Raw genomic sequence first — 144,179 nt, forward strand, 5'->3', positions numbered from 1 at the left:
CTTCACTTAAATGTCTAAATTTTTAAAGTCTTTAAGATCCCAAGTGCTATTCTTTCGGATAGCCAGGCACCATCTAGTTTCCTGACCACACATTGTCATAGCACCCATGTTAACAGTGATCCATTTCATTTTTAACGACTCCTAATTTTCCTAGACTCATACTTGGTACATCCCAAGGTCCATTTATTAATTGATGTTTATAGTCGTTTCTTCTTTTTTGAATCACGCCCCTTCAGTAAATGAAGGTCCTGAAGGCTTTACTCCTGGCTTTACTCCATCCACGTCTTATGGTAGACTCTACTTTGAGAAGACAGCTCTTCTTCAGTCATATTTTGTGTGTCTTCTGAACTGAGTGGCTCATTTTGGGCACTCGCTCTTGCACGGTCCTGCTTCTATTCTCGGGGTTCTCAGTATCTGACAAAGTCCCAGTGTTGTCCACTGGGTCTCTAGCTGCTAACTGTTCTGACGTGGACAACCTACTCCTTCTTCATCGTCTGTTCTTAGCTGCAGGCTCTGCTGAAACATATTCAATTTGGGTGACCCTGCTGGTGTTGAAAATACCAGTGACGTAGCTTCCTGCATCACAGTAACGCACAAGCAACCATACTCTGACAACCTGAAAGACAAGTGATGGTGAGAAGAAACAGTTTGATATTAAATAGCCAAATTGAAGATGAAGGGTGTATTGCATCTTGTGTTAATGCAATCTTTGCATGTTATTGGCTATGGAATGCCATCCTGTTAGGAGGAAGTTTGAAAATGTGAGATAATATCTTACTTGGATATACTAGTGCTTATTTTTGTGCCTTGAACAAGTATTTAGTTTCTTTAAGTGCAAATTCTTCTGTGAAATATACCCAAACTAACAGCAACGTCGCTGCCATTGAGGCGAGGCCAACTCATAGCAAGCCCATAGGACTGGTAGAAGTGCCCTTGTCAGTTTCCAAGACGATGGCGTTAATGGGAGTAAGAAGCCCGGCTCTCTCCCATGGAGCGGCTGGTGGTTTCTAACTGCTGGCCTTGGGTCTCACAACCAAACATGTGATAATAATATCTTATTGACTTATTGTGTTGATAAAATGGTATAATAAAGATATAGCCTATTCCTATTCCCTCACTTAGCAAGTATTATAATATCATATTTAGATATCAATCCCACAACCCTAATATCGCCATCAATGTCCCTAATTAGATATAGATATAATTGTCATTTTAGTACATTAGATCATAAGTAGACCGAGTGGCAAAATAATAAACATAGGAATAAGACTATATATAAACATAACTACAAACATGTATGAATGTGAGTTCATGGTCACTGGACATGTTTAAATGGAGGCTAAATAGCCATTAGTCATAATCATGACAAAATGGAAGAGAAAATTCTGAGCTCCTGATTTTCTATTTACAAACTATTAACAGTATCAAGATGCACAGATATTGCTTGACCTTTCCAATCACGGTTATTACCAAGGCTGATTTGAGTATGTTGCCTCTTGTGGAGACAATCTACTACAGTGGGCGTTGAAATCAGGTTGGCATGAGTTTTAGCACTCGGCTCTGGATTTCACTCTTTGTTTGACAATAAGTCTATTGCTTCATCTCTCTCCATTTATTCAAAGGAACTCTTAGTCCTTGAAACAGTCGTATTAGAATGTACATATAAAACTACCTGGCAAACAATTTTAGCCCAATGCCACTGAGGGGATTCTGACTCGTGACATGCCATGTCTGATAGACTAAATCTGCTCGATAAGGTTTCCTTGGCTGTAATCCATAGGAAAGTGGGTCGCTAGGTCTTTCTTCTATGACACTGCTGGGTGGGCTCAAGTCACAAACCTTTAGGGTAGCAGACTGGTGCAAATGAATTGCCCCACCAAGTGACCCATCTGGTAGATAACAAGTGAAAAAAATACTTTCCTCCCAAACATTTCATTTTTATCATGAACACCCCATACACATATTATGTGTCACTCTAAAAGAAGTTCCCACTTTAAATTTATCTCTTGCTCTTCAAATTTTCTTTACCAAGAGAAAATTAAAGTTTCTATCAAGTGCTCACTGACATTACCCCTGACATGTGAACTATTCAATATGACATGCAAAAAAACCCCAAAAACAAACAAAAACCCCTTTCGTATGTAGGCATGCTAATCAGAAGAAAAATGTCAAATCTGCATATATTTCAAGTGACCCAACAATATTTACCTTAAAGCAAAGCCTCATATTTTTCGGACAATTGCCTCATTGAGGAAGTGACTCATTCTGGACACCACGCCTCATTCCATAAAAGAATTTAACTTCACATGACTTTGAAAGCCTGGAAAAGATGAATGTCGCTGCCTTGCAGTTAGTAACGAGCCTAATTTGATTTGACAAATGATGTTGATTTTGAAAGGGTCACTGACCATTAGAGCTGCTGAGGACAAAGAGTGCCTTGAAGCTGGATAAAAATGGAATATTTAAACAGTTTGTCATGCAAATTCACTTTTTACCTGTCTCACATGGGTAAAGTATAAGGTTAGCGAGCTGGTAGGATGGACAATCCCAGGATTGATGGGAAACTGGCACCATCCCTACTCATTGTGAGACTGATTTGCTGCTCTCCTGTTCCTGGGGAGTGTCTCAGGCATACAAGCAGGCTTCCATCAGGAAATCAGAGCCACTTGACTTTCCATCCCTCATAATCCCTTCTCGGTGGCATCAGTGGGAACTGGCTTCAAAAAAAGCTTGACCCAGAATGCCAACTTCAACATTAGCAAATGATTCCACAAGGTGCACTAAAGATGGGCGGACACTCTTGAAGGTGACTCTGACATTTGGAAGACGTTCAGCGTTCCAAAGCAGGGATTCTTCCTTCTAGTGTCTGGTAGCAGCAAGAAGCCTGTCTCTGTAATTGCTCACTGTTCATTTTAATTCGTGTTCTGTTCTGAATCAGTTTTTAATCTGAAGAAGCATTTAGGAAGCGTCTTTCCTCAGGTATGTTTCTACAAACTTCCCTGGGAAAGTTTTTATGCTTTTCACATCTCACTGGACCTCTGTTTTCTAGCCTGCTCTCTTTAAAAATGTGAAGGCAACATTTTGCTGGAATTTCCCCAACACTCCCCCTGTAGCTGAAATGCTTTGACCCTGTTTATTCTCTCTTGGCTATAGCATGAGCCAAGCATGAATTCACATGAATAAGTTTCCCCCATGGTGTCCAAATACAAAGACCATGAGATTCTGGTGCAACTTCACTGAGCATCCTGATATATCACATCACATGTGTCAATTCTCAACTATTGTATCTTCTGCACTCAATTTATGATTACTGAGTTGGTCCTGAAGGACTTTGAGCCATGATGGGAATGTGTGGCACTACCCTGGGTGAGCTGGGGAGGCATTGGAGAATTCTGAGCAATTTCTTATTTTACAATTTGTAGACAGGAATGTCTCCTGAGAGGGCCATTGAGAAATAATGTATGGAAAGCACATAGCACAAGACTTGTTACATAATTGGGACATAATAAATGCCAGCTCCTGCCTTTATGAACATTAAATAGATAGCCTCTTTAACTTGGCCTTTTCATGACGTTTTACTTTATTTCTCTTTCTGTTGGAGGAAGGGAGGGTACATAATAAATTGAAAAGATGTCCTTGCTCTTGTAAAACTGAGATATATTTCTGAAGAGTCTAACAAAAACCTAATCGCCCCAGACTCTATATGCTTTTAGCAACTGAACCAAAGCCAGAGTCCTTACATGAATATCTTCATGGCTGGAGTTAAAAAGAACAGCTCGACACAAAGAATGTTAATGAGGCTGGATATGCTTGGACTTATGCAATTAACTCAACATATATATTGAATGTCTTTACAAAGAACAGTGGTTTTCAACCCAAATTTCTGAACTCTGGTTCAAATTTCAGCTCAGCTCTTCATTTAATATGCGAGTTTGTCATTTGATTTCTCCATGTCCATATCTTCAAATAAGACATACTGGATACTTTTTTCTGTGGAGATTACAAAAAGATGAGGTGCACCCTGATGAAGAGATCAGTGAATATATACATGCTTACAGCAAAGAGGAGTGAAGAAACCATATAGTACCCAGATATCAGAATGAATAGCATCTGGGGCCTTACAGGCTTGTTTGCAAATAAGCAGAGGGATGGGAGCTCACGACACACAGAATCCAGGAACAGGGGTGGGAATAGTGATGCCAGAAGAGTAGGGGGAAGAGGGGAGAGGAAGAGAGAAAGGCGGAACCGATGGCAATGATTGACACATAACCATGCACCCCTCTCCAGGGGGAGGAACAACAGAAAACATGGGGAAGGGAGACAGCGGTCAGTGTGAGAGATGAAGATAATAACAATGTGCAATTTGTCAGGGGGTTACTGGGAGGGGAGAAGAGCTGATACCAAGAGCTCAATAGAAAGTGAATGTCTAGAAAAGAATGAGGGCAGCATATGTACAAACATGCCTGATGCAATTGATGTATGGATTGTGATAAGAGTTGTATGAGCCCCAACAAAATGATTAGACAACTCACACAAAAAAATAAGCAGATATCTAAGTGAGGAATCACTTCAGTCCACATGGAAGAAGCACATTAACCTGTATGATCCAAGAATAGTAAATAATAACATCCAAGTCCTATGGAGGGAAAGGTCTCACTGCCATTGAGTCAAGGCCAACTCACGGTGACTCTGGAAGACAGAGTACAACTGCCCCTGTGAGTTTGGGGGCTGTAACTCTTAGTTGGAGCAGAATATCCCATCTATTGCCTATGGAGAAACTGGTGGTTTCAAACTTCTGACCTTGCAGTTAGAAGCACAACACGTAACCAATAAACCAGGAGAGGGAACAATATCAGAGCTTAAATTCTGAACCCTTGGTTTGCAGAAAACTATGGATGACAATGGAAGCCGAAAACCCATTTTTAGGTCCCCACATGGATGAGGACTCTGGTGAACCCCCACTGACCACAGTCTAGGGCTTCGAATAGCCCTCCTTCCTGCTAGACAGAGAGCACTGTACAGTTGATCGTGGCCTACATCGTTAGGTAAAATGCAACACCTTATCATTTGATCTTTGTTTTGACCCTTTTTTGAGAGAGAGAAATACTCTTTTTTTTAAATTAATAAATCTTTTTTATTAGGGCTCATACAACTCTTATCACAATCCGTCCATATATCAATTGAGCAAAGCACCCTTATACATTCGTTGCCCTCGTCATTCTCAAAATTCACCTTCCACTTGGGTTCCTGGAATCAGCTCGGTTTCCCTTGATAGTTTATAAAAAATCATTATATCTTATCTTACACTCCCCGTCGTCTTCCCTCACCCACCTCCCCATTGTCCATCTCCCAGAGAGAAGGCTACACATAGATCTCCAAGACCGGTTCTCCCTTTCTACACCCCCTTCCATCCTGGTGTCACCACTCCTACCGCGGGTGTTGAGGGGTTCATTCGTCCTAGATTCCCTGTGCTTCCAGATCCCTACTGCACTGCTGTACATCCTCTGGTATAACCAGGTCCGCAAGATAGAATTGGGGTCATGATAATTGGGAGGGGAGGAAGCGTTCAGGAACTAGAGGAAGGTTTTGAGTTTCATTGTTGCTACACTGAACCCTGAGTGACTCATTTTTAAGTTGTTTTTCAGGTTTTACTATTTTCTGTTTTCTCTTTGATGTTTTTTTTGTTCTGTTTTTCATCATTGTTGGGTTTTCATTTGTATCTTGGTTTTGTTTTGTGTCATTTTCTGTATATGAAATGCTCCTGAGTTAAAATTATAGAGACAGTACTGGCTAAGCAATTCCCTAGGACAAGATAAGAGAGGTTGGGGGCAACGGGGTAGTTAATGACAATAAGTATGAGAAAATTGATTGGGATGATGATTGCACAATTCTTCTTAATATCACTGAGCTATTCAATTGCATGATGTGTGAATTTTATGCCAATAAAACTATTTTAAAAAAATGAAATAGAAGAATACAATGTCTATTTACCTGCGAGAGAAGTCATAGAAAAATGAATGAATGAATGTGTCCATGATGTGGACATCTGTATTCTTTCTAAATGAATTAACTACTAATTAGGTATGATTTCAATATTTACTACACTGGAAATTTTAATTTCAATAATTAATCATCTATTAGCAAAATGACTTTGATTATCCATGACAAAAATATAAACCTAAATCACATTTGACTAGGTTGGGACTATTGAGGACTTTACCTCGGTCCAGCAAAGCTTAGGGAAGCAAACAAAGGAGAAGGCCAGCTCATGATATAGGCATTTCAACCATCCTTTCCACAAGCACAGATCTTGTTTAGCTTCATCTGGTTAGACCTTCCAATATTCTTATAAGTAAATATTATCATCCCTATTATACAGATGAAAAAAATGGAGTCTCAGTCAGGCGAACGCACATGTCCAATGTTTTCCATTTGGTAACAGGACTAAATCCTCATTTTTAAAAATCAGTAAAAGTTGGTTTAAATCAACTCAGAATCAGATACTGCCTTAGACATCCCGCTATCAAGTCAATAGGGATGTTCTGGATCCTGGAATTGGGATCAGGTTTCTCTCCACAGATGGTGCCAAAGCAATGACGTAATGGACTTGGAAGGATGACGAAAGCTGGGGACTAGATCAGATCTGAGGTCAAATGTGGAAGCTCAGTGCTGGGAATAGAGCGGTGGACATAAAGTGCCTGACTTCTTGAAGTTTATGTTCAACATTTGAACTCAGATAAGACCGCCTCCAAAGCTTCAGCCATCGTTCCAATCGCACTGTTTCATTGCTTTGATGTCGTCTGAGGAGACAAGCGGGACTACAGCCCAGTGAGTTATGATGGCTCTGTCATTCTATTTCCATTCCTTTCGTGATTTAATTAGAACACTTGCTTAAATTAAAATATAGCTTAGTCATGCATATCATTTTCCCCCACCTTATTTTGCAAGGGGTTGTCAGCTTTGCAAATTGGTTTGACTTAGACAGATATTTTATCCAGAAATAAATTGAATTAACAATTTGAAATGCAGAACAGAAAAGGGCTGCCAGTGTGCTAATAGCTACATTTTCCTGATTAAGAGGGCTTTCTCCAAGATGGCATGGAGGACAAGGCCCTCTTTGTCTTAAAATGTATTTGGACAATGGCCTTGGGAGAGATAGATTCTGGAAAAACACCATCTTATCTTAAAAATAGATGTCCACCCAAGTACTACTTACTGTCAGATTGATCTTCAAGAGGATTAGCTTGCACATGTACTTAGTCATAATCCGCTGGGGTTTTTGTAGTAGAGAATAAAAACCTGAACCCCTAAAATTGTCATTCAAAGCTACTACTTTTCTCCACCTTCTGCAGTGGGCCACGTCTCAACCTGCTGAGTCAGTCAATTGGAGTTTGAGGACTTTCTCTGCTGTGTATGGCAGGTGCCATCTCAGTCAGTTACATCTGTTTACAATTTCTGCTGGAAGGTTGGAAGATTGAACTTGAGGTGCCTCAGAAGAAAGTCTTGGTGGTCTACACCATTGAGACCCATATGAAACGTAGTTCTACACACTGGACACACACTGGATCACCATGAGTTGGAATTGACTGGGCAGCAATTTATTGTTTTGCTTGCATTGTTACTGTTGTTATTGTTGGCATTGTTGTTGTATTTTTCCCTAGCCAAATCACTTCCCCTCTCCAAGACTTTGCTTTATTTCCTTCTCTCATAACTAAGGAAAAGCTCAAACCATTATATAAACTGTAAAGCTCAATAGATGAATTGCGTTGTGTTATGTCTGCTTCAGCCATAAAATCTGCTCTTTGCCCACACATAGTAATATCGAGGTTTCTGGTAAGCCATATCACCTTTTTGCCTACCCTCACGCTCCCTCCTTCTTAGTATCTGAATAAGAGTTCATCTTTCTTCAGGGCTCAGCTCAAGCCTGACCTCCTAGTCATTGCCAACTTAGTGCCGGTGTGGGATTACCATTCCAGGTGCTAGATGGGTTTTGCTGGCAACAAACCTGAAGAGGTGGGACTGCCAAGCCAAAAGGGCAGAAGAATGGGGTCAAGGGCACCAAAGATTGGCATACTAGTGGATCTGGATATGTAGTTGAAGCCTCTGACTGAGCGTTTGTCTCCTAGAACCCAGTAAAGGGAGCACAGGTATGTTTCCTAGAGGGCATCAGAAAACAGAAGATTATTGATCATTGTCCAGCCTTGAGAACTAAACGTAATGCTTCTGCTGGTTCTTTACTTGCTTCATGTCTGTTATCTCTTCTTTCACTCCACTCTCTCCCATTCGTAATCGACATGGCATGGTTGTACCCTCCTTCCAATTATACTTTTGAAACAGATAACTATTCTACATTTCACGAGTTCAAAGATAAAGAGGAAATTTGTCCCAGGGTGGGATATTTACGGTATATGATTCAGAAAAGATTTTGGACTTGGCATTGATTTAAGACTTTAGGAATGATGTATTGAGGGGAACTTGTGTTCGTATTGTCAAGGACATAAACAGGGGGGGTCACAAAAAGTAGATTGAATTATGTTCCCCCAAAGTAAGTGTTATAAACCCTAACTTTATTTGCCTTTGATTATAACTTTATTTGGGAATAGGTTGTCTGTTATGTTAATGATGCAGGATTAGTGTAGCATTTGTCTTGAGATCATATGTTTTGAGATATAAATAGAGAGTTTTACACGGAATCCAGGAGCAGGGGGAAGGTGGGGAGAGAAAGGGAGGAAGGGGGAATTGATCACAATGATCAGTGCATAACCACTCACAACCCCTCCAGGGGGATGAACAACAGAAACCATGGGGGAAGGGAGCCAGAGCTCAGTGAAAGATATGAAAATACTAATAGTTTATCAAGGGGTTCCTAGGGTGGGGGTTAGAAGGAGGGAAAAAGAGGAGCTGATACCAACGGTTCAATAGAAAGTAAGTGTTTAGAAAATAATGATGGCAACATATGCACAAATATGCTTGATACAATTGATGTATGGATTTCTATAAGAGTTGCAAGAGCCCCTAATAAAATGATATTTTAATACAAAACAAAAGAAATAAAAATAAGTAGAAACTTTTCAAGTGAACATCGAGAGGGAACTATGGGGTAAAACAGTTGCTGAGACACATGGATATCCCCAAGGTGCCAGCTGCAGAGACAAGGATCTTCCTCCAGAGTTCTCAGAGAACGACAAAGGTCTGCCCCTGAGCAACTGGCCTGAATTTGGACTTAGCCTTGCAACCTGTGAGAACATAACTGTCTGTTGGCTACCGCCATTAACAGCTGCACTGACTAAGGCAGCATATGCACTAAAGTTCAGATTCAACTGACACTTATTGAATAGTTGTTTGCCTGCTTCTTACCATGAACACGTCTAGGTATTTTCTCATTTTTTCCCAAAATAGATAGGACTACTACATTTTACTCATAAGGAAATGGAATTTTTAATGAGTTAGCTCTTCATTATTCAGTGTCTCACAGATAGTAGGTGCTGGAAAGGAAAACTGATTCCAGAAGAGATTTCAGACATTAGGTCCTTTCACCAGATTAGGCCATCTTCTTGACTATGTGCCTGTTTACGGCTGTCCTCATCGTGACAATGGCAGGTAACTGGGGCATCAAATGGGGTCTCTAGTTGCTCAGAGCACTAGCCATCTGGATCTGATTATAATTGAACCATGCGGAGATATGTCTGACTAGTCATTACATAAATATATTTTCTCTGATTCTCACTTTTTACATAGGCTGAGCACATAAAAATTATGGACCTAGTAATGAACAGACTTTATAATTCAAAATTCAAATGTCCTACTTTTTTTCAATATAGTTGTAGTAACTTTTACCCTCCTGAGACTGTTTTCTCATTTCAATAAATAAAATTTCATTACCAATGTTAACTGAAAATTACCTTATTGGTCTTTGGAATGATAGTTATAGAAATGTGCATGAATAAGGTCTAGTAATGCTAGTTAATTTTAATTTAATGTATATGTCAAAGCCAAATAAATATTCTCTATAAAACCCTTTTATTGAAAATATTATAGGTCATATGAAAAGGTGCAATGTAAAAGAAAAACTGTAAGTGATATTTGTTTCATCTTCTTCCGTAGAGTTTTAGTTAAAATCTGTTTGACTGGGGAAAAAAGTGCATTTTGGCTTAATCACTAAGATGTTGCTGAGGAAAGAGGCTTTTGTTGGGAAATGTCTTTAGGTAAACTAACCCACATCTGTGCATTTCCTTCAGTACACACACAGACACAGAGTCTGAGACAATACCCCCAAAATCCAGAAAGAAAATGACTAGTTAGTGAGGAATTTTCTTAGGGGAATGTTCAGTAACTTTGTGCTCATATAACCATGATGATATTCACTATAATAGTCAATTAGTCTCTATCTATATATAATAAAACCCAAGGATTCTTTTTCTCATATTTTAGTAAGATAATTTGTCATAGAAATAATAGTGAGGACATTCTAGGCAGAAATCTTATTTGAAAAAAAACAGGGAAGCTGAAATATACAGGATGTGGACAAGGAACAGGGATTCATTCTGAGAGAAAAAGATTTAGGAAGAAAGAAATGAAATTAGTGGGAAAAATGGGGAAAGATGAATGGAATTAGAACACCAGGGGTGTGTAAGGACAAGCAGTTTGGCTACCTTCTCTCTGCGCCAAATAACAATTGAAGATTTTAGAGAAGTGGACAAATCAGGATTTGTTTCATGAAAATTATCAAGCTGACCTTGCACAGTGTTTCTTAAAGAAGGGAGAATGTATGGGAAACCATTTGGGCACACCAACAGGACACATGCTAGGAGCGTCAAAGGAGAAAGAAAGAAGTAGCAAAGTGTCAGTATAACCTTGACATTTGTGAACGTGACATTAACATTTTCATGAACTCACAAGGGACATATAAAGGCCTCAGCATGAAGAAATGTCTCTCATACTGTGAACCTGAGTCACATTCTCTATAAGGTAATTAAGCCATGGATTGAATAAGTGAACCTGGTTGGAGCTCAGTAGATACATCTCAAAACAATCTTTGTCTTCTTCCTCACATCCCCATGGCGAAAGCCAGTTCATAGAGAAACTGTGACTGAGCAAGGCCAGTCTGTGACCCCTTTCAGCGAAGCTGGGGATGTTTAGGACTGATAATGGACAGAATGAATCCTCTCCCAGTCACAGACTCTCTCACACAAAGGCCAAAGCGCTTATTACCATCACTGAATGGTGTAAGAAAGTCTAACGTGCCCCACTCTCAAAATCTTGTGCTCTAAACACCTGCATGAGCTACAACAATAAACTCAAGTGACATCTCTTGTCAAAGTACAGGTTCCATCCCAAGAACAGAAGACTATTGGCCAGAATGCTATGGACCAAATCCTTTCCAGCGAGGCAGAGGAACTCAGGTCCAGGATTAAATGGGAAAGAGCCTAAGAAAGAAAGAGTGTAAGCAGCTGGTGCCCAGGGTAGCTTGGAGCAAACGAGTGAAGCAGAAGATCACAAACAATGCGACAGTGTTAGAAACCCTTTTGTCAAGCAGGTTGTGTTATCACTGGTCATCAGCTAGCTTTCGGCCTTTGATGTCCACATAGTTTAGATGTGGTACTTGCAAACGGCATGCATCTTCAGATGGTTTGTATGGTCATCCACACAATTTTGCCTTCATATGGAAAGTTCATATTATTTAATTTATAATAATAATAATTGTCTACTTAAATGTATTGCAACTTTATTTTTCTTTGCTTTCTCTTTGACCTGGATTTTAAGTGCTTCCTTGTGTTCTTTTCCTACTTGTAAATGGATCATTTTTCTCACCCCAAGGCCCTGGTGGCACAGTTGAGCTCATGACAGCTAATAGAAGGGAGGCACTTCAAACTGCCGGACCCACCAAGGATGCTCCCAAGATTGTATGTGACAATCGACTCTGAATGGTAAGGTTTAAAACCCTATGGAGTAAATCTAATGTGCAAATATGGGGCTGCCATACACCTACGTCAATGCCACAATGCATACATTAAAAAAATTTTTTTTCTCTACATGTCATTTATCTATCTCTTCAATCTTCATAGCATAAATTCAACATGAATACTTCATAGAGACATAATGATAGACTTGTATGTACCAATATTGAACCCACAAAGAATTGACCAACACTCAGCTATTTCAAGAGGCAGCATAAAAATCAAGAATTGATAGTATTAAAGGAAAACGTTCAAGCTGCATGGAATACATTAACAGGATGCCGGCTCCAGGAAGTGACAGGAAAGCAATTGAAATGTTTCAGTGAATAAATGCAGCTCTCGAGACGCTCACTTCTCTATGACAAGATCTTTTTGTGGTCAACCGAGTGGAATATAATCATATTTTCGCTTATGCTCCCCAGACAGTGAAGCAAAACAAACAAACCAAAAAACCCATGGAATTTGCCAAACAAGTTACTCACACACAAGTAAAATTTTGCTAAACATCATTTCTAAATGGTTGTAGCATTACATTGACAGGAAACTGACAGAAACTCTGATTTAAAGGGATGCATGGGACATGGATACCATTGCTGATCCCTGGCAGAGAGCAGAGAATAACAGCACAATGTTTAACTGTATTTCATTGACCATTCAAACCTTTGACTATGTGGATCATAACAAATTATGAATGACATTGTGAAGAATGGGAATTCCAAAATGCTTAACCTGTGCATAGATTAAAGCAGTTCTTCCAACAGGTCAAGTGCATATGACACGATATAAACTCCAAAATGATATGAGGCAAGATTATATCCCTTGCATCACACTTTCTCAAACTGTATGTCGAAGTTAGAATAGAGAGGGATGTGGTGTCAGTATTGGAAAGATTCATTAGTAGTGGGGATACGCAGATGACACAGATTTCCTTGCTTAAAGTTAAGGGCACTTGAAACATATTTATGAATATCAAAATACTACAGCCTTCAGCATGGATTACATCTCAACGTAAAGAAAATCTCATATAGCAACCGTTTATCAGATTAAAGCAGCAGGGTAAAGTTACTTATAAATCATAAACATTTTAGTGGCATTTGTCAATTTCACTATGGTAACTTTATAGCATGATTTATATGTATCGAATAATCAAATTAATGTCAAAAATGGGAGGAAAATGAAGGATGTAAGTTTGTTTTCTCTCCAGTTCTTATAAACATGCCTATCAGTACTTAACTGAGGAATAAAACCTTAGATTTGGAGAAACTTGACTTAAGTTATAAAGAAAATTAAAACAGAAAAGAAAGTAAAATCTATAATGTTTGAAAAACCTTTCACTGAAAATCTTTATTAACAATAATAAGAAAAGAAGCAAAACACGACTAGTATAGTGGTTTGATGGACAGAGTTGTTGAGTCCACTCTCACTGTATTTCATAAATGGATTTTCTGCATTTATGTTAAAATGGAGTATGATGGTAAACTCTAAAAGGGAGGGTATGATGCTTTCATTCGGTCCAAATAGTTAATATATATCCTACAAATGAAAATATTTTTATTTTTATAAGTCACTGAACATCTTGGAACTCCATGTAATAAGGCACAAAGTTTTTGCTGTACAATCATATGCATTAATATTCCATTGAATAATTCACTAAAATAATACATACCTACAAGATGGATTGATAAGATACCAATTGAAATGTTTCAACAAGATGATGAAGCACTGGAAACTCTCATTCAACTATGCCAGGCAAATTGGAAGACATCCACTTGGCCAGCTGACTGGAAAAGATCCATATTTGTACCCAATCCAAAGAAAAATGACTAACCAACTGCTCTAAGTATTGGACAACATCATTGATATCACATGGAAGTAAAATGCTGCTGAAGATCATTCAACAATGGTTGTAGCTGTATCTTGAAATAGAGCTTCCAGAGGTTCAGATCCGTAGAGGATATGGAACAAGGGGTATCAGATAGATCTTGGATGGATGTGGATCTTGCTGTCAAATGATCATAGCTGAATGCAGAAATTACCGGAAAGATGCTTACTTGTGTTTTATTTACTATGCCAAATCATTAGAGTGTGTGCATCATACAAAACAATTGGTAACCTTGAGAAAAATGGGCATTACGGACCATGTGACTGTACTCATGCAAAACTTGGACATAGATCAAGAGACAGTCGTGCGAACAGAACAAGGACATAGTGCGTGATTTAAAATCAGGAAAGTTGTATGTCGGGGTTGTAGCCTCTCGTGATACTTATTTAATCTCTACGTTGAGCAAATCATCAGATGAGCTGGATTCTATGAAGAAGAATGTGGCATCAGAATTGGAGGAAAGCTTTTTAGCAACCTGTGATATGCAGATGACGTAACTTTGCTTGCTGAAAGGGAAGAGGACTTGACGCATTTATTGATGAAGAACACGATTGCAACCTTCAGTACGGATTACAACTCAATGTAAACAAAACCAAAATCCTCACAACTTGACTAATAGGTAACATCATGACAAATGGAGGAAAGTTTGATGTTTTAAAGTCATCTTGTGTAGATTCACAATCAATGCTCATGGAAGCAGCAGTCAAGAGATCAAAAGACATGTTGCATTCTGTAAATCTGATACACAAAACCTCTTTAAATTCTTGGAAATCAAGGATTTTACTTTAAGACCAAAGGTTCCCCTTATCCAATCCATAGTATTTTCCATTGTCTTATATGTATGTGAAATTTGGACATTGAGAAAGGGGGAAGTGATCAAAATTATCTACATATAGCCCCCGCAATGGGGTATGGACAACAGAAAAATGGGTTAAGGGAGACATCGAACAGTGTAAGACATGGAAAAATAATAATACATAAATATCAAGGGTTTGTGAAGGAGGGAGTGTGAGAGAGGGGGAAGGGAACTGAGGAGCTGATACCAAGGGCTCAAGTGTAAAGCAAATGTTTTGAGAATGATGATCGCAACAAATGTACAAATGTGCCTGACACCACGGACAGATGCATGGCTTGTGATAAGAGTTGAACAAGCCCCCAATCAAATGATTTTTTAAAGCCCAAAGAAGAAGCAATACATTTGAATTGTGGTGCAGAAGAAAAATAGTGAAAGTGTTCCTTTCAGGCTAGGAGGGCAAGACTTCATTTTACATGCATTGCACCTGTTTTCAGGAGATACAGGTCCCAAGAGAAGGATAGTTTGCTAAAGATCATTTTTATGTTTGTTTGGCAAAGTAGAGGGACAGAAAAAGCGAAGACCCTCCAAAGACGGATTGACACAATTGCTACAAAAATGGGCTCAAGCACGGGAACAATTGAGAAGTTGGTGCAGGACTGGGCAGTGCCTCATTTTGTTGGGCATTTTGTTGCCATGGATCAGAAGAGTCTCGATGGTAACTAACAACCAGAACATCAGGAGAACTGGGGGACTAGGTCACTCACAGCAAGGGCTGCTAGCTCCATGGAAGAAAGATGAGACTGTAAGCTCCCACAAATAGTTACAGTCTCAGCAAAACCCACGCAGGATTGCTGTGGGCCATCACCAAACACATGGCCATGGGTTATATGATTAATACTACACTATGTACTATTTGAAGAGAAAGACGAGATTTTCTACTCCTCAAAATCACTGCAGTCTCAGAAATCGCCATGGGTATATCTACTCTGTCCTATAGGTGGTGATAAGTTAGAATTGACTCAGTGGCAGAGTTTATATAATATTTTACATTATATTGTTATAATAATTAACTTCTATATTATGCTTATTCTGTGCCAAATAATAATTTCTACTTTTTACAAAAGTCCAAGTACTCTCGCCTCTTTACACATTAAAAACTGAGGAAGTTCAAAGGATTTAAGTAACTTACCCAAAGTCATTTGATAGGTAATTAATAGATAAAGAATTTAATATAATCATTTTAACTTCACAGAACACGTATGCTCTTGTTCTGCATCTGCACTGAAATTATACTTTATTCTAAAATTTCCACAGGTTTAAGGAACCTAAAATATTAGCCAAAGTATTATATGATACTATGCAATTTATCTTCTAATGTAATTAATAGTTACCTTTTCATCTTGCTTTCAGTTCCATGAAGATAGAAGATTGTTGCTTCACCTGTGAGTTCATAGCACAAAACAAATTCTAATATAGATCAGATTCAAGTTGTACTTTGCATGCCTACTTGATGGTGGCTAAGCCATTTAAGGGACTTTGAAGTTTTTAAATCTTCAAAATGTATTTTAAAACCTTTAAGCATCAGGATGTTGTTGCTGTCTAGCATATAATTATATCATAGCCTTAAGCCCCTAAAACTCATATCTATTAAAATAATACACAATGCAATTTTGTATTTCTCTCTGACTTTGTTGAATTATTAATTTAAGCACTTACAGCATACAATCAATCACAGACAACTCTGAAAGTCATCCTATGGATTGTTTTCCTCCCTTCTGCTTCAGTTGTACCAAGTGCATTCTTCCATTACAGAAATGACTGCACTCTGTTTTATTAGTGTATTTGCACATCTATCTCTCAGACAATGATTTGCTGAGCTCAAGGGTTATATATTTTCATCTTTGCATCTCAGTATCCAGCATGGTGCCTGAGAGAAAGCAGATAGTTTGTTGAATGAACTAATAAATACACTATTGAATGACAATAACAAGTGAGTTTGCAGATCTTGAAAAAGATTAAATGAAGTTTACAGGAACTAATACCAGAACCAGCATTCAGTCCTAGATTTCTAATCAAAATCCACACTCTTGCTACTAAGCCACCCAATTCAGAAAAAAGACATTACTGTATACCTTTACATTTAGATCATGACTGATAATTATGTACTTTCTGTAACACTTGCAGGACAAAACTAAAAGTTTAACAGACTAGAATGAAAAAAACTAAACCTCACGAATTTATAAAACAATCTCTAAAAATAGTTTATTATACAAATATAGTAGCATATGTCATAGAACCAACAATCTCAGGCTTCTTCCATCCATTATTTTACTCCCCAAAATTGCAACCCTTTTCAACTCTCAATATAAGGAAGTGTTACTAAGATGCTGTTTGGGGGGGAGGGGATCAAATTTACACTGACATGATACACCAGGAAAATATAGAGATGCCAGAACACCAAAATTCATACTGACACAAAGTCAATAAAAGAAAATATGTTAAACCTTTATAATCACGTGCAAAGAGCCATGTGATCTCACTGAACTATCATAGGTCCACTAGGAATAAATCCTGCCAAACAATCAAGTATAATCCCATAGGTAGTATTTATCTAAAATGTGCCATGATTGCTGACACATAACAAAATGTCACACGTTTATCAGGCAACAAAATCTAATGCCACATAAAATGTCTTATAATGTCTTAATGGACAAAATGAGGCAGTTAAGCTTAGCTACTACATTTAACATTATCTTTTTAAATTTTTTATCTTTTTATTGGGGGCTCGTACAATTCTTATCACAATCCATACATACATCCATTGTGTCAAGAACATATGTACATTTGTTGCCATCATCATTCTCAAAACATGTGCCTTCTACTCGAGCCCTTAATATCTGCTGCTCATTTCCCCCCTCCCTCCCCACTCGCCCCTACCACATGAACCCTTCATCATTCGTATATTATTATTGTTTTGTTATTTATTACACTGTCCGAAGTCTCCCCCTACCTTCTTCTCTGCTGTCCCTCTCCCAGGGAGGAGGCTATATGTAGATTCTTGTAATCAGTTCCCCCTTTCTACCCTACATTCTCTCCACCCTCCAGGCATCACCACTCTCACTACTGGTCCTGAAGGAGTCATCTGTCCTGGATTCCCTGTGTTTCCAGTTGCTATATGTGTCTGTGTACATCCTCTGGTCTAGCCAGATTTGGAAGGTAGAATTGGGATCATGATAGTGGAGGGGGGGGGTAGTATTTAAGAACCAGAGAAAAGTTATGTGTTTCATCGTTGCTACCCTGCACCCTGCCTAGCTCATCTCCTCCCCACAACCCTTCAGTAAGGGGTGTCTGGCTGGCTACCATTGGGCTTTGAGTCTCCACTCTGCACTCACCCACATTTTCAATGAAGGAGTTTTTTGTTCCATGGTGCTTGATACCTGATCCCTTCAACAGCTTGTGGTCACACAGGCTGGTGTGTTTCTTCCATGTGGGCTTGTTGCTTCTGAGCTAGATGACCACTTGTTTATCTTTGAGCTTTATGACCCCAGACACTATATCTTTTGATAGTTGGGCACCATCAGGTTTCTTCACCATATTTGCTTATGCACACGTTTGTCTTCATTGATCGTATCATGGAGGTGGGCACCCATTGATATGATTTTTAGTTCCTTGATATCTGGTAACTGGTCCCTTCTGCACCTTGTGATCAGACAGGCTGGTGTGCTTCTTCCATGTGGGCTTTGATGCTTCTCAGATAGATGGTCACTTGTTTATCTTCAAAGCTTTAAGACTCCAGACGCTATATCTTTTGATAGCCGGGCACCATCAGCTTTCTTCACCACATTTGCTTTTGCACACATTTGTCTTCAGCAATTGTGTCGGGAAAGTGTGCATCCCAGAATGCCAATTTAACAGAACAAAGTGTTCTTGCCTTGAGTAAGTGCTTAAGTGGAGGTCCAATGTCCATCTGCTGCCTTAATAGTAAACCTATAAATATATGCACATAGATCTGTTTCAATACACTCATATAAATATATTTACATATGTACATTCCAATCTTTGGACCTCTATAAATACCCTTTGTCACCTAGATCTTTCCTCTATTTCCTTTTACTTTCTTCTGGACATTTAACATTATCTTATGAAATAATGGTAATTATTGGTATCAACTCTATATCACCATAATGCCATGGCCATTCATGAGAAGGAAGAGACCCCACGATGAGAGGTGTTACAGATTGAATCGTGTCCTTCAAAAAAAGATATGTAAAAGTGCTAATATCTGGTACCTGTGAATATGACCCTTCTTTGTAAATGGAATCTTTTCAGAGGTGGGGAAGTAGACCCTCATCACATCTGAGTGTTTTCTTTTAAAGGAAAATAGCAGGAACTGAAATAAAGCCAAAAAATACCCTGCCATCAGTCAATGCTCAATGATAGTGACCCTGTGTCTGTAATTTCCACTCTGTAACTCTTTATAGGAACAGATGTCTCTTCTTTCTCCTGAGCAGTGGCTTGGAGCATTGGACAGCCAACTTTTCAGTTAGCAAACCAATGCTTACCTGACATTGTCACCAGAATTACAATACAAGATATGAAAAGAATCTCCAGAAGTTATGAAAGAGCTACCTTTGGACTTTGAGCTTTAAGCCCTAGTGAGAGACAAACCAGAGTACTGCTACCACAAGGTCATGGGTTTGGAGCTCACTAGACTTTGGTTCAAACGCAATGCTTTTGAGTTTTTCAATAGTAGGCAATTTAAAACTATTGTACATTTGCCACTTTCATATTTTCTTTTTTTTTCAGTTCTGCCATAGTGAATGCGTTTCACTGAATTTTGTGCCCTGGATATAACCCTCATTGTTTTCCTAGACAATAGTCTGTCTCCTAAGTTTTTAAATATATATGTGACTATCCCATGTATTTTAGTCTAAAAAGCTTCCTTTAACTCAATAGCATTTAAGACCTATACCATTTGCTAGTTTAGCAATACTTTTATTAAAATTACCAAAGACCCAATGGGGGTTAGTTATATTAATTCTCAAACATCTGATAATCCTGCCACTAAAGTGGAACAGGAATATATATGAATAGATGCCAAGCTTACATTTGACTGTAAGCCGAACCTAAAACCAATCTGTTCTTATGATATGGTCCTGCTCAATGCTTACCCTCTAGGGGATCAGTGAAGAAAGTGGATTAAAGAAGTATAGCATCTGGGGGCTTAAAACTTAAAACTTGTAGCCATCTAAGTAAAACTTCCGCAAAACCCATACAGAAAAAGCACACCAAGGTTCTAAGTAGTAAAATCCAAGATTAGAGGAAAAAATAGAATTAGAACTTAAATGTAAGCACCTGTCTTGCAGTGGCTATGGATGACAGTTAAAGCCCCAAATCCCTGTACAGAGTCCCCATATACATTAATCTCCCATTGAATTTCTTCAGACCTTGGGCCAGGGCTGTGAATCACCTTGCTATCAGGCAAAGTGCATCAGAAAATGAATTAATTCATATGTAGTTAGGTTATACTTTAATATATTATCATTTGTTTTCCTTTTTGACTCATTTTAACATGTCCCAGTTTTTATTATTTTCTACTTTCTTTTGGATAAAGGCTTTTTTGTGTGTTTTATTTTGTTATTGTCATTGGATTTGTGTGTGTGTGTGTGTTTGTTTGTCTTTTGAGGGTTTTTTTAATGATTTTTATATGAAGTCCAGGATAGGTAAGTGTACAGAGGAAATAACTATATTTATAGTTCCTTAGGTTGAGTGTTGGGGAGAAATGAGGAGTTAATAATGAGTAAAAAATGAATAAAATGTTATGAAATTGACTGCGGTAGTGATTGCACAACTTTTTTTAATATATTCAAACCATTGAATAGTGAATTTTATATCTAAAATTGTTTTCTTTTTAAAATATAATACAACCAATACACTAGAGAAGTAAAGATACACTACAGGTATAACAAAATTTTTTTTCAGGAAATATAACAAGAAGTATGTAATAGTTTCTCTCTCTCTTAGAAAGAATCCCCCTTAGAAGGAGTCTGTGTTAGTCTGGGTAGACAAGAGAAACAAATCCAGGGATACTCATATGTATAGGAAAGAACTATAGATAAAATAATAATTATATATTAGGAGAACATCCCGGCCAGCCCAGATCAAGTCCATAATTCGTTATTAGCCCATATGTCTGATACTAGTCTATAAATTTCTCTTCAGACTCAAACAGCACATGCAATGATGCTGAATGCAGGAAGATCACAGGTCAGTGGGTGGAAAGTCTTGGGGATCCAGTGGTGGTAGAAGCAACTCTAGGGCTCTGGCTGCCATCAGCATGGTTCCATATAGCTTGTCAATAGGAAGGTGAAGTAGAGAGTGTGTCCCCTGTCCAGGGAGGAAGAGAAGAAGTTCCAAATCCTCATGAGAAGACTATGCCCACAAGGAAGGATCCATCAGGTTTGACCTGATTGGCAGGGATGACTTCATCTCTTCATTCTTGTTTATCAAGTTGACATGAAATTGAGTAACTACCCAAGAAGCATCAGACTCAATACTCTGATTTGGGTTATGTGTTGAACTGGTAACTGCAAGGTCAGCCACTCTGTAGGAGAAAGACAAGGCTTCCTGCTCCCATGAAGATGTACAGCCTTAGGCATCCAAAGTTGGCAGTTCTCCTCTGTTCTACAGGGCCACTGTGAATCAGAAACAACGCGATGACAATGAGTCTGAGCGTCTGAAGAGCAGGCCTAATACTGCTCCCAGATGGTCTTATAGACAGAGAATTATATTCAAATTTTGGAATATAATGGAATTTACCCTAGTGCGTTATTAGGGTTTTTGTTCCTCCAATTTCTCCCTTTGGGAATTTGGAAGTTGATTGCTTGTATTCTAGGAGCCACAGGTCTATAAACAAGAGAAGCATTTTCACAGGATCATACCCAGAATTGCATTCCTGCCTAATTTAGATCATTTAAAAGATGACACTTTCTATTTACAGTTGTCGATTCTGGAAATGGGTTGGTTAATACTTGGGGAATGCCGGTGTAAAGTAAATTCTTTTTTCACATAGGAAAGGTGTGGCTGCTGAGAGCCCCGGTAGCGTAGCGGTTACACATTGAGCTGCTTAGCAACAGATCAGCCGTGCAAAACCACCAGGCTCTAAAATCAGTCTGAGGCTTTCTACTCCCAGAGTTAGACTTGGAAACACCCAGGAGCAGTTCTCCCTTGCCTTCAAGGGTCGCTGTGAGTTGGCAATGACCTGATGGCAGTGAGTTTGTCTTTTGGGTAAAGGCAAACTGTTACATATCGCTTCCCTGCAAAGATATATTTTAACCTCCTAAACGAGGATGACATTTTGAATACCGAGGTGTGCCTTACCCTAGCCATGACATTTTCAGTCATCTCATATGCATGTGAAAATTGGACAGTGAATAAGGAAGATGTAAGGAAAAACAATGCATCTAAATGTTGGTGTTGGTGAAGAATTTTGAAAGTCCCATGGACTACCAAAAGAACAAACAGATCTGCCTTGAAAGAAGTACAGCCAGAATGCTCCTTAGAGGCAATTTTGGCAAGACTTCTCACATACTTCGGCCCTGTTATCAGGAGAGACCAGTCCCTGAAAAAGATATTGTGTTTGTTAAATTGGAGGGACAGTGAAAAAGAAGAGGGCCATCAACAAGATGGGTTGACACAATGGCTACAACAGGGGACTCAGACATAAGAACAATTGTGAAGATGATGTAGGGCCAAGAAGTGTTTCCTTCTGTTAAGCATAAGGTCATTGTAGGCAGAACTGATTTGATGTCATTTAACATGAACAATTTCAGAAACTTGTCAACATGACTTTGTTTTGTCATATGACTGCTGGGATGGGGTAGAGTGGTTTCTATTCCTCTCTAAGTGGTATCTTATAAATTATAAAACACAAATATAAACAGAAAAACAATGATCGTGTGATGATGGAGGCAGATAAATGCAACTGTAAGCCATGGGATGCCACAGATTTCTTGGAGTCACTGTAGCTCAGAAGCAAACCAGGGAACTGATCCTTCCTCAGGAGCACAGAGCAAATCAACATGGCTGAGGTCCTGATTTGGACATTTACGTGCCACAACAATAATTGTTCTTATAAATCACCCAATTTGTGATATTTTATTATTCAGTCCTACAAAACTGAAGCAAGGTGAAGGTATTTTCAAGAAAACAGAAGAAATATAGAATGAAACTAGCTATATCAGGGACCACATTTAAGCAGACGCGTAGCAATCCATTTGAATTCTACACAATATGGCAAACGTCAGCGAAATTACCCGACACAACTGGGAAACACTGCACAGAGTAGAAAAGACGAAAGTGTCTGACATACATATGATTCCTTTGACGAAGCTTATCCCCAAACAAGGTTACACTCCATCCTCCGGGACAATGATGACAGTATTAAACCAAAAGAAAACACTGAGGATAAGGGCGCCACAGCGGTGTGGTGAAGAGAGCAGATGGTGTCCACAGGAAGAGTGACTGGGCTCTTAAAGCCTTGTCTTCAAACAAGCAGCCATCGAAGTGAGGCGTCAACTAAGTCCACACGGAACAAGCACACCAGCTTCTGTGATCCAAAGATGACAATTTAAAAAATTCTAAGATGGTGAAAAGTATCAGAGCTACAATTATGAATACCCAATTTGTAGAAGGCTATGGAGGACAGGGGGACCCCAAAACCTATCTGTAGAGAATCTAGTCAGACTGAGTGCCTGGCAGATCCCCTCTAGCCAAAGGCAAGATCCCCTCTAGCCAAACAGCCTTACTATCAGGCAGAGGCCATTGCAGCCTTGATTATGCTGAATAGAACATGATAATTGGCCGATTGATCTCCCTATAGACACGACCTGAAATTATTCTGGGTGCAAATATCTAGTTGTTCCATGACAGAAATTTCTTCCCTACTTTTTGAATGTTGATGGGTGTCTTCTCCTTCTTGTGTATTATTTCTATTTTTGTCTTTATACTAATATGATATTATCCTTACCACCTTAGTGTGATTTGTTTTTCATTGTTTTCTGTTGGGTTTCCCAGCTGTGAAGCACAGGAGTGTTATAAAAAATTCAGAATTTGCCTTCCACTTGGGTTCCTGGAATCAGCTCGGTTTCCTTTTTTCCCTCCCTCTCCCTCCTCGCTCCCCTCTTCCCCCTGGTCCCTTGTTAGTTTATAAATAATTATTATATCTTATCTTACACTCCCTGGCGTCTCCCCTCACCCACCTTCCCATCGCCCATCTCCCAGAGAGGAGGTTACACATAGATCTCCAAGATCGGTTCTCCCTTTCTACACCCTCTTCCCTCCTGGTGTCGCCACTCCCACCGCTGGTGTTGAGGGGTTCGTCTGTCCTAGATTCCCTGTGTTTCCAGATCCCTACTGCACTGCTGTACATCCTCTGGTATAACCAGGTTCGCAAGGTAGAATTGGGGTCATGATAATTGGGAGGGAAGGAAGCGTTCAGGAACTAGAGGTGGGTTTTGATTGATGAATGCAACGAATGTATAAGGGCACTTTGCTCAGCTGATGTATGTATGGATTGTGATAAGAGTTGTATGAGCCCCAATAAAAAGATTTAGTAATTTAAAAAAAGGGCTCAAGGAGAAGGCAAATATTTTGAGAATGTTGATGGCAACAAATGTACATATGTTCTTGACACAATGGATTTATGTATGGATTGTGATAAGAACTGTATGAACCACCAATAAAATGATTTTTAAAAAAAGAATTCAGAGATGGGGATGTTGATAGGGAGCGGAAGGAGATTTAAGGAGTGAAGAATGCAGGCAGGAGGTGGGAAGGAATACTGGAATTTATTGTGATTGCAAGATATGACTCATTTTTCCTTGGGCGGCAGGGAAGTGCTCTAAGATAGGTGTGCTGGTCATTTTACAATTCCCCTTGATATGATTGAACAATTGAACTACTCAATTGTATGGTATTTAAATTATGTGCCAATAAAAGTGTTCGTAAAGAAAACAACAAGAAATTGGTCCCAGTGATAAGAACAAAACTGTGCTTGTCAACCGTCCCTTGTTGCTAACGTTTTACTTTTCTGGATTCATCTTTTTTGGCCTGTCCGCAACACTCAGTATGGACTATCAGTGGTTGCTTGTCATCTAGGACAGTGATTTCTCTAGTCACTCTTTCAGCCTCCTTTCCTTTTTTCTCCTTCACCACTTCATACTGAAGTTACGTAGGACGCAAGACTTCGCGGTCTTTTCTTCCTTTTGAGCACTCACTACATTGGGGAGCAAAGCCGTCTCATGACTTTCTATGTCAATCAATATCGTGGTTTCCCCATCCCTTTGAGCCCACAGCTCTTTCTGGAACCCCAGACTTGCTATATTCCAATGTGTACTCAACATGTCCACTTAGCTACCCAACAGGTACCTCAAAATTAATATCTCCTAAACTTAGCTCTTTGTTTTCCTCTGAAAACTTGCCTTATCTATAGTCTCTCTTACTAGCAATGGAATCCCTCCAGTTGCTGAGAACAAAAAACATGTAAGTACTCTTGATCCCCCCTCTTCTTTTATGCAACACACAATCTGCTAGAAAACACTTTTGCATTTACTTTCTAAATGCATTTTGAATCTGGCCGATTCTCATTAGTGCTCCTACCTCAAGTTTAAGTTTAAAAAAAAATCTCTTCTTTCCGTTCTCAAAACTTCTCATAAGTTTTCTTGTACCTACTTCTGAGTGGTGGCAATGCTGCAGGACAGAGTAGAGCCGCCCCTGTGGGTTTTCTAGACAGAAACTAAAGCAGGAATAGAAAGCCGTTTCCCCCCTGCTGCAACAGGAACTAGTTACCTGAAATTCTGCCTGCAGTTTCATACAGTCCCAGCGGTATGAGAAAAGGAAATTGACAACCATGAAGGTATATTCTAATGATGTTTCCAGACTTCTTTCTTCGGCCAATGTATCCAACTTTTTCGCCAACAATATTAATAGTTACACAGAAGACACGCATGTCAATTTGCAGATGACAGTAGGAATAAATAGCTAATATTTTAGATGATAGACCCAAGATCACAAACTATCTCAAACAATTTAATGACTAGGCCAACATTAATAACATGGCAAATCATGGGGCTAATTAGGCACATAGTAGGCCCTTGATAACTGTGCATGTAATTCATGAATGAAAAGTATAATAAATACAGACTGAATGCTGCTTTCTAAAATTCAACTGCAGGACAAAAGGTTACAGAGAAAAAAAAACAGTTTGTGTGACAATAGGCGCAAATGTTATTTTCAGATCGTGTGTGATGGTCCATAGCTTGTGACGGAAGGCCCACAGCCACTGTGTTATTGATTGATGACTTCCATTTTTCAACTGATATTGACAAATTTAAGTGACACCTGAAAAGAGTGATTTTATGATTAAATCATTCATTAAGTATTCTTGGGTATCTAATTTGATAACAGAGCTGGACTAACCAGTAAGGATACAGGAAGTTCACACATGTAATGGCTAATTAAACCAAATATATATCTCAATAACTTGTTTTTTGTTTGTTTGGTTTTTGTCATTGGCTTTTTTGTTGTTGTTCTGTTTTCTTTTGTTGCTTGGTTTTGCTCTGTCTTGTTTTTGTGCATGTTATTATCTCCACAGGTCTGTCTAAATAAAATAGGCTGGATGAACAATCTGGAGGAGAAAACAACGGGATCAACAGTTCCAGGGGGACAAGGGAGAGGAGGAAAGTGGGAGGGGGGAAGGAAGTGGTGTTAACAAACCCAGGGACAAAGGAACAAGTGATCCAAATAGGTGGTGAGGAGGGTGTGCGAGGCCTGGTAATGTGTAATCAGTTAATGTAACCAAGAGGAATTACTGTAACCCAAATGAAGGCTGGGCATGACAGTGGGACAAGAGGAAAGTAAAAGGAAATGGAGGAAAGAACTAGGAGGCAAAGGGCATTTATAGAGATCTAAATAAAGGCATGTACATATGTAAATATATTTATATATGATGATGGGGAAATAGATCTATGTGCATATATTTATAGGTTTATTATTACGGTAGCAGATGCATATCAGGTCTCCACTCAAGTACTCCCTCAATGCAAGAACATTTTGTTCTATTATACTGGCATTCCATCAGGCCCACCTTCCTGAAACAATCACTAAAGACAAAGCAGGTGCTTTAGAAAATGTGGTGAAGAAAACTGATGGTGCCGGCTATCAAAAGATATAGCATCTAGGGTCTTAAAGGCTATAAAGTAAATAAGTGGCCATCTATCTCAGAAGCAACAAAGCCCACAGTAAGCACACCAGCCCATGTGACCACAAGGTGTTGAAGGGATCAGTTATCAGGCATCAAAGAACAAAAAAATTATATCATTGCAAATGAGGGGGAGTTCAGATTGCGGACCCAAAGCACATCTGTAGGCAATTGGACATCCCCTTACAGAAGGGTCATGGGGAGGAGACAAGTCCATCTGGGTGCAGTGTAGCAACTATAACACATACAACTTTCCTTTAGTCCTTAAATTCTTCCTCAACCCACCTCCAACCCTACCCTACTATCATGATCTCAATTCTACCTTACAAATCTGACTAGACCAGAGGATGTACACTGGTACAGATAGGAACTGGAAACACAAGTATTCCAGGACAGACGATTCCTTCAGCACCAGTGGTGAGAGTGGCAATCCAGGAGGGTGGAGCGAAGGTGGAGTAGAAAGGGGGAACTGATTACAAGGATCTACATATGACCTCCTCTCTGGGGGACAGACGACAGAAAAGTGGGTGAAGGGAGACCTCAGACAGTGTAAGACATGACAAATTAATAATAACTTATAAATGATCAAGGGTCCATGAAGGAAGGGTGTGGGGAGAAAGGGGAAAAATTGGGAGCTGAGATCAAGGGCTCAAGTAGAAAGCAAATGTTTTGAGAATGATGATGGCAACAAATGTACAAATGTGCTTGACACAATGAATGTATGTATAGATTATTGTAAGAGTTGTACAAGCCCCCAATAAAATAATTTTTAAAAAAGAAAATTCTAAGTGAGCATCAAACCAAATTTCACATAACTTTCAGACTTCTCTTTTGAAAACATACCTAAACCTATCACTTTTTATTTTCTAGGTTTTTAATGGCCAAAAGATAAGAGGGGACTACCAAAGCTCATGAGAAAAATTCATTTTTCCACAAATTTTTGAAGCCTTTAGGGGGATCCTGAACTTAGATATTACTCAACTATATTAAAGTTCATATTTAACTAGAAATCACAGATGGAGACAATTGGTCCTTTTGGTCTTTCATAAAGCCAAAAGGTACAATAAAATTACAATTGAATTTAACTTTCCCCAAACTGATTCTTTCCAGGTTATTTTTTATTGAATGTTTGGCATTGTCTATGAAAAATGCATATATAGTAGATGAATAGATGGAGCATCGAGCATTTGGGGGGCATTGAAAAAATTCTATATGCTATTAGAGTGGTGGACACAAGATGTTATGAAGTTTTCAAATTCTTAGAACTACATATACAACACAGAGTGCATCTCCAGGTAAACTATGGACTCCAGTTAAAGCTAATATCAGTTCTACCAAATGAACCACAGAAATGCAGGGTGACAATAATAAAAAGAAGCTGTCTGCACAGAGGAAAAGAGAGGCTGATTATGTGTGAACTCGATTTCAGCACAATTTTTTGAAAGCCTTAAGAGAAGTTTTGAGAGCAGTGCTAACTACCCTAAAAAATAAAATCTATTTAAAAATCCGAAAGAGAGAGAGAAAGAAAGGGAAATAATGGAGCCCGAGGTTCATATTTTCTGCTCCAGGGAAGAATTAGATTTGCCTAAATCAGTGTCTAGGGGCACTGGAAACAAATTTTACCTTAGGCCACTTATAGTTTCCCTAGAAAACCAGACTGTTCCAATTCACTGTCACTCCTTGAATGGGGCCCTTCAGGTTCCCCACTGACAGCATGGCTGAAGCCCTTATCCTCAGTGTCCCTAACATCTCGCATCCCAACCTCTTATCTGCCTCTGTTTGGGTGATATGCTGCTCTTCTTCAAGATTCAACCTTTTTTTTTCTCTCTCTCTCTCTCTCAAATCAGACCCTACATGCTTCATTACCTCAGGGGAATTCTTATTTCTTCAAGGAAATATTGTTGTTACATATTTTATCCAGTAGTCTTTGTTTGCCTCACTTATTTTTCCATTATTCAAGTCCATCACCTTAATTTTCTGAAGACTGAGATAAGGCAGATGTCTGCCTCTATCATTTACCAGATAGCTCATATTTGACAACTCTCTCACAGTACTGTGTTTTTTTAATAAAATGAAGATAATTTACATGAATTCCTTAAAATATTATAGATGACTACATAGTAAATTGTAAAGTGGTAATCAATATATAAGCCTGGTGGTACAGCAGTTAAAGTACTTGGCTGTTGAAAGTTCAGCAGTTCAAATCTACCATCCACTCTGAGGGAGTAAAGGCCAACAGATTGTTTCCATAAAGATTTATATTCTGGGAAACCCTGTCTGTCCGATAGTTCTCTATGAGTCAGACTTTATTGGAAAGCAAGAGGGGAGGGTTGTTTTTCATTATATGAAACCCTAAAAATTAACACATGAATGATGGTATGTATTTTTTTTCAACTGTTACCTTAGTGTCCAAAAAATAACTCACGGCTATCACGGCGATTCCAACTCATAGTTACCTAAGAATGGGAAATAGAAATTGGTTAAATGAACTATAAGTACACTGTGGGCTATGATAGGATTCTATCTGTCCTTCTCCAAGGAAATCCAATCAATAGAAGTATTATTAAAATTTATGTGCCAACCACCAGAACTAGTGATGAAAAACTTGAAGTATTTTAGTCTAAAGTATTCTTCATTCTAAAATTGATCAAGTATGCATTCAAGTTGCATTAGTAATTATTGGCCATTGAAATGCAACATTTGAAATAAAGAGAAAGAAATAGGAGTTGGAAAATATGGCTTTGGGTGTTAAAAGAAAACTGTAAATCACATAAAAGACTCTTGCCAGACCAAGAACTTGTTATAGCAATGCCTCTTTCTGACAACACAACAGAAACTATATACATGGACTTATAAAGAAGGAATGCACAGAAATAAATCCAATTGACTACATCTCTGGGAAGAGATGCGGGCGAAGCTCAATATTATTAGCTAAAATGAGGCCAACTGCTGACTGCAAAATAGACCACAAATTCCTCATATTAAGTTCAAGATTAAGTTGAAGAAAATTAAAACAAGTCCAGAAGACCAAAATTATGACCCGGAATATATACCACCTAAACTTTGAGAACATACCAAAAACAGATATTATGAATTGAACATTAATGACAGAAGACTCAATGAGCTATAGGAGGACATAAGAACATCATTCATGAAGAAAGAAGATGGTCGTTAGCAGCCATCTAACTCAGAAACAACAAAGCCCACATGGAAGAAGCACACCAGCCTGTGTGACCACGAACTGGCAAAGGGATCAGGCACCAAAGAACAAAAAATAGCATATCATTGTGTGCTCACCTGCATGATAAGATTGCTGAAGACAATCAGTGCATAAGCAAATGTGGTGAGGAAAGCTGATGGTGCCCAGCTATCAAAAGATATAGCATCTGCGGTCTTAAAGGCTTGAAGGTAAACAAGCAGCCATCTAGCTCAGAAGTAACAAAGCCCATATGGAAGAAGCACACCAACTCATGTGATCACTGGGTTTCGAAGGGATCAGGTATCAGGCATCATCAGAACAAAAAAAAATCTTACCAAAGCGAATGAGGGGTGGAGTGTGGAGTGGAGACACAAAGCCCATTTGCAGGCCACTGGAGATCCCCTATTGAGGGGTCTCAGGGAGGAGATGAGCAAGACAGGGTGCAATGTAGCAACAATGAAAAATACAACTTTCCTCTAGTTCCTAAATGATTCCTCTGCCCCCCCCCCCCCACCAACTATCATGATCCAAATTCTACCTTGCAAGTCTGGCTAGACCAGAGGGTGTACACTGGTTCAGTTAGGAACTGGAAACACAGGGAATTCAGGACAGATGATCCCTTCAGGACCAGTGGTGTGAGTGGAGACACTGGGAGCGTAGAGGGAGAGTGGGTTGGAAAGAGAGAACCGATTAATAGGATCTACATGTGACCTACTCCCTGGGGGATGGACAACAGAAAAGTGGGTGAAGGGAGATGTCAGACAGGGCAAGATATGACTAAATACTTTATAAATTATCAAGGGTTCATGAGGGAGGGGGGAGTGAGGAGGGAGGGGGAAAAAAGAGGACCTGATGCCAGGGGCTTAAGTGGAGAGCAAATATTTTGAGAATGATGAGGGCAATGAATGTACAAATGTGCTTTACACAATTGATGTATGTATGGACTGTGATAAGAGTTGTATGAGCCCCTAATAAGATAATTAAATATATATATATATGAAAGAAAGAAAAGATTTAAGTGGAACGTGGATGCCAGAGAGAGTCTGAAACTTGCTCTTAATCATAGAGTAGCTACGGAAAATAGAAGAAATGACAACATTAAAGAGTTGAATAGAATATTTCAAGGGTTTTTTGAGCAAACAAGAAAAATATTACAATGAAATATACAAAGACCTAGAATTAGACAGCCAAAAAGGAAAAACACACCTAGCATATCTTAAACTGAAAAAACTCAAGAAAATTATTCAAGCATCCAGTTTTATTGAAAGAGCCGCTGTACCAAAAAGACCTAGTTGATATTCCACCATTTCAGTAAGTAGTATTTGAATAATAACCAATGGTGGTGAAAGAAGAAGTTCAAGCTGCACTGAAAGCATTTAGTCAAAAACAAGGTTCTAGGAAATGATAGAATACCAAATGAAATGTTTCAAAAAGATGATGAAGCATTAGAAGCACTCATTTGTCTATGACAGGAAATTTAGAAGATCAAGTAACTGGAAAAGATCCATATCTGTATCCATTTCAAATAATGCTCAAATTATAGAACAGCATCACTAGTATCATCAGCAAAAATATTGAAAGTACTATGAACTGCCAAAAGAACTAATGCATATGACTTGAAATAAGTACAACCAGAATGCTCCTTAGAGGCATGTATGAAGAGATTTTGTTTTATGTAGTTTGGACATGTTTTCATAACAGGCCAATCCCAGAAGAAGAAGTCATGCTTGGTAAGATAGAAGGGCAGTGAAAAAGATGTTTGACACAGAGGCTGAAACAATGGGCTCAAACAAATTCATAGCCCCTCACATGCGTATAAGAAAGAGTTTTATATACAAAAGCAATTGACTATTAAGAAAACGTCTTAGCCCAGTCCAAACCAAGTACATCAGTCCAATATTAGCCCATAAAGTCCTCTTCAGACTCACAAAACACATGAAATGACACCAAATTCAGGAAGATCACAAACAAGTGGGTGGGAAGTCTTGCAATGGATGCAGTGGCATTGTAAGCATCTCAGCGCTAGCAGTGGTCTCCACGTGGCTCCTCTGGCTCAGGGCACTAGCATAGTTTCATTTGTCTTCTGAACATGGATGTCTCACAGGGAGTGAGGTTGTGTCCTGCCTCCAGCAAGCTATTTATCTCCTTAGCACCTCCGAATGAGGTCATCAAGCTGGGCCCTGATTGACAGCATAAACTCCATCCCTTCACTCTGAATCCTCAAATTGACACCAGATTATGTAACCACCACACCTTTCATTCTGGAAAACTATGTTCATGTACAGTCACCATCAGCCTCATGGAGGCTTGAGTTTCTGAAATGTTGAGTGAGTTTCAATGGAGGTTCCAAACTAAGATTAATTGGGAAGAAAATACTGTCAATCTACTTCCAAAAGTCAATGAATGAAAATCCTAGAGCTTACATTAGTTTGTTCCACAATGATTGTAGTGATAACACAGGACTAAGCAATATTTTCTTTCAACCCACAGGAAGTTCAGGAAGTCATCATGAGTTAGGTAAGGCCTGACTCCATGGTAGGCAGCAGGTTTCCTCTTACAATGTGTTTGCCTCTTTGCTGCTTTTGCATACCCCGACTATCAGCGTCTTCTAACACAGGCACAATAGCACTGATTGGAATCAAAATTGCTCGGGTTAATTCCATCTACTGAGCCAAACCTGCAAGGCAGGAATACAGCAGCAATGAAATATATTGATTGCAAATCTCTTGAAATTTGTCAAGGACATTCCAGGATCATCAGTGCAAAATGTGAACAAATATTGATTGTCATAGTTTTAAATGAGACCACAGGGGATAATTCACAGAAATGGTTGGAACATGTGAATAGCAATCAGATACTCCCTTCCTAGCTGAATCTCCCATAGAAGATCTCAGGAGAGAGTGGTGCATTTGCATATTCATCCAGTACATGTTTACTGAACATCTCCGGAGTACCAAAGCAATGCCTGATCTAGACTTTAGAGATATCAGGATACAGGGGTATCTGCTCAGGATTGCTCAGGAGGGATTCACAACCTAGTGGGAGACAATGGTCAATATCAGATATTAAAATTAGGAAAGATAAAATGCCATTTCAGAGCTAATGCTCACCCAGTTCAGGAAAGGTTTCTGGGAAAGAAATTTCAACATAGATATAAAAGATAAATTCAAATTAGCCTAGTCAGAGAGAATTGCACATGTATTAGTCACAATTTTTAGTTGTGAATAGAAAATGTGAAGCTAACAGATTAAGTTTGATGGGAATTTATTACTATTGCTATTAATAAGTAATATTTGTTGGAGACCTATTGTGTGGCAGGTATTTTACCATTCACAACATATATGTGTAATGCTTGCAACCACTCCTGTATGGAGGCACTCTTATTTTTCTTATTATATTTACTTAAAAACTGAGGTAAAGAAAAATTACATAGCTTATATAAAACGGTATAACCAGTAAATGGAGAAGGGAGGATTTGGACGTCAGCTCCCTAGCCTTGAAGCTCTGTCATTGCTGTCTTCTTCAGAAAATAAGAGCTAATGCCCTCCTCTTTTCTTGAATCACAAAGTCCTGTGCCACATTCTGATTGCTAAAGCCCATATCATATAACTGTTTTAGCTACAAGGAGGTTTGCAATTTAGTATGAGGGGCTTCAAAATGTTTATGGAAAAATGAATTAAAGTGTAATAGATATTTCCATGAAACTTTTTGAAATTCCCTAATGTTCATATGTCCACTCCCGAAACAAACAAATCCAAGCAAAGGGTGTTTTTGCTGGGAGCACGCAAGCCGCTGCAGAAACCAAGGACTATGGCGGCACTGCCAGGTAAGCGTTTTACTGCTGACACTAAGGTGGCTCAAGCCTACCAGCGCCTCCTTTGCAGAAAGATGAGGCTCTCTGATAGCTTCACGCTTTAAAGGCCAGGACACCCCCTAGAGATGAGCTGGAATCCACTCGACCACAGTGGGTTTGGAGTTTTTTGATGAAACCTAACAGGAGCCCTGGGGTGGGATAAATGGTAGAACACTTGACTACTAGCCAAAAGGTTGGTGACTTAAATGCATCAAATGATACCTCAGGAGACCAGTCTGGGGACTAGCCTTCAGATAGATGGTCAGGGCCTTAAAAACTAGTGCTTCAATTTAAAAATCACAGCCTTAAAAACTTTATGATACATATCAGAACTCTGTGGGTCAGAACCAACTAGAACGTAACCAGGAAACATGAAACAAAATGGTCTTTGGCCCACACCATGTCTGAAATTTGATCCCACACTAAAAATAGTGTCCAGATAATAAAAAGTCAGAAAGAATGACGAGACCTATCAGGGGCAGTGAAGAAGCATTTTCAAGATGTGGGAAGACCTTGGCAAAGGCAACAGAAATCACGGATGATTCAAGAAAGGGTCAACAGTAAGTGTGACTAGCTCTTAAAATAAAAGGCAGTGGCTAGTAAAAGATAAAGGCACACATAGAGCAAAATTCGATGATGGATTCTTATAGCTACACCATTTAAAAAACACTATATTTGATCTCTCAGGAAATAAGAATTTTTAAGGAAAAGAGAGATGGAATCAGATTTGTCATTGGAAAGATTCTGTTGGCTGCAGAAAATAAAATTAAAAGGTGAAGATGTTATATGTAACACAGGACCCAAAACTCTGTCATTGAGTCAATTCTGACTCATCGCAATCGCTCCCTAACGTTTCTGAAGATAGTCTCATCTTTATTGAGTCCAAACGCAGACCCATTTAAGAGTGAAAGGGACAACTTTAAATTACACTGGAAAATATATTGGGATCAAGCTTGTTGTTCAGAGACTCACAATTAGGCAAGCAAAGACCTCATATTCCAGTCCATTTATGTCAAATCCAGTAGCAATATCATATATACTTTTCCTCTTTTCCACCCCACCTGACTTCCCCAGCCCATCCCTAAAGAGGTGTTGTTCATCTGTTATGAATCAGCGTCATGCTTAGGAACTTGACTTTGGAGGCACACAAGTACAGGTTTGAAGACTGGCTGTGTGGTGCCAAGAGAACGGAAGCAATCCCATTAGCTTTCCATAGCTCGTTTTCTATAAACTGAATCATAACAGTTTCTATTTCAAGATTTATAGTGAGAATTAAATAAGACTTCACAGAGTATATTTTAAAATAAACTTTGTTCCGAAGTTAGACTCTGCCTGCTCTTCTATTGTCCTATATCCTACAGGCTCATATCCATTTGTTCATTCATCCTTTTGGAGAAACTGCTCTGGTCCAGAAAATGAATTGGAATTCTGGAAGATAAAAGGATATTCAGCCTGTCTTACTTTCATCACAGTAATAAAACATATCTAGAAATATGTGAACTTCCTTTATAAGGATCTACATATAACCTCCTCCCTGGAGGATGGACAACAAAAAAGTGGATGAAGGGAGATGTCGAACAGTGTAAGACATGACAAAATATAAGAATTTATAAATTATCAAGGGTTCATGAGGGAGGAGGGAGAGGGGGGAAATGAGGAGCTGACACCAAGGGCTTAAGTGGAGAGCAAATATTTTGAGAATGATGAGGGCAAAGAATGTACAAATGTGCTTGACACAATTGATGTAAGTATGAGCCGCCAATAAAATGATTTTTTTAAAAAGACACATGGAGATGTCTGAGGAAGAGAGAGACTTCCAGAGCAGGTGCTCTGAATTTGGGCCTCCTAAACTGTGAGAGAATAAATTTATATTTGTTAAATTAAAAAAAAGGTGCTAAATCACCTAAAAATGAAATAGGTGAATAGCAACAACACTTTGGAGGTAAAGGTCACCTAGAGAGAACCAACTAAGCCTTTTGGATGGCCTGGTCCTTGGTTTGTTGCTATTAGAGGTCATCAGGTTGGTTCCGGCCCATACTGACATGCACAGCAGAATGAAACCCTGCGGGCCCGGCCCTGTCCTCACCATTGTTTCTGTGCCTGAGGTTGTTGTTACACCACTGTGTCAATCATTGTCTTTGAGGGCCTTCCTCCTTTTGTTCCCGCACTCCTTTACCAAGTATAATGCCTTCTCTATGAACGAGTCTCTTCTGACAATAAGCCCAAAGCATATAAGACAAAATCTTGCCACCCTTGCCTCCAAAGACCACCGTGGCCGTACTTCTTCCAAAACATGTGTTTTGGCGTTTAGCAGTCCATGGTACATTGATTCTTCTTCATTCTTCCTTATTCAATATCCAACTGGAAGTGAACTTCAATGGATGAGTGAGACAAGACAGAGGACATATCATGATCAAAGACCTACAAAAAAGAAACCAGTAGTATGTGTGCAGAATAGTTGCCCATGAGATGGCTGCTCAAAAATGTTCAGCTGATGAATAAGTAAGTAAACTGTGAAGTATCATAAAAGGAAATATTACTCAACAAAAGAGTGAAATGAAATCCTCATATTAAAAAAAAAGAAATCCTCATATATGGCACAGCACAGATGAACTCTGAAAACATTATGCTGAATGAAATAGATCAGTCACAGAGGAACAGATCACACATATTTCCACCAAACTGATAGGCAAGTCCATAGAGAACCACCGAGGAGCAGTGGGAAGGAAAGGATAAAGGGAATTCACTGCTTGGGGACACTTAATATACTTTAATTTTACAAATGGATAATACTCATGGTTGAAGCATCTGAATTATAAATGTGAGAAGTGTTTAAATGGCAATTTGTTACTTATAAATATAAAGTTATTTACCACAATAAAAAAAAGCTTTAAAGATCTTGAGTTTTCAATAGTCAGCATGGTAGAAGCCACCAGCATGTCCTTGCACTTTGAGTTGACTGGCTTAGAGATCTGACAAAAAGTGACAAAAAGATCAGTGTTGTTTGGTGAGCCTTCCTTCTTTGTGAAGTCTAAAGAGACATGGAATACCACTAGCCCCGATCATTCAGAAGCCACACACCATCACCAGCTGCTTCCAGATATCAACATATTTCATATGCCACTTCCAGCTCATGTTCAGGGTGTAGGAAAACTGACATAACCCATCTAGCAAATGATCCATAGAGATTCATCATCTCCTTCCACCTGAGGGTTCCTATCAAAGGATTTTTCATCAAAACTCTCCAAATTCAGAAACTAGATATAGCAACAGTGCACCTTAGCTCATTCATTACAGTTTCCATGAACATTCAAATTCATTCTCTTCTGCTCAGAAATCCTACAGTGAGGAGGGCGGAGCCAAATCAAATCTGCTACCATTAAATGAATTCCAAGGGCAGACAGATTAAAACCACCTGAAGAGTTTGCAAGAATGTCATCTTCACAGAGTAGACTGATTTTTGTAGAAGTATATGGTCACACTTTTCTTCTCCAACATAGCTCGTTGATTCAAACTGCGGATCAGTTACTTAACAGCTGACCACGATCACCAGTGGGCCACTATCGGTCCTCAATGGAGTGTGACTTTCAATGTTCTGATCCCCGTTCCTGTACTACTTCCTGTCCTATGGACAAAATTTGTGAGAAACAGATAATCCTGAGGGTTTTTCACTATGATCTTTATCAATTGTTTACCACTTTAATGACACATCAAATAAGCATGTCTGGAGTTTATAAAATCATCATGAACCAGTGATTTCCAGAAATAGGGGTTTGGCAGGGAAGGTTCTTTATTTAATCAGTTGTTCCTTCTTAAATAAAGGTTCTTTATTTAATCAGTCGGTGACTTGGGCTCCGTTAGAGATTTTTTTAAAACAATTTATTAGGGCCTCATACAACTCTTATCACAGTCCATACATATACATACATAAATTGTATAAAGCACATCTGTACATTCTTTGCCCTAATCATTTTCTTTTTTTTCTCCTCTTTTCTTTTTTTACATTTTATTAGGGACTCATACAACTCTTACCACAACCCATACATATACATACATCAATTGTATACAGCACATCCATACATTCCCTGCCCCAATCATTCTCAAAGCATTTGCTCTCCACTTAAGCCCTTTGCACCTGGTCCTCTTTTTTTTTTTCCCTCCCTCCCCGCTCCCCCCTCCCTCATGTGACCTTGGTAATTTATACATCGTTATTTTGTCATATCTTGCCCTATCCGGAGTCTCCCTTCCCCCCCTTCTCTGCCGTCCCTCTCCCAGGGAGGAGGTCACATGTGGATCCTTGTAATAAGTTCCCCCTTTCCAACCCACTCACCCTCCACTCTCCCAGCATTGCCCCTCACACCCTTGGTCCTGAAGGTATCATCCACCCTGTATTCCCTGTACCTCCAGCTCCCATATGCACCAGTGTACAACCTCTGCCCTATCCAGCCCTGTAAGGTAGAATTCGGATCATGGTAGTTGGGGGGAGGAAGCATCCAGGATCAGGGGGAAAGCTGTGTTCTTCATCGGTACTACCTCGCACCCTAATTAACCCATCCGTTAGAGATCTTTACAACATTCAGACAGATACAACTTGATAGTCACACTATTTTAAAGGATGAAAATAGCACACAATACATTTTGTTTTGTTTCTAATACACCAGGAGGAGGAATTTTGAGTTTCTACAGATCCCACCCTCAGGGATGGTCCTGTGCCATCCACACGACTGGTTTTTAATCATAGGTCTCAGCAAGTCTCCACGTAGCCTGTGACCAGGAGACAAAGGCAGCAAGAGAGAACTTCCCAGAAACCTCCTGAGAAGGCCACGCCCACTGGGAGGCAACTTCAGGCTGGGTCATGATGGACAGGTGAGACTCCACCTATACTTATTTATCAAGTTGACATGAAATTATATAACTACTACATATGCTTCTTTAAAATGCTAAGTACACAGTTGATATTCAAGAAATGGTACTTTGTTTACATTTTATTAGGGGCTCATACAACTCTTATCACAATCCATACATATACATACATCAATTGTATAAAGCACATCCATACATTCTTTGCCCTAATCATTTTCAAAGCATTTGCTCTCCACTTAAGCCCTCTGCATCAGGTCCACTTTTTTTCCCTCCCTCCCCGCTTCACCCTCCCTCATGAGCCCATGATAATTTATAGATGTTATTTTGTCATATCTTGCCCTATCCGGAGTCTCCCTTCCCCCCCTTCTCTGCCGTCCCTCTCCCAGGGAGGAGGTCACATGTGGATCCTTGTAATCAGTTCCCCCTTTCCAACCCACTCACCCTCCACTCTCCCAGCATTGCCCCTCACACCCTTGGTCCTGAAGGTATCATCCACCCTGTATTCCCTGTACCTCCAGCTCCCATATGCACCAGTGTACAACCTCTGCCCTATCCAGTCCTGCAAGGTAGAATTTGGATCATGGTAGTTGAGGGGAGGAAGATGTCTGCTTCTACCACTGTTCTTCTTGTTAGTCTTAAAACTCAAGAATAGTGGAGAGGCCTCCTTGTTAACACTTTTGCATTAATAGCTGGTGAGCGCTTAATAGATAAGGATAAGAGCTCCTTTGTTATTTTAATTTATTTGTTTATGTAAAGAATTTATCATCATGGGTAATTTGTGAGGTGAGTTTTTGAGTGGATGTAAGTGTGAACACATTGGAGTTTCTGGAGTCCTTTAGGAACAATAAATAAAAATTAATGTGGAAAATGAATTTTTTAAAGTAGCTTTCACCCTTTCTTTAAAGACAAGTACTATCCTTTCTTTAAAGACAAGACCTATTATTTTCTTATTCTCAAAGTCATAGTCGCTCATGATGGTTATGTATTGAAAATAAGAAATGTGAAAAGTGTGCGAATGGAATTCTTTCAGGTTTCTCTCCCAAAACAAAATCACTGTCAACATTGTATTATTTTTATTACCATGTTTTAATTCTAAGTGTACCTTTCACTTATTTAAATATTCGCTAAGTGAATATACAATTCCTATGCCAATTATTTGCCTTTAAAATTAACTTATATCTCATATGCACATATATCCTCATATTTCATAGTCTTGGGTGTTTGTGTGGATATCTGGTTGCATAGTGGCTAAGCACTCAGCTGGTAACCAAAAGGTTGGAAGTTCAAATGCACCAGCAGCAGAGAAAGCTTTGGCAGTCTGAGTTCTAAGTGATATACATCCTCAGAAACTCTATGCAGCAGGGTGTTTCCCAGAGAGTTTCTGCACATCAGTGTTTACTGGACAACCGGGACTTTGGGTTTGATTTTTGATAATGTTTTGGCAATAATCCAATAAGTGGGTATTTCTAAATTTGTGCAAACTTCCTCTATAGCTATTGGGCAATTAGTTTCCTCACTCTCTTTGTTTTGTTTTGGTTAATGCCATAGTAGCTTATGTTGCATTTTAAAAATTATACTTTGCATCATCATCTTTTTCTCTGATTATCTCATAAGGTAGGATAGATAAAATAAACACATCTCCTTGGGGACTGACAGTGTGTACTCTACCTCGTTCTATCAGGATTATGCATTTTTACTCTATGTGTTTTCTGATTTCGTACTCATAGCTCAGTTCTGAGAGTCCCTGGGTGGAGCAAGCGACATGCTCAGTTATTTACTACAAGAATAAGATTAGAGTACTCTGGGGACACCTCTGGCAAACTGCTTCCCCCAAAATGCAACCATGGAAAAGCCTATGTAATACAGTTCTACTCTGACATGCTTAGGGTCATTGTGCAACATAACACACTATTGCTCAATCACAACTGTTGAGTTTGGTGATAGTGGTGGTGGTGTGTTTTGTATTTCATTGCAGCAATCCTGAGTTCTATGCAATTACAGTGAGTCCTCGTCAGCTTCACTGGAACTTCTACCCATTAGTCATTTTACTCAATGAACACACACACACACACACACAAATATTAACTTGCTGTGACTTGACAACCCACCAGAAATCTGAGGACAATTCTCAAATCTTCAAACTTATTTTTTTTGCAGTAAGAGGAAAAAATCTTAAACTGTGGCTATTTTTTCAAGAACAAACAGGTTTATAACAAATGATCCTGAACTTTGTGTATTGAAGTTTTAAGATTGAGCATTGGGATTCTAAGAAAAATAAATAAATATATATATATATATTATATCCAATATTTCTCACAGCTGAATATGTCATAGTTTCTCAATGGAAAAGACTACTTTATCCCTCAGTGGAAGGGAAAATTGAAAAAGGCACTGTAAGCAGCCAAAATAGTCACATTAAGATGAGAGTTGCTAATATTTGACTGTTTTCATCGTGTCAGGCATTATTCTCAGAGCTTTGCAGTTATTCCCTAAGCAATCCTCAAATAATTCTATGAAGTCTGACTGTAATCCGCATTTTATAGCAAGGAACTGCCAAAGAAGAATTCCAAAGCCCTACAGCTAATTAAGCTGTGCAGCCAGTTGGACTCCAAGGTCACATTTTTACATCCTGAATTGTACCTTAACATAGATATGACACGGATCTTAAACCACTTCCTTCAAAAACTAAGAATGGGGAAAATAAGAATAAAAATCATTCACGATGCCTTGAATTTTCCTCTAAGTATTAGCCTGCTCTTATTAGTTTGCTGCAACAAGATGCTACACACTGACTACTTGAAACAGCACAGATTGACTATCTTCAGGTTCTGTAATCAGATATCTAAAGACCGTATCATTCGAAGTGTTTGCATGACTCCATCTCATGCTGGAAATGTGGGGGAGAATCTGGTTCCTTATCTTTTCAGCATCTGTATTTACACGTAAAGAGGCTCCCTGTCACGGGATCCAAACTCAGAAACAGCAGGTCGGATGTCTCTGAATATTCCCTCTTCCATTGCTTGTTTGTTTTTAAATCATTTTATTGGGGGCTTGTACAACTCCTATCACAATCCATACATCCATCCATTGTGTCAAGCACATTGGTACATTTGTTGCCATCATCATTTTCAAAACATTTTCTTTCTACTTGAGCCCTTGATATCAGCTCCTCATTTTCCCCTCCATCCCCCACCTCCATCCCTCACAAATTCTTGACAACTTATAAATTATTATTTTTTCAATTCTTATATGTAGATCATTGTACTCGGTTCCTCTTTTCTCCCCCACCATTCCCTTACCCTCCTGATATCGATTCTCTCATTATTGGTCCTGAGGGGTTTTATCTGTCCTGGATTCCCTGTGTTTCCAATGTCTCTCTTTCTAACTGCAGGGGGGAAATCCACTTCTGCTACTGTGAAGTCATGGGATTAGATTAATCCTAACTGGATAACATAAAAGAACCTCCCAATTTTTATGTGTATACTGTTAATAACATCTACAAAATCTCTTTTGCCACATAAGGTAACATATTTACAGATTCCAGGAATTAACATGTGACTCTCTTTGGGGAGTGAATAGTCTACCTACAAAACTCTGAGTATGCTATTTCCTGTATTCTTCTTAGTTAACCCAAAAGGAAATACATTAGTTATCCCTTGCTCTGTAACCATTACACCAACATTTAATAGCTGTAAATAGGTGTTACCTTGTTGTTTCCTTACGACAAACAGAAAAAACTGAAGATGTCAAGGATTCCATTTTCTTGGACTCAACAACCAGCAGACATTGGGCCTGCAGTCAAGAAATCCAATGAGGTATTGCACTGGACAAATCTGCTGCAAAAGACCTCTGTACATGTGAAATAGAAAGGATGTCACTTTGAGGACTTATGTGTGTTTGGTCCAAGCCATAGCCATGGTATCTCCCATTGTCCTCTGTTGATGTAAAGTATGGACAACAAATAAGGAAAGGGGAAATAGCTGGTACATTTGAATTATGGTATTGTGTAGAATTATAAAAATATCCTGGACTTTCAGAAGAAAAATCAAATCTATAGTACAAGAAATAGAGCAAGGATTCTCCTCTGAAGCAAAATTGTCAAGGCTATGTCTTATGTGCTTTGGACATGTGATCAGGAGATACTGATCTCTGAAAAAGGACACCCTGCTTGGTGAAGTCCCAGGTTACTGCAAAAGGGGTTAGGGTGTGATATCATCTGAGTGCTCAACTGGGGGTGGATCCAATTTCCCCATGGTTATGGGCAGTAGTCTTCCACTGTTTAACTGAGAGTCCCTCCTAAATTGTTGAATTATGAGCCTCAGATGCCTTGAGGTCCTTGCAACCTGAAATCTCCATATGGCAACTTGCTTTTCAGAGTCAGCAAGCAGAGAGACTGGACACAAATGCAGGCGAACTGAAAGTTGTCTCTTATAACCTAAAATTAAATGTTATTGCACAAAAGCAAGTCACTAAGTTTAACCCACATCTAAGGCCAGAGGACTACATAAAGGAGTAAATATCATGAAGCAAGAATCAGTAGGAATCTTCTCAAAACAGCCTGCCATGATATCGATGTAAGTGAGGAATTTCTGCATTACAAGCCATACAAAAACCCAATGGCCTAAAATTACTGATTCTTGTCTGCCTATCCATGGACCAATTGAGGATTGGCTGAACATCTCTAACTCGGCCCCTGTTCTTGGCTCCCTTCTCTAGATTGGATACATTGAGAACCAGACTCCAGAAAATGTAAAATATCCAGGGAGGATCTGCTCATCTAAGATAGCAAATAGAATTAGAATAGATAGATGATGGTGATGATGATAGATAGATACATAGATAGATGATAGATAGGTAGATATAAATAGATAGATAGATAGACAAAGGACCATGTAAAGATAATAAGTGATCCTACCACCCTATCAATTCTCTTCAGAAGTGTACTACTCAATGTGCCAGGTAAGCAAAGACTTACTTATGCTTACTAATTAATCTGTAATGAACACTTTGATATGTAAAAAAATCAGTTTGTACTGAAGGATGAAGCAAAACAAAAATAGACTGGAAATTTTATAATTAGGAGGATTTTTCATGGTGAACAAAATGGGAAAATTATGGGCAGAATCCCTGGGATGGAAGACTCAGAGAGGTATAGGACATTTTTAATGGTCTGATCCTTTAGCTCTAAATTGACATTTTTCTTAGCTTACTATCTAAATCCATGGTGACTTCACATGTTACATAGGAGAACTACTCCATAGGATTTTCTGGACTGTAATTTTTACAAAACCTATTGGTAGGCTTTCTTCTGCAGAATCACTGAATGCAATGTGTTCAGCCTTTATCTATGAGCTGGATACCACCATCTCTGAATCCTGCTTGAATGTTTTGTAAATGTGCTCGCAGCTGGATGGAAAGAACTCCTAATCACAACAAAACCTTCATTACAGTCATCTTCTCTTGCTGCAACATGCAGCTTTCAAAATAAGTGAAAGGGCTTCCAGTCTTTTTCTTGCACTAAAATAGGGAAAAATAAGAACAATAGGCACATGTTTCAACTGACCTGCACATTTCTTAAAGACATAGTTAGATAAGAATGAACTTTGTAAGTCAGCGACTGCTGGTAAGCCCGTGCTTACTTGGCTTATTGGGTACTTCGTTTCTGTCAGGGACTGCAAAATTGAAACCTGGCTTTGATTCTGTAGGAAAGTGGTATAGAGTTGGAACCACATCCAAAGGAGAATATTTAATGCGGTGAAAACATATTAAATTGTTTACTATGAATTAGTAAATAAGTACAAGTAAGCCCGTGCTTCCCTCCCTATTGGGTCATCCAACACTACTTTTTCTATAATGCAGGGACCAACGCAAGTCACATGACGTTAAGTAAAGGCATATTATTTGCTACTACTGAGAGATGTTGTAAAGTCACGTAGCAAAGGCCAAGGACAAAGGAAGAAGTGTAGAATTATGGCCAGTAATTCAAACTTCCACAGTATAGCTACACATATTTTACAGGTAAAGGAAAAATAATGTTCAACAAAAACTGCATCCCCAATGTCACAGTCTGAGCTCAAACATAAAACTGTCTTCCTTCAAAATCACCCTCCCTTTTTCTAAACCAAGGCTCCTCAAAGTATATTCTTTCTGAATCATTTCCTTCAGAATAAGGAGTTCACAAATTGGCATCTGCTTTTTTTTTCCTTTTCTTTTTCTTTGCAAATAGTTGTCAGAAATTCCACTTTGCTCTTCTACCTCCTGTTAGACTTTATCAGCCTAAATTTGTAACATGGGCAAAAGCATGCGATGAAATTGGCTCTGAAAATGAGAAACTAGGTTTCCTTGCCATGCCTTTGCATTACAAATGGGCTCAGTCCACAGCAATCGTGCCCGCACCTGGAAGAGCGCACAGGACACATGAATAATCCATGTTCCTCGCACACGCTGCTCCCCGCTGTGCTGACTCAGCACCCGCTCTCCTTCCACTTTCCACGAAGCAGCAGCCGCACAGAGGTCAGGGGGAGTGTACGATGCTACAAAACTCTGGACGTTTGGTTGAATCCTGAGGGAAGACAAGGGACTTAGGAATATAATTAGAGTTTAAAACCAGACTACAGTTCTACCTTACTCAGAACCATCCATTGCCTTCAGGGTAAAATCTAGACTCTCTTACGTGGCACCTAGGAGCCTGCCTGAGAGGACCACTACCTGTGTTACCAGACTCTCGCTCTCTCATTTATAATTTTCTTTTTCTTTTCTGTTTTTTAGGGAGTGGGAAAATAAGTAACTGATAGCAAGGGCGCAAGTAGAAAGATGTTTTGAAAATGATGGAAATATATGGACAAATGTGCTTGACACAATGGATGTCTGTGTGGATTGGGATAAGAGACCCCAGTAAAATGATTTTTTCAAAAGGTATAGCATCAAAGAACAAAAAATCATATCACTGCGAATGAAGGGGAATGCAGAGTGGAGACCCAAAGCCCATCTGTAGACAAGTATAGACATCTCCTTACAGAAGGGTCGCCGGGAGGAGACGAGCCAGTCAGGGTGCAGTGTACCAACGATGAAACACACAACTTTCCTCTAGTTCCTAAATGCCTCCTGACCACCCACTATCATGATCCTACTTCTACCTTGCAAATCTGGCTGGACCAGAGGACGTACACTGGTACAGATAGGAACTGGAAACCTCATTTACAGCTTTTTAACTTGACCGCTTCCCACCATTTCCCTTGATCTCAACTCCAGCAATACCACTGTATATTTCTTCCAAAGTAATCCATTTTCATCCTTTGTGTTTGTTTTTCCCTCTTCCTAGGAAACTCTTCTGCCCTTCTCATACTTACCTAAATTGAATCACTTCTCTGAAACGTATTCAGGGATGAGGGAATAGTTTCCAAATGGCCTTTCTTAACCCGTCCCTCTCCCTGTATCTCAGTTCACTTAAGACTAGAAGCTGCTTGCTTAATGAAACATTTTATTCTTCCATCATAGCCTCATCAAGTTGAATGGTAATTACTTGTTTGTTTGTCAGTCTCAAATACATTAAACTTTTTAAATGGACTGATCCTTTTGCTTTAAACTGGTGTTTTTCTTAGCTTACTATCCAAAGCCATGGTGACTTCCTGTGTTCCATAGGAGAGCCACTCCATCAGATTTTCTGGACAGTGATTTTACAAAGCCTATTGCTAGGCTTGATTCTCCAGAATCACTGAATGCAAACTGCCAACCTTTAGATTAGTACATAGACAAAACCAAACCCACCGCCAATGTGTCTGTCTCATAGCAACTGCGTATGAAGTTTCTGAGACTGGGAAGCCTTAGGGGAGCAGAGAATCTCATCTCCTTTTCATGGAACAGCTGTTGAGTTTGAACCTCCAAACTTGCAGTGTTTGTGTGAACTTGGGACCTTTAACGTAGTGCCGGAAACTCATCGCCATGGAGTGAATTATAGTCATTAAACGGTGGACTATCTTGGGTTGGGAAAGGGATGCATGGGAAGTATAAGGAGCTGAAAAGCAGGTAATGAAGTGAGGGAGAGGAGCAAGCAGGGAGAGAAAGAGGAAAGTGGGGGAAAGAGGGTGGAAGGAAGGAGGGGCAGAGGACAAGAGAAAGTGAAGTTAAACAAGGGGGCTTTGTCGATTGCACACAGCCATATCACTCTGAGTTTCTTGGTGTCTTGGTTTCAATCTGGAACATTCTGATTGCAGAACTATGTGTTCACGGGACAAGGTTTTCTTTCCTTAAGTCCTTCCACTCCAGCTAATTCAGGCCAACTAGCATCCTTTATAAATTCAAGGAAGTAAACTTTTTTAACAGTCGTCACCTCTAGCCACTTTCTCAATGTGTTCCAGTAAGATCAATAACCAATCTAGATGACAAATGAATGTTAAATACAGCTTGAAGAATGGCAAGAAAAATGTAGTAGGAGAAAATTAGCAGAGACTTTTTCCAGAAATGTGGCCTCACGAAATGTTTCAGGAACCTGCTGTGATTCAGTGGATGAGAGACAGGAGGAATAAGAAGACAGAATGTGGATTGGTTACAAGATGCCCAGAAATCTGGCAGGGGGTGGGGGGAGCCCTCCAGAAATGCAGTTCTCGTTTCTGCTGTAAAAATTGGACCCTGGATCAACCTGAACAAGACTTCCCAGGCAACAGTTCCAAATGCCAATTGCTGCTATTTTCACTTCAACACCACAACTGAGTGTGATTGCTCGATAGTTTGGAAGCCGCCTTGACACTCTAATAATTGCACTTCCAGATTTGCACCTGAGGCATTTCCATACATGATGAGCCTCTTAATTGATGTTTAGTATAATTACTTGGAAGACACATGTTTGAAAAGAATAGCTTGGCTAGAAGATAGATAAAATATGTACTAGGATTAGTCTTTGCCTTTACCATCACTACAGTAACTGCTTCTTTCTTCCTTTCTCCTTCCCCAAAGAGTTGACAGCTTTAGAGCTTCCAAGGGTTCCTAAAGCTCCAGAGTCACTTTAAAAAAATTGTTTTTCTTTCTTGTGAAATCACCACACATATATAAGGACACTTTAAAAGTTCATGGAAAATGTAATTAAAATGTATTCAAATTTTTATCGTTCTGTGGATTCCTTGGAGGCCCCTAAGCTGGGAAGGGGCGAAGCAGCTCTCATTATTTGAGGTTGAAAGTCCCTACCCTTGGTTAATTTCTTTTTAAAGCACTTGGGTTTCAGTAAAAATGGGCTTGGGCTTGGGGTAAAGACATGATAATTCACACTAACAGAGTCAGCAGTTCAGAATCAGAGTGTGGCTCCTTGGGAGAACTAACCGGCTCTCTGTTCCCATCAAGAGTCACAGGCTCAGAAACTCACAGGGGGTACTTCTGTCCTGTCCAGTAGGGTTGACATGAGTCAGCACAGACTCGATGGCAGTGGATGAGAACTGAAATGTAATCTCAGGGGGTGAGGTGGTGTTGTTATTTATTTTCCCCAATTTCACTGGGCTCTCCTGAACTTTTTAAAATTAAAATATCATTTTATTGGAGGCTCTTACAGCTCTTATAACAATCCAGATATCAAATGTATGAAGCATATTTGTACATATGTTTCCATCATTATTTTCTAAAAATTGACTTTCTATTGAGCCATTGGTATCTGCTCTTTGTTCCCTCCCCACTCCTCGTGGCTCCTTGATTAAATTATAAATTATTATTATTTCCATATTTGCACCAATTGCTGTCTCCCTTCCCCCATTTCTGTTTGTACAAGCCCCTAGGTGGTTATGTGTTGATCATATTGATTGAATCCCTCTTCCTTCCCTCCTCTCCCTGCCTTCCTCCTACCCTCCTGGTATCGCTAATCACATTCCTGTTCCTGGATTCCATGTGTTGGGAGCTCTCCTCGCTTCTTATCTGTCCCTGTACACATGCTACAGTCTAGCCCGCAGTGAAAGGCATGATTGGGGTCATGATAGTGGGGGGTGAGGAAGCCTAGCATCCTGTTTGCACAATCTGCCCAATTCCTCTACAAAAGAGACCAGAAACATTGAGTGAAGCACATGCATAACCCTAGAACTCTGAGCATCAAGTGAAAGGACCAAGAGTTGGATTAGACACTGACTAGGAAGGGAGACAGAATGAAAACAATTACAGTGTAGGGAAAAGAAGGGAGCCCCATACATGTGGCCACTTGGAGCCACAAAGCCGACACACCTGGGCAAGAAGAATAAAATATTATGGAACACCTATTGGCATACAGAAACCATGCAGGTAGAGCCTGAGAGAAACAAGATTAGGATGTGACCTAGATATGAGAAAGAAAATGCAGTGACATCTGTGAGCTACTAGTGGCAAGAGTGAGCACAGAGTAAGGAGAGAGCTTAGGAAAGAGGGATTGTGGGGTGGCAGTTGGAGATGCTGACATTTTGATGCTCACACCCCCATTGAATCTAAACAGAAATTGAATGATTGGCAGTAAAGAGCTACAGACTCAAAACACTGCCCGCAAGGGGAAGTTTTGCCCTGTCCTACACAGTCACTATGAACTACAATTGACTTAATAGCAGTGAGTTTGGCTTTTGGTTTAGTAGAGAAATGAACCAGGCCTCCACCTGTGAACCTGACCAGAGCCGTGCTTACCCCTGCTTTCTCCATCATACCTTCCAAGTGACCAGGCATCCCTGCCTTTTCCAGCTCAGAGGCTAGGAATACAACTCAGTTGCTGAACTCCCAGGTGATCGTCTCACTGACACCAGGAGTCATTCACTCCAGCAGTTTTCAAGAAGACCAAGCCCAGCCTGCAGAAGTTATGTGATTACTAGTCATGTGTTCAGAAAGCAAAAACTCATCCCCATGGGCACCACTGTTAGAGGGGAACACATCTGTAAACCAGACACCAGGCTCCTACTCCACCCAAGGGCATACAATTCTATGGATATTGCAACAGGCAAATTTGCCATAAATATATTGTTGTTGGTATATATTTTGTCTCCATTTCCCTTTTCCCCTTTTCCTTCTTTCTTACTGTTTTCCCCTCTTTCATCTTCTTCCTTTGTATTTAAATGTATTTCTCACCCCCCAAGCCCCATTAAGCTCTTGGATTTTTCCCCATCCTTCTCTTATTTATGCTGCCCCATCTGACAAGAGGAGGGCGCTCTTCATCCACTTGTCATTGTTGTATATCAAAACTAGCACTTCTCTCCTTACCCAGTAGGTTAGTGCATCATTGCTGGAACAATGACAGAGAGTGGATAACACCTGGTCACCTCTCTTAAAGCTGCCCTCCAAGTCCAGTAAGCAGAGACCCAGAGCGCACCTAGAGATCCATAAGTTATTCCACCTATCTGGAAACAGGAAGGAAGGGGATCAGTGCTACAAAACCAGCAACCAAAGCAATATACAAGCCCTACCTACATTTGATATCTCAAAATAAAACCAAATCTTGTGCTGCATAAAACCAACACATAACATACAAATAAACAGAACAACACCAAAATATATTTTAAAATGACAAACAAAGAAGCAGGATAAGGTCATGCAAGAAGTGACCAAAATAAAGAACCAAGATATTTATCTTCTGGTGAAAGAGTAGACAATGAAACTATCTTATAAGGAATATATATATCTATAGGTATAGATATATAGATATATAAATAGTCTTCCAAGAGCTCAAGGATAACACATACAAGATTCAGAAAAACAGAATGTAATCTGGAAGAATTCGGGGGTGGGGGGAAATCCAAGAGAAAAAGAACAAAGTTAATAGACAATGAGGAAGTATAAAAAATAGCAATTAGAAATCCAGAAAATTGACAGTAAAATTTCAGAGGTAGATAACATATTCAAAGAAAAATTAGTAGACTCTAATCAACTACATTTCTAATTGGAAAATTAGAAGGCAAATCATTTACCAAGCATGAAGTCCTGTTCCAGGGAATAGTCTCTCCTCAATAACGTCCAAAATAAATGTGACGCCATCCTTGCTTTTAAGGAGCATTTATCCAAGACAGATTTGATTGTTCTTTGGGCAGTCCATGGTGCTTTCAATATTCTTCTCCACATCCATAATTCAAACGTATCTATTCTTCTCCCTTCATCCTTATTCAATGCCCAACTTTCACCTGCAGATGAGGCAATTAAAAGTACCATGGCTTGAATCAGGTGCACTTTAATCCTCAAAGTAGCATCCTCACTTTTCAACACTTGAAAGGAGTCTTGTGCAGCAGATTTAGCCATCGTAATATGTCATTTGAGCTCTTCAGGGCTGTCTTCAGGAGCGTTGATTGTGGATCAAAGCAAGATGGAATCCTTGAATACAATCTTTCCTCCGTTTATCATGATGCTACCTATCAGTCTAGCTGTGAGGATTTGGCTTCTCTTTATTGAGTTGCAAATCCATAATGACTGCTATAGCCCTTGATCTTCATCAGCATGTGCTTCAAGTCCTCCTCTCTTTTAGCAAACAAAGTTATGTCATTTGCATATCACAGCTTGTAATTGAGCCTTACCCCAATTCCAATGCCACATTCATCTTCATATCATCCAGCTTCTAAGTTTATTTTCTTAACATGCAGATTGAATAAGTATGCATAAAATTATGTAAGATTAAAAGGTGAGCAGATTTTCTTTCTAGATTTTGAAGCACACAGATTTCCTTGTTCTGTTCACACAACGGTCTCTTCATCCTTATACAGGTTCCAACTGAGCACAATGAAGTACTCTGAAAGTCCCATTCTTCTATAATTTGTTAGGGTTCGCATAGTTGAATGCCTCGACTTAGAAAATAAAACACAAGTATACATCTTTCTGGCATTCTCTGCATCCAGCCAAGATCCCTCTAACATAAGCAATGATATCCCTTGTTCCAAGTCCTCTTCTGAATCTGAATTTCTGGCAACTCCCTTTCAAGGTACTGCTGCAACCATTTTGAGGGATCTTCAGTAAAACTTCAATTGCATGTGATATCTATGATATTATTCAGTAGTTTGAGCATCCTGTTGGGCCATTTTTCTTTGGAATGGTTCCAAATTTGGATCTCTTCCACTCAATTGGTCAAGTGAGTGCTTCCATTGCTTCATCAGCTCATTGGAATACTTCTATTGTTATTCCACTAATTTCTGGAGCCTTGTTTTAGGCAGATGCCTTCAGTGCAGCTTGAACTTCTTCCTTCAGTATCTCAGGTTCTTGGCCATGTCACCACTTGAAATGGTTGGCTGTTTCCTAGTGCTTTTTGGTAGAGTGACTGTGTGTGCATTCTTTCCATTTTCTTTTGATGCTTTCTGAATAGTGCCGTCTTTGCCTATAGAATCTTTTACTTTTGCGACTCGAGGCTTGAGTTTTTATCTTTATTTCTTTCAGTTTAAAATATGCTGAGCTTGTTTTTTTTCCTTTCTGATTGATAAGGACTTAGTAGACACAAAATCAATAACAATGAAGAAAATTAAAAGAAAATCAGATAGATATCAAAATAAACTCAGGACAGGCTAATACATGAAACAAACAAATCAACATTTAAACAGTAAAAATAAAAGAATGGTAGCAAAATTCAAGTCTGTCATTAATTCTACAGACTCTAAACAGATTAGATGTTGTAGTCAAGAAAAAGTGACAAAACTGTTAATAACACAGAATTCATCAATGTTCTACCTGCAAAAGATTCCCTTAAAACAACTAAATATTAAATATTGGACAATTATTCCAAGCTAACAGTAACGAAATAAATAGCAGGAGTGGCATTATGCATTTCTGAAAATATGCATGCCAGGGAAAACATAAAGGACAGCATAAAGACCAGCCAACAGAAAGGACAAAGAAGCACATTATATATCTATTTTACAAGGTCAATTCAGCAAAAGCAAAACCCTAATCTGTAAATCCAATGGAAGAGTCTCAAAAAATATAATGCAAACAATAACAAAATTAAATAGAAAAATAGACAATTCCATAATAATAGTAAGATATTTTAGCAAGTAATTTCAATGAAGGACAAAAACAACTAGAGAGAAACTCAGCAAAGATACAGTCTCTACAACACAAACAAGCAACCTGATTTCATAGGCATTCAGAACTCTCTACCCAGCAAAAATTCAATATACATTCTTTGCCAGTACACATTGCCTATTCCACACAGTAGACCCTATGTTAAGCAACACATTTTAAAAGTTTTAAAATATTGAAATCCTAGAAAGCATCTTCTGGGATCACATTACTATAAAATTAGGTATCAGGAGAAAAACTTGAATACATGCAAAATGAATAATATCTTATTAAAAACTACTGGATAATAAAAGAAATAAAACATGTAATAAAAATTCCCAGATGTAAATGAGAATGGAACACAACATATCAATACCACAATAAAAATGAAGAAAATTTGAAAATACATACTTTAACCCCAAAAATGTTTAAAGAGCATAAGAAAAAGAAATAAAGACCAGCCTGTGTGACCATCAGGTGCCAAAGTCATCAGTTATGAGGAATCAAAGAACCAAAAATCAAATCACTGTGTGCTCACCTTCCCAGTATGATCACTGAAGACAAATGGGTGCATAAGCAACTATGGTGAAGAAAGCTGATGGTGCCTGGCTATCAAAAGATATAGAGTCTGGAGTCTTAAAGGCTTGAAGATAAACAAGCAGCCATCTAGTTGAGAATCAACAAGGCCCACATGGAAGAAGCACACCAGCCTGTGTGATCATGGGGTGTCAAAGGGGTTAGGTATCAGGCATCAAATTATTGTGAATGAAGGGAGTACAGATTGTGGACCTAAGGCCCATCTGTAGGCAACTGGACATCCCCTTACAGGGTCACTGGGAGGAGATGAGCCAGTCAAGGTGAAGTGCAGCAATAATGAAACACATAACTTTCCTCTAGTTCCTAAATGCTTCCTCCCCACTGACCCCTCTATCATGATCCCAATTCTACCTTACAAATATGGCTAGACCAGAGGATATACACTGGTTAAAGATAGGAACTGGAAACACAGGGAATCCAGGACAGATGATCCCTTCAGGACTAGTGGTGAGAGTGCTGATACCAGGAGGGTGGAGGGAGGGTGAGGTGGAAAGGGGGAACCGATTACAAAGGATCTACATATAACCTCCTCCCTGGGTTATATGTAACAGAAAGTGGGTGAAGGGAGATGTCAGACAGTGTAAGATATGACAAAATAATAATAATTTATTAATTATCAAGGGTTCATGAGGGAAGAAGGAGTGAAGAGGGAGGGGAAATGAGGAGCTGATACCAAGGGCTCAAGTAGAAAGCAAATATTTTGAGAATAATGATGGCAACAAATGTACAAATGTGCCTGACGTAATGGATGGATGGATGGATGGTGATAAGAGTTGTACGAGTCCCCAATAAAATGATTTTTTAAAAGAAATAAAAAAGTTACAGTCTCCAGAAAACAGGTATGTAAAAGATTAGAGCTGAAATAAACAAAACAGAAAATAAGAAAGTATCCAGTGTAGAGTTGGTTCTTCAAAAGTTGGCAAATTTAACAAATCAAGGGAAATTTTAACAAATGAAAAGAAAAAGAAGATGGATTTAACATTAATAGGAAATGAAATAGGAAGTCACAAACGAACCAACTGAAATTAAAGCAATAACAACACTATTAAGTGGAACTGTCCTTCAACAAATGTGAAAACCTCGGAGAAATGGAGTCTATAATCTACTTGAACTAGCATACCAAGGTAAAACATAGACGCAAGCGAATAATACATGAAGAAATTAAAGTAGCCATAGAAAAATTCAAAAAATAGAAAGTATACTTCTCAGTCGGCTCCTTTGGCAAATTCTATCAAACATTTACAGAAGAGCTGCCACCAATTTTACTCAAAACCCTTACCTAAAAATGAATGAATTATTCCCAAATTTAATCCATGACATGAGCCTAATCCTAACACCAACATCAGGCAAACACGCCATAAAATAGAAATTTACAAAACAATATTCCTGATGAGCACAGACACAAACATTCTCAAGAAAATCCAGTAGAATTCAACTTGATATCAAAAACTAACAAATTACATTCCAGTGAGATTCATACCAGATAGGAAAGGAGAATTCAACATTAAAAAGTAATCAGCACAACCCACTACATAATAAAACAGGAAAATATTCACAAGATCTTACCAATTGAGGTAGAAAAGACATTTGATAAAATCCAACATTCATTCCTGATTTTAAAAAAACTCTCAGCACAATAGGAAAAACTTAAATTTCTCGGCATACTTAAGAGCAGACATGCAAAACCAATAGTCAACATTATTCTTGATAAGAAGAGACTGAGGACATTTCTCTTGAACCTAAGGATCAGACAAGAATGCCCCCCCTATCACCCACCACCACGACCACTCTTCCCTCTCCCTTCCCCAACAGCCTTATTTTACTTGTTGTCCCTATAGGTTCATCAATCCTCAGGGTCATATACTGAAAAGCAGAAAAACATCTGACACAGCTTTAGGAGGGTGAGCCCCAATGACAACACATCTGAGATGAACCCTAATATGAACAAACAAAAAATACAGCAAATGTTGAAAACCAAATAAGGTCCAGTGTGCATCAGAGAGGGATCAACTGAGAAGGTTTTAGCTGTTCAAGTCACGTTCATCGCTTTCTGCTATAGTCATCTCTCCAACACACTCTGTTTTGTAACCACTTTCCTCCCATCCCTCAATTATGGAGAGAGAGGGGTCACCAGAGGCGGATTTCCTATGGAATTCCCACAAACGTATCTTGGGTTCCACTGTCATCACAGCCTTCTCCAAGCCAGATTCTCACAATTTAGGCTCTGACACGTAACTTCAGATTGTATGATTTACAATCTTTGGTGAGTGATAATAGGGTCCTTCTTCCATGTGGATTTAGTTGACATCTCACTTCAATGGCTACTTGTTTGAGACAAGGCTGTAAGATTCCAGACGCTCTTTTATCTGATAGTTGGGCACCTTCTAATTTCTTCACACATTTCTACAGCACCCATATCTTCTGTATTCCCTTCCTGAGGGCAAGTATCAAGCAGGGCCATTTTGTAAGAATTGATTGTTCTTAAATTGGAGCTAGGATTTTGTGTGAGACCAAAACCCATTCCTGAATCTATGTTTGTTTGTTTCTTTATTTATCTACCTTTGGTTCACTTTCAAATCCTCCTTGTTAATTTATGGTAGAGAGTCTTATCTATCATCCCCAGGGACATAACAATCTTGAATTAATATTGTCTTTACTTAGCCCCTTGGACAAAATTTTTGAAGCCCTATTGAGAGAGGGATATTGGGTCAATGTAAGCTAACTCCACATTGCAGTACCTGAATTATTCACTTGTACAAAATCAATCCTATCATGATTAGATGCTATTTACACAAACAATGGGAGTTAATTGTGAAGGGGAAATTCACAGTAATAATCTCTAAGAATCTCAGTCACAGGTTTGCCAGAATAATACTTATTATAATATTGCAAATAGGACGCTCATGTAGCAAGACCTTGTTTATCTGCCTACCAACAGTTCAACAATCTTGATACAGCTGTCTCCTGCTTCCTTAGACTCCATGTATTTTCTGAATGAAGACCTCAGGCTCTAATTGTGTCTGAGGTAGAGTCCAGTTCACCCACTGGATTTTCCACATAGGATCTCAGTGATGCAGCCTCTGGAGCATATCATGTTCCTTGGAGATCCAGAGTCAATGTTCCAGAATTCCAAGATACCCAGCCTGGGCCCCCAGAATGCACCCAGAAGCTTGGATCAATGTGGCCCATTCAGTTCATACTACCAGGTACATTCCCCCACTAGGGTTCCTAAAAGCATTTTCAGTCATTCTTTCCCCCAACTAGTGCTTGGTCCTCCTTTTCCGACCAACAGACATACATTTGAGTTCCACTAGACATGTTTGCTCCCCCTCCCCTCTCCTGTCTGTTTTTCCTATCAGTAGCCCTCATCCCTCTGATAGGGCTGTCGACCTGTCTGAGGGACCTCATCATGGATTTACATGGCAGCCACCAGTAGACAACATCCCCTTCCCCTCCCTTGGCAATTTGATCCCAACTGATGTAAGAGGCTTTCCCACAAAGTGACCTTGAGAGTACTCACCTAGAGCAGTTGGATGGTGTATGCCTCATTGGTGTCAATCAGGCTCTCTACCATGCTGTCTGGCCCTCTCTGAATCTGTGCCCATTCTGTTGCTTGTTCCTACAGTAGTGTCCTCATACAGTATGTGTCCTTTTGTAATTGACTAACTTCACTGGGCATAATGTCTTATAGAGCCCTCCAAATCTTGAGGTGTTTCATTGTTATTTTAGGGATGTGTAGCATCCTAGTATGTATATATACCAGAGTATTATTATCCAATCTTCTAAGGATGGGAATTTAGGCTGTTTCCAGTTTCTTGCTATTATGAACTGTGCCACAGTGAATATACTGGAGCATGTCTGTGATCTGCTTCTTATTTCTTTGTGTATATGCTCAGTAATTGTATTGTAATCATATCTTTCCCCGATCCGTGGGCTTTTAAAATCTTTTAATTTAGTCTTTCAATTTAGTCTTTTAATTTAGTCTTTCAGTGTTTTACTATTAATGGGCCACACACATCGAGTTTGTCTCCCACAGAATGTGCCTCCTGATAGCCCGTGTACTCCCTGTACTAGGGCACTTAGATGTGTCCCCATTTGCTCACTGATAATGCTGCTAACTTTGGCTTTTACAGTTAGGTCCTTGACACACCTTGACTTTGTTTTTGTGCTTGGCGTGAGATATGGATCTTGTTTCATTTTTCTGCAGGTGGATATCCAGTTTTCCCAGCACCGATTATTGAAGAGGGCATCTGCATCCTATTTAAAACGCATTGAGTCTTTCTTAAAAATAAATGGTCTGGATCTGAATCTTTTTTCTGGGGTTTCTGTCCTGATACATTGGTCTGTGTATCTCTCATTATATTAGTTCCAGGCTGTTTGACCACTGTGGCTCGATAGTAGGTATTGAGGTCAGATAGTGCAAGACCACCTACTTTGTTCTTTTTGAAGAATTTTTTGCCTATCCTGGGCTCCTTCCCTCTCCAGATGAAGTTCTCAGTTACTTTCCCCATTTCTCTAAAGAATAATTCTGTAATTTGGGTTGGGATTGCATTGAATGTGTAGATTGCTTTAGGTAGTATTGACATTTGCACAATAGTTAGTTTTCAATCCATGAACACAGGATATTCTTTCATTTGGATAGATCCATGTTGGTTTCCTGTAGTAATGTTCTGTAGTTCTCTTTGTACAGGTCTTCTGGGTTTTTTATGGTTAGGTTTATTCAGCTTGCATGTGGCTATTGTGAACGGAATTATTATTTTGATGTGTGTTTCAGTATTTTCATCACTAGTATATAAGAATCCAATTAATGCCTGCTTGCTAATCTTGTATCCTGCTACTCTATTAAACTCCTCCATCCACCCCCGCACCCAACAATTCTATTGTGAGCCCTTTAGGAGTCTCAATATGTAAAATCATATCGTCTTCAAATAGCAAAAGCTTCACTTCTTCTTTGCCCAATTATACTCACTTAATATTTTGCTCTTGTCTGATGGTGCTGGCTAGGACTTCCAACTCAATGTTGAATGAAAGTGGAAATAGGGTCATCCTCTTCAGGTTCCCTTACTCAGTATAAATGCTTTCAGCTTTTCTCCATTGGGTGTAATATTGGGTATTGGTTTCATATACAGCCTTTATTGTGTTGAGGATTTTCCCTTCTAATCCTATCTTCTTGATAGCTTTTATTAGGAATGCGTGTTGGATATTGTCAAGTGTTTTTTTCTGTATCAGTTGATATGATCATATAGTTCTTATCATTTTTCTTGTTAATGTGATGGATTACAATGTTTTTCAAATGTTGAACCATTCCTGCATCCCTGGTATCAATCCCATTTGATCATGATTGATCATATTTTTGAAATGTTGGATTCACTGGGTCAATATTTTGTTGAGGATAATTGCATCCATGTTCATGAAGAATATCAGCTATAGTCCTCTAACCTTGTAGGACTTTTGTCTGGTTTGGGGATGAGGGTTAGACTGACTTCAGAAAATTCATTTGGGAGTTTGGTGTCCCTTTCTATATCTGGAAAAGTTTGTGTAGGATTGGCGTCAGCTCTTCTCTGAATACTTGGTAGAAATCTCCTTTTGAAGCCATCTGGCCCTGGGCTTTTTTAGTTGGTAGGTTTTTTTTTTTAATGAGCTTCTGAATTTCTTCCTTTGTTATGGGTTTGTTCAAGTTCTGAATTTCCATATGTGTCCATTTGGGAAGAGAGTGTTCTAGGTATTTGTTCATGTCATTCAAATTATGCCACTCCTGCTTTTGTTAGATTGCCATTATCTGGGTAAATTTTTGCCTACCTTAGATTTTTATCTGAGTTTGAGATGTGTCTCTTGAAGGTAGCAGATTAATGGATCTTATTGTCTAATCCAGTCTGTGACTTCGTCTTTGGATTGGTGAGTTTAGTCCATTGACAATCAGTGTAACTAAATCTAAATATAGATTAAACACTGTCATCTCAATTTGTACTTGATATTCTCCTTTCTTTTCCTTGTATGGTGTGATGTGTGCATGTGAGATTAGTCATGTTTTCATTTCTCCACTAGATCTGTAATGTTTAAGTATTCTTTTCCATGTGTTGGTTTCTGTGATGTTCTCATGTTAGAGTGCTGTGGTTGTTAGTTTTCTGCCCATAAAAACTGGTTTGTTTTTCTTTAAGCTCATTTTCTTTTCATGAATTCTTTAAATAGTCACTTGTATGAGAATACTTTTATCTCTCCTTCAAATTTGATAGAAGGCTTTGCTTGAAAAATTATTTTTGGATTTCAATTGTTGTCTTTCATCTTTCAGATGTTTCTTCAGTATCCTTTTTCCCGTGTGTTCTGTGCAAGGAGGTCTTATCTGTTTACCTTTATATGTGACTGCTTATTTCTCTTTAGCTGCTTTTCCATGAAGTTGAATCATTTGACTGCTATATGTCTTCATGTGTTTTCTGGAGGGGTTAATCTATTTGGTGTTCTCTCTGCTTCCTGGATGGTTATCATCTCCTCCTTTTTTATACTGGAGAAATTTTCTTCCTAAATTTTCTTTGCTAGTTTAACTGTAGACTTCCTTGTTTCTTCCAGTTCAGGTACATGAGTAATTCTACTATTATTTTGCTTCATGACATCCCACATCATCCTCAGACTTTCTGCATACTCTTCCTTTTTTGTTTGCATATTTCACTCGTTTGCTGAAGCCCGCTTGGTTGTCTTTGACTTCACTGATTTGACTTTCCATTTATTACATTCTATTGGTCAGGTCTTGTACTTTGTTTTTTATTTCTGCTGTCATTCCTTAGTTCCTGAATTTCCTTTGGGTGTGAGGTTTTTATTACCTCCATTTTTCCAAGTGTTTTCAGGATTGATCCCCTAAGTTTTGTAGGACCCTAAGCATCATGTTCTTGTTTTCTCTGACAGTTCAATGGCTTCTTTTTCTGTGCAATCCATTGGGTCTGGGTCATATTTGGTTTTTTACACTTGTTTCTCTTGATTTTTTTGTGGTAGCTGCTGATAGCTTTTGCTTGCAGCGCATTGTGGTTGAGCTGTAGGTGATTCAGAGGCTTTCTGGTTGTATAGGTGGAGGGGGGTGGGCTTTTTAAATGAGAGGAGGATCAGACAGGAGATTGAAGTTCTGTTTTGTGCAGATGAGGAGGAAGTGCTAGTTGGGTGGGTAGGAGGAATTGGATATAGGTGCTCAGGAGTAGGTTTTAATCATAGAAAAGCTTCCTTTTAAGTATAGTACTTTTTTAGATGTGCTGTTACTGGTAGGCGATAAGAGAGTGTGTGTTACTGAGGTGGAGGAAGCTGAGTCTTGACATAATGGTGGTTTGGGCAAGTGAGGGGTATTTTAAGAAAGTCTACCAGAGTCAGTTATTGACCCCTGTATATTATATAGGGAAACTGAAGCCCTGCTCTTACTGTGTTTATGGCAAAAGGCCCTTTTATTGAGGGTTTCTACCCAACTCTGTACTAACTGCTTCTTGCGTGTGGTCCCATGGTGGAAATAAGCTATTGGAATTGTGATCTATCATAGGGGGAGTGGGGGGGGTGGTGCAGGTTTCCAATCAGGAAGCATTCCTTTTAAGGACAGAAATTCCTGGTGTCAGCCAGACACCTAGATAGGGAAAGAGGAGACCCTGAGAAACAAGGGAATGCTGGGTTCCAATTTCTTAGGTGGGAAAAAGACATTTTTTGTTGTTGTTTTCTTTATTAAAAGAAAATAGGAAAAAATTTAATATTCTCATTAAAGCCCCTAGGGGGTTCAAGTTGTGGTCCTGTCTCGCTGGGTCCAGATCCCTTTAGAGTTTGCTGGGTGTATTTATCTGGCCACCATTAGAGCTGTGCCCATGCAAAAAGGGGAGGGGAGAGGACTCAACAAGGGAGTGGAATTATGAAGGCTCTGTTCTGGGGGCCACCATGAGCTTCAGCATTCAGGGCTCCCAGTGGCCTGCAGGAGTGTGGGGTCATGGGCTCCACTTGGGAGACGGTATGGTTTGGGTTATTCTCCTGTTCTGGCAGGTCATAGAACTAGGTAGAAGGGAGGATGCTGGCACTTGCCACCCCCACTGACCCTACAATGTAGGGGAGAGGAGAAACCACAGCAAGTTCCGTGGTGTTCTTCATATGCAAAAATCAGAAAAGGAGAGCTAAAATGATCCTGGAGTGCTGAGAGCCTAGGTCCTGTGTCTAAATTCCCAGAATTGGCTTCCTAACCTGTCAATCACTGAGTAATGCATGGCAAGTTCTAGACAGTGGACTCTACCTGAGCACCATCTTCTCAGAACTCCAGTGCTGACATTTTGGAAGATCATGAATTATTTTTGTCTGAAACATCTCTAGTTGAACTCAAACTTACTTTTGGCTCACTGATAAATACATTAATTATCTACATAACCAAGGACACCTCTTCAGCCATATTGCTTCATAACTCATTCCACATACTGCATATTCCAGTTAATGTCTTCATAAATTCCAAATTTTTCTACACTGCTTCAGGTTTTTTGTCTTTGCACTGAAATGCTATTTTATCTCTCATTCCATTGGCTCATGTTTATCTTTATTTACAGATGGTAGTCAGAAGCTATAGAAGTATATGAAAAAAATTGTCACAGCAAAGAAGGACTTATCTTAAATACAATGGAGGACACCTATCCTGTGTGCTTCTACCTATTACATCTATCAATATTTGCCATTTTAGAAAATAAAAACATACCAACTTAAATATTTAATCAATTCATTTTTAAAAACCAAAATGCACTTATTTACTGAAACATATATCAAATATTTTAAAAGAAATAATTATTTGCTTCTTGTAAAATTAATGGGAAAAATGCCAGTGCTTACACTTTTTCAAATCCCTCTAATATAAATTTTAATTATTCTTCTTTCCTTTGTAAATGGAGACACCAATTGTTGCACTTTAGATGGCTAATCACTGGCTTTTAAGACCCCAGTCACTGCTCACCTGAGTAAGATGTACAACACTGGTTTTGTGAACTATGTTATCTTAATACATGTGAAAAAAAAATTATTCCAAGGGACCACACAAACACAAATCTCCACAACTTTGAAACCAGAATAACTAGATGGTGCCTGGCTATCACTACCAAACTGCTCTATAAAGGATCACATTCAAAAGTCCTGAATGTGCAGGTGAAATTTGTGTAAGAAAACTCAAAACCATAACCAAAAGCTGCCAGACTGGTCTGATTGATTGGAATAACCCCTAAGACTCTGGCCCTTTTTCACCCTTCAGGTCTGAAACTGAATGTGGCCAAGTGTTAGAACAGTCAACCATTTAGGATTGAAAGAGAAGCTTATACTTCAGGATAAAACTCTGCGGTTTAGTGAAGAACGAGCAATGGAAAGAGGAAACACAAGGAGGAAGTAGGATCACAATGGTACCTTCAGAGAATTTCAATGGATGTTTTGAAACAAAATGTGTATGAATTTTGTATGTAAAATTTACACACTTTAAAACTATATCTAGTTCATAATTTAAAGTTTTATTTAAAGTATCTCTCTTATTTATAGAACACAGAAGATTATCACCAGAAGACAATGGCCGCACTTACTTCTGTATTCAGTATATTTTGATATGTCATCTTAATTCACGATATGAAGAAAATCTTGAGGATTTTATTAATATTTTGCATTGAATCTACAAACAGCTCAGTGTAAATATTATAGCATACAAAAGAACCATTCATACTATGTTATGCTAACAGCCATTGATCAATCGTGAATGGATATTTTAATCCTGCATGCTTCGACTATACCATTAAAATATCATTTGAAAAAGTTGATGTATATCTGTAAGATGTTGACATAGACTATACAATCTGCTCAGACGTATGTGATCCAATCACTACAAATCTCACCAGAAAATAAAATTTAATTATTTAATATTTCTCAGGTTATAAGTTTTCCAAAATTCTTCTTTTTGAGGTTACAAATTGGGATATTAACTGAAAAAATTTTATTTTATTTGAAAGCTCATATTTCATCATTGTCAACAAATATTTTCAGTTGTTATCCTTGAAATGATAGGTTTGCCTTGTCGTTAACATGTTTGTCAGAATTTTTCTCTTATATTTTTCAAATGAAAATGAACTTATCTGAAAATGAAAAAAATCAGCTGGTAACTTTAACAATGGTTGAGTACTTTTCCTGAAGGTAGTCATTGTACTTCAGTATGCAGTTTTTATACATGGACATGTAAGTACTAAAACATGTGCCCAGGTGTCAATATTTAATAAAATGTAATTAATACTGAATACTCACAGACACTGTTATGTGGAGCAGGCACTCTTACATTGAGAGCACATGGTGATGAAGAATATCATGATGCGTGTACAGTTAGTACTACAGCTTTGCTTCATGCCAATGTGTCATGAGTTTTATCCAGCATTGCTTTCACAACACCAATGCAAATGTCAACAGAGTAAAACAAGAAATTAATGTTTTAGGATTATGATGAAAGTCATTTTTATCTCATAGACTCCTTAAAAAGAACTTGATAGATATATATATATACCATATCGAATGAAAGGGGAAGTGCAGAGTGGAGACCCTAGGCCCAAGTGTCGGCCAATGGAGAGGAGATGGGTCAATTAGGGTGCGAGGTAGTACCGATGGAGAACACAGCTTTCCCCCAGATCCTGGATGCTTCCTCCCCCCAACTACCATCATCCGAATTCTACGTTGCAGGGCTGGATAGGGCAGAGGTTGTACACTAGTGCATATGAGGGCTGGAGGCACAGGGAATCTAGGGTGGATAATACCTTCAGGACCAAGGGTGTGAGGGGCGATGCTGGGAGAGTGGAGGGCAAGTGGGTTGGAAAGGGGGAACTGATTACAAGGACCCACATGTGACCTCTTTCCTGGGAGAGGGACGGCAGGGAAGGGGGGGAAGGGAGACTCCGGATAGGGAAGATATGACAAAATAACGATGTATAAATTACCAAGGGCACATGAGGGAGGGGGGAGCGGGTAGGGAGGGGAAAAAAAGAAAAAAAAAAGAGGACCTGATGCAAAGGGCTTAAATGGAGAGCAAATGCTTTGAGAATGATTGGGGCAGGGAATGTATGGATGTGCTTTGTACAATTGATGTATATATATGTATGGATTGTGATAAGAGTTGTATGGGTCCCTAATAAAATGTAAAAAAAAGAACTTGAATCCCCAGGAAGGCACGGACCCTGCTTTGAGAAACATTTCTCTGTGGAATACTCTGATTCTGTTTCTCCTCTTGAAAGATCCCTTTCTTGCTAACTTCTTTACAACAGATAATATGGAAGTTACTGACCTAAGAAACAGTGCCTTGTTAGCGGCATCTGATTGGTCTAAGGATGAGTCAATGAATTTCTTCCCAGATATTTTGACCTTGACCTTTAAACTTGGAAAGTTCATGAAAGTTCTGTCTTTCAAGCTGTCTGATGTAAAGCTCTGGAGAGTCTATGATAATACTCCCTCCCAAAAGGACTCTGAGACGGAGGCAGCCAGACCGCTGTAAGAAAGAAGCAGAGGTGATAGAGAGCAATCATGTTCATGTTCAAATACCTGGGCCCAGTTTTTCCTGAACCCCACCATATTGCTAGTCTTGTGTTCTGGAACGCCCAGTCCTTCTGCAATAAAGCCCCTCAGGAAACAGTTTGCGTATGGCTTTGGTCTGGTTTTGCTTTATCACCTGGAAAAACAATCCTGGTCAAGATCCTTCTCAACCGTGAAGTCTCCCAATGCCCATCCTTTAAGTAAAATTGGTAAACCCACCTAGGCACTATCATTAGCGCTCACGTTGATCTCTAACATAGCATCTGTGTCACTGTATGCCAATCCTTTCCCACCAGGATTTCCCCCATAAGACATCACAAGCCTCCGAAAGTAGTAAAAGGACAGGGCATGTATCGTTGTTCTTTTTCAAGTTTTAGTCAATTGATTGGATGGTAAGTGGAAGGTGAAAGGAAAAGAGGAAAATGGGCAGAGACATACAATCTGTTCCAGTCCTTCCTAAGTCGTTTCATTTTTCTGAAACCCAATTATGCAACTCTATTCTAGGTGGTCCGGTGAGAAACAAGGGCCATATAACTATAAAAGTTATAAAAGTCCATTTTTTTTGTTAAAAGCATCTAGCTATCTCCCTCTACCCCCAATTAGCTATTTAATCTTTCGTGAAAATTGAAAACCAAGCATCCAAAACTATTAAGTAGAACTCATCCAAAAATAAATAGTCTACATCTTTGACAACTCTTTTCATCTCCGCTTCCTCATCTGTAAAAATATAATAAAATAACAGAAAAACAACATCCCATCTAGTTGTCATAAAGATTACATTAAATAATCTTGGTCAAGTACTGTACTCACAGTGTCAGACATTGGGTAAATTAAATTTAATAATTACGAGTGTTTCCTTCTCTCCCAGAAACATTATGGACTTCAAATTTCCTCTCAGGAAGCCCATATTGAACTAACATTTATAGGTGAGCTCACTCAGGCCGAGAGTGGTCAGGGGTTGGCCTGAATTCACACAGCTAGTAACTACTGTTGCCGGATGCTCCGCATGGGCTTCCTGACTCCAAGTCCCGCTCTTCCCATTACACCTGCTGCCTCACCATCCTGGGACTCAGAGCACTAAGCATCCAGCTAAAATTAAAGGGAAATCCTGAGGCCTGTATGCAATGCATTTCTTGTTAAGTTGAATAATACTTTTTTTAAGATAAGGGTTTGAAAACATTCGAATATAAATAAAATGATGACAACTAGCAGAGAAATAAGACGTCTTGAATTTCAGTCCCTGCCCTGACACTTTCTAGCATGGGGAGTTGGACAATTCAACTAGGCAGAATGCTGAGCGATTGCATCATGGCAAACTACAGGAATGTTTATTTCATGTTGCAGGGAAAGGGAAGGAACTTATTGGGAGAACCCACGCCCTGATACGTTACCTGCATATTATCTCACTTAACTCTTACAACATCCTTTTCATTTAGGCATAATTACTATTCTATCATTATTTCATTCACACTCAAGGGAAGCATTTTAGCACAGACAAGTTGATGAGAACCTCGGTGGAAGAAATGCATTTGCAGTATGGCTAAAAGCCCTGCTCAGTGTGTGTTATTATCTCTATTTTTTTTTCTGACAAGGAGCTTGGAATCTAATGAACTCATTTCTTTTTCCCAAGGTCACAGAATTAGCCACTCTGATTCTCACTTCCACAGAAAGTTCCATTGGCCTTAAAAGATAATTTTGAGGGAAAAAAAACAGAATCAAAGATAAGAATGAGCATATCAGAAGGTTCAATGTCTGGTAGCTTGCTGACAACAGTGCGGAAAGCCCTGAGTTTGTTCCAGTCGGGAAACCTGAGTCTTTACATTGCGCTTCACCACTGACTCTGAAATCTTGAAAGATTCACTTCTTTCCACAAACCTCAGTTTGTCTACCAGTAAAATGGGTCTCCTAAAATATCAGGCCAAGATATTTGCTTTACAGACCTGTTAGGAGGTACCCGCCATTGTGAAACCGCTTTGTGCTCAGTCAGGCCCTACACAAACAGACACTATTATTATTGCTTTACCATTATTATGACTCCATGTTCTTTGGGTAAGGCATTTATGTTAAACTGACACAGCACATAATTGGAGTGCTCAAGTTAAATAAATGAAGTCAGCTGTCTGACTCCTTTAAGATAAATGATGTTATTACTACATAATTGTATAACCCCATATAGCTTACAGCAGCAAAAAGATGTGTATTTCACATGGCCTCCTATAATTACATCCCCATTATAATTTTGCTGTTAGCTGCGATGAGCTCTGGTCATGAAAACATGCCAATTTTGTATGGGATTGAAGTCTGCCTAATTTTAGCAAATTGAGAGTCACACAAAAGAAAAGAGATAAATACTATGTTGTTATTTTTCATTAGAGAATTGCTATATTAAGAGGCTGTGATCCAGCTGTGTTTGTTTAAATAAAAGTGTGATTTGAAGACCTCCTACAGCTAATGTTCCTGCCAATGAATAAAAGATAAAAACGCGGCTCTTGTTGGATGGGAGTCTCCGCGTTCTAGCTGACTCGGAGATTTATTGTTCCGCATAAGGAAGTTGAAAGCGTGGAGGGCAGACCACACGCAGGGGCCTTTTGTGTATTGTTTCAAAAGCCATACCACTAATAGATTTCTTCCACCGAGGCTTCTACCAGCAATTCTGCTATGCTCAAATGCTCCACTTAACTGTGAAAAAAAATCATAATAAAATAGTAATTATGCCTAACTGGCAAATGCAGCCCAGCTCAGTGCCACAAGGAAGAAAGTAAACAGGAACAAATACCATTCAGAGAAGGAATTCTATATCTTTGTGTCCTGTGATAAGAAACGAAGCCTTCTTTATTTCCCCCAACGACCCCTCTTACCAACTACCCAGTGCCTCCCTCTCCTGGGTCTCCTCCTCAGAAATTGCAGTCGTCTCCTGAAGTTCCTTTCCCAAGAGTTGGCATGCGCAGAAGATGAAAGAGAGGGGCTAGCCAAGCTATAGCTACAAGCTAGCCCAAACCTAAACGCATCTCAAATGTCAATTTAAAAGCCTCATTTACTGTGATACTCACCCCTGGCTAAATCATAGCGAAGCCAGGCAACAGAGAGATGTTCCTTCAGGGTTCAGAGACTATCCGTCTTTAATGGGACAGCTTCAACTTGATCCCATGAATGCTTCGTGGTAACCTGTGGTAATCAGCCTAACATTTATCTGACCCCATCGTCTAGTTGGGCATTGGCCTTGAATTCACAAAGCTAGTGTTCCAAACCACAGCCTCCTTTTCCAATACCAACCCAAACCAAACTCATTGCCATCAAGTCTATGCCGACTCAGAGAAACCCCAGAGGGAAGGGTAGAACTGCCCCCTGGGAGAATCTGAGACTGTAAACCATTAAAGGAGTAGAAAGCCCTCTCTTTCTCCCTTGGAGAAGCTGGTAGTTTCGAAGTAATGGCCTTGCAGTTAGCAGCCCGATGGGAAAACACTATGCAGCTAGCTCTTCATTACCAGGACACCACATGATGAAAGCACCGGCCCTCAAGCAGATCCCTTTAGAAGTCTATGTCAAGTACTTGCTTTTCCATTTGCCCCATGACTACATGTGGTTTCCCTAAAGGAACAGCATCATGACCTGGATACTGCCTGCTCTTAAGCATTCAATTCTTGCCCCCTTCCCCTTTAATGCAACCCTAAAAATGGGTGTCTGCTGAGTCACCGCACATGGCATCTCCATGAGTGTCAGAGTAGAACTGTGTTCCATCGCGCTTTTTGAGAGTAGATGACTACATCTTCCCTCCGAGGAGCTTCTTATGGATCCAAATCTCCAAATTTTCAGTTAGCCACATACTACTAACCCTGCCATACCAGCCCTACCCACACCACCACCACCGTTGGTCTCTTACTGCAGGCATTTGCAAGGGCTCAGGCACAGATAGAAGTGTGCGGCTGGTGCAGGACCCAGCAGTGCTGCATTCTGGTGTGCATGGGGTCATTGTGGGTCGGGACTGACTGGAGGGCACTGACAGTAACAGCAGCCATCCTTCCTTTTCTTACTCATGTAGACACGTCCACTGACCTGTATAAGTCAATGCAAACATCGCATCTCAGGCCCTACCTCTTCCACTATCGCATACCTCAAGTGTGGGGCGGACTATCTCCTCTCTGCCAAAGCAAACTGCGTTAGCCAGTCACAGGATTCTCAATGAGAAGGATGTACTGAAAACAAAGTGCATCATGGACTCCCGTTTCCATTCTGGGGTGTGAGGAAACAGAATGGTTCACTGTATTTTCCCCTTCCCCCTTCCCACCATTCCTCACCTTCCATCAGTCACGGCCATAATTTGCAAACATTACTGACCAGAATGATTTCTTTCAGATGTATAAAGGTAGAATAAAGTTCAACAATGATAATTGCACTGAGATGTTTGGCTGCCTATCTGTCCCCACTATGATGTCTTAGAAGGCGGGAACTATGGCTTTTCGCCTCTGTATGATTAGGACCAGTAACAGTGGCTAGGACTCGACATAAGCACTAAGTGGTGCATGAATAGATGGTTGTTTTCTTGTTAGGCAACGTCAAATGGGTTCCAACTCATAGCAACTTCCTGCACAAGAGAACAAAGCATTTTCTGGTTCTGTGTCATCATCAGACTAGTAGGTGTGTGGAGTCATTGCGTCAGCCACTATGCCAATCCATCTTATTGAAAGTCTTCCACTTTTGGCCTCTCCTCCAAATGATTGCTATGAGGCCTTTTCCCCAGGAATTGTTACCTCCTGATTACATGTCCAAAGTGTATGACAGTCTCACTGTCTTTGCTTCTCATGAGCACTCTGGCTATCCTTCTTGTAAGACAGATGAAAAAGCTAAATAACAAATTAAGAGAGACGATGACTGATGGGCCACACACACAAAAATGAGAACAGAATGTAGTGAGAGCACGAATAAGAGAGGGTTTATTCATCACGAGAAAGTTCATTTAGCTGATAACTAAAATAACTTGTGATTAGAACCTGGGAGTTCCAGGCTGAGAGAAAATAAAAGTGGCTAATTAACACACACTTCAGAACCTACTTTCCTGGAATGTGGTAACTTACTACTGAAAGACTACACGCTTGTTCCAATAATAACCAATCTCTGAATGCTTCTGAAGCAGTCTCCAAGATTTAACTACATCAACACTGAAGAGAATCTTTCTCAAATGAATTCATCTCAGTGTTTTTAAACAACAGTATGGGTAACGCACCTTAGTGTCCTGCCTCAGTTTCTTCGTTTGCCTTCCGAGGATGAGTGGTTGATGGATTCAAACTGCTGACCTTGTGGTTCACAGCCCAACATATAACCCATTAAGACACTAGAACGCATTTAATTATTAGGTTAAACCATATAAAGTTACCATTTTTAAGTGAAAAGTTGGGAATCACATAATGTTCAGCCTCATAAAAGAGTGATTGTTGTTGTTGTTAGGTACCTTCATGGCAACCCTGTGCACAACAGAACAAAACACTGCACGGCCCTGCACCATGCTCACAGTTGTTCCTGTGCCTGAGCCATTGATGCAGCCACTGTATCAATCCATCTCACCCCGGACCTTCACCTTTTCAATGTCCCTCCACTTTACCAAACATGGTAGCCTTCTCCAGGGACAGTCTCTGACAAGTCCAAAGTCTGTAATGCGAAGTCTTGCCATCCTTGCCTCAAAGGAGCACACTGGCCTTACTTCTTCCAATTACAGATCAGTTTATAAAACAGTGACTACAATATAGGAAATGCCCTATTTATGTTGGGTATAAATATTTACTATATGTTCATAATAAATGCTAGATTAAATTTTAGCTATCTCCTTTCATAGTAGTCAATTAGCAAATTACTTATTGTTCTGACCATGTTTTCCTCATCTGCATAATGGGATTGATGATACTTGCCTTGCAGATATGTTATGATGATTAAGAAATTTATTAAAAGGATTGGTATAAAGATAGTATGTAACCAAAAAAAGGTTCAATTCAAAATTACCAGATTTTTTTTAAGGCTAAAATCATTCAGAAAAGAATAATAGAGCAAAAGTTTACTCAATAGTAGTTTCAGCCTTAGGTAGTGTGGCTTCCTATTAGAGTATTCTTTACAAAATTCCTATAACCATGCATATAACTCTGAAGAATGGATGTGTCTTAGTTAAGGCCAAGTGGAAGACTGAGTGGCTATTTTCCAGGAACTACTGACTCTTGATGGCTCTGGAATGTCAGAGAGTCTGTTTTGTAGAGTCCAAATCAGTTGAATAACTAGAATGCCAGATGTCGTAAGAAGAAAAAAACAAACATTACATAACCTTCATGATCAAATAAAAAGTAAATGTCTTGTTATAACTATATGGCATCAGGATAAAAATTTGATGTGTAATATACAGAGGTATCTGATTAACAATAGAAGTTCCTGACCCAGAAGAATATAATGAATGTGTTCCTTCCACATGTCAGAAATGATTATCATTATGATTGACAGTAGTAAATCAACTTATGACAACATGATAGGGTACTACACAGATATAGTTTTCAACAAGTTCATGTTAGTAATTCCATCCAATAAAATGCTTATTTTGATTAAGTTCTCAAATATCTGGAGAATTAGCATGCAGGGATTATAAAGAAGCACTTCAGGAATGTTCACAGGGTGTGCACAGGGGAATTCAATAATCTGTAGTGTACACTTGGATATCTCAATCTCGCACACAAAAGTTAGGGAGCATGTCATAATGAGCTTTTGAATGACTTTGATCCTGATTTTGAGATCAAACTTTGCTATATCTGTTTAATTACCTTACACAATAGTTCAACTTTTTTTTCTTTTTTTAATTTGAATGGATAAACCCAATGACACTTCCCTTCATCCCTGATCCACATTATTGTAGGGGAAGAAACCATTTCACATTGGATGACAATTTTTAGTAGCACATTATCTCTCAAAGAACAATGACTTTAAAGTTCTGTAAAATCTAATCTATTGTTTTCTTTTATTATTTCAACCTTCCTGAGACATAAGTAAGAAGTCCTTTCCTACCTAGGAGATGAAAATACTTTCTCCTACTTTTTTTTCTGGACATTTTAACATTTTGGCCTATCACATTTGAATCTATAATCAAATTTACATTCGCTTTTATTTTTGATTTGAGGTAACAGCAAAGTGAAATCGGTACATAATTTCAATATAGGTGCCTAATTTCAACAGCACCATTTACTAAAGCTAGTAATATTTCCCATTGAATATATTTGTAATTTTAGTTAAAAAAGAAATATTTAACATGTAAAGATGTATTTCTGGGCTATGTATTCTGTTTCATTGATGTATTTCCTCACTTTGTTCCTAAGCCATAATAGATATGCTTATTTCCAGTCTTGAAGTAGAAGGTATCAGTCCCCCAACTTATTTCTTCAAAATAATTTTGGTTATTAGAGGTGCCATTGAATTTTCATACAAATTGTATAATCTTATTGACAATTTCTATGCTATTTTAAATATTCTATTAGTATATTGATAAGTGTTGAATTTATAGATCATCTTGAGGAGACTTGAGTTTCTTCAGAGCCATTAAACATCTTCCAGTGTCTTCTTACTTACAGTATTTATGATGAGAAATCTACTGCAATGTCTGGTTCTTTGTACTCAAATTCATTGCTATTGCACCAACTTTAAATGATGGAAAACCTATAGAGCAGAATAGAACTCCCCCAGTGGGTTTCCAACATTCTTCCGGAGGAGCACCTGGTGAATTTGAATGCTGATCAAGAAGAATCGGAACATTTGAATTATATTATTATTTGAATTATAGCGTTGCCAAGGAGTACTAAACACACGACTACTCAAAGAGGAACTGTACCCATCTTGGAGAGGATACAGCCAAAATCCCCTAAGATGTGAGGACGATGAGACTTTGTCTTAGGTACTTTAGATATGATAACAGGAGAAATCAGTCCTGGAGAAAGACATCTTGTTTGGTAAAGTAAAAGGTCAGAGAAAAAGAAGAAGACTCTTAACAAGATGGATCGACACACTGGCTGAAGCAATGGACTCAGACGTAAGAAAAATGTGTGGATGGAGCAAGACCAGATAGTTGTATATACAGTCATGATGCATCAGAACCAATTGATGGTACCAACAACAACCACAAGGTCTTGTCTGTTGCTTCTGGTTTTATTTCTATTGATTAATCTTATTCCTAGAGGAAGATGATCTCAATTAGATGCTTCTTCACACGCCCCTACATCTTCTTTAAGGGAGGAAGACTGGGCCTTCTACTCCTGTAGACAGTTGTAGTCCCTGAAACCAACAGGGGGCTCACTATGCGTCAGCATTGACTCAATGGCAGTGAAATTTGAGAATAGTCACATGTCTACAATATCTTGTTGATTTCTCACTTACTGAATGTTTAGATTTTTCTCTTTTTGGACCACACAGTTGTACAAGCAGTTTTACAGATAATTTTGTGGTTTTAATAAATTTTTTATTTAATTTCTTTGGGTTAACAGTAACTTTATAGAAAATAATATTGATACTTTCAATTCTTCTTTTAAGATTTGCGCTGTGATGGGTTTTGTATCAATTTAGTTGGAGTAGGTTTTTCAATGGTCTGGCAGTTGGAACCTAGTAATCCCCCATAAAGTGACTTTATATATTATAATCAAGTCCATAATAGTACTTTCTGTGAGAAACCAAGCAGTTGTAAGAAGATTATGGTGCAATAAAACTCCCTTACACAGGCCACAGCCTGGTGCAATTAAAAGGAAGTTTCCTCAAGTGTGTGGAATATTCCCTGTATAAAGAGATGTTGTGGGAAAATGTGCTTGCCTATTTGCTAGGTCTGGGTTCTACAATGACTCATTCACGTCAAGTACTTTGGACTTGAACCAAGAGCCTTCCATTCTGCCTGCCTGCCCTGGGACTCTGCAATGATCTGCCATTTGATCTGTTGACCTTGGTTCCTTGGCCTCTACTATAACCAGTCTTTCACTTTTCTGCCAATTTTGAGTCCATCAGTCCCCAAAGCTACATGAGTTAAAAGTCTCCATGCTAACATCTGACCCACAGAAGATGGAAATTGCAGCCATCGTGGATTATAACTCAAGCTAACGAAAACAAAAGGCCTCCCAGTTGCGCCAATAAGTAATATTATAAGTGGAGAAAAGATTGAAGTTCTCAAGGATTTCATCTTGCTTGGCTCCACAATCATCGCTCATGAAAGCCATAATAAAGAGATCAAAGACATTTTGCATCAGATTAATCCACTGCACAGACCTCTTTCAAGTGTTGAAAAGCAAAGATGCTACTTTGAGGACTAAGGTAAACCTGACCCAAGCCATGGTATTTCCGGCCACCTCACATGCATGTGAAAGTTGGGAATGGAATAAGGAAGACCAAAGAAAAATTAACGCATTTGAATATTCGGAGCCGGCTAAGAATATTGAAAGTATCATAGACTGCCAAAAGAACAAACAAATCTATCTTAGAAGTAAATCAGATTAACCTTAGATGAAAAAAGGGAATGACAGAAAGATATTTCCTTGTGGTTTAGTGCAAAGTTCAGAGAACTGGGGAAGAAGAAGAAATGGAAATAGGAAATGCAAGGAGAAAGTGGGACAAGTGATGATAAACTGAGGGTATTTTAATGGATCAGTTAATCAGAATGTATATGAAATTTTTCATGCAAAACAGTAGTCTGCTCTATACACCTATAACACATTCACAATAAAAAGTTAAAAATAAGAAGAAAATAAGGTTCAAGAAAGCAAAGATAATGTTTTGAAGATGAGGGTTCACCTGAGCCAAGTCATAATATTTTCAATAGACCCATAAGCATATGAAATCTGGACTGTGAGTAAGAAGCGCAGAGAAGAACGGATGCCTTTGAAATATGACATTGATGGAGAATATTAAATATATCATGGCCTGCTAACAGAATGAACAAATCTGTCTTGGAAGGAAGACAGCAAAATGCATCTTATAAATAGGATGACAAGACCTTTTCTAGTGTACTTTCCTAGAGAAGGATATTGTGCTTGGTAAAATAGAGGAGGTTATCAAAATAAGAGAAGGTCTCTCAAGTAGAAAGATTGACATATTGGCTTCAACAATAGTTTGGAACACAAAAACAATTGTGAGAGTGGTGCAGGACTGGGAAGTGTAGCATTCTGTTGTGCATAGGGTCCCTATAAATCAGAACTGAGTCTATGACACCTAACACAACAACATAAACTAAGGTTAAAAATAGGAATGAAGAGATCCAATGAGTTTATTTGGCGTCCTAGTGTGGGGCATCAAAACCTAAAACCAGACACACTGGTCTTTCCTGAAAACCAGTGTTCATTCTTACCAATTAGAAAATGTTCGAACAGAATACTCAAGAAAGTCACTTCGGAGGTTGCCTAGTAGTTGTTCTTCTCCTCACTCTGCCAGGGTTTGGTCTTTACACTCTGCTGCAGCAAACTGGGTCGTAACTTCCTCTATTACCTCTGCAGATGCTGAATATTGCCTTCGCAGTTTAGCACAGTGGGGTGGGGGGGGCATTATAATGGAGGGCCCTATGCCTAAAGGACAACTCTATTCCAGGATCACATTTGCCAAGGAGACTCATCTGAGCCTCCGTGTTCTAGAGTTTTCATCAGCCACAGGATGGGTGGAGAGATGTGCAATCCATTTAGATAAAGGTCAACCCTGTGCTTGAGGGTAGGCATAACTGTGGTTGGATGGGGGGTGTCAGCCTGCCACCAGTAAAAATGGGTTCAGTAGGCACAATTGTACAGTTGATAGGTTTATAATAAAGTCATAGAGAGTATGAGAGATAAAAGAGAGATTGAAATAATGGAGTCAAACACATTTCGTAGTAGCATGCTCACCTCAGTCCCAATTGGTGGTACACGTGGAGACAGGGGGAAGGGAAGGAGGGCAAGAGGGAAAGGAGGAGATGGGGAGAGGTCAAGGAAGGAGCTGAGAGAGTGAGAGCCTATCTCTATAGCTAACCCAGGCCTATGTGCCTTTGGGGGCATGTAAGCCCACTAATTACAGGTAAAGACATATGTCACAGGAAGGGGTTGCACTATAGGTTATACAGCAATGAGAGGAGGTGGTCTAGGGACATAAATGCAATAGGAAGAGGAGGGATTAGGGGTATACATATGACAACATGGGTGGATCCTAGAGTCAGGTTGGCAGCTTAACTTTGGATGTCAGGAGGGGGGGGTTGATCTCCACAGGAACCATTATCTGTTGGGTGTGAACCCCACCCACAGGAACCAAGCTAATGGTCACAAACCTTAGCCCATTGTACCCAGCAGCAGGGAGCAGGGCCTACCCTAGTCTGGTGACTAATTGCCTTCAGGGAGAATGTCTGAAAGCATCTGACCTCCCCCCACACATAACCAAACCATGGATAGGCCATCTACAAGGTGGGACCTTCAGGTGAAATCCTAGTATGAGTCACAACCAATCTAGGTAAGTCAGGCTGGATGGGATATGTTAGGTAATCTAGTAAAGTCCGACTACCTGATAAGAACTTTAGCTTGTCCCAGAGAAGGTCCACCCAGTCAGGGCTGTGGGATGAGGACCAAGGTGCCAAATTGCTTGTTTTAAAAACAGTATGTAGTATCTCATAAGCATCAAATGCCCATGAGGTATAACAGAGTCAGATGGACCCTAAGGTAAAAGAGATCCAACATTATGGGTAAGGCACAGTTACAAGAATCTTCAGGTAGATTATTATTCTTGAAGCTAGAGTAAAAGCTTATCCAAAGTTCTAATTAAGAGATCGTTGCAAATAAAGCCCTGATTTTTCATTGTGTGTATTAAGGATATCATATAAACCTTGGTGGTGTGGTAGGTTATGGCTTGGGCTGCTAGCCACAAGGTTGCCAGTTCAAACTCTCCAGCTCCTCTGAAGGTGAGATATGAGCCTACCTGCTCTTGTAATGATTTACTCTCTCAGAAATAGAGGCAATTCTACGTAGTTCTATAAGGTCACCGGGAGCTGGAATGGAATGGACTTGATTACAGTAATTTTGTTGTTTTTTTTTAAAAACAGACCCAGTAAATAGGAGATTTATATATATATATATATATATATATATTTTTTTTTTTTCTCTCACTAACCAAGAGGAACCTTGGTGGCGTAGTGGATTAGGTGTTGAATTTCTGGCCACAACGTCTGCAATTTGAAACCACAGCCTCTCTGATGGAGAAAGATGAAGTTTTCTACTCCCATAAAGAGTTACAGTGTCAGAAACCCACAGAGACAGTTCTACCCTGTCCTATGGGGTCTCCATTTGTTGGAATGGACTCAATAGAAGTGAGTTTGGATTTTGGTTTGGTCCCTAGCCAAACAAGTTTAGATTCAAACTAAATTAGGATTAACAATGAAATTATTGCATAAAAAGAAATCCAATGCAAACACACACACACACACACACACACCCTACATGATCAAGCCATGTAGGTAAGTTATATGGGAAGCAGATCTCAAGAATGTATTACTGAAAGCAATAGTCAGTCATAGTATGTGAGGGGCTATAGGAGCCGAAGTACAAGGATATGAGGCTTGTATTGTGCTCAAAGAAAATGGGTGAGCAACTTCAGGGATTTGAGATGGGCAGGGCTGAGGAAAACCGAGAATGACTGACTGAAGCAGGGATAGAGAGAAAAGAAAGTGAGAAAGAAAGAGAGAAACAAAAGAAAGCACAGAGAGAAAATAACCGAAGGAGAACTTAGAGAAAAGATAGGAAATGGGAAGAACATAGTATGAAGGAGGAAGAAATGAAAAACCAAGGGAGGAAAAACTGACATGTTAACTAAATTATTGGGGAAGGGGAGACAAGAACAAATGTATCAAATGGATCTAAAATACAGCTCTATTATCCAAGAACAGCCATAACCCAGAGGGAGAAAATCACATCATGCTGTAACAGCCATAAGTACCAATAGTTAGGTTTGTTGCATTTATAAACAGCTATCTTTTGGCAAGAGAATCAAAAAGGCCTCCACGAGACAGGCAGTTCTGGGCTTCCATCCATTCACTCTGTGAATTAATTGACTTTACTTGAACTCTACTGTTTTCAGTTGGAAAATTCACTGTGAACATGTTGTACATATCTCAGATATCAAATAGCAAATGCGCTGCAGCCAAATTCTGAAATGCAGCCAGAAATTGTTTATTAATCAGATAGGAATTTCTCCATGATTAGGAAATACAACCAAGAGACAAAGAAGGAGATAAAGAAATAAAATAAACAGCTAACATTTTAAAAATGTTTTCCACATTTCTTCTTTTCCTCGTTGAACATTTAATGTGTTTTAAGGGACAGTTTATACAGCATATTAGCTTCCTATTCAATGTTTGGCACACAAAGTTCCACGACATTGGCTGCGACCGCAGTGATGTGTCAGCACTCGCTCCGTTTCCACGTCGACGTCCCCATTTTTATCCCTCATATGTCCCTGCCCTTTCTTACCTTCTCGTTTCTGCTTTGGGGCAAATGTTGTCCTATTGGTCTTGCATAGTTAATTGTTCTGTGGAGCACATTTCTCAAGGGTGCTGTTTATTTTATAAGCCAATCTATATTTTGACTGAAAGGTGACCTCCAGGAGCGGATTCAGTTTCAGGTGTAAGGGGTGACTTAGTGCAATAGTAGAAGAGGTTCCTCCAATCTCTGACAGTCGGGTAAGCCTGGTATATTTAAATTTAATTTTAGGATCGCTCCCCATTATTCTATTGTGTCCCTGGTAAAAGTCGGTCGTGGTAGCTGGGCACCATCTGGTCTCAAGCAAGTGGAGGCTTGTGAAGGTTTTACTTCTGGGGACTAATTGCTTCCTTGAGTCTTTGGTTTCCTTCACCTTCTTTTGTTACATGTGCGAAGAGCCAACAGTTATACATTAGATGGTTGGTCATAAGCTTCTAAGACCCAAGATTCTAACTCATCGCCATGAAGTCAATTCTAACTCAAAGCTACCCACTATGAGTTTCTGAGACTATAACGGTTTACTGGAGTAGAAAGCTCAGTCTTTCTCCTGAGGAGCTGCTGGTGTTTTTGAACTGCCGACCATGAGGATCACAACCTAACCCATAACCACTACACCACTACTCAACAAAGTAGCATGTAGAAAACCTTTGCAACACACACTATGTTACGTCAACTTTCCTAGTGTCCCCCTGAGACTATAGTTCTTAGCGATCAAGCCCAACTCAGTCTCGTGAGTTGTTTGGATATGTCTGTGAAATCTCTGTAACTCTGTCCCCTATATGTGAGTGTGTGTATCACATAAATACATGTATATACAAATGCTTACGTCTATACTCCTATATGCTCACCTGTACTCTAATATGTTCTCCCACACATCTATAACACACACACATCGACCTATGTAACTATACACACATTTTTGAATGTTACCACTACTACTGCAGAATTACTTTTGCAATAATATTTACTGTCCAAAACTCCACTTCCATGGAGTTGATTCTGACTTATAGTGACACTAAATAGGGTTTTTAAGGCTATAAATCCGTATTGAAGCTGACATCCTCATCTTTATCCGTCAGAGTAGTTGAAACACGGGTTTGAAACATGGACTTTTCCGTGGAGTGTCTGAAACTTACTCAATTGGAGATGTCTTTTATCCTCACGTACCTCTCAGTGCCTTGCTTTACTTGATTCCATTTTGCTTATTTCCCTCATATTATGTCTTGACTTTTTCCTCAGCAGAATTAATGTAAGTCTACTATCTCATCACCCACCTACTGCTATTGAGTCAATTCCAACTCATAGCAACCTTATATAAGACTTCCAAGAGTGTCCATATTTATAGAAGCAAAACAGCTGCATCTCTTTCCTGTGGAGCCACTAGAGAAAATAATACACTGAATCACTGTACCAAAACACACTAGTCAATACGCCACCATTTCCGGAAGCAGTATGTGAGCAAGGCTTCAGGAATTGATAGAACAGTAATTGAAATGTTTCAACAAGCTGATGAAGCACTGGAAGAACTCACTCATTTACATCAGGAAATTTGGAAGACAACTACATGGTCCATATTGGTATCCATTCCAAAAAAGCTGACTCAAAAGGATGATCAATCTATAGAACATTATCAATGATGCCACATAAAAATAAATTTTGCTAAAGATCACTCAATAGTGATTGCAGCAGTACAATGACAGTGAGCTGCCAAAGAGTCAAGCTATATTCAGAATAAGACATGGAAGATGTGTCTCGACAGAAAGCAGAGAATATTAGAAAGGTGTTTATTTAATTTTATTAACTCTGCCAATGCATTCAACTGTGTGGGTCATAACAAACTATTGTTAGCCTTGAGAAAAATGGGAATTCCAGAACCTATTAATGTCCTCACGCAGATGGATCAAGAGACATTTGTGAGAACAGAACAAGGGAATACTGCATGGTTTAAAATCAGGAAAGATGTGTGTCATGGTTGCATCTTCTCGTCAAACTTGTTCAATCTATGCTGAACAAATAATAAAAGACGCTGGATTGTATTAAGAATATGGCATCAGGATTGGAGAAAAGGTTATTAACAACCTAAGATATGTAGGTGATACAACCTTGCTTGCTGAGGAGAAATTGAAGCACTTGATGTTGAAGACCAAGGACTGAAAACCTCAACATGGATTGCAACTCAAATAAGAGCAAAATCCTCACATTTGGATCAATATTTAATATCATGATACATGGAGGAAAGACTGAAGTGTTCGTGGAATTTATCCTGCTTCAACCCACAATCAATGTCCATAAAAGCAGCAGCCAGAAGATCAAAGGACATGTTGATGGGTAAGTCTGCTACATGAGTCTCCTTTAATCATTGATGTGCCTTTTAAGCAAGGCTGTAACCCTGAGGACTACAATGCACCTGACCCAAACCATAATATTTTCAATCGTCCATGTGTATATGAAAGTTGGGCATTGAAGAAGGAAGATCAAAGAAGAATTGATGTGTTTTAATTATGTTGCTGGAGAAGTATATTGAAAGTACCATGCACTGGCAAAATTAAAAACAAAATCTGTCTTGGGAGAAGTACAGCCAGAATACTCCTTAGAAGGAAGGAAAGTGAAACTTTGTCTCATGTACGTAGGACATGTTGTCCGGAGAGACGTGTCCTTTCAGAAGGACATCATGCTTGGCACAGTAGAGGGGCAGCAAAAGTGAGGGAGGCTTTAACTAGATGGATTTACATAGTGGCTGCAAAAAGTGCCAACACATAAGATCAATTGTGAAGATGACACAGGACCATTTGGTTGTTCATAGGCTCTCACTGAGTCAACAACAGTAGGACAGCTTTGTACTTAGGTCATCTTCCATGAACTGTAGTTTTGGTGGAACATAGCTGTGACCTATCCTTAATATTTGCCAGTTGTGAGAAGTATGATTTCACTTCATTGTTATGTAAATTAAAAACCAGTTTTGACACCACCATCTATTAAAGAGACTCTTCCTTCTCCCATTGAATGGACTCCAAATTTGGTCAAGAACCCCTGGCAATAGCTGGATAGATTTCCCGCTACATTCTTAGTTCTTTGTCATTGTTCACTATGTATGCCCTTGTAGACCTTTCACATTTCTCCTGTCACTTGGGAAGAAGACAAAAATGTTTTTAAAAAACTGATGAAGAGTATCAACTGGAAATCAAGAAGTTATTTCACTATGGAGAGATAATGGTATATGACACCTGATTTCAGAGAGAGAAATCAGAACTTTTCTAGAAGACTGCAATCACCAAGCAATTGTACTCTCTAGAAAGAGATGACATATGACCCCTAATCTCTAAGTTATATTTCTCCGCCAAACCTCAGTTCTACTCTGTTTCTTAAAATTTCTATATAGAATATATATTTTAAATCTTTATGAATAATTGTAATTTTTCAGGAATGGATTTAGAAATCTATTTGCTTTTCTTCTCTTAGATCAGCGATTCTCAAGCTGTGGGTCATGACCCCTTTTGGGGGTTGAACGACCTTTATAGGGGTCACCCGATTCATGACACTAGCAAAATTATAATTATGAAGTACAATGAAAATAATTCTATGGCTGGGGGGGGTTCAAAACAACATGAAGAAATGTATTAAAGGCTCATGGTATTAGGAAGGTTGAGATCCACTGTCTTAGAATGTAAAAGGTATTACATTTTCATATTTTACTCTATAGAAAATGTTTTATATATAAATACGCACACATTTCATATATATACACATACATACACAAATATATATTAATTTACATACATATACATATTTGATGTTATTTAGGAGACCAATTTTTGCATATGGTGTGAGGTATGGACCACACATACATATATGCATATACATATATATATATAATGTTGTATAGAAGGCTAAAATAATTTTCTGTCACTAATACCCAATAATCTTGGTTATAACAGTATATAAATTAACTTTTAAAATCAATGTAGTCATATACACACACTCACACACTATATATGTGTGTGTATATGTGTATGTGTGTCTATATGTGTGTATATCTATATCTATCTCTATATAGGTATATATAGATATATATCTATCTACTAGGTATGACAGGGAAGCCATATCTAACTTCAAAGGCAAAATACCTGCCTTTGTGACCTATGATCAAAAAGAAAAAATGAATGCTATATGGTAACTAGGAAATATAAACAACATGGGAGCAATAAGTTTGAACATTATAATCATGCAATTAATTTAACTATTTCATATACAGAAATATACCCAAAATTTCATGCTGCTTGATGTCAAATCATCCATATATCGAATATAACATAAGTTTAAATTGAAATTAAAATATTTAAAATTTAACATGAAAAGTTTATATCAAGCAAATGCTGGAAAGAATGCTAGAATGTTAAAATTAGTATCAGACAAAATAAAATGTTTAAAATATAAGTAAAAAAACAAGTTTATAAAGCGGGAATATATACACACATGAACATATACATACCTGGTACTATATAGCTTTAAACTATAAAACACAATGATTTACACGATCATTCAAGAAAATAAAATTAGCCTTTTATTTGCAAGTATTTTGTCCTTCTGAGGAAAACTGAGAAATCAAGAAGACAAAAATGTGAATGTTTACAGACAATTTGAACATGATTAACCCTGACTAGTATTGAGAGAAGTTTTACCACAAATAGAGAATACATTTTTCTTTTTGCTAAGTGTGCTTGGGATGTTTATAAAATTCAATCAAATGTTAAACTCTTAATTAAAAATTAGAGAATAAATATTATGAAAAGTATACTCTGCAGAAAGTATAAAAATTATATAATTTGAAATATATCTTTTAAAACCTTATTCTCACCAATAACTTAAAAAAAAGAGTACTAACTTACAGGCTAAAATTAAATGAAAAAGGACGTTATTAAAATTAAAACCTCAGAAAATAAAGAGCCACATGTCAAGATTTGTGAGATGTAGTCATAGCGGTATTTAAAAAGAAACATTATAACCCTGCATGCATTTACTAAAAAACAAGGCAACGTGAAAACAAATTAACTAAGAGTTGAATTTAAGAAGCTAGTAGTAGATTAAGCCTAGGGATCCCTTCTGACCATAGATTGGGGATTCTTGCAGATACAGTTAGATGATAGATTATCACCCTATCATTTATCTTCCTTTTGATTCATTTGAATTTGCCCTAGTTGTTAACACATTCTGCTTTCTTTTTGAGAGCGGTTTTTACCTGTTTATTTTGTTATTCTGGTGTGATATTTGTTGTTTGTTTGCTTGTTTTTTAATGTTTTTCTGTACATGAAATCCAGGTTAAAATCTATAAAGACAGTAACTGAATTAAGGAGTATCCATGCAGAGAAAATCACGGGCAATAAACTAATTATAGAGAGTGGAAATAAGAAAATGTTCTAAAACTGATTGTGGTGATGATTGTGCCACTCTTCTCGATGTGACTGAAATATTGAATTTTATGAATGTGAACTATATGCCAATAAAACTGTTGGGGGGGAAATGCAACTAGATAAATAAGAGTAAATTTGGCACAAAAGAAACAGAAGATAGGATCAAAAACAGTAATAACAGAATTAGTCAAACAGAAAACTTACATAAAACAAAATTTCTACTCAAGTCAACATTGATTCTTTAAGAAGATCAAAAATTATATAGCCCTGAGTCAGGAAAATTGTCAACATTAAAGAGAAGGCATCTATTACCAATATTAAGAATGAGAGGCAACATCATTACAGATATTTCAAGAAAATTAAGAGAAAGTTACCAATATATTCCAATAGTTTGACAAGCTTAATAACACAAATTATTTGAATGGCAAAAACCAAAAGCTTACCATGAAAAAAATTCAGCTAAGATGAGTGTTTGTAATTTGAAATTGTGCGATGCAAGTAGAGCTCATTAGAAAGGCAACATCTCCAGTGCCGACAGATGGGCTGTGGGTCTCCACTCCGCACTCGCCCGTCATTCACTATGGTAAGATTTGTTTGTTTTGATAATGCCTGACACCTGATCCCTTCAACACCTCATGATCGCACAGGCTGGTGTGCTTCTTCCATTTGGGCTTTGATTTGTAGGCCAATGGATATCCCCTTACGGAAGTGTCTCAGGGAGGAGACAAGCCAGTCAGGGTACAATGTAGCAATGATGAAAAATACAACTTTCTTCTAGTTCCTAAATGCTTCCTCCCCACCCCACCCCCAACCCTCCATTATCATGATCCCAATTCTACCTTGCAAATCTGGCTAGACCAGAGGATGTACACTGGTACAGATAGGAACTGGGAACACAGGGAATCCAGTGAGGATGATTCCTTCAGGACCAGTGGTGAGAGTGGCGATACTGGGAGGGTGGAAAGAGGGTGGGTTGGAAAGGGGGAACCGATTACAAGGATCTACATGTGACCTCCTCCCTGGGGGGTGGACAACAGAAAAGTGGGTGAAGGGAGGACCTGGGTGAGGACCTGATGTCAGGGGCTAAAGTAGAGAGCAAATGTTTTGAGAATGATGAGGGCAATGAATGTACAAATGTGCTTTACACAATTGATGTATGTATGGATTGTGATAAGAGTTGTATGAGCCCTTAATAAAACAATTAAAACAATAAAAATAAATAAAATAAAAAGAGACAAAAATTTTAAATAAAAAAAAAGAAAGGCAACATCAAGTGAGAATTGAGTGAGGGAGGTGAACCCTAGGGAGATGTGGAGCAAAACTGAGGGGGGAAAAAGAAGTTAGTAAAATAAAGTGAATATAAATATAAAGAAAGAAGAAGAAATTAAAACCAAAAGTAAATGAAAAGGTAAAAGATAATCTTGTCTCTTGAAAAAATTAATTATATAGATCAGTGATTCTCAACCTTCCTAATCCCACAACCCTTTAATAATTCCTCACGTTGTGGTGACCCCAACCATAAAATTATTTTTGTTGCTACTTCATAACTGTAACTTTGCTACTGTTATGAATTGTAACATAAATATCTGATATGCAGGATGTATTTTCATTATTACAAATTAAACATAATCAAAGTATAGTGATTAATCACAAAATCAATGTGTAATTATATATTGTGAAATATTTATTTCTAATTACAAATAAATGAAATTTTGTCTTGAAGTATATGTAGGCATATCTGCATGTGGGCGGACCCACCTGGAGCTGGATAGAGGAGCGGTGTCTTGGTTCCTAAGACCAAGAAATATGTGTTTTCTGATGGTCTTAGGCTACCCTTGGGAGTCATTTGACCCCCAAAGAGGTCATGACCCACAGGTTGAGAACCATTTATATAGGTGTCTTTTAAGTCTTGTAATGAGCAATTAATCAACTTATAAAAGGAGAGCACATGTACCAATGAATAGAAAGAGAAAGGTTTATGAAAAACTTCTGAAAATGTATAATAATTTTAATAACTCGATTGTGATGTAAATGGAAGATTACAGAGGATGGTGAGTTTTATGTTCAGTAATTTATACACATTTTATTTCAACTCATCCATTTCAGTCTTTTCAATGTGCCGTCATTTAACTCCACTTCCTCCGGTGTTTCCTGTTTCCATTCCTCTGACTTTCATCTTCTGTCAGTCTTGCTGAATGATTTTGTTTTTCAATTTTGAGCTTTGCTACACATTTGTTTCCCACTTTAAACAGGATTTAATATTGAGATCCTTTTCAGAGGAGTTGGTAGTAGCAACTGATCACTACGTCTTTCTTCTGGTGCCAGCTTTGGGAAGACTGAATGTGTGCATGGTCCATTAGTCCATTGGACTGATTGGTTTTTTGTTTTGTTTTTATTGAGGGCTCTTACAGCTCTTATAACAATCCATACATCAATTGTATCAAGCATATGTTGCCATCATTCTTTTCTAGACATTTACTTTCTTTGAGCCCTTGATATCAGCTCCTCTTTTTCCCCTCCCTCTATTCCCACTCTCAAGACCCCTTGATAAATTATAACTTATTATTATTTTCATATCTTACTCTCACCACTGTCTCGCATCCCCCATGGTTTCTGTTGTTCATCTCTGTGTTAATCTGGATAGACTAGAGAAACAAATCCAGGGAAACACATATGTGTATATGAAAGACGTTTATATACAAGAGCAGTTGAATATTGAGAAAACATCCCAGCCCAGTCCAGATCAAGTCCAAGGTCTGATATTAGCCTATATGTCCGATACCAATCTATAAAGTCCTCTTCAAACACACAGAACACATGCAATGATGCTGAATGCAAGATGATCACAGGTCAGTGGGTATAAACTCTTATGGCACCAGTGGTGGTAAAAGCATCTCAGCACTGACAGTGGTCTCCATGTGGCTTCTCTGGTTCCAAAAGTCTGACTCAATCAGTCTCTCTCCATGAGTCTTCTCCCAGGATGTCTCACAGGGAGTTAGGTGAGAGAGAGAGGCTCTCCTGCCTCCAAGGAAGAAATGCAAAATCCTCAGGGGAAGGCCATGCAAAATCCTCAGGGGAAGACATGTCTACACAGAAGCCTCATTGGCTATCACCTGATTGACAGACTAAACTCCAACCCTTCACCCTTAATCCTCTCAAGTCCCAAATTCACACCAGCTTATGTAACTACCACAGTCCCCTTGGAGGGATTGTGTGGTTATGTGTCGATCATTGTGATCGGTTCTCGCTTCCTCCGCTCTTCTCCTCTCCTTCCCCTTCCCCTTGTATCACTATTGCCATTCCTGTTCTTAGATTCCATGGGTTGTGAGCTCTTATCTCTTATCTGTACCTGTGTACATGCTTCGGTCTAGCCCTCAGTGAAAGGCAGCACTAGGGTCAGGATAGTGGGTTAAGGCCACCTCAAGGAACCAGAGGAATATTGTGTGTTTCATCGGTGCTGTATTGCACCCTGATTGCCTCATCCCTTCCCTGTGACCCTTCTGTCAGGGGATTTCCCATTGTCTACAGATGGATTTGGGGTCTCTGCTCTGACCCCCACATTCTCAACAATATGTTTTGTTTGTATGTTTGTTGTGGGTCTTCTGATGCTTGCTACCTGGTCACAATGACACCTCACAATCCTAGAGGCTGGTGTGCTTCTTCCATGTGGACTTGTTACTTCTCTACTAGATGGCTGCTTGTTTGTTTAACTTTAAACCTTTAAGATCCCAAATACTATATCTTTTGAAAGCCGGCACCATCAGCTTTTTTTTTTATCACATTTGCTTATGCACACATTTTGTCTTCAGCAGTTGTGGTGGGAGGGTGAGCATGCCAGTTTGTTAGAACAAAGTGTTCTTGCATTGATGGAGGGTATTAGTATTGGTCCAAAGTCTGTCCACTATCTCAGTGTATTGCCATATAAATATATGTACATAGGCCAATACCTCTATTTTTAGTAATTAATGTATCTACATATGTACACACCTATGTTTATACCTCTACCCATAGTTTTGCTTCTTAGATCGTTCCTCTGTTTCCTTTTACCTTCCTCCTGCCCCACCATCACGCTTGCCCTACTTCCGCCTCCTAGTAATTCCTTTCAGATAGATTGCTGTTGCTCCAACATTCCCAAGATCTCTATGTCCTCCTGGTAGTTGATTTTAATTCCCTAGATGTCCCCTGTCTATGGTGTTGTGTGTTAACTGCTCCCTTCCCCTGCCTCCTTCTACCCCAAGTCCCGCTGGGACCGTCGGTCCTGTTGCTTTCTCCTCAAGCTTGCTTCCCATGCCTATCTTATATAAGTAGGCAAACCAACAGTAACAGGCCAAACAAAAAGAAAACAAAAGATTGAAAAGAAAAAGAGAAAAAAGCATACATAATTCCAAGTCTGTTTGCTGACTTCTATGACTATCTCCCACTGGTCCGGGGGAATTCCAGGAGTGTCCCTCCTAGCCTGCAGTCTATTCTGGGGATCTTTAGGGGCTTGTGGATTTCCCTTGCTCCCATTGCTGAACTGTTATGTTTCCCTTTTTGGTTCTCCCTGCTGTGGGGACTTGAGACCAGACTAATCCCTGCCATGTTTCCCCACCTAGTATTGTCCTCTATCACAGGATGTGCAACACAGAACAACACTAAACCTATAGGTTGGGGAGAGGGCCTGGCATACCATGCCCACCAAGAAGCAAACCAAGAAAGGAAAAGAGAAAGGGTCAGTCTAGACCCCATATAGGCACACCAAGCCCAGAGGATCATGTCCCTGCACAGAGCTGTTAAATCACAGAAAGGATGATAGGACTGACAACAGCTAAGAAATATTGTCCCCTTACTGGAGCATACCATGATGGCAGACTAATTGTTTTAAGGTGTCTTTCAATGTTCATCACTCATCTTCCTTCTGGATGAAGAGAGACCAACACTGGTACCCTAGATGGCTGCTAACAAATCATTTTAACAAATACCCTAGTTGCCACTCATCCAAGTAAGCCGGAGAACGGAAGTAAACCACAACAATATATAGATTTCACAGAGGATATTTGCATATGGGTATTTACCTTTCCTGTGACTATATCTACGAATGTGGTGGCTCATACAGAGAGAAAAACTGTGAAAATTTCTCTGAAATAAACAATGAGTCTTTGAGTAGGAAGGCCAAGGATTATAATCCTGGAGGGGGTTAACAGCTGGAATGACATTATTAATTTATAATCATTTTTTAAATAAAAAATTTCCTCACTTAAAAATTTAATAGCATAGATTATTTCAAATGATTTGTATTAAAATTTCAAGAAGTAAATATTCATATCTTGGATAAGTTTTTTAATATTCATACATATAGATTAAATAGTTAAAACTACTCTATAATTTTATAAATTAACAGGAGCCTGGAAAATGCAAAATTATTACAAACAATAATAATGAACTATAAATAAAAGTATAAAATTTAGTTAATAATATACAAATATTGGTTCATTCATTGTAACAAATGTACCATAGTCACATAAAATGTTGACAATAGAAAAAATGTGGTATATTCAAAAACCCTCTGTGCTATCTTTTCAAAATTTCTGAAAATTTAGAACTATTTTGACTTAAAATGTTTATTTTCAAAATTTCAAAAATTTAAATAAGATATTGATTACCAACTGCAAAATTTCAATACAGTATGATACAAAATAATTCCTGTAGTATGTAGATTGATCACAGTAATGTAAAGTCCAGGTGAATTTGTCCCATCAAATACCTATAACACTGACGGATCATGGATGAAATTATTAACACATGTTGCTGTTATGTGACAATGAGTCAGTTCCAACACACAGGGATTCTATATGCGCAACAGAGCACAACACTGCGCGGACCTGCTCTGTCCTCACAACTGTTCTTGTGTTTGACCCCAATGTGGCAGTCACTACGTCAAACCATCTTGTTTAGGGCCTTCCTTGTTTGTTTGTTTGTTTGTTTTCACAGTAGCTGAACAGATAGTCTACCTTCACTCCTTTTCTTTTCCCATCTTTCAGGTTAAAAGCTTTCAGATAATCACATAGAAGAAAACTTACCACCAAATATGAGTATTTGTTTTGGACGATAAGGTGTGCATGCAATAAACACCTGTTAAGTTCATCCACTTAAAAATGACAGTGAGGATAGCACAGGCCAGGTCAGTGTTTCATTCAGTTACACACAGGGGTGCTGTGTGTTTGAACCCAGTCAACCACATCTAACAAGTTCATTCATCATTTTGTTTTCTAAAGCAACTACAATTAGTTAATAAAATATATAACTACCATGAATATAAGCTGTAGCTCTTATATAAAAATAATATTGTAGCTGTTAGGGGCTTTGGAGTTGGTTCCAACTCATAGTAACCCTATGCACAATAAGACAAAACACCCCCCAATCCTGCACCAACCTTACAATTATGGTTACACTCAAGCCCATTGTTGCAGCCACTGTATCAGTCCATGTAATCAAGGATGTTCCCCTTGTGCACTGCCCTTCTACTTTATTAAGCATTATGTCCTTTCCAAGGACTGTTCCCTCCCATGACATATTGAAAATATGTGAGAAAAAGTCTACCATGCTTGATTCTAAAGAGCATTCTTGCTATATTTCTTCCAAGACATATTTGTTTGTTCCTTGTCAGTCCCTACATCAGTGGTTCTCAACCTTCCTAACGCCGTGACCTGTTAATACTGTGCCTCATATTGTGGTGAACTCCAACCATAAAATTATTTTCATTGCTATTTCATTATTAAAATTTTGCTGCTATTATGAATCATAATGTAAATATCTGATGTGCAGAATGTTTTTTCATTGTTGCAAATTGAACATAATGAAAATAGTGATTGATCACAAAAACAATATGTAATTATATATTGTGAAATTTCTTTCTAATAAGTTGTAAATTTATTTCTAATTAAAGATAAATGAAATTTTGTCCCAAAGCATGGTGTAGCATGGGTAACAATCTTCACAGAAGATACTCATATGTGGGTATATCTGCGTGTGGGTGGACCTGCCTGGAGACGGATAGAGGAGTGGTGTCTTGGGTCTGAAGACCATCAGAAATATGTGTTCTTCCAATGGTTTTAGGCAACCCCTGTGAAAGGGTCGTTTGACCCCCAAAGGGATTGTGACCCACAGTTTGAGAACTGCTGCCATAGTACTTTCAGTATTTTAGTCTAGCATCACTATTCAAATGCATCAATTCTTCTTCAAGCTTTCCTATCCTGTGTCCAAATTTCACATACATACAAGGGGGTCCCCTCCTAAAAATCAGAATTGTGCTGGGCAGAGCAGAACTTTCATAGTACACATTTTCCCCACTAGGCAATCATCGTGTAACTCGCTCTGAGTTAGTGCACTCAGTGGCGTCACCTGGGAACATCCTCTCTGGCCACAGTGCATATTTTCATAAAAGTAGTTTTGCTCAAACCTTGTTTTTTGTGATGGCAGGTTCAAGAGAACAGTGTGTGGCTGTGAAATTTTGTTCCCTGCTAGGGAAAAATGCTACAGAAACTGCTGTGATATTGCACACAGCTTACAAGGACAGTGCTATGGGAAAATCTCAAGTGTACAAGTGGTTTTCTCATTTCAAAAAAGGTAATGTGTCAATTGACAAACCTTTTTTCTGAACATCTGTCAATGTCCTGAATGGATGAGAATGTCAACTCACAGCATATGTGGAGTTCATTCTGGGTCAGACTGTTCATCTAGCTTTCTGTTTAGAGGTTCCGAAAATATTGCATAATAGTGTGTTACCAAAAAAGCCTGATTTGTGACAGATGAGGGACTGGTTTTGCCACCAGACAATGGACCTGCTCATGCAGCCATCTCGGTGTGCCAGTTTGGGGCAAAACTCAGCATGTTTCTCTTGTCCCACACACCCGACTCACCTGACTTCACTCAGTGCAACTTCTTTGTATTTCTGCGAATGAAGAGGCACATGGAAGGACAGTGACTTGACTATGTAGGAGAGTGAAGACAAAGTGAGGGAGGTGCTGTCAGCCGTCAGATGAGTTTCAAAAGTGTTTCCAAGAATGGAATCGCAGATTTGACGAATGTATTAAATGTAATGGAGAGTGCTTTGAAAGTGATAAGGTGGTTTAGTATAAAAAATTGTGAGTGGGTTGGAAAGGGGGAACTGATTACAAGGATCCACAAGTGACCTCTTCCCTGGGAGAGGGACAGCAGAGAAGGGGGAAGGGAGACCCCGGATAGGGCAAGATATGACAAAATAACGATGTATAAATTACCAAGGGCACATGAGGGAGGGGGGAAAGGGGAGGGAGGGAAAAAAAAGAGGACCTGATGCAAGGGGCTTAAATAGAAAGCAAATGCCTTGAGAATGATTGGGGCAGGGAATGTATGGATGTGCTTTATACAATTGATGTATATATATGTATGGATTGTGATAAGAGTTGTATGAGTCCCTAATAAAATGTAAAAAAGTAAAGAGGAGAAAAAAATGATTAGGGCAAAGACTGTACCGATGTGCTTTATACAATTGATGTATGTATATGTATGAACTGTGATAAGAATTGTATAAGCCCCAATAAATTGTTTTAAAAAATTCAATACAAAGCTTTTGGGGGTGGATTCACAATTGAAAATGCCCTAGCATGAGTTAGGCTCACGTTAGTTCACAGAATGATATCCCTGCTATTCAATACTTTAAAGAGATCTTGTGCAGCGGCTTTTCCCAAAGCAATGTCTCATTTGATTCATTGATCATTGTATCGTATTGGTGAACATTAATTGTGACCCAAGCAAGATAAAATCCTTGACAACTTCAGTCTTTTCTTAGCTTATCATGTTATCTGTTGGTTATATGGTAAGGATTATTGTTTTCTTTACATTTAGTTGCCATCCATATCAAAGACTGCTACCCTTAACTTCATTAGTAAGTGCTTCCAGTTCAAAAAGCCAGGTTGTCTCATCTGCATATCCAAGGTTGTTAATAAGCCTTCCTCTAACCCTGCTACTGTGTTCTTCATCTATATTGGCCCCTAGAATCATTGCACCAGTATACAGGTTTGGTAAGTATGGTAAAAAGTCGCAACTTTGGCACAGATCTTTCCTAATTTTAAGCCTTTGTTCCATTCGGATGTCTGCCTTTGGTTCATGCACGGGTTCCACATGAGCACAATTAGGTGTTCTGGAATAAGTAACAGTTCTTGATAGTTTAGAAACCTTCGTGGCACAGAACTTGACCTTGGGTTTATGATTTAATGTATTGGAATTAAAGATGGGAGTTTTTAAATTAGGGGGTGGATGCCTACCTCATATGGTTAGTTGAACCACTAGAAAAATATATTTGTAAGTAACAGACTTATGATAAAGTAGAATAGACAAGTAGTCATTTTGCCTATGCAACATTCTCTTAGCTCTCTAAATGACAAGAACTATCTTTTATGATGGTGTCCCCAATGTCAACAATGCAAAGGGAAGAGAATTATTAACAAATATTCCCAGGAAAATATACAATGTTTAGGAAATGAGCAATAATAAAGTCCCTAGGAGACACTTTAATTCAATTCCATGCACCAGCTCAGGAAACAGTGTGGACTACAACTTAGAGAGGTCCCTTTCCCAAAGAAATGTAAATGGAGTCATTATAAGCCATCTCAACTATTCTTTGAGTCTGGGATATCTCTGGCTGGCTGGGGGTGGAGGGGGGGTGGGCGCGGTGGGTGGGTGGAGACATCCGTTGCCAATTATTCTTAGCTTTCCCTGAGCACAGGCAGAACAATTCCTGGGGACCTGAGGTGACTCCCTATCAAAGAGATATTGGCAAAGGCTGATAGGAGATGAGAGCAGAATACCAAGAGCCTCAGGCGCACCACTCCTCCCACTTCCCCCTCCACGAAGTCTGGTGGAATTCTGTTAGGTTGAATGGACATGTGAGTCAAGCTTGGTCAGGGCATGTGTTTCATCCATCTGGTTTCAGCGGTAGATTTAGGTATACATACATGCCCCAATTATGTCTAAGAAGAGAAACTCTTGAGAAATTTTCTGGATTAATTGGGGGGGGGGAGGCACATATGCTTATATTACTGGGAGGATTCGAATGTAAGCCTAATATTCATATCACCATCTTGCCTGAAAATAAAGACAACAGAAATAAGCAGGAGAGAGAAGCTCTAGAAATGAGAGAACATCTGGAGAGAGAACTTGACCCTCTGGATTCAGTCACACTTTAATACCTAAACAGCTTAGGTATGTAGGTTCTGTAACACAAAGAAAGTGCTCCTTATTAATATAAATATAGTTCATACCTAAAATTCCTTGGAATCTTGAAAGGATTGTTCCAAAATGTTTTAAAATAAATAAATTAAATATTTTAATTGAAATATATATATATTAGAACAGAATGAGATTTCCTAATTATTTCTCATTTCTGTGATTTCTGGAGCAATGATGCAATAAATGTGGAGTATTTATGCCCCTCATAATGATACACTGGGGCTCTGGAGGTGTATGTATGAATTACCTAGATAACAAGTCTTGGACTGAGTATAGAACTCAGATCTCTCTGGCTCCAAACCCACCATCATTCCAGTATAGTATTTTGATGGTTTTACTCAAAAACAACCACAAAGACCAAGTCTAGGTCAACATAGTTTGATGTAAGCTCCCCGTACCACTCTTCATGTCTGCTTCAGAATTTTGTTCACCCTTCAAGCTGGTATTCAGGTTGTCTCCCCTCTCTGGCCTTCGTTACTCAGACAGCAATATGACCAAGAATGTGTCCAACACAGCTTCATTTTCCATATTTTGGATACCTCACGGCCACTCTGTAGGACAGAGTATAACTACTCCTGAGAGTTTGTGAACTTGTAACTCTTTATGGGGGTAGAAAGCCCCATCTCTCATCCACGGAGAGGCTGGTGGCATCAAACTGCTAACCTCTCAGATTGCAGCCCAACACATAACCACTACACCACCAGGGCTCCTTACAGTCCCTGGAAAAGAACCTCATGATTGATTAAATAGAGAATCAACACACACAAAGAAAGAAAGAAAGAAAGAAAGAAAGAAAGAAAGAAAGAAAGAAAGAAAGAAAGAAAGAAAGAAAGAAAGAAAGAAAGAAAGAAAGGAAGGAAGGAAGGAAGGAAGGAAGGAAGGAAGGAAGGAAGAAAAAGACTTCAAATGAAATGAATTGGCACAATGGCTACAACGGGCTCAAGTGTAACCATTTTCAGTGTGGCCCTGCATCAGATCGTGTTTTGGCTCGCTGTGCATAGGACCACGGAGCCAGATCAAGCTTGATGGCACCTAACAACAACAACTCCAGCCTTGCACTTCTGTTGTACTAGGTGTAAAATATTTTACAACTGATTTTGTAGATTCTTAAAACGGGATATAAAATAAGACCATCTTGTGACTAGTCCTCAGTTTGTTCCAATTAAAAAGATCATTCTGCAGCCATAATCCTGATGCAGTTTTTGTCTTCCTTTTACCTACCTGTGCCTGTAACAGGAAGGAAGAATCAATATCATTGCACTCCTTATAACTCTCAGTGGCAGAAGTATCTACTCCATGGCAAGCTTAATGCTGAGTTTATACAGACATTCTGTCATTTAGTCATCAAAACCACGTTCTGAAAGAGTTGTTTTATTCTTGTTCAGTATCTAAGAGAACTGAGGCCAGAAATATCAAATGACTGCTCCAAAATTACACAACAAAATAGAAAGTGCACAATCTTTGGAGTAAAGAAGACAAATTCTGTCAATTACTAGTGTGTGAATTTGAGTCAGTTGTGTAGGACTTGATTGAAATGATATACGCATATGTAAAAGCCAAGTCGAGGCTAGACATGTACCAAACAGTGATGGCTGTTGCTGACAGACAGATGGAAGTGTAATTTGACTCCACTTCTCTGTGAGTCCAAAATCCATGCTTCCTGCCCTTCTTGGCCTTTAGCAATGGCGTGCTGCCCGTGCTGGTTTGAGGCATGTGCTTTTGCAGGATGCGGAGCTGGAAAAGGATTATTTTCCACAGCAACCTTGGAAATTCAGTAAATCGAGCATTTAAGTATTGATTACTTTTATTTAATATGACTTACTGAAACAAATTCCCATCTGCTAAGGGTTCCATTGAAAGTATTAACTTGTAGGAATTTATGGATACACAACACATACATCTCTAATAAAAACAGATAAACCCTTCTCTTTTATTATTTTACACTGCACCAGGCCCTGAAAACTAAGTCTGATGTAATAAAGCTCTTTTGTGGTTTTAATCATAACAATTGTACCAAATGACTTTTTTCTTGTTGTTGTGGCATGTGATAACATCATAATGGAAAACTAAATCGATGGCATATTTCTCAATCTAATTATATGCCTTGCATTTCTAAACCAGTTTTAATGAACCACAATAAGTGGCAGTGTGGAAATTAGAAAAGGCAAGGGAAAAAAGCGGCTGCAAATAATACTGTCAGTAACAGGAATAGAAGTATGAACTATGACTTTCTACATGAACAATACCTCTGCATTGCGACTGTGGATTAAAAATTTTTTTTTATTTTAACAATTTATTGGGGCTGATACAATTCTTTTCACAGTTCATACATATACATACATCAATTGTATAAAGCACATCTGTACAGTCTTTGCCCTAATCATTTTTTTCTCTTTTCTTCTTTTACATTTTATTAGGGACTCAAACAACTCTTACCACAATCCATACATATACATACATCAATTGTATAAAGCACATCCATACATTCCCTGCCCCAATCATTCTCAGGGCATTTGCTCTCCACTTAAGCCCCTTGCATCAGGTCCTCTTTTTTTTCCCCCCTCCCTCCCCATTCCCCCCTCCCTCATATGCCCTTGGTAATTTATACATCGTTATTTTGTCATATCTTGCCCTATCCTGAGTCTCCCTTCCCCTCTTCTCTGCTGTCCCTCTTCCAGGGAAGAGGTCACATGTGGATCCTTGTAATCAGTTCCCCCTTTCCAACCCACTCACCTTCCACTCTCCCAGCATCGTCCCTCACACCCTTGGTGAGGCATGGAGATTGTCCAAACAAGTCATCACTTTGAAAAACAAGGAATTTTAGAAAACAAATCTAGTCTTAAAAAAAACCCACTTCCAGTGAGTCGATTCTGACTAATAGACAGAGTAAAACTGTCCCTGTGCGTTCCCCAGCCTGTAAATCTTCATAGAAGCAGAAAGAGTCGTCTTTCTCCCTCAGAGTTGCTGGAGGATTTGACAGCTGACCTTGAGGTTAGCAGACCAAAGTTTAGCCCATTCTGGCATCAGGGCTCCTTATAGCGACCCTATGCATCAGAGTAAAACTACTCCTTAAGGTTTTCAAGAATGGAGATCTGTACAGGAACAGTCTGACTCATTTGTCTCCCACAGAGCAGCTAAGGGGTTAGAACTGCCAACCTTATGGGTTAGCAGCTCCCAAGCATAACCTACTGTGTCATCAGGGTCTGCAGACTCAACTGCACACAAACTTTGCTTGCATCCCACCACCATGTTCAGATTACTTTCAAATAACTTCTTTCCTTATTTAGAAGAGCACTTAATGCTTACTATACAAAAATATGAAAATACTGAAAGATACAAAGAAAAAATTACAGTAACTGATAATGCCACATGTGAAAACAAATACAGATAATATTTCCTTATCATGCCTTCTCAATTTTTCTAGGCATATGTAATGTATTTTAAATGATATGATGAATTTATCAATAAGCATGATCAGACAAGTCAAAGTAATAAGGTAGATATCCCACAAGTAGACTGCAATTCTGAATTACATTGCTTTTAGAGGTGCTAGATGTGACAGCACAAAAAACGAACACTATGCAATAAAAAGACAATATGCTCTAGGTTGTACAGCATATGCTAAAGACACGCTGATTAGAGAGTCCAGTCCTGAGGAAGCTTTAATCAGCAGAGAAACAAAGGATGACTTAATGTCATTGAAAAATTGTATTGAGGTTTTGGGAGACAAATACATATGAATTCTCATTTACACTGTACACAAAATAATTTGCAAACTTATTTGGTGGCAGTGGTTTGGATTTGGTTTGGTGTTCTTCAAATGCCAGATATTAAGGAAGAAGGGAAAGAGATGGAAGAAAGCAGAGACAAAGAGGAAAGGACAAGCAGGAGGAGAGAAAGGAGGGACAAACGGACAGAATAAGAAAATAAGGGAAACAGAAAAGAAGAAGAGGATGCTGAGAAAGATCACAAGCACAAAATGGAAGTGAGTTGTATCTGACCTATCAATGGGAAAAGGTGTTTTTAAAAGTCATTTAATAAACATAATTAGCCACCTACCACATGCCAGGTTTTCTGAACAGATTGTTAGATTCCAGTAAGAGTAAGCTGTAATATAACGTGCTGCTAAGATGAGACAGTATCCATTGGGGAAGTCAAAAACCCTAATTTTGTACTTCTGGAAGCATCAAGGAAAGCAGTCACCCTGTAAGTCACTAGATGTGAATGCCCACATATTGACTTGAGCGCGAGCCTCTTGGAGACTCCTACAGGATTGCCAACTATCATCACCCTTGAAATAATTTGTCTTCTTTGTTCCTCGAGACTAAAACAGAACCCAGAGAGCCTGGGGGCCTGCTTCCTAGAGACGCTATGCTGTACCATGCTTATGACATAGGACCTTACATTTAGAAGTAGGATTCACAGGGGCCCCACAGATACGGTCTGTCACATTCATTTTGCTGCACTGTTATAAAGAGCTGAACAGATTTACTAGGATCCCTTTGCCTATGCCTCAGTGTGACACCGGGCATCGCAAAAGGAACAGATGTGATGGGACGACCTCTAGAGAGTTGCAGTTCAAGGCAGAAGCACAGATAGTTCGAACACAGATGAGCGCTCAGGCATAACTTGAGAGCCAGGACACAGGTATGACAGGAATTGACACAGCAGCAGAGCAAGGCAAGGTTTCCCTCTACATAAGCATGCTTCTTTAAAGCTTTGGAACACTGTTTTTAAAATGCTGACCATTGACAACATAAGAGTAAAACAAAGATGTCTCTCTGGGTATAGAAATAAGCCTGAAAATACATTAATATATTCCTGCATTCGATAGGTTCTCTATTGACAATAACTGAGTGTTACAATGTCTGGGTCATAATTTTGATCTAATTAAAATTTAGTTACCTGGATGTTATTTTAATTAAATTCTCTCAATTTCCAGAATTATATCAATAATAGTAAAGTTCCCTTAAAAGAAAAAAAATCTTTGATAGAATTGCTAATTAAATCAGTGGACCATATTCTATCCAGTAATATTTTCCACCTTTATTTCTACTTCACTTTAAAATTTTAATGAATACACTATTTTCCAGGTGCATTGGATAGCACGTTTTCCAGTGTTGATCATTTTTTATTCATGTTGAGGTAATTAGGTGCCATTGCATCAGTTCCGGTTCATAGGAATCTTAAATACATTGCTGGGCCCTCGGCCATGCTCACAATTGTTCTGATGTTTGAGCTCATTGATGCAGCCACTGTGTCACTCCATCCTGTCCACGTTCCTTCTCTTTCTCGCTGCCTGGCCACATTACCAAGCATGATGTCCTTCTCCAGGGACTAGCCTCTCTTGACATGTCCAAAGTACCTGAGATTAAGTCTCACCATCCTTGTCTCTAAGGAACATTCTGGTTGTACTTCTTCTGAAACAGATGTGTTAGTTCTGTTGGCAGTCCATGGTACTTTCAATATTCTTCACCAGCACCATAATTCACATGCACTGAATTTTCTTCAGTCTTCCTTACTCAAAGCCTAACTTTCATAAGCAGATGAGGCAACTGAAAACACTATGGCTTCGGTCAGGAACCCCTTGGTGCTCAAAGTAACATTCTTGCTTTTCAGCAATCTGAAGAGGTCTTAAGCATCTGGTTTACCCTATAAAATGTGTCCTATCCCCCATTGACTGATGTTTCCAGGAGCACTGACTATGGATCCAAGGAAGACAAAAATCTTAGACAACTTAATCCTTTCTCCCTTAGTTATCGTGATGTTAACTACTGTTCCAGGTGTGAGGATTCTTATTTTCTTTACACTGAGTTGCAATCCATACTGAAGGCTGCAATCCTTGATCTTCATCATCAAGTGCTTCGAGTTCTCATTTGCCACAAAGACGGTTGTGTTGTCTGTGTATTGCAGGTTGTTAAAAAAGCTTTCCTCCAATCCCGATGCCACATTCTTATTCATGTAATCCAGCTTCTCTGATGATCTTCTCGGCATAGAGATTGAGTAAGTACAGTATGAGGATGCAGCCAGTGGAGGGCTTCAAATAAATGACTAACAGGTTCACTGCCCTAGTGATTAGTTTAAGTATTAAAAAAGATACCAAAAGGTAGTTCATTATTTCATAAAGTCAACACTTAAAAATACAAACACTAGATTATGGTATAAGAAGGATTTTAATGACATTACTCAAAATATTAAATAATACCGGACTAAAATAATAAAACTGTATTTAAGGTATTTTGTATTGCTTTGCTTTTAGCCAAGCATCATTGCCTATGCGATTTATCATTAACCATCTTTTACCTGTAGAAGTAGTAGCCCATTACTCTAGACAATCATCAATGTTTGTTATATTAGAAACAGGAGATGTTTCTTCTCTAAACATATTCATCTTTGCATAACCCCTTTCTAATCCTACTGAACTTAAAGCATTTATTCTGAGAATAATTTTAGATATTTAAACACTTTCAGTAATTGCATAATTCACTCATAATTTTCCATGGGAATTTTGAGCATAATACAAAGCTGAAACAAATGACAGCATGTCGCCCTCTGGTTATTTGCATTTTTCTCTTTATACTATATGTTTGTTTTGACATTATCTTTATTTGCAAACATAATGTAAATGTAACAAACACAAGGGAATAAAAATGTATTTAATCAAAAGTATAATGAGTTTTATTAAATGAGTAACTAAATACTATAGGCATACTTCCATCTAATTTTTAAAAATTATCTTCAACAAACTTGTATTGCATAGAATATTAAAAACAACATTCTGCAACTTTGGAATGGGCACAAATATGGATCTCTGTTGGATTTCTTGGCCTACACTAGCGATTGCGCCCATCTCTGCATCCGCTTTTTAAAAACATTTTCATTGAAATTGTTATAATTCCTGGAGTCTTGCTTGATCTGCAATGCCTCAGTGCAGCTAGGATCTCTTCCTTTAATACCATCAGTTTCCTTCCATCTAATTTTCATCCCTATGGATGAAATAAACATTACTATGGGTACTTAGATTATGTTGTTGCACAGATGAAAGTTTAAAAGAGAGTTAGACATGTAAATTTTCTACATCTACATTGGAAACTGGGCAGCTTAGGACCCTGATTACAAGTTGTCATTTGAACAACCAGCTCGCTGAACTCAACAAAAAAAATTAGGTACCAGTTCTGCTTAACCAGTGTGAAACAGGTAAATCCTAGCACTGGATGCAGCCCTGACACACGGTTTTCCTAATTTTAAACCATGCAGTATGCCTTTGTTCTGATTCCACAACTGCCTCTTGATCCATGTACAGGTTCTAAAACAACACAATCATGTGTTCTGGGATTACCATTCTTCTCAAGCCTAGCCACAATTTGTTATGATTTATACAATCAAATGAGGTATCATAGTCAATAAAACGAAGTAAACATCTTTTGGGTATTCTCCGCTTTGGGTCAAGATCTATCTGACATCTCCAGGTGCTCTTTTGAATCTGGTCTGAGTTTCTGGAAGTTCCCTGTCAATGTACTACTTCAATCCTTGTTGGATGATCTTCGGCAAACTTTTACTTGCATGTGATATCAATGTTCTATAATTGGCCATTCTGTTAGGTCTCCTTCTTTGAAATGGGTCCAAATATGAATCTCTACACTCAATTGGTTGAGCAGCTGTCTTCCAAATTTCATGATACATGTGCTTTCAGTGCTTCATCAATTGTTGAAGCATTTCAATTGATGTTCCATCAGTTTCTTGTGTCTTGTTTTTGACTACTACTTGGTTCTTGCTCACATGCCATCTCTTTACCAATAGAATCTTTCACTATTTCAACTTGAGACTTGGAATTTTTTCTTGAATTCATTCAGTTTAAGATATGTTGAGCATATTCTTCCTGATTGGTTTACTAACTCCATGTCTTTGTATATTTCATTATGATATTTTACTTTCCTTCTTGAACTCCCCTTTGGAATTGTCTGTTCAACTCTGAATTTATTGTATCTTCAACTTACCTATGATGAAGAGCAAGTTTCTGAGTCTCCTCTGACATCTACTTTGATCTATTGCCTCCCTGTCCTTTTAGCGACCTTCTGCTTTCTTCATGAACGAGGTTCTTGATGTCCTTCCAAGCTCATCAGGTCCCCCATCATTGGTGTTGAAGGCATCAAATCTGTTTTCAAGATGTTCTCAAAATTCAGGTGGGATATATTCAAGGTCTATTTTGGCTCTTATAGACTTGCTTTCATTTTCTTCAGCTCTCACCTGAAATTACATCTGAGTAATTGATGTTGTATTCCACAGTCAGCCAATGGACTCATTTTAGCTGCTAATATTGAGCTTCTCTATCATCCCTTCCCACAGATGTAGTCAATTAGATTCCTGTGCATTCTTTCTGGAGAAGTCCAAATGTATAGTCATAATTTGTGTTTTTTTTAAAAGCACTATTTACTATGAACATGTAGCTAATCTTAAAAAGTCATTTATCTTGATTGTCGTATTCCCTGCATAGAAAACTAATGCTATTCAGATTCAAAATGGCCAATACCAGTCCATTTCAGCATACTAATGCCTAGACTTTTAATTTTATGTGCTCCATTTCAATTTTAACAAATTCTAACTTTGCTAGATTCATAATTCATATATTCCAAGTTTTGGTTATTGATGCTTGATTATTGTTTCATCTCAATTTGAAGAACGAGGGTCCCAAAGGCTTTATTGCCACAGGCTTTCCTTCCTCCACAGCATTGTGGTCGACCTTCCTCTGGGAAGCAGCTTTTCCTTGGTCATAGTTTGAGTGCCTCTCAACGTGAGTGGCTCCTCTTCTAGCACCATCTGCAACCATGTTCTCCTTTTTCCTAAGGTGTCCAGCACCTGACAATATTTCAACGCTGTCCTTCCAGTTTTCAGTGGCTAATTCCTCACAAGTTGACAGTCTATTTCTTCGTGGGAGTCTGTACTTAGTGTGTAAGGGCTACTGAAACCTCTTCACTTGGGTGACCCCGCATGCATTTGAAATACCAGTGACATAGCTTACAGCATCACTGCAACACACAAGCCACCACAGTACAACAAATGATGGACATATGGTAGCGTTTTTGTTCATAGCAATATCTCATTGAATAATTCTAACTCCTGCCAATTACAGGTTTTAGTTTGGGAGTTTTATTTCCACAAAATCTCATTATTTTCAGTTGATTCAAACTGTCAGTTGATTTTATCGATTTTATCCATTCATCAACATCTTGACCATAAATATTTTTTACATGTCTTGGTTTCCTGGTGCTGCTGTTATAGAAGCAACACAAGCAGGTGAGTTTAATGAATTACAAAAAAAATGTCGTTGTCTCCCTCAGAGTTCAAGAGACGGAGTCCAACTTTCTCAGTTGACTCTAGAGCAGTGGTTCTCACCCTTCCTAACACCGTGACCCTATAACACAGCTCCTCATGTTGTGGTGACCCCCCCCCCCCCAAACCATAACATTATTTCATTGCTACTTCATCACTGTAATGTTGCTACTGTTATGAATTGGGTGGCCTCTGTGAAAGGATCATTCGACCCCAAAAGGGGTCACTACGCACAGGTTGAGAACTGCTGCTCTCGGGAAGGTCCTTGTGTCTTTCAGATTTTCTTCCTTCGTTCTCTGTATTAGCACCGGGTTTTCTTCGTTTTTGCTCCCTAGCTTCTGTGCCTGAATTACACTTTTTAGATCCCAAAGTGGTTGGCTTAGGACATAGTTTCCACTGATGTGGCTTCATTAGCAGGATCACGAGGTTCTGTTTCCAGTTGGGATCGCATCCACATCTATGACAACAAATAAAAAACGGTTGCTGTTGAGTCGGTTTTAACTCCTGGCTTTGCTATAAGATAGAGCAGCTCTTTCTCTTATGGTTTCCAAGGCTGTGATCTTCATGGAAACAACTGCACAACTATAAGTTAGCAGCCAATTACTTACCCACTCTGCCACCGAGTTTCCAGATTCGCATGTGTACTCAAAAAAACAAAAACAAACAACTCATTGCCATGGAGACAATTCTAACTCACAGCAACTCATGTAGAGGAATTAAAATTTCCTACATATATTTGGGAGAACACAATTAAATTAGAAAGATTTTGTTTTAGTCTTTGTTTTATAGGGCTGATTGTTTCTTTCATATTATCATCATCTTACTAGAGTTTTGATGAAAGTTGACCCAGTAAATCAGGTTCCCAGTTAACATTTGTAGTTGTATTTTGTATATTGTATGACATTAAAGGCTACCTAGAGAACAAGCTCTGCTTTTCACTGATGAAGATAAAACGGTAGCTACTTGCTTTTCCTATCTCTAGGTGTCTGAGCTGTGGACGAATGTTGCATTCTAACCACCTCTTCCCCATGCCTGGGGCTTGGAATCTAGAGTGGATGAAACAAACAGCAAAAGTAACAACCAATTAAACACACAAGCAAAAATAGTGGTGGAAGAATGGATTTCTTGTGTAAGAGCTATAATATGAGGAGCATTAACCGTCCTCCAACAATCACAAAAGGCTTGAATGACACACAGAGTTTCAAATTTACCCTGTGGCTATGGTCTGCATAAGAAAGCTACATTGGTGAATTGTCACTCTTCATAAAACTGACTCTAATATCAACATACAGAATGAATTGAGAGAAGGCGGATTTGGAGAAAGATCTCTGCAGGACTGATTCTGAACCATGACCTTGTGTCTTCGCAACCCAAAACATGGGAGCCAGTGATGGCACCATTAACGATGTAGCCCTTGCCTATCTTTGTCTCTGTCCAGCAACCTTGCTTTACTCCATGCAGCCCCTTTCTGGTCTCCAAACAAACATTTCCATTCCTTCACGCCTATATGCATACCATTCTTCTGAACCAAGACATCCCTTACTCTTATACTTTACCCAAGTGACTCTGCGAATAATTAATTGAATGTAAACAAGCATCAAAAACTATAGTAATAATACTAAATTTTATTTAGCATGAGCTTTGTGTTATTAACTGATTTTAATCTCACCAGAAGAAAACAGATGCAGAAAAGTTAACTAACTTGCTCAAGATTGCCCAAATAATAAGTAGTGAGATCTGGATATAAAATCAGTTTGACTCCAAAATCACATGTTCCCAAACTTATTTGACAAACTTCCCCCTTTCCAGGAAAAAAATAGTATTCCGCATCCCCTGGAAATAGCCCACTCATTATCCAGGGAAAATGATAGGTTTCTGTTTTTGCAGCCCCCCCACCCTTAACTCTTCCAGCACTCCTCAGTGGGGTGTGATCATCCACTCTGGGAAACATTTGTCTATATCCTTAATTCACAGGACGTTATTCCACCAGCAAACATTTAAGTACTTACTCTGTGCCTTACAATTTCTCCCATATTCACCTATCTATTCTTGCTGGCCATATGATGAAGTATGAATTATCTTAATACATAAAAAATCTTAACCTTATGAAGTTTACATAACTTCTGTCAAATGGTAGACATTGCCCGCCCAGCTAAATAAAATGTTATCATACTTATCTATAACTGCCTCGCTAGCTCAGAGATAAGTATGGACATATATTAGCTCTTTCTACCTCTTCTTGCTTCTCTTACCATCCTCAGTGCCACCACCAAATTCTACTGGTTACCAAAAATGGCTCTGTCTTCATCGTGTCTTCATCTAAAACCAGCTAGTGCACATTCCTTCTAAGATTTCAGGTTATCGATCATAAGAGTTGTTATTGTTGTGTGTGACATTAAGTTGATTCTGATTCCAGAGTAGATCTTCCCCGTAGGGCTTTTTCAACTATCATGTCTTTCTGCCATAAAGAGACTGGTGGACTTGAGCCACTGACCTTTGAGTTAGCAGTGCAGTCCTTCACCATTGTGCCAGCTGGATTCCTGAGTTGCACTGCAGGTATCTAGTTTTGGACCCTCGCACCCATACCCTCTCTCAAGTTAAACTCTCCTGCTGCTTCAGTGAACACATTTTATATTACATGATTTTACTCTTTCACTACAGTTGATAGGACCTAAAGTCAAACATTCTTCTTGACAAGCTGAAAGAGGGGATGCTAAAGCATAGGTGAATATTGAGAATTGAAGCTCAAAGGTAAACTTGTAGTCAGAGTAGCCACAATGACTTGGAGATAAGACAAAGCTACAGGGAGCAGAAAGAAAGAAGATGCCTAAAATTCTAGGTGGTGACAAAAGAAGCATGCAGTTTATGTGATTAGAGAGAAATGTGAATGCCAAGGTGTGACGGGTACAATGAGACCTAGACAAGAGATAAGGGAAAGTCCTTAGAAAAAGCTTATTTTCTGGTATCCAAAAAAGTCCCAAAGTAAAAGCTTCTATTTCCTTTGGTAACGTGGATGGAATTCTGTTCCTTACTGTGCAAAGAATCAAACTTAAATATTAATAAATAATTTTCCCCCACTGCTGAATTCTGAGGTTCAACTAAATAAGAACTTGGGGCTCCATGTCCAAAATAAAAGTGAAAAATTTCAAATGGTGCAAAATATGTAAGGTTAACCAACTATATTGCCATACCACCCTTGAGCCATCTACCCACTCTGTTCCTGCTTGGTCAATTGTAGCCCACCTTCTCGTCTCATCAATAAGCTTTCAAAGAATCAGTTTTAATCCCTTTGGGGCCCAGGATTTCTATCTGTCTAGAACTTGTGTTATTTTTTATGATTCAACTTCTCCAGACCTTTAGGCTCTGTGGATGGGAAATGGATTGTTGTTTTTTTATTTCTGTCTCAAAAACATGCTTAAGCATCTTCTCCTGGGCCTCTTTTCCCTGATTCCAGAACAAGTCACCTGAAAGAAACAGAATCTTGATTTATTTTTCCTTCCAATGATATTTCAAGTTCTTATGTTTAGCAAGGACACAAAGCACCTCTTACTAATTCAATTTAAAAGGTGAAGGCCCCCAAACTGGCAGTTTCACTAAACCAGTACATTTATTTATTAACAAAATCCCTCAAAGACCCTGGGATCTCAGGACCTTTGGGCCAGATTTCGCTAATAAACAGCTCACAGTCTACTTTTGAAAGGAGAGGGTCAGTGTGAGTATAACACCCACAGTGACTAAAAAAAAAAAGATGTATGTTAGCAACTGACAATTTTCCAAATTGCTGGGGTTTTTCCTGCCTTGATGGCAGATCAATCTTGGCTGAAAGCAGAGAATACAAGGAAAAGGTTTACTTGTGTTTTATTGACTATGCCCAGGCATCTGATTGTATGGACTATAACAAATTATAGATAATCTTGAGAAGAATGGAAATGCCCAAACACCAAATTATGTTTATGCAGAACTTGTAAATGGATCAAGAGGCACTTGTGGAAGTAAAACAAAGGAACAGTGTGTGGTTTAATATCAAGAAGGGTGTGCAACTGGGTTGTATGGTCTCACCATCCTTGTTCAATTTCGATGTTGAGCAAATCCTCAGAGAAGTCGGATTTTATGAAGAAGAGTATGGCATTGGGATTTGAGGAAGGCTTGTTAACAACCCGCGATATGCAGATGACACAACCTTGCTCGCAGAAAGTAAGGAGAAATTGAAGCATTTGCTGATGAAGCTCAAGGACTGCACCCTTCCATATGGATTAGGACTCAATAAAAGAACACCAAGCTGAACCAAGCTGAACTCAAGCTGAACCAACAGAGACGAATAGAAAATAAAATTGAAGTTGTCAAGTATTTTACCTTTTTTGGATCCCCAATCAGGCTCTTGGAAGCAGCAATCAGATCAAAAGATACGTTACTTTAGGAAAATCTGCTGCATAAGACCTCTTTAGGGTATTGAAAAGCAAGGATGTTACTTTGAAGACTCCAGTACCCGTGGCCTAAGCTGTGATATTTTCAATTGCCTCATATGCAAGTGAAAGTCACACATTGAAAAAGGAAAACCAGAGTAAAACTAATGCATTTGAATCGCGGGGCTGGTGAAGAATATGGACACTACCATGGACAGCTAAATGGACAGATGATCTGTCTTGGAAGAAGTGTGGTCAGAGTGCTCCTTAAAGGCAAGGATGGTGACGCTTCTTCTTACAGATGTACAACATGTGGTCAGGCGAGACCAGTCCCTGGAAAAAGACATGTTCGCTAAATAGAGGGGCGGGGGGAGAGGGAAAGGCCCTTCTGGAGATGGATTGACACAGTGGGGGCAACCACAAGCTCAAGCATTTGTGAGGCTGGCATAGGACTGGCAGTGTTTCGTTCGATTGTGCATAGGGTTGACTTGATGGCACGACACCTCCAGACTAAGACAGAGTAGTGAAACAGGTGGGTGATCTCCTGAAACGCAGCCAGTGCCAAGTCTGTGGATCAGAGTTGGATCCACAATCAGGGCTATGACACTGAACAGGGCAGCTCTTCATCCCATTGTTCATCTGATCACCAAGAGGCGGGGCCAACTCCATGTCAGTTGATGAGAGAACAACCCCCGATTGTGGGAGAAGAGAATGAAAAGGGAGGGAAGGAAGGACAGCAAATATAAAAAGATGTATTTGCAACTGAATACAGTTGAGTGAATAGGATGTCTTCAGGGAGGTCCTATGAAACTACTCTCTGTGCAATTGGAGTTTGGAAATTTGAAGGAAAAGGGAGGTTATCCTATTGGTAAAATTCATCCCATGGGATATCAATTGCCTCACACTTCCAGCTTGGCTACTCAACTCATAAAACCTCAGGGAGACTAGATTCCCGGAAGGGTGCAGCAGCAGCACCTGAGTTGTGGATCAGTCTGCAAAGGGTGAGTCTTCAGTGCTTTCTGACTGTGTGCATAGCTGGGAGGCCCCGCTGCCTGACCGCAATGATCAGCATGCATTGAACTCACGATTTCATGGTGGTTCCTGGCCTCTTCTCCAGTAGAAGAGAGCTCATTCTTTGAGTTAAGAGAATGGCACTGATTCCTGAATGTGAGCACAATAACTTTCTTAATAAATAGATGGAGGAAAACTACTTAGTGACAAAGGGTCCTCGTCCATACTGAAAATCATAGCGAATGTGTTAGAATGTGTGAGCAGTCTTGTTCTTGCTAGAGTCATGTGTGCGTGTCAAGGTAATGGCAACAGGCAGCAAGGGTGGGTTTTTCTTTCCCATTTTGGAATCTTCCATAGAAAATAGTAGAATAGTGGGCACACAACTTATATTTGCTAAATGAGTAAGTGGGATGAAGCATATATCATTCTAGCAACATGCAATACTTCTCTTAAATACTGCACAAAAATAAACACTGAGAGAGATTCAAAACATATTCAACTCCTACATCTCTATACCTCTTTGACCTTTGGAGTCTACATCATAATGCTTATTGCATTTGATTCTGAAAGAAAATTCAAAATAGCCATGCCCTAAGTAAGATAATGGATTGATTTGTTACATAAGAGTTTGAACATAAGGAGCATTGTTGTTAAGTGCCGTTGAGTCAGCTCTGACTCGTAGCAAACCCATGTGTAATTGCTCTTTTGTTTGCGCCCATGCTTGCAGTCACTACGTTAATCAATCTCGAGGATTTTCTAAGGGTCTTTCTCTTTTTTTTATGCCCCTGCGCTTATGAAGCGCAATGTCCTTCTCCAGGGACTGGTCTCTCCTGATGCCATATCTAAAGTATGTGAGATGGAGTCTTTCCCCTAACGGACATTCTGGCGGAACTTCTTCCAAGACAGGTGTTGGTTCTTTTGTCAGGTCATTGTGCTTTCACCATTCTCCATCACACATAGTTACAATGCATTGCTTCTTCTTCAGTCTTCCTTATTCCATGTCCAATGTTCACATATATAGGAGGCAACTTAAAGTACAGTGGCTTGGATCAGGCATCCTCAAGTAGCATCCCTGCTTTTCAACACTCTAAAGAGGTCTTGTGCAGCATATTTACTTAATGTTGATCTCCTGATCCAAGAGCAGTGATTGTGGATCCAAGCCAGACAAAATCCTTGACAACTCTTGTCTTCTCTCTGTTTCCTTTGTTGTTACCTATTGGTCCAGTTGTAAGGATGTTGCTCTTCTTTCAGTGAATAATAAATCATCCTGAAGGCTGTAATTCTTTACTTTCATCAAGCGCTTCACTCCTCACTTTCTGCCAGCCAATTGTGTCATCTGCGTAACACAGTTTGTTAATAAGCCTTCTTCCAATCCTGCTGCCATGTTCTTCTTCATAAAATCCAGCTTCTCTGGGGATTTGGTCATCATCAACTTGAATAAGTACGACAAGAGAACATAGCCCTGACCCACACTTTTCCTCTTAAACCATGCGGTATTCTGTGTTTTGTTCACACAACTGCCTCTTCATCCATGGTCACATTCCATTGAATTTCCATTTTTGTCAAGTTGTTATCCATAGTTTGCTATAATTCACACAGTGCAATGCCTTTGTTTAGTCAAGGAAATGCAAGCTAAAATATTTCTAGTAATCACTTTCAGTCAAGATCCATCTCACAACAGCCACACTGTCCTTTCTTCCATGTCCTCTTCTGTATCTAGCCTGAGTCTCTGAGAGTCCCCTGTCAGTTTACTGTTGCAACTATTGTTGGATGATCTTCAGCAAAATTTTATTTTCATGTGATATGAATATTATTCTATAATTGAAGCATTCTGTTGGGTCACCTTTCTTTGGAATGGTTGCAAATATGCATCTCTTCCAGTTACTTAGTCAAGTAGCTGTCTTCTGAAATTCCTGGGATAGACAGGTGAGAAGAACTTCCAGCTTGTTTAGACATTTCTATTAGCATTCCATCAATCTCTGCAGTCTTAGTTTCGGCTAATACTTTCAGTGCAGCTTGTACTTCTTCCTATCATAACACTGATGCTGCTTCATATGCAAGAGCTTGAAATGGTGGAATGTGGACTGGTTATTTTTGGGACAGTGGCTCTGTACTCTTCCCATCTTTCTTTGATGCTTCCTGTATCATTCAATATTTTGCCCCAGAATCTTTCAATATTTCAACTCAAGACTTGAATATTTCTTTTATTCTTTCACTTTAAGATCTGATGAGTGTGTTGTTCCTTTTTGATTTTCTTACTCTAAATCTTTGCACATTTCATTTTACTATTTTCTTTGTCTTCTTGAACTGCTGTTTGAAAATTTCTTTGATTTCATCATTTCAGCAGTGTTTCTTAGTGATTCTATGATTAAGAGCAAGTGTCAGAGTCTCGTCGGACATCCACTTTGACCTCTTCTTTCTTTTCTGCCTTTTTAATGAGTCTTGGGCTTCTTTTATGGTGTTCTTGTTGCCATCCCACATTCGACCGGTTCTTCTGTCCTGAGCGTCTAATGCATTCAATCTGTTCTTGAGATGTTCTCAAAATTTTCGTGGGATAGTCTCCAGGGGTATTTTGGCTCCATACACTTTTTAAATTTTCTTCAGCTTCAACCTGAATTTACATATGAGTGATTAATGGTCTGTCTGTTCCACAGCTGTGCCCTGGCCTGGCTTTTGCTGATGACATTGAGCTTCCCCATTGTCTCTTCCCTCAGATGTCATCAAGTTGCAATCTGCATGTTCCATCCAGAGAAGTCCAGGTGCATAGTCACATTTTGTGTTGTTGAAAAAGATATTTGCAATGAAGAAATGATTAATATCAGATAATAGCCAGCTTGGTTTCTATCACTAAGGTCATTTTTTTAAATTACTGTTCCTTCATCTTTGTTTACAACTTTTACATTCATGGCCACTAATGATCTATGTATAAGGTACTATCAAACAAACAAATTCACTGTCATCTAGTGAATGCTGACTTAGAGTGAACCCTGTGGGTTTCAGAGATATGGGAGTAGAAGGGGCCGTCTTTTTCCCAAGAAGCTGCTGCTGGTTTCAAACTGCTGACCATATGGATCACAGGTCAACTCGTAACCTCTATACCTACCACTAGGGCTCTAATGAAGAGCTTAACGTACCATTGTTTTCCCGTGCTTTAAAATCATCTGTTTCTTATAATCTTCTCATCCCTGCCATTTCTCTACTCCCTTTCCTTCAGAAGACATGTCACTTGTTCATTCCTTGATGTGAATAGCTATGACATAGACAAATTGTATCACTCGCTACTTGCATGGTACAAATGGTGTTTTAGTTAGGTTTCTGTTTGATAATAAATAAATGCTACCCAAGTTGGTCTGAAGGAAGCTTGAGCCCTATGGGTTCTCTAATAAGACATTTTTATTACTTTCCACAAATTAGGGCGCCTCTTCCTCTATAAACTGATTTTTCTTGTTTATTCATTTTTGGTGCCTCCGCATATCTGCATTTATCCAGCTTCAATTTCCCACAGCTGTCCTCCTTACCTATTGCTACTTGATGACCCTTTAGCATCTTCTCCCACAATTAAACGGATATATTTTATAGTTCTCAAGACCAGATCCTCAAGAGATAACTCGTCATAGTTCATCTCTCAGCTTTGAAGGAAATGTGGGCTATGGAACTACCTACATTTGAAAGGACACACACTATGCTTAACTGTGTGATTCTCCTCCACCCATTTATTAAACACGTTACTGAACCCATGCCCAGGAATCAGTGTCAGTCTCTTACCTCAAAGACTAAGCTCTGTCCTCCTAGAGAAGGGGCCATAACTTGTAAATATGTGTTCTTCCCAGAGCCCCCTTTGAGGGTATCACGGTGGGCAGGATTTTGTTTTTGCATTTTCATGGCATTTCTGTGATGGCCACCAGCACTCACTGTACACTCTTCACACGATCACTGATCAGATCATGAGCTAAGACTGTGGCATAAGGACTGCTCAGTTGTTTTCTACATACAGAAATCGTGAGTTTAATAATAACAGTAGTACCTAATCATAATATGATAAAAAGCTAGATCCCTCTTTGTTTTAGAAAAAGGTTAAAGATTTTTATGACTTACAAAAATTAGAAAATGCTATTTCTACACAGCAATTTCTCCACGCTGTTCTAGATCGATACGAAATTACAAAACAAAATAGTTGTATAAAATTAATTTTTCTGCAGTAAATTCACAGGACGTATGGAATCATTGTCACATGAAACATACTTGTCGATGAGGCAGTTCCTTTGGGAAACATACTGACAGTTTATGAGAGGTCTACTATTCTGATTTATACTGATTTCTCTTCTCTGCTAAGCTATAATCTCTGTAGTTCACTCTAAAGTGGCTGCTTTTTGTCAGTGATGTTTAGGGAAAGGAGGAGAGAAATCGTGTTGGTAAATGTCACAGAGTGTAGCGAGGGAAACCCCAAGAGGCAAAAGAATGAGCAGGTTTCTAAAGAAGCCACCCTTGATAGCAAGAGTCTACAGAGATCATGAGGGGCTATGTAGCTATGTCAAAATCTTTGGGAGGGAGGGGACTGGTCTTCCCTTTGTGGACACCAGAAAGACACAGCCACCTTATCTGGGCCTTACATTTGTAAATGGCCTTGCTGAAAGCCAAAGCACATGGAACCATTGAGGTGAACTTCTCGGGCTTCCAGGCAGATCCTGCTGACATCAAAGTGTGGTTTTCAAACAGTGGTGGAAAGGAGAGACTCTTGTCTTAATAATGATACTTGAGTTCTTCAAGCAACCAGAGAAGCAAGAAGAATTAAGTAAGTCACTTCTAGCCGCCTCCTTCTCATCTTCTTGTGCCCAAATGCGTATGTTGTTGGTTGGATGTAGACTGTGGCTTCCTTTTTTTTTTCTGTAAGAAAATGAAAAATTGCATCTTGAAAAGCAGCCATAAAGCTTTTCTGTAATTACCAACAAACCTATCAATTTTATAGACAATCCAACTGATAACATATGGTCCAGAACTGTTTGTTTGGTGATTTTTTTCCTGTATAAAACCAGCACATTTTGGAGTGATATTTTAATTTATTGTTATGAAAGGGACAGCAACTGGTTTTTAATGGTTACAGAATGGTGACTTGCAACCCTGTCCCAGCTGCTGTCACTGCCATGACACGAGCAGATTTGCAGCATCTTGTCTAAGGCACACATCAGTGCTCCCGCCTGCTGCCTCCCCCTCTCCCAGTGGACAGGCCACCACCTGCTGCTGGCACTGTGCCGGCCCTTCAGGGAACAAATGTTCCCTTGCTGTTGGGTGATAGGACAGGACAGACGCCGGATTTCAAGGGAAACAGGGAAAGGCACCCTCAGGCTGGCTGCCCCTATTCCTCTACCCATCTGCCTCTCCTACTGGGCAGAGATCTCACTAATCAGGGCTGGAGGAGAACGGGCTCCTTGGTCAGACTGTGGTCTAGATTGTTCGGCTTTCTTTCCCTCCCGATCTCTCTTAAGGCTATAGCAGTCATTTATTTATACAAACCACGTGTGTTTATTTAGTCTCTATTACATGCCAGGCAATTTGCTAAGTGCTAGGAATAAAGCCTGGAATGCCTCAATGGCTATCCTTGAGAAGGTCACAGCTTTAGTGGGGTAGACAAGACACAAACCGATACATTTTGATACAATATTGACAAAGTATAACAGAGCTAAAGCAAAATGCATAGCAGAGGAGCATAAAAGCGCAACATTGACATACAACATGTACGCTTTGGAGACTTCTAGCTTTGGGTGAAATCACAGGTTTACCTCTTACAACGTGTTTAACATTGGGAAATTGGTTAGGGCTAGCTCTGCCTCAGTTACTCCTCACTACAGGGTTGTGTGAGCTGGTGCAGTGAAGCCCTTGAATGTGGCACATAGTACACACTCAATAAATAACGCAGTGCAACCTATCTAACTGCCTCTCCCAGGGATGGAAGATCCTAGTCACGGCACGCAGGGAGGGATTCTGGATGCTCCGAGAGGAAGAATGGATGGAGTCCAGTATTGGGCATCAGGACTTACAGTCAAACAAAACCCCAAAGACAACCCTTGAGTGTAGGCTCAAGTGAAAAACTCTACCAAGATTATAACCCACAAAAGACAAATCAGCGAGGAAGGTACTGAATTAAAGGTGCTGGGATAAAAATGAGAGATATCAGGCAAAATCCACTCAGAGATGCAGAAATGACCACCAGGAGCCCTAGAAACTTAAAAAAAAAAATTGGAGACACCATCTAGGAGGAGGAGGTATTTGATCTTGTCTATCAACAGAGGTTTCCTAGAAAGGAATTAGGGAAGGGACATAAGAACGCTGTAATGACTAAAACACTGAGTGGGAGGAATAGAATGGAAGGCCACGCTAGAAGCCTGGTCTATACGTATCCTGTAGCCTGATAATGACTATATATCAGACTAATCCACTGAACTCTTACACCTCCAGAAATTCTGAGTTTATTGTTTGGGATATAAATATTGGCCATGCGTATTTTTTTAAATCTCCCCTAGGTGAATCTAATGTGCAGCCAGGGTTGAGAACCACTGCTGTAGGCAATTAGATGTCAATAGAGATTCTCCTTGTGTGCTCAGAATTCTGTGAAGCTAAGCAAACAAAAAAACACAGAACAAAAATGCTCATTTGAACAGACATTATGAACATTGAGTCTGTGCCAAGCCCTGTGCTAGGCCCTGTAAATGTGGAGATGAATCAGACAGGCTCCACTGCTCCCTGCTTAGCTTTTGAGAGCTTATCAATCAGACTCACCTTCACTGTCTCATCCTGTCTGGAAACTGGGAGGGCATGTGGCTGCAGTCCTTGAGGGGAGGCAGTGCACATAATCAGCTCGGTCATTTCGGGGCCTACTCTGAGGTCTGGTCCTGGCAGCAGTGGAGAAAATGAATTGAGCAATCGTTTTCAGCATAAAATCAATAGCATCAGATCGGGCAGCCACACCAGTTGCTGGGGCTAGCAGAGGGCAGAAAAAAAGGTAAAGGAGAGCAGGGACGGGGTTCGTGGGAGAAAGCAAGGATTCTGAAACATGGAGTAGAGGGATATAGAGCTGTCATGGTGGCATCAAGGAAAGGAGGGTAAAGGGACATGGGATAGGAGAATGAAGGAGATTCCACGAAGGATTTGCCCCAAACTACTGTATCTTCCTCATCTTAAGTTCCCCATACTACTCAGAGTCCTGAGTGCTAAGGAAAGGTGAGTAAGTGTGAGGGAGGAATTAAAGGTAAGTTCCTGTTCCCCATAGGTTCATGTAATTTATTCCTCACTGGTTTTCCAGATGGGAAAATAGAAATATAAAATGTGACTAAGCTACCCTGCTCATGTGTGATGGAATCACTGATCCCTTTTTGGGCTGAAAAGAGAAATGTAGGGGGGAATTTCTTTGTAAAAGGTGAGGTTTCTTTATTACTCAAGAAATAATATTTTTTCCATCCTTGGCCCCAGGGTAATGCATGTACATGGCTCGGAGAGATGAACTCTGAATCAGTTTTCTTGACTCCAGATAAGATCTTCAATTCACATAGGAACCCTTCATCCAGACTATATGAGGCAGATAAAAGACAAAGGTGAGAACACTGTGGAAGCACAGAAGAAGTGTTTTTGAGCAGGCATGACATTGTGCCAAAGGGAGAACGTGCGGAGCAACTTCGATGCTCCTCACTAGGGAACGAGCACCCTGTGAGGAGCAGCCAGCGGGCCCTGCTAGAAAACCCTCTGAAGATCAGTTTCCTCTCGTTGCAGTCACTCTGCACTCTTGAACTACCTGCGTAGGTCTCTAAATTGCTGCAGATAGAAACACAGCTCAGTCTGTCACAGGCAAAATAGATACAACTTATTGGGAGAGTTCTGGGTTATCAAGTACATGCCAGTAAAACTATTTTTGAAAAAGAAACATTATTTGATAGTGTTAACATGATGATTTGCAGGTTGATGTGGAGTATGCTCAAATTCCAAAGCAATAGTATTAATAGTACATGCAAGTAAAATTTTGCTGAACATCATCCAACAAAGTTTGCAGCTGTACATTAACAGGAGCTGCTAGAGGTTCAAACCAGATTCTGAAGAGGTCATGGAACGAGGAATATGATCGCTGAGGTTAGATGAATCTGGGCTGAAAGCAGAGAATAGCAGGATGTTTGTGTTTTACGGAGTATGCCAAGGCATTTAGCTGTGTGGCTTATAAGGAACTATGGCTAGCCTTGAGAATAATGATAATCCTGGAACACTTAATTATACTCATACAGAACCTGTACATGGATCAAAAGGCAGTTGTGAAAGCAGAACAAGGGAATACTGCATGGTTTAAAAGCAGAAAGGGTGTGCATCGGGGATGTATCCTTTCATCATATTTATTCAATCTGCATGTGATAGGCAGTTTATTGTGCCAACCTGGCCAATAGGAAGATGTAGGATTAATAAAGTCACAGTTTGATAGGAGGGCAAAGAGATAAATAGCCTGGCAAGGCCCACCCAGCAGGCAGCTGCTTTAGCTAGTTCTCTGCCTCAACTTGTAAACTACACTACCCATGGGGCAGCCAACCCATGGATCATGTCACTACAGCTTGAGGTTCCTTCGAGACCTGCTTCGTCACATTGCTGGTGTGTACATTGCTTGGGTTTGAGTTCGATATCCCATCTGGTCCTGCTTCGCTAAGTTCCTGAACTTCCCAGGCTGTGGTGACCCACCCTGCTGTGTGCTGCCTGTGGGCAGACTTCCGTCATTGCCCGAGGGAAGACTCAGCTGTCTGCTTCCTTGACCTTGGACCCAGCAGCCCTCACGAGTTGAAGGAATTCCAGTATTAAGTGTTCCACAAATTTGAGTTGACTTGAGCCCTCTGTACTGCTGTGTGAATTAATTAGCTGTTATATTCTTTCATGCTGTATAAATCTATATAAGTGTCCTGATTTTTTTAATCTCTAGAGAACCCTACCTAACACACCACTGCATAGTGAGCAAGTCATCAGAGAAGCTGGATTATATGAAGGAGAATCAAGATTGAAGGAAGGCTTATTAACAACCTTCAATATGGACATGACACAACCTTGCTTGCTGAAACTGAGGCAAACTTGAAGCACTTGGTCTTGGAGATAAAAGATTACAGACTTCGACTCAATTTCAAGAAGACCAAAATCCACACAACAGATCCAATGGGTAGCATCATGAAATGGAGAAAAGATGAACTTGTCTAGGATTCCATATTACACAATCAATGTTCATGTCAATACATCAAAGGACACATTGTTTGGGGTAAATCTTCTGCAGAAGACCTCTTTGAAGTGTTGAAAAGCAAGGAAGTTACTTTGAGGACTAAGGTAGCCCTGACCCAAGCCATAGTGTTTTCACTTGCTTCATATGCATGTGAAAGTTAGACACCAAAAGGGAAGAAGGAAAAGGATTCATGCAGTTAAATTGTAGTGCTGTAGAAAGACATCCAAAGTACCATTGACTGCAAAAATCTGTCTTAGAAATACAGCCAGACTGGTCCTTAGAGGCAAGGATATCAAGCCTTCACCTCCTATGCTTTGAACATGCCAGGAGAGACCAGTCCCTGGAGAAGGACATCGTGCTTGATGAAGCAGAGGGGCAGCGAAAAGAAGTAAGGCCCTCAAGAAAATCGACCGACACGATGGCTGTGACAATGGACTCCAACACGGGACAATTTTGAGATTGGCACAGGCCCACGTGGCGTTTCCTTCTGCTGCTTCGGGTCACCATGGGTTGGAACCTCTCCCGTGGCACTACCAAAAACAACAAGTTTCTCTTTACTGATATATGTATCAAACGTGGCATTAGCTAGAATGGTGAGCTCTGGTTCTGTGTAAATTTCCGCTGAAAGGCTTGGAGAAAATCGTGTTAACTCTGAGCCTCGGTTCCTCATCAAGGATACCTACTTAGCAACATTTTTTGATAGTGAATAGAGATAATGTATGTAGACAAACTTGAATGCTCAATTGCTCTACAAATTAAGGAGAGATATTAGAAAATTGTTTCTGTGTTGCCATTTCTCAAACATGCCAAGATGTTCTAATTGGAGTGTCTAGAAAGCTTTCAAGTTTCTCACAGAAAGTCTTCTACTTAATAAAAGAGGCAACATGGGTTAGAAGAATATAATTTTTCACACAGATCTCATTAAAGTATTTTTACTTTGGCTTCTTATAATAAGTAGGACTTCAACATTTTTATTTTCTGACTTAGTCAGCATTAGAAAGAAAAATAAAAAAGCATTCTCACCACTAATATTATCAAGCTTCACTTACATACTGAAGAAATCAAGTCTGAACTGAGGATGGGAGAGGTTTGCCTTTATATTTGGCAGATTTGAGGCTTGAACCAGGAGTCTCTGACTGCACAACCTGGCTCTTGGCCATTGGCATACTTCCCCGTCCTCTTTGCCACTTCCCCTTGATTGGGTGTTCCTAACTACCACCTTCACTCTGTAGGCTCCAGTGAAGCTATGGTTAGGGGCAAATGTATGTCATCCTTCTAGCCTCACCAAGTATTTCTAATAAAGATTCACATATCCTGTTAGAGCAACAATTACGCAATTGTGCTCCTTCAAATTCCTCAGAGGTCATTTGTGCGTGGTTTCAGAGGGGTTGGAAGATGAGCTTGGGAGGCAAATGCCTCCACTGTTACTTTAGGCACACTAGTTTTACATTTTGAGCTTCTGAAAGAATTTCTATTTGAGCAAAGTGTTTCTGCATTCCTAACAAAAGAAACATAAAACTTAATTTTTGGATTAAATGATGGCATCACAGAAGGGAGCCCCCAAAAAGTGCTTTCTGGCTTTTAGGAGGTTAGGCAAGTCATTGCCCTTTCAGGCTTTGGTTTCTTCAGCTGTAAAATGGAAGATATAACAACATGATCATTTAGATTCCTTTTAACTTCCCATTTGAAAGTCATCCAGGGGGAAGGGGCTCCAGCTAAAGCAGTTCGGGAGTATATAGAGCATGTAAGAGAAGGCAGATGACAGATGTGAGAGGGGGATCACTGAAGCTCACTGAGCACCTACAGTCCCAAGCACTGTGCAAACATATCGTCGGAAAAACACATGGTGCTTGCATCCCAGATCTTACCGTGGTAGTGGCAATCACAAATAACACCAAGTGCATTATTGATTAAAATGCCAAGGAACCAGGAGAAGCACAGAAACGTTTTGTTTGTTTCTCTCACCAAATCCACTCCTCATCTTCACAGAGTCCTAGCATCCTCTCCCCTTCAGGAAGTCAGCTAATTCTCCTGAGGCAGTGGCAGAAACTCCAAAGAAGAGAGTCTCTCCTTTAATTATCATTCACTCTTTCATTTGTCAGTTACATAGCGCTCACTAGCTGAGAACTTCCTACATGCAGAACACTATAGCTGGCACTGAGGAGCCAGCCCTTGGGATGCTTGTGGGATTTAGTGGGAATTATAGAAAGCACTTTCACTGCCTGGTGCCTGGGTTATGATGGCAAGCCAAGGCAGAGGAGTAATGAGTGGTCCTCCACTCCTTTGGGGGCCCAAGAATCTTCTTCTTCCCCCTCACCTATGCCTTTTGGATGTACCCTCTTGTGCTGAATCAATAAGATCAGCCACAAATATTCACAGGGCGAACGTAATGAGGGCATCAGAAGGTCACTGCAAATAGAAGGCAGTTATGTTGCATCGTGATTTAGTGCTAACTGCTACATTTGTTTTCATTAACTGCAATGGGGTGGTGGTCACGTGGGTGATAACAGTGGGGTTTTCAGGACATCACTTGAGCCTGATTATAAAACCAACTAGGCTTCCTGAGTATAAAACTCTCCTGAACCATTGAGAAATAAAGGGTTTTATCTTCTCTACTCTTCCTGCTGATCTTTTTAGTGATAGGAAAGCTTCTTATTTCTTAATTATTCCATTCAGAAATGTTTTAGAGGTCTACTATGCGCTGGACCATGCCTTTGTCTAGCCATGTAAATGAAAAACAAAATGCTCCTTGATCTCAAGACTTCAGAGGCTCCTGGGAGAGATAATCAAGATGATTCAGTTCAGTGTGACCCGTGCTGCAACAGGTCCTCATATATACGTGTGGTCAGAGAGTATGTGCATGTGTATGTGAATATTTGGAATACTTGGAAAGAAGGAGCAAAAATGTAACGTGTCTAATGAGTTTCTTATTCCTGACCCCCTCCTAGTGCCATGCCCACTGATCCGAGCCCTGGAGCTTGACCTGTTCCGACTCTATCAAGGCAGCCCCTCCCTGCATCTCAGTTTGGTCCTATAGGCGATCACTCAGGGGGGGGGGGATGAGCTCAGATTCTCTTCTTTACAAGGTCATCTCTGACTAGTGGCATCTACCATCAAATGGATTCCGACTCATGGCGACCCTGTAGAACAAAGACAGAACTGCCTCTGTGAGTTGCTGAGACTATAACTCTTTATAGACTATAACTCTATAACCGGAGGAAGCCTCACCTTTCTCCTGTGGAGCTGCTGGTGGTTTTGAACTGCTGACCCAGCAGTTAACAGTCCAATTCTTAACCCAATAATTGACCGACACAAATGCTGGCCGTTGACCCTTTCCATACTATTTTTATCCCTCTAGATTCTGTTAATTCTTGAATGGTGCACAGAACTGAACACTTGACTACTCTCCCCCAAAAATTCACAGTTGAAATCCATCTTTAGGGTCATCAGAAGATAAGCCTGTTGATCTATTTCTGAATGGTCATGACCTTGAAAACCCCATGAAGCAGTTCTACTCGGTAACACCAGGGATCACCGTGAATCAGCATTGACTCAATGACAATGGGCAGACCCTGTAGATTTGGTCTTCCCTTGAACCCTCAGACACTAGTGTGAAAAATAACCAGCTCTCACCAGCCCTGAGGCATTTCTCTATGCTTGTGATTTCCTCAGAGCCTGCACCTTGATGCATGTATCTTTTATCCACTTTCTTCTTCTAGTTGCACAGTGTAAATGAGCCACCTACTTCTTTGGAGGAGCCGAAAGATATACATTCTGCTAAGTCCTGTAAATGAACTCCAAATAAATATATGAAAAGTAGAATTGGTAAGTGACGAAGAGGAAATGAATGCACTTGCCCTGGGACCGCATCGCCCATTGCTGGGGGAAGACACATTAAATGAGCCGAGGGCCCTAGGACAAGACGCTGGGGCAGGAAGGCTCTCCTGCCTGTTTCTCTTTCCACCAGACAGAGAGGTCGAATAACAGGCTCCAAACTTTACTCATATTTTATCTATATCCCCAACATCTAGTTCAAAAATCGGGATGTAGAATAATTGTTCAGTGTATGTACACTGAATGAATATATACATAATCAACAAAAAATTGAGGAACTTTTAAAAGCGTAAATGATTAATCTATTTTGATGGGGATGGCACCAAAAAAGTGATATATGGAAGAAGAAGAAGAAAAAAAACCACTTCCATTGAGTCGATTCTGACTCATAGTGACCCTATCAGACAGGGGAGAACCGTCCCTGTGAGTTTCTGAGACTGTAACTCATACTGGGGGCTGAAAGCCCTCTTTTTCCTATGGAGGAGCTGGTGGTTTCAGACTGTTGACCTGGTGGATAACAGGCCAATGAGTAACCACTCAGCCACCGGGGCTCCTTGAAGAAAACAAAAGGACACTTAAAAGAAAAGAAAGGGATTCATGTCAGGAGGGCCTGTGAAACTAGAGAACCCAGTACATGGAAGGGATGATGAAGTAAAAGAACAGAACAGAAAATGTTAAAAGGCACCTCCAGAAGACCGAGTAAAAGCATTACAATGAAACGTGAAAAGACCTACAGTTAGAAAATCAATATCTAAGGACATACTCAACATACTGACATTAAAAAATACATTTAAAAATTAAATCTTGAGTTACAACATTAAAGGACGCTAATGGCAAAGCATTTACAGATGCGTCAATTGTCACAAAAAAAAGATGGAAGGAATACACATATCCAATTTACCAAAAATAATTGTTCAATCAAGTATACAACCAAGAAGAGAGGATATTGGAGGAAGAACTACAGCTTCCCTGAAGCCACTAGATAAAGTAAATCTCCCCAAGAATTGAAAGAATAACAGTTGAAATGTTTTGACAAATATAAGCAGCTCAGAGGCACTCACTAGTCAATTGCAAGAAACCTGAAAGATCAACCGGAAGAGATCCGCATTTGTGCCCATTCCATATAAAAGTAGCACAAGAGAATGTGTAAATTATTGAATAATATTTTTAATTCCACATGCAAGTAAGATCATCACAAACAGTGACAGCTGTACATTGACAGGGAGCTACCAGAAAGTCAAGCCGGGTTCAGAAGAGGACATGGAACAAGGACCATCATTGTTGCCATCAGATGGATCTTGGCTGAAGGTAGAGACCAAGAATCAGTCTTTAGAGCAGAGCAAGGGCATATTGAGTGATTTAAAACGAGGAAAGGTGTACATCAGGGTTATATCCTTTTGGCATATTTATTCAGCCTGTATGCTTAGCAAATTATTTGAGAAGAATAATATGAAGAAGAATTCAGCATCTAACCCACCCAAGGGGAGGGTATTGTTTATATCTCCACAGGGAAAAAGGGACCAGATTTCAACCCACTGCCTCAAGGTGTGAATGCAACATTCCTGCGTGGAGTAGGGAACCAGTGGAGATGTTTCGGAGGTTGACTCCAGTACCAGATACTAAGTAGATGCATTCCCCTCCACACAGAAGAAATTATTTTAAAGGATGTCATTGAATCTTCAGCTCCAGGAGAGGGACATATCTGATCAGAGAACACGGGAGCAGATGAAGGGAGAGGGGGAGAGAGTGGAGCACATCCTGGCCCACCAGGCCCAGAGGACAATGACCCCCAATTAGAGCAGCCAGTCCACAGATAGGACCACATGGCCAGTCCCACTATGAGACATGATGTCCCTCACTGACCCATGGCCCTGCAGGGGACAGCACCGGACACACAGTGTGGGAATTGTGCCCGACCTGATCCCACCACACCCAGGCAAACACTGGGGCAGTGCAGCGGAACAGCAAGGGAATAGAGCGGCAAGGTCCCAAGGAAATGTTGAAGGTGGACTTTGGGGCCAGGGCATGGTGCCCCAACAGACTGGACTAGAAAACACTCCTAAAGGACAACAAACAATCCTTGAACTAACTACAAGCTTTTCTTGTTGTGTTTTGTCTTGTTCTTTGTCAGTGGTTTGCTGTTGTTGTTTTGTTGTATATTCTTGCTTGGTTTTGCTCTGTCTTGTTTTTGTGCATGTTATTATCTCCGCAGGTCTGTCTAAATAAGATAGGCTGGCTGAACTATCAGGAGGAAAAATAACGGAACCGAGAGTTCTGGGGTGACATGGTATAGGGGAAGGTGGGAGGTAAGGAAGTGTGTTGACAAACCCAGGGACAAGGGAACAACAGGTGATCCAAATCGGTGGTGAGGTGGGTGTGGCAGTCCTGGTAGGACATGACCAAGGGTAATGTAACAAAGAGGTATAGCTGAAATCCAGGTGGGGACAGAGCACGATTGTGGGACAAGAGGAAAGCCAAGGGAAATAGAGGAAAGACCTGGGAGGCAAAGGGCATTTATAGAGGTATAGACAAAGACATGTACATATGCAAATATATAGATATATATAGATGTAGATATAGATATCTACATCTATATATATATGGATGGGGAAATAGATCTATGTGCCTATATTTATAGGTTTAGTACTAAAGTTACAGGACATTGGGCCTCCACTCAAGTACTCCCTCAACGCAAGAATACGTTCTTCTATTAAATTGGCATTCTATGATGCTCACCCTCCCCACACAACCGCTGAAGATACAGTGGGTGAATAACCAATGTTGTGAAGAAAGCTGATGGTGCCCGGCTATCAAAAGATATAGCATCTGGGGTCTTAAAAGCTTGAAGATAAACAAGCGGCCATCTAGCTCAGAAGCAACAAAGCCCTCATGGAAGAATACACCAGTCTGTGGGATCATGTGGTTCAAAAGGGATCAGCTATCAGGCATAGAAGAACAAAAAAATCATATCATTGGGTGCACACCTCCATGATACGATCACTGAGGACAAACGAGTGCATAAGAAAATGTGGCAAAGAAAGTTGATGGTGCCCGGCTATAAAAAGAGATAGCATCTGGGGTCTTAAAGACTTGAAGGTAAACAAGCGGCCATCTAGCTCAGAAGCAACAAAGCCCACATGGAAGAATACACCAGTCTGTGGGATCATGTGGTTCAAAAGGGATCAGCTATCAGGCATAGAAGAACAAAAAAATCATATCATTGGGTGCACACCTCCATGATACGATCACTGAGGACAAACGAGTGCATAAGAAAATGTGGCAAAGAAAGTTGATGGTGCCCGGCTATAAAAAGAGATAGCATCTGGGGTCTTAAAGACTTGAAGGTAAACAAGCGGCCATCTAGTTCAGAATCAACAAAGCCCTCATGGAAAAAGCACACCAGCCTGTGTGATCCACAAGGTGTTGAAGGGATCAGTTATAAGGCATCATCAGAACAAAAAAATCTTACCATAGTGAGTGAAGGGGGAAGTGCAGAGTGGAGACCCAAAGCCCATTTGTCAGCCACTGGCGATCCCCTTGCAGAGGGGTCTAGGTGAGGAGATGAGTCAGTCAGGGTGCGATGTAGCACCAATGAAGAATACAGCTTTCCTCCAGTTCCTAAATGCTTCCTCCCCCCAACTATCATGGTCAGAATTCTACCTTGCAAGTCTGGATAGAGCAGAGGATGTACACTGGTTCAGATAGGAGCTGGAGGCACAGGGAATCCAGGGTGGATGATACTTTCAGGACCAGGGGTGTGGGTAGCAATACTGGGAGGGTAGAGGGTGAGTGGGTTGGAAAGAGGGAACTGATTACGAGGATCTACATGTGATCTCCTCCCTTGGGAATGAACAACAGAAAAGTGGGTGAAGGGATACATCAGACAGGGCAAGATATGACAAAATAATAATTTATAAATTATTGAGGGCTCACGAGGGAGAAGGGAGCAGGGAGTGAGAGGAAAAAAAAGAGGACCTGATGCAAAGAGCTTAAGTGGAGAGCAATGCTTTGAAAATGATGAGGACAAAGAATGTACAGATGTGCTTTACACAATTAATGTATGTATGGATTGTGATAAGAGTTGTATGAGCCCCTAATAAAACGTTTAAAAATTGAATTCAGCATCAAGATAGAAAGAAGGTTTATTAAAAACTTGCAATATGCAGATGACAATGCCTTACTTGTTTAAAATGAGAAAGAATTGATGTGCTTGCTGATGAATATCAAGTTCTGTTCTGGATTACAACGCCTCTACTGAAACACTCCCTCAATGCATGAATACTTTCTTTTATTAAATTGGAACTCTATGATGCCCACTCTCCCGACACAACTGCTGACGCCACAGTGGGTGAACAAGTAAATGTGGTGAAGAAAGCTGATGGTGCCCGGCTATCAAAAGAGATAGTGACTGGGGTCTTAAAGGCTTGAAGATAAACAAGCAGCCATCTAACTCAAAAGCAACAAAGCCCACATGGAAGAACACACCAGCCTGTGTGATCGAGTGGTCCCGAAGGAATCAGTTATCAGACATCAAAGAACAAAAAATCATATCATTGGCTGCACACCTCCATGATACGATCGCTGAAGACAAATGGGTGCATAAGCAAATGTGGCAAAGAAAGCTGATGGTGCCGGCTATCAAAAGAGATAGTGTCTGGGGTCTTAAAGGCTTGAAGGTGAACAAGCGGCCATCTAGCTCAGAAGCAAAAAAGCCCACATGGAAGAAACACACCAGCCAGTATGATCACGAGGTGCCAAAGGGACCAGGTATAAGGCATCATGCAAAAAAAATAGATATATGTGTATGTGTATATATGTGTGTGTATGTATGTGTATGTGTGTGTGTGTGTACATATATATATATATATATATATATATATATATATATATATATATATATATAATATTGAATGAAGGGGGAAGTGCAGAGTGGAGACCTAAGGCCCAAGTGTCGGCCACTGGAGATCCCCTCATAGAGGGGTTTAAGAGAGGAGATGGGTCAGTCAGGGTGCTCTCATGTGCTTTGGAAATGTGATCAAGAAAATAACATCATACTTGGTTAAGCCAGCACAAAAGAGGGAGACCCTTGATGAGATGGACTGATAACACAGTGGCTGCAACAGCGGCTCAAACAGAACAATTGTGAGGACCTTGCATTAAGGTCAGAGCCCAGTGGGCGCCCCTAACACCATCACCAACAAGAACATAGGTGTTGCTCTTTCCACACTCACATGAGCATAAACACACCACAATAATGACCTTTTATGAACATTGTAAGAAAGTTTTAGCTGCCATTCTATTCTTGATAGAAACCAACACATTCTGGATGTCTACAAGAATGAGCTATCTTCTTCAATTGGTGGGATCAGGTCCCAAAACTGTAATACTGGAAATTGGGTGAAAAAACTGCCCAAAATCAAAGTTCTCAAAGCCAGATATAAGCTTGGTGGGCATGTGCCTCCTTTCTGTATGCGCTGCCACCTCTGCTTAAACACTTCCAAGGACACCCCTTTATAATAACATTACCTGTGTCTGGAAAGAAGCAAATTCTCCTAACGTATCTTGAAGACTACATGGGATTCCAAGAAAATTACTTCTAATAATCCTCATTAATCAGATAGGGATACATTAGGATGCTACACCCCATCTATCAGTTTGTGTCACTGAGTGTGTGTGTGTTGCTATGTTGCTGTCAGCCACCCCACTAGTATGTTTAATATCCGAAGGTTCAGCCATGGTAGAAAGGTTTCACTGGAGTTTCCAGACTAAGACAAACTGAAGACAATCCTTGTGAGCTATTTTTTTTTAAGCCAATAAAACCTATGAGTCAAGGAGTAGTGTCCCTGTCCTTGATTTGCTTACTTTGGACATGTTACCAGGAAGAACTGGTCACTTGAGAAACTATTATGTTTGGTAAACTAGAGGGCCAACAAAGATGAGGGAATTCCTAAGCACTGGACTCAATCTATCAATGATCAAGAAAATGGTGTGAAACCAGAAAATATTCCATTCAGTTAGGCATCTGGTTACAAGGACTCAGAGCCAACTCAATGGCAACTAACAAGAAGAGTAAGATAGTAGTTAAGAGCCGTGATTTAGAAAGAACCAGGAGGGCCACATGTCCGAGAGGACCTTGTGTGTGATCCATTTCCATCATCGGCCACCTGAAATGACTCCGCTTGGAATAACAATTATAGGTGGAAGCATATTCAAAGGGGCTCCGCTGAAACATAAATCATTGGTTATGTTGGTTTAGAAGAAAGACTGTCTCTTTTATGTATATGATATACCATATATACTCGTATATAAGCTGAGTTTTCAGCACATTTTTAATGCAATTTTGTGGTAAAATCGGGTGCCTTGGCTGATATTCAGGTTGGCTTATACTCGAGTATATATGGTAATAATTAGATATTGCGAGTGTGGGCTAGAAGACTAGTAAAAATATCACATGAGGCAAACTATCAAAGAGTAAAGTGGTCTCCCCAGGGAGCCCGGAAAGTGAAGGTAGGCCAGCACAGGGAACCGTCTATGCAAAGTCGAGAGGAAGGGGAAATCCAGCGTGTTCAGGGGCCACAGTAATTGGTAATGTTTCAGACTACCTCAAGAGAAAGGTCAAACCTGGGGTGCAGCTGCAGCTAAGGCCAAATGTGCCCTCTTCTCATTATGACCTTGGGAAAGTCACTTGCCCTCTGTGAAATGAGGAAGTAGGGCTGCAAGATCATTTCTACAGGCCTTCTTATTACATAAATCAATGATTCTAAAAACTCCTTGCATTTCTGCAGCTCTTCACAGTTCATAAAACACATTACCTCATTTCATTCTGCAGCCTGAAGACGAAACTTGGCAGAATTCTGAACTGACCTTACACTCCCCTGGTGGTTTTTCAACTGGAATGCAAATCACAGGGCATCCTCAGGTTCTTCCCTATGATCCGTTCTTTCAAGTATCCTCTCCCATCACTTGCTCACAAGAACTTAAGAGTGCACACCCATACAATTTCTCAGACAAAACAATTCTTCAGAAAATTTCCACATTTAAATTTCAAAAATAGACCTGGTACCCTAGCCCCAACCTCAATTAACATGCCGAAGAAGAAAAGTCATTCCCAGTGCCTAGAAAAGTCAAATGACATCCCGAGAAGAGCCTGGTGGTATAGAAATTCAATATCGATATATCAAAGTCACAATTTGTAATGGGGGTGAGAAGGAGAATGGGGGGGGGATAACTTAGCTTCGCCACTCTATAATTTAAAGTTGTATAATTGATCCAAGAGGACCTTGAGAGCTGAGGCTGTGTATTTGTGGGAGATAATGGAAAGCTGCTTCTCGTCTATATTCCAATACTGCCAAGCGAGGTGGCCTTGAATAAGTTAATTAACTTATCTAGGAATCTGTTTTCACATCTAAAAAATAAGAGTTGGATTAAATGATCAATAAGATGCCTTTCAGTTTATTATTTCATAATTCACTCAATGCACATTGATTGAACATCTATTCTGTGTGCAGTATTGAGCTAGGCACTGGGATAGAATTCTTACCTTAGAATTTACATATGTATATCTGAAAGGGTTTCAAAAAGTTTACCGGAAACTCCAAAACTTTCTGTCTCATTTCTCTAGTAACTTTTTAAAGCCCCCTTGTGTGTGTGTGTGTGTGTGTGTGTGTGTGTGTGTGTGTGTGTGTGTGAATGCGCACACACAGATATTAGAGAAAGCACAGTTCATCCCTCTGGAGCTCACATTCAAGTTCGGAAGATGAATGTGCCCACAAATGAATGCAATAATGCTATGATGATCACCTAGACAGGGCATGACAAGGGAAGAAACCCTTTCTTGTGGAAGAGTCATGGAATCTTCAGAGGTGATGCTCAAGCTGGATCTGAAAATAGTTAGAGCAGAGAAGAGCATTTCATTCACAGGGAACTGAGCAAATGCAGACCAGTTTAGAGAAGCAGAGTTCGCTTGTAATGCTTGCTATAGGGAGTGACGCTGAGTGAGCCCAGCAGCTCAAGACGGATTCAGACCACGTTAGACTCAAGAGAGAGCTTGATCAGGCAGGCCTGTATTCAATGAAAGACGGCCTGGGACCTTTGCAATAGGGAATACAGGCTAGAGGGAGACAAGACTGGAGATAGGAGCTCACCGAAAAGTGAGGAGCATTACTCCAGATGAGAGAGAGTTGGAACGAAGGCAGTATCCATGGACATGGACAGGAATGATTGAAAAGCTTTTGGGGAATGGTATGTGCATGTACTTATGTAACATTTTATATAGAATTATATAGCATTTACTATGCACAAGGCACCAGTCTAAGAACTTAGATATACTACTTTAATCATCATACCACACCTATGAGTTTGGGATCATTTGTGTCCCCATTTTATAGACAAGAATAAGGAGACACAGAGAGGGTAAGGTACAAACTCAAGGTCCCTAAGCCTACTGGATGGATGACTGGGCCATGTACTTCTTGGCAGGAAAAGGGCAGATCAAGGGGAAAGAATTGAACTTGAGTGGGAGCATGCTGACCAAGGAACTTACACAGGATTGTGGAGAAGCCCAGCAAGGAGCTAAGCAACTGTGTGCAGAACAAAAATTGTCTTAGATGACTGTCTAAATTTAGAAACCATCTGAATTCAAATGTCAGTAATGACCAAGGTATTGGCTATGATTGCCTAGCACTGTCTTTGGTGAGGCTCATAAGAAAGGACAGGTTTCTCATGCTCTACATCAGGTTCTAATCGCAAGTCTAAGTTTGTTTCTCATTTTCTGTGGAATGTTCGTTATTCTGCAACTTGTGAGTTAAATTTTGTCAAAGCATGTGTCCATACTGACCCAAAGCCCCTGACAGAAGTATTTCAATCCACATAAAAAATAAGAAGCAACTATATTGCTTCAGGAACTCAAACTTTCATAGAGAGCCTATAATGAGAAATTAGGGAGATGAAAATCCTCACAAGCCTTACTTTTACACAGTCCCACTTACCATGCCTACTCGCTAAGATTTTATCATCTAAATGTAATTGTCATCACAATGCATTGAACCTATAATTTGGTTTTGCCCAGTTTTGAATTTGCATGGCTTTCATAAAAATATTAGTGATATTGAATAACTGAGGAAAGAACATGATTATATGCATTTATAAGTTAGGATGCTTTGTTTTCTTTTGTTTTTATTTGTTTTAGAGTTCAGAAACTTCTGGCAGGATTTTACAGATAGAAAATACATTTCCTGGCTTCAGGCATCAGTTTCACATGCATTTACCTTTCTCTTTGGTCATATTACAATGTATTACATTTTTACCACGTGTCAGGAAATGAGCTGAGTGACTTCTGTCTATTGTCTCATTAAGCCTTACAACTCTAGTTCAAGGTATTATCCTAGTTTTGAGGTGATGAAACTGAAATTCTGAGGGGACATTGCACCTGTCTCAGGCCATGTAATGATATGTGTAAATAGCAAAACTGAGGCCTCCACTGGTGTACCAAGTCCACTTTTAAGACCATAATCAAGACCTCTCAAGCTCAAAAGTCCAGTCATTTCCTCTTTGCCGAGACTGTTCTTCCTGTTCGCTGGAAGGACTTCCAAGGACATGGGGCTTCAGAAAGTTTATGTAAAGATGGAATTATAAGATAATGGAATTTTCTATAAGTGTTTTTAAGCCCCTCAGATTCCGCATATGCTCAATTTTAACCACAATTACCAAAAAACATGTCTAGTCCCACTTCTGCCACCAGTTTCCTCCAGAAGCGTCTCTCCTTGACTGCCTTCCTCGCTGACTGCCCACCCACATTTCATTTGTGGCTGTGGGCTTCACATAGGGTAAATCCTGTCTGTCCCACAACACTGCCCTCTACTGGACCCTTGTGATTGGGATCATCATTTCACTTGTTTAACAAATAACAAATGTTGGAATTGCTTGAGCTAAATATAAAGTGTGTTTGTTGGGAAACTCTGCGAGACCCCATAATTAATAGAACTCATGAATCCTGAGAAAAAATTAAAAATAAGAACAATGGTGACATATGAATACTAAAGATAAGGTCTGTTTGTTCTGATAGGTTGGAAGATGTAGGCTAAGGGGAAAAGGAAAACAGTTTGACTATCTCTGAGACAAAGAAGCCGACAACTTAAACTCAATCCTGGGAAGATTAACCAGGGAAGAACTAACGAAGTGGACTCAGCATGGGAAGGGCTTATTTCAAAAGAAAAAAATGGTGGAGGATGCCCAGTTAGTCTTACCTAATTTACTTAGTATAAATTACGTCACCTTTTCTGGGCAACGCAGCTCCACGGCAAAAAGAAAAGAATGTTCATGGAACCAGATGTAGGTAAAGAATTTCACTTCTGAAATGTTGAAACTCTCAGAAAGTTTCCACCAGATTCTAACATCATTGAGTATATAAAGATTACAGCATTCTCTATTAGACACCATGAGCATCTCAAATAAGTTAAAGATTCAGTAAAAGAGAAATAACAAGTTTGTCTATCTATACCTACATACATACAGGAGAGGGCTTCGAAATTTCTTACAAAAGTGGAATTAAAGGTAATGGATTTTTCCCACAAACTTTTTGAAGTGCCCTTGTAAGTGTGTGTATTGTTGTTGTTGCTGTTGTTAATAATTGAGCTTCAATTAAAACTCATAGTGACATCACATGACAAAAGAGTGTCTGGGGCCCCACGTGTTTCATCAGCTGCAGAAGCAGATCAAGAGGTCCTTTCTTCCACAGAACATTACTAGGTTTGGACCTCTGAACTTTTTAGCAGTCAAGTGCTATCAATATGCTGCCATGACAGATATATTTGCACGTGAGTGTTTATATCAATTAAGGATCCCTGGGGTGTGGTAGTTAACCACTGTATCACCAGGGCTCACTATATATACTTACTTAACTATTTACAAATGTACAGTTGTATACATATTTATGTAGCTATGCTATAGTATGTCAGGAATTACGTTGTTTAATAACTCCTTTTAATTACCATATAAGTTTGACACTATTATTACTATAACTGTACAGATAAGGCTTATCATGATTAAATAAAATTCCCAACACCACACATCAGTGAAATGGCAGTCAAGACCCAAATACAAATTTTCTAACTCCTCAGACTTATAATGATGACATCAAATGCTCAGCCATCCCTGTTTTGTCTACAACATAAATGATTCTAAGTCATATAATATTAACTTACAATTCTCGAATATAGCACATCACTCTCAAATGCTGCTAACCTCATTTCTTAACATCTTGTGACTGATTCTTTTGACTTGACTTGTGGCCTGCTGTATTTTCGGCTCATCCTGCAAGACATCAGGAACTTGTGCCTAACCTGACTTTGTATTCATGTGTCTCTGCAGTCCGAAGGAAGCTGCCTTTGATCTGCTAATCTTGAGTTCATCTGCCCCTGCAACTATAAGAGTTAGGGAAGTCTCTAGGCTTATATCTGATTCACAGACTTGGAATTTGCCTGTCCCAACAACTGTTTGAACTATTTCCTTGATATAAGTGTACACACACACACACACACACACACACACACACACACACAGAAGCTTCACAGGTTTTACTTCTTTTGAGAACCCAGCATAAGATATCTCCTAAAGTGATTATTAATCAATGTGAACAGTAAAATATATGGGTTCAACATAGAGGCAACTGTGGTACTATATAGTGTAATTATTTATAGTCCAAAGATCTTGGCCTGGAAGTCAATTTGGACATTTACTTGACTTCAGTAATTTTTTCATAGGCTAAAATTTGATAATGAGAAGTAGAAAAGAGAAGGAAAGAACACGTTATAATGAGTAAGGATAAGTTTGGGAAACCTGGTACCATGGCAACACAATTTGAGCCATAAATACTCACTTCTAGAAAATGGCTCTGTAAAAATCATCGTGGATTAGTGTTATAATTTTATAAAAGTATAGTTGATTTATATCTCTTTATACACAGGAGAGAAAGGTGAAGGGGCAAAAGAAGAGGAGTGTGGAAAGAAGAAAAATAAATTAATACAGAGACATTATACACAGAAATAATTAAAAATAAAATTGATAGCCCTTACTAGAAAGGGAAGAACACATGCAAAATAACTTGAAATGAAGGAACTGAAGAAAATATTCAAGCCTCAAGTTGAAATATTGAAAGATTCTATGGCAAATATTGAATAATTCAGAAAGCGTCTCAAGAAAAGGTGGAAGAATGCATACAGTCACTGTACCAAAAAGAGCTGGTTAACATTCCACTACTTCAGAAGGTATCGTATAAGCAAGAACAAACGGCACTGAAGGAAAAACACCAAGCTTCCCTAAAAGCATTAGCCAAAAACAAGGGCCAGGAATTGACGGAACACCAATTAAAATGTTTCAACCAGCTGAGGAAGCCCATTTGTGGCCATTCCTGAAAAGGTGAGCCCAAGAAATGCTCAAATTATAGAACAATATCACTTATATCACACAAAATTAAAATGTGCCTGAACATTATGGAACAACAATTGCAGCAGTACATTGAAAGGGAGCTGCTAGAGGTTTGGGTTGAATTCAGAAGAGGATGTGGAGCAAGAGATATTGTTACTTATGTCCGATGGATCTTGATTGAAAGCAAACAATACAAAAAATGGTTACTTGTGTTTTATCGACTATGCCAAGGTAATTAACTATGTGGATCATAATAAACTTTGTATATCCTTGAGAAGAAGAAGAATTCTAGAACTCCTCAGGATGCTCCTGGGGAACTTTTACACAGATCAAGAGGCAGTTCTGTGAGCTGAACAGGGAAATACTACATGGTTTAACATCAGGAGCAGTGTGTGCCAGGATTTTATCCACTCACCATACTTATTCAATCTGTGTGCTACGCAAATCATCAGAGAAGCTGGGTTATATGAAAAAGAAAGTGGCATCAGGATTGGAGGAAGACTGACTAACAACTTTCAATACGCAGATGATACAACTTTGCTTGCTGAAAGTGAGGAGGACTTGAAGCACTTGCTGATGAAGATCAAGGATTGTAGCCTTCAGTGTGGATTCAACTCACTGTAAAGAAAACGCAAATCTTCTCAACGGGAACAGTAGGTAATATACAGAAAAGTTTGAAATTGTCAAGGCTCTTGTCTTGCATGGACCCACAGTCAATGCTTATAGCACAGTCAAGAGACCAACAGACGAGTTAGCCTTAGGCAAATCTGCACAAGACTTTGACAAGGACATTACTTTAAGGTCTAAGTAATATTGTGTCTGACCCAACCCATGACATATTCAATCACCCCAGGTGCATGAGAAAGTCAGACATTGAATAAGTAAGACTGAAAAAGAATGGATACATGCCAGGCATTGGGCTAAGAATATCGAAAGTATCATGGACTGCCAAAAAGAACAAACAGATCTATCTTGTAAGAAGTACAGCCATAGCGCATCTTAGAGACAAGGAGGGTGAGACTGTGTTTCATGTATATGGGACATGTTGTCTCAAGAGACCAGTCCCCAGTGTAGGACCTCATGCTCAGTAAAGTAGAGGGACAGCAAAAAAGCAGAAGGCCTTCCCGGAGATGGACTGAAACCGTGCCTTCAACAATGGGCTCAAACATAAAACCATCTGTGAGGATGGCACAGAACCAGGAATTGTTTTCTTCTGTTACATGCAGATTTACTCTGAGTCAGAACCAACCCGCCAGCACTAACATAGCCCATCTTGGAGTTGGGTTGCATGGCGTTAGATCTCATCTTGGAGGCTCCTGTTAACCTACGGAGAACCCTGGCCCTGCCCGCATGACACAAAATCTTTTCTTTTTTTCTTTTACTCTCTACATTCAATGACAACTATATCCATGACCTGGTTTGTATCAAAACTTTTATAGAATACTTTATAGGGTAATAGTACTATTACAGTAGTTCTATCTTTATAGAAAGCTAGAAATGCTTGATAGTGTAATGCTATCCCAGTTTAGAGTAATATTACTTCAGGGAGCCCTGAGAGCATGGTGGGCTGTACACTGGACTGATAACGACCAGGTGAGTGGTGGGAACCTAGTAGCAGTTCTGAGTAAGAAAGATGTGACAGTCATCTCCTATAAAGATGTAAAGCCTTGGTTACCTAAAGGAGCCATTCTACCCTGCCCCATGAGGTCACTATGAATTGGAAGTGATTTGATGGCAGTGAGTTTGGGTTTTCATATCATTTTGTTTATTACTCCAATCACCAACATTATTTGACTACCGTCGTTGCTGGCAGTTATTGGTGGCAGGCTCTGTACAAGAATGGTGATGTTGTTTCAGGTAATCTTCAAAAAAATCTTATATGTGACCTATTATTACGTCCATTTTACCTATAAGGAAAATCAGCTGTGGATAAGAGTAAGAACCCTAAATCCATTTTCAGGGTCCCAAGTAATCTTAGCCTCCAGATAATCCCCTCTGACTCTTGACCAGGGATAGGAACAGTCTTGCTATCAGTCAGAGTACATTGTAAGGTGAATTAATGCAATGTCATTAGGTTGAAAATAACACTTGATCATTGTACTCCCTTTTGACGCATTTTAAATTTGTTCTGGCTTTTATTGTTTTTGGCTTTCTTTTTTATTGAGATTTTCCTCCGGTCTGTTTTGTTATTATTGCTGGTTTTATGATTTTTATGTTTTTCCTTATATGGAATCTAGGCTAGATAAACTTGTAGAGACAGTAACTGAAATAATAGTTTCCAAGGGAGGTTGAGGGCAAATTGGGAGCTAGTGATAATGTGCACAAGGATGAAGAAAATGTTTGATTTGATTGTGGTGATGCCAGCACAACTCTTTTCAATATGTTTAAACCATTGTGTGATATGTACATTATGTTAAATATGTAAAAATGTCAATAAAATGTTCAAATTTTTTTTTTAAAGTAAGGGGTAAGGAAAACTGAGTGGAAGCTACATACAAGCTTGCTATATTATTTCTGAAAACTAAATGTGAATTTATCTCAAAATAAAAATTTAATTGAAAAATAAGTCATTGACAAGGCAGGGATGCATGCATACAGGACTCCAACACCTATACTTTTTCAGTCCCAATGATGCTAAATTGGCTCCATTTTGCAGTGCTGGCCTCTATTTCTCTACCTACCTCACAAAGGTACCCTGGGTGACTTTGTCTGAACTTTACTAAAGCCCTGCTCATTATCCTCCACACTGTGACTCTGCTGAAACCATTCATGAAGGCCATTTGCCAGGTCTACTAGAAGCAACTGAGGGGCAGCCAGCCAGATTTGCTGCCAAGAAAGAGCAGAGTAAGGGAGGTAAGAGTCAATGGGCGCTTTGCCTGACTAAGGACTCTGGGATTGGACCTTCAATAGATATGCAAATTGAATTCTGTGTAATTTGTGCTTTTCAATAACCTCAGCATGTGTTGGATGTGTACAAAAAGAACTGTAAAATAAAATTGCAGACAAAGGGGGGAGTCAGAACATAGAAAGGGGAAGAATTGGTTTATTCCAGAAGCCAAACAATGGGTCATAATAAATTCACCAGCCATTTGCTCTTTGGTTGCATGAAACAAAGAGATTAAAATAAAATGAGAAGAAAGAATCCCAGTTAACTGTTAGGTGGCTGGCTTGCTTCCATTTGGCCAACCAGGCAGATTGGGGGATAGTCAGGGAGCTGCCTGGGCATCTGCCGTCTACATAGGCTAGTCCCCACTGGTTTGCAAAACAAGCTCATGCCTTCTGTATATTCGTTTGCCGTTGTAATTTTTTTCCTTAGAAGAAAAAGTATAATAAAAATATCTAATTGGGTTTTAATTGACCATCAGTTAATCCACAGTTACATGAGTCCAAAATAGAGCGGGGTAAAGGTGGCAGGGACAAATATAAAATAAAACTAGAAAAAGATGCAGAAAGAGACTGAAAAGAGGGATCAGCATGAAGAGAAACTGACATAAAATATGAAATTAATCACCAGAACTATGACTTCCAGCACTGCCTTTGCCACCAACGGCGCCACCGTCATTTTTGCATGTGAACTATGGCCTCAGAACGCCCCCCGCTGGGCCTGTCTGCCAAGAAAGCCCTGGCAGCTTTCCACCCACCTCCCAGGAGCCTCTTCCAGGCCTCAGAAACCATCTTCTGACCGAAGCATGACTCAATTGTGACACTCCCAACATTATTTGGGGGGTTATTTTTTAATATTTTCTTTCTCCCAATAGACTCTGACATACTTGACAGTGGCTTTGAGAGCTCAACCACGTATATTAAATTCCATGTATTTGGGCAGACTCCTTTTAGGTACTCATCCACCTTTACAAAATGAATGAATACACGTTGAACGAGTGCATGGATGCCAGGCATTCTAGTCAGCATGATAATCCAATTAGTTGGGTGTTATTAATCTGATTTTAGAAATAAGCATAGTAATACTTAGGAAAAACAAATTTTGTTTTTTTAACTTTTTTAAACATATTATCTTCACAGCAATTTTCGGTGAAATTGACAGTCAGGAAAGTGATACAACCAATAAATGTCAAAGGAAATCTTTCTCTGTGACTCAACTGCTGTTTGGAGACTTGATTACTGAAATATTCTATATACTACATCATAATTAATGATTCTGTAATTACTTGCTTACAACCTTTTCTACCTTGAGGCTCTAACCATTTTGAGATTAGAAAACATACAACCAAATATTTGTCACATGATTTTAATATGAACCTGGGTTCAACAAGAACCCAATAGATAACTGAAGTACCAACAAATGAGTTTCTCCTGGTTTCAGAACTATTGCTTCTTCCATGGCACGCATCCCGTGACATGGAAACATGAGCCATCAATTAGGCATGCCTTATGTCCATCCAAGGAAAACCAAAATCTTTCTGACATTATGCTTTGCAAAATAGTGCTTCTTCAAGAGAAATGTACTCCTGTCCTGAGAAACAGAAACATATCCTCAGAGGGGAACAAAGGTGGGGAAAGGCTGAGGAGCTAATGATTAAGGAAAGATGACTTGGACAGAAGGAAGAATGAAGGGGAAGAAGCTTAAGCAGAGTTCAAATGGGGCTCTTTGGGGTATTGTTATAGTAGGAGTCAAGGCATTGCCTTTGTTTGAAATTTGAGTAGTACAGTCTGGGGAGAACATAAGCCAGAAATGGATGACATCATATTAGCATAGGCTAAGGCGTTTAAGAGAGACTTTTAAATCCTATTTGGATCTGACAGCAGGTGGACTGGGGATTGGGATTTGCAAACAGGCAAGGCTAGCTCTGATCGTCCTAATGCAAAGCGAAGGTCAGAAGAGATTTGATAAATAAATAGAAGTGCTCAGAGATTATGGCATCTGCATTAAAAGAGGAAGTAGTAAGGCAGTTTTACTTGGGTGAGACTAGAATCTCCTTCTTAAAGACATAAGCCCCAAGGACCCTACTTGCCATAATTTTCAGAGTAATATGATTTTTGACAAATTCATTAAGCAATATGACATGAGAGACTGTAAATTGCTCCACTGTTAATTTATGTCCACTATATTGTTAGGCATACTGCCAAAGCTTGGTTCTATCTGAGAGCTAAGCTATAAATTGCTGTTGTGTAACCAGAGTCAGGAATGTTTTGTGAAAATCAGATGATGATCAAATCCTACAATATTTAAGTCAGCAAAGAAGAATTTAATCCCTTATTCATGCATCACGTTCTACCGATTGCATCAGTAAGTTCTCAGCGAGTCAGAGAGTGTATCAGTTAGTCAGAGTTATACATAGGTTGCTTTCTATAATGTGCTAAGTCTTACAAATGAAGGTAAGAAATAATTACTCATGGAACACAGAAAGAGGTACAATCAATTCTATAGAAATAGAAATTAAAGGAGGGAATTGGGGAAGGATCCAGAAAGATGTTTTTCATTGAGTCTTAAAGTAAAAAGAGGTATTCTTAGAATGAAGAATGGAATTTCATTTTAGAGAAAATCTCAGTTGTGAAGAAAAACCAAAGGTAGATTATGCAAAAAGAAAATGTGATCCAACTGTGGGGAGCTTGAACTCCATGCTAAACATTTAGGAGTTATTCAATCGTCCTTTCTCCCCATTACCCCTGCCATTGTCTGCTCCCAATTATCATTACCACACTAGGAAGATGAACAATCCAGGAACGATTGTCTGGATAAATCACTAAGTATTAAGAAGTACACTGTTCTGATAATACAGGCAAGAAACAATCATAAAAATAATGGTATATATGAGGGAGTACACCCCGCCCCCCCAAAAAAACCAGACAGAATAAGCTCTGCTGGGTGGAGCTTTTGTAGTACGCCCTTTTCCTGCTAGGTGAGAATCAACAAGTCACTCTGTAGTGCACTCAGTGGTGTCACCTGGGATGTTCTCTCTGGTCACAGTGGATTTTTTATAAAGCAGTTTCACTTGAACCTTATTTTTTGTGCTGGCCTATCTAAGAGAACAGCATGCGACTATGAAATTTTGTTTCCTATATGGGAAATATGCTGGGGAAACTGTTGTGATGTTGAACCAAGCTTATAAGGACAGCGCTTTGGGAAAACTTAAGTGTAAGGAGGTTTTCTTGTTTCAAAAAAGGTTAAATGTTAACTGATGGCATCTGTATGTCCATCAACTTCCCGGACTAAAATGTCAACTCCTAGTGCATTTGAAGTTTGTTGCACCAGATCAGACTGTGAATCAAGCTTTCTATTTAGAGGTTCTGAAAAGATTGCTTAACCATGTGCAACAAGAAAGGCCTGGTTTGTGGTATACGGGGGACTGATTACCCTACCATGACAATGCACCTGCTCGTGCAGCCATCTCAATGCACCAGTTTGGGACAAAAATCAGCATCCCTCTCTTTCCCATGCACTTGACTCACCTGACCTCACTCTGTGCAATTTATTTTTGTTTCCATAAATGAAGAGAGACATGAAAGGACAGTGATTTAGAAGGATGTAGAAGAGGTGAAGAAAAAACAAGGGAGGTGCTGTCAGCTATCCAAACAGATGAGCTTGAAAAATATTTCCAAGAACTGAATCACATATTTCACAAATGTATTACATGTAATGGAAAGTATGTTGAAGGTGATAAGGTTGTTTTGTTTAAAGAATTAAATACATAACTTTGACAAAAATCCATTTTGTGGGGATATCAAGTTATCTGTCTATACACCATTAATCAGACTCACTCCCAGAGAATTATACTACTCAGATTGGAGCACTAGATAGTACACAACATCTCAGGGCTAAGTTTAATTTCGAGGAAGGAATTGTTTGCAAGTCGATTTTCTCATAATATCAGAAACAAGTCCAGGTCTACTCTTGTCCCTCTAAGAATCTAGGAGAAGGTGTGAAGAAGAATTCAACTTTGGCTGACTCTTGGCCTTAATGACATCTTGCTAAAAAACTTTGAACCATGAGAGTCAAGTGAAGGAGAATGTGAGTGCTCAATCATTCGATGGATGGATAGATAATTTATATAGATTGATGATAGAGGATGATGATGATAAAGATATATGGATAGATGATAGATAGATAGATAGATAGATAGATAGATAGATAGATAGATAGATAGATAGATAGATTCAGAGTTCCAAATAAGCCACTAGCAAGTAACCCTAGGGAAACCACAGCAGAAGGAATGTGGGATGATGGAGGGCAGAGACAAATGCTAGTGCAAGTTGTTGACTGCCTGCTATAGTCTAGAACTATTTAGAACTTCCATAACCATCTCATTGGCCTGAACACTGCTGAGAGAGCCACCTTGCTCACACCAAAATTAGTCCCTTTGGGTCCTTTGCTCTGAATCAAGGTCATCTGAACCATTTCTGTTTTCCGTTGTGCTGAGAACAACGCATGGGAAGTAAATCATCTCTTCTGCTATCTAAAAGAAGCACTGGTGGCACTCTGGTTAGGTGTCACCAAAAGGACAACAGTTGAAACCCAGCAGCCTCTCTGCAGGAGAACAATGAAGCAATATCTCTCTCTCTCTCTTTCTTTCTTTCTTTCTTTCTTTCTTTCTTTCTTTCTTTCTTTCTTTCTTTCTTTCTTTCCTTCTTTCTTTCAAACCTCAGAAAGTCCATGAAACAGTTCTACACGGTCCTGGAGGATTGCTACGAGTCATAGGCAGTGGGTTTGAGTTTTGTGTTTGCTTCTTGATTTGTTTCTGCTGTGTAAACTGCAGAGATGACTATAAAATTACATCGATTTTGAACAAAATAAATCTCTATGCCACCAATACAAGGCACTATTTATTCTGCAATGCTCCTTCCACACACACCTAGACTGAATACCAGATCCAACTTCATGGAATCAATTCCTCTTTAAGGTTTTCATTGGGCATATCTAATACCTGGGAAGGAAAAAGGCCAAAATTGTGGGAGTTTCCTACAAAGCAATGGGTACAAAATGGAGGAGCCTGTCCTTTAAAAGAATAGAAAGATGAGTTTTATGCGTGTACCTTCTCATTCACCAGTTCTGGGAGTAGAGACATCTCAACTCTCCACGCAGTCACGGGAATGAAAATGCCTGTGAATGTGGCTGGTGCATAGTAGGCCCTCTGAAGATGCTAATTGCCTCTAAAGTTATTGTCAGCTAGTATTGATCTGGGGGGGGGGGAAGCAAAGTTCATGTGGAAGATATCCAATATTTCAGAAAGGGATTCAAATCCAAGTGTTAAGTTCAATGAGATCATTAACATAATCTCATGGTAATGTGGTCTTCTTTAATTTTTATTTGTTCTAGTTCTTTACCCAGCTATTTTGAGCCTATATCACCAGTTTCTAGTCTATACTGATCTATTTTTTAGAGATGGCATGCATTATTAGTCTTCTTCAACCTACACTCAGTGAGACAAGTCCCAGGGGGTAAAGGGAAATTTTGATTCATGTGAATCTAGCTACATGTGAAATGCATGGAGTCCTTGGGGATTTCTGACATGATATAGACATTCCTTCTTTGCCTGCCCTCTATAGGAGGCTTTCCAGAAAAGACACCCTGTCGTTTCGCCACCTAATAGAAATCAGATGAAGAACAGTAGAGAGAATTCTGGCCTTGGTCTCTGGAGGCCCGGGTTCAGAAGCTCAGCTCTGTCAACTGGGACACCTTGAGAAAATTAACTTTTCTGCACCTTAGTGGGATTATCTAAAATGTGGGTAATGCCATCTACTACTTCTGTGCGTCTTCCTAGACTCAAACGACTCAGCTTGTGTGAACATTCATAAAATACAAACCGTTGCAAGTGAGTGTTACAGCTCTGATGGTTGTTATTTATGGTGATGGGGTACATAGGCATGGCTTCCAGTTAAATCGTTCAGTCCTCAGGCCTGCATTATGCCTTGGCTTCTGTTTCTCTCTTTCAGGGTCACCGTAGAGAAATAATTCAAGTCCGGATGATTCAAATGAGGAGACGTCAATGAAGCCCTATTTAAAGAAGTTTGGGGAGCATTACAGGGAATGGTGAGAGACTAGCAACAGCTGGAAGTAGTTAATACCCCCTATTGTTGACAGGACAAGGAGAGAAAATGGTTTACCAGAGCACTGGTAAAAAAAAAAAAAAGCACTGCTGTTAAGTCCATTCAAATTCAAGGTAAATTTATGTGCTAACGAGTAAAACTGTTCTAGTCTTTAAGGTTTTATTGGGTGCAATATTTACAGAAGTGATATCCAGGGTTCTGTTGCTGTTTCACATGGTACCACTGCATGCATTTGAACAGTCAGACTCTGGGTTAGTCATGGAGTGCCAACTGATTGCGTTAATACTAGAACATAGTGAAGACAAAAACTCAAAGGAAGACTAAAACTCTACTCGGAGAAAAGTAGTCATTTCTCTATGTAGGGCACCCAAACAGGGCCGTGGCTCTACTCCTGACTACTAATCTCCCCTTGGCCACATATATTCAGAAAGCAGCCAGCAAGGAAGAATGCCAAGTGATGCAATCCACACAGGTCAACCTCACCGATTCAAATCCTTGTGTGCATCCATCACCACCTCTTGCCAACAAAAAGGAATAATTCGATTTGTGGGTGGGCAGAGACAATAAAAGACCTCTTTTTCTCTTGTTTTACTCTCTCTACCTATTCTTCACACTTCCATTAGAAAAATCATTCTACAGAAATCTTTTCGCCAGTCATTGGCTTTATTGAAAACTCCCCAGTGGCTCTTCAGGAGCCCTGGTGATGTAGTGGATTATCTGTGAAGATGCGAAACACAAGGTCAGCAGTTCAAAACCATCAGCCGCTCCATGTGAGAAAGCTAAAGCTTTCTATTCTCATAAAGACGTATTGTCCTGAAACCCAAAAGGGGAGGCTGCACTCTGTCCTGTAGAGTCACTATTAGTCATAATCAGCATGATGACTGTGAGTTTAAGTGGCTCTCCTCTGCTGTCTTTAAA

Source organism: Tenrec ecaudatus, chromosome 1 (assembly GCF_050624435.1).
Source record: "Tenrec ecaudatus isolate mTenEca1 chromosome 1, mTenEca1.hap1, whole genome shotgun sequence".
Lineage (NCBI taxonomy): Eukaryota > Metazoa > Chordata > Mammalia > Afrosoricida > Tenrecidae > Tenrec > Tenrec ecaudatus.